This window comes from Eschscholzia californica, unplaced genomic scaffold, assembly GCF_041429995.1.
Source record: "Eschscholzia californica isolate CP2 unplaced genomic scaffold, dmEscCali1.0.p SCAF_3, whole genome shotgun sequence".
Lineage (NCBI taxonomy): Eukaryota > Viridiplantae > Streptophyta > Magnoliopsida > Ranunculales > Papaveraceae > Eschscholzia > Eschscholzia californica.
The window spans coordinates 29,944,041-30,082,540 of NW_028238420.1; the positions used below are offsets into that span (position 1 = coordinate 29,944,041).

The 138,500-nt window shown below is 36.6% G+C and overlaps 8 protein-coding genes, 2 long non-coding RNA genes and 1 other non-coding gene across 12 annotated transcripts in view; 2 read left to right on the plus strand and 9 right to left on the minus strand.

Moving 5' to 3' along the window:
- The window catches only part of LOC147549434 (uncharacterized), a 3,996-nt gene extending 367 nt beyond the window's left edge, over positions 1 to 3,629 (minus strand). Inside the window, exons 1-2 of the mRNA XM_086671014.1 lie at positions 2,137 to 3,629; positions 1 to 121 (exon numbers count right to left, since the gene is read on the minus strand). The exon at positions 1 to 121 is cut by the window's left edge and continues 367 nt beyond it. Of these exons, the coding sequence (XP_086527140.1) occupies positions 50 to 121; positions 2,137 to 3,477 (1,413 nt within the window). The 5' untranslated portion in view covers positions 3,478 to 3,629 and the 3' untranslated portion in view covers positions 1 to 49. The remainder of the gene's footprint in view (positions 122 to 2,136) is intronic.
- Positions 3,630 to 14,997: 11,368 nt separating this feature from the next.
- LOC147549435 (uncharacterized) lies at positions 14,998 to 16,976 on the minus strand. The gene is made up of 3 exons (XR_015237757.1): positions 16,838 to 16,976; positions 16,295 to 16,739; positions 14,998 to 15,583 (listed from the first exon to the last, which is right to left on the minus strand). It is a non-coding gene; the product is annotated as an uncharacterized LOC147549435 (long non-coding RNA).
- A 17,485-nt stretch (positions 16,977 to 34,461) lies between these two features.
- Positions 34,462 to 43,120, plus strand: LOC147549436 (Acyl-CoA N-acyltransferases (NAT) superfamily protein). 2 transcript variants are annotated; one of them, XM_086670186.1, is made up of 7 exons: positions 34,462 to 34,923; positions 35,017 to 35,088; positions 40,037 to 40,124; positions 40,897 to 41,029; positions 42,149 to 42,187; positions 42,668 to 42,725; positions 42,897 to 43,120. In XM_086670186.1, exons 1-7 carry the CDS (start codon positions 34,740 to 34,742, stop codon positions 42,950 to 42,952), a joined length of 630 nt encoding a protein of 209 aa, XP_086526312.1. In that variant the 5' UTR covers positions 34,462 to 34,739; the 3' UTR covers positions 42,953 to 43,120. The 2 variants fall into 2 exon arrangements, with proteins under 2 accessions (XP_086526312.1, XP_086526313.1); XM_086670187.1 differs by having other exon boundaries at positions 34,599 to 34,923; positions 42,879 to 43,120.
- Positions 43,121 to 44,247: 1,127 nt separating this feature from the next.
- Positions 44,248 to 46,703, plus strand: LOC147549437 (mitochondrial import inner membrane translocase subunit TIM22-3-like). Its single transcript, XM_086670435.1, has 5 exons — positions 44,248 to 44,675; positions 45,789 to 45,853; positions 46,001 to 46,073; positions 46,164 to 46,217; positions 46,315 to 46,703. The coding sequence occupies exons 1-5, from the start codon at positions 44,504 to 44,506 to the stop codon at positions 46,545 to 46,547; spliced, it is 597 nt and encodes a 198-aa protein (XP_086526561.1). The 5' UTR covers positions 44,248 to 44,503; the 3' UTR covers positions 46,548 to 46,703.
- A 615-nt stretch (positions 46,704 to 47,318) lies between these two features.
- On the minus strand, positions 47,319 to 50,094 carry LOC147549438 (Putative lysine decarboxylase family protein). The gene is made up of 4 exons (XM_086671714.1): positions 49,599 to 50,094; positions 48,351 to 48,479; positions 47,940 to 48,124; positions 47,319 to 47,859 (listed from the first exon to the last, which is right to left on the minus strand). Exons 1-4 carry the CDS (start codon positions 49,803 to 49,805, stop codon positions 47,481 to 47,483), a joined length of 900 nt encoding a protein of 299 aa, XP_086527840.1. The 5' UTR covers positions 49,806 to 50,094; the 3' UTR covers positions 47,319 to 47,480.
- Positions 50,095 to 53,500: 3,406 nt separating this feature from the next.
- LOC147549439 (putative MO25-like protein At5g47540) lies at positions 53,501 to 58,054 on the minus strand. Its single transcript, XM_086666795.1, has 11 exons — positions 57,514 to 58,054; positions 56,926 to 57,087; positions 56,662 to 56,780; positions 55,515 to 55,589; positions 55,226 to 55,319; positions 54,951 to 55,010; positions 54,692 to 54,760; positions 54,401 to 54,499; positions 54,239 to 54,283; positions 53,880 to 53,982; positions 53,501 to 53,765 (listed from the first exon to the last, which is right to left on the minus strand). Exons 1-11 carry the CDS (start codon positions 57,634 to 57,636, stop codon positions 53,692 to 53,694), a joined length of 1,023 nt encoding a protein of 340 aa, XP_086522921.1. The 5' UTR covers positions 57,637 to 58,054; the 3' UTR covers positions 53,501 to 53,691.
- Positions 58,055 to 61,778: 3,724 nt separating this feature from the next.
- Positions 61,779 to 61,852, minus strand: TRNAI-UAU (transfer RNA isoleucine (anticodon UAU)). The gene has a single exon. It is a non-coding gene; the product is annotated as a tRNA-Ile (tRNA).
- A 5,965-nt stretch (positions 61,853 to 67,817) lies between these two features.
- Positions 67,818 to 82,514, minus strand: LOC147549441 (uncharacterized). The gene is made up of 3 exons (XM_086668302.1): positions 79,373 to 82,514; positions 78,276 to 79,318; positions 67,818 to 68,351 (listed from the first exon to the last, which is right to left on the minus strand). Exons 1-3 carry the CDS (start codon positions 79,569 to 79,571, stop codon positions 67,818 to 67,820), a joined length of 1,776 nt encoding a protein of 591 aa, XP_086524428.1. The 5' UTR covers positions 79,572 to 82,514.
- Positions 82,515 to 101,531: 19,017 nt separating this feature from the next.
- Positions 101,532 to 104,486, minus strand: LOC147549442 (uncharacterized). Its single transcript, XR_015236699.1, has 2 exons — positions 104,406 to 104,486; positions 101,532 to 104,289 (listed from the first exon to the last, which is right to left on the minus strand). It is a non-coding gene; the product is annotated as an uncharacterized LOC147549442 (long non-coding RNA).
- A 28,093-nt stretch (positions 104,487 to 132,579) lies between these two features.
- On the minus strand, positions 132,580 to 133,263 carry LOC147549443 (uncharacterized). The gene has a single exon (XM_086670901.1). The coding sequence runs from the start codon at positions 133,139 to 133,141 to the stop codon at positions 132,821 to 132,823; it is 321 nt and encodes a 106-aa protein (XP_086527027.1). The 5' UTR covers positions 133,142 to 133,263; the 3' UTR covers positions 132,580 to 132,820.
- Positions 133,264 to 133,627: 364 nt separating this feature from the next.
- Positions 133,628 to 136,150, minus strand: LOC147549444 (V-type proton ATPase subunit e1-like). Its single transcript, XM_086670902.1, has 4 exons — positions 136,050 to 136,150; positions 135,689 to 135,911; positions 134,623 to 134,670; positions 133,628 to 133,994 (listed from the first exon to the last, which is right to left on the minus strand). Exons 2-4 carry the CDS (start codon positions 135,784 to 135,786, stop codon positions 133,931 to 133,933), a joined length of 210 nt encoding a protein of 69 aa, XP_086527028.1. The 5' UTR covers positions 135,787 to 135,911; positions 136,050 to 136,150; the 3' UTR covers positions 133,628 to 133,930.
- Between the last annotated feature and the right edge of the window lie 2,350 nt (positions 136,151 to 138,500).

A 138,500-nucleotide genomic window follows, 5' to 3' on the forward strand; every position in this document is an offset into this window, starting at 1 on the left:
ACAAAAAACGACTCAAGTCAAGTAACTAGACCGTTCTCAACTTATGCATCTATGGACTGGCTGAAGAAGTGCAGCCGCCTTCTTGTCTGGGCTCTCTCAGATACCCAAGTAATGTTTCAGCCTGAAAAAAGACCAAGCCAATATTATAATCTTATTGACATCTAAATAACACAATGATCAGAAAAAAGAGAAGTTCATCTAGGTTGTTATTTTCAGAAATTGTGCTTCTAGATACTTGGGACAATAAACCCAAATAAATGAAGTGGAGAAAATAATGGTAGATGAAATTGAAGACATTAGCTATTAGTGGTTTGGGTTATCCGGGATTGACTGAGTTCACTCTAACTCAGAGTCATGAGTGATTTTATGCATTAAAAAGGCTAGTGGAAATTGAACAAAAGGTTTTTCACCTATTGGCATGAACATGACTCTGGAGGCTGATTTGTTCTCTTACGAATCTGATCATTTGGCTACTTCACATGTTATAATAGTTCACAAAACTCAAATTATAGATACAAGTATTAAAGTTTTGAGCGTCAAGTAAGAGTCGAGCTCTATACAAGTTGGAACCTAAACTTAACTATCCAAATTCAAATCATCAGTTCACATCACTTAACACAAAGGCAGGACCCGTGTCTTTATTAATTGAACTGCATGAATTCTACCTAATCTACAACTTGAGGTAGAATAATACTTCTAATAGTGGTATGAATATAACAGCCATGATGCTCTGACCACGACATATTCCGACCAAATCCCGGTCGGGGTATGTGTGCGGGCAGGATTTAGGGAGAGAAAGTAAATCACTTCTCTCTCTAAATCCTGTCCGGACACATACCCCGGCCGGGATTCGGTCGGGATATGTCTCGGGTATAGAGTCATTTTTCTTGACTTTAATGGGGTTAAAAGCCAAAACATCCTAAAATAGTAAGACTGTAAGCAGGAGATTATTTAACAAGAAAACCAGTCATTAAAGCATTTCTATGTGAATCTTCTAAGTAGAGCAAACGGAGGGGAAACAATAAGTTTGGTGTTACTACGAAAAAGAAATTAGTGGCATGCAAGTAAAATTTTGAGAATTCTACATTACAATGCTTTTTCTCTTCCTACAAACTTATTGTTTACACACTGCTTACACTAGACTATCAGCCACATAGAGATGATCTAAAAACTAATTTTATGAAAAAACTCCTTGTTCTTGCCTAGTAAATCATGCCATAAAAAAGTGTATCATTCTTAAATTTGATTACCAAATACAAGTTAGGTAACAAATGTAAAAGAGACACGTTAAAATTCAATAAATAGTTTATGAGGTTAAAAGTTTTAGAATGATGTGATTTTTTGTGAAGATGATCTTCGTTGTTGTGAGGTGAAGCAAAATACTCATCTTAAGAATACAACCCTTTGATCATCTTCATGAGAGCCCATAAGTTGGTGTAAACAAGAAGCTTGCAGCATGTGCTACTTACGAAACATAACACGATGTAATCCGTTCGAATCTTGCTTTTCAACTGAAATAAGGTGTTTCCCTTTGTTTTTCTAGGGTTTTGAAGAGGAAGTGAGACAAAACAGCTTATATCAGCTGGAAAACGAGCTCGAAATGGGTCAGGCTCTAATAATGTTAGCGTCAACTTTGATCTTCCAGACTTAAATTTTCTCAACCTAATAACAGGCTTATTATAGAAATGGAGCTACCCTACAACTCCAATAGTAAAAGGAAAATGATTGACTTGTTCTTTGCATTTTCGTCTTAACATACTGCCTATTAAACCCTGCTTACACGCTTATTGATCCACGTGGAAACACTCCAAGGATTGGCGGTCTATCCAAATCGTATTTCACCCTCGCAAAAAATCACTCATTCTAAAACTTTTAACCTCATCAAAAATTGGTTATAGTTTTAACTAACTACACCATCCATTGAATGACTGGACTTTGAAGGTATCCGAGCCATCCATCTTATCATTAATGCTCGGCCCAACTTAGTTAGTTAGAACTTTCAGAATGATTGCTGCGAAAAATAATCTAGAACCCTAATGGTAGAAAAATCATCTAGAAAGATTTGATCCTAGGTTAATCACCATGGAAGTTTAAACTATAGAGGGTATTAATAAGATCAAAGATGAAAAACCATACCTTTTCTTTCGCCCGAGCTGTTCCAGATTGAGAAAGAGCAACAAGAGGAGGTATCACACCTTCTCTCACCAACAATCCTCTGTTCCTCACACAATCAATACATAATTGTAGAAGTGTCACGACAGCAAATTCCTTTCTCTTAACAGATCCATATTCAAGTGCATCAACAAGAATCGGAATACCACCTTCTTCAACAATAGCAGTTTTTCCCTCCTCAACACCAGCCAAACTACTCAAAACAACCATCGCTTTCTCCGCCAAACCACTTCTCTGTTCTGAAACAAATTCTAAAAGTGGTTTCACAGCACCAGCATTTACAGCTCTCTCTTTGTTCTGCTTCATTGAACAAAGCTTATATAATGTAGTTAGGGCATCTTTTTTCCCTCTATTTGATCCAGTTAATAAAAGAGAAACCAATGGTGGAATCGCACCACAAACACCAATTGAAATCTTGTTATCATCTATGAAAGAAAGACTAAGAAGAGCACAAGCTGCATTTTGCTTAGATGTTTCAGTTCCAGTTTTCAAAACGTAAACAAGAGGTTTAATAGCACCTGAATCAGTGATTAAATTCTTGTTTCCTTCATGTAAAGAGAGATTTAATAGAGCTGTTACTGCGTGTTCTTGAGTCCAAGGATCAGCACATTTTAACAAAGGAACTAAAGCTGGAATTGCACCAAATTCTCCAATCAAAGCTCGATTTTCAGATCTGTTCTTTGCTAAAAGACGTAATTTCGCAGAAGATGATCTTTTTAGGGCAACTGATTCAGAATGAAGACCTTCTATACAGATCTGAACTTCCTGTTCAAGAGTTTCATTAGAAAAACTCTCTAAAATTTCCGATGAGTTGCTTTCACGATGAAGAAATCCAAACCTCGGATCTGTTTCGATCTCTAGATTTGAAGCTTTATTATTTTGTAAATCTTCTGATTCTGAAAAACAAGCTAATCTCTGTAATTCTCCAGAGATATCACTACTACAAGCAGAAAAATCACTGAAAGCTTGAGAAAGATCAAGATAATCTAAATCTGAATAAGATTTCATCGATTTATTGGTTACAGTAGCTAACTCTCTCAATCTAAAATCCATGACAGAATCCGTTAGGGTTTCTGAAAATCTACCTGAATCTCCAGTTAACTGAGTAGAGATTGAGCAGGAACTATCATTTATGAACAAATTAGATCGAATAGTTCGCATAGATCGTCCTACAGGTCTTCGAATCTTAGATGAAGAACACAAATTTTGAGTTAGAGGAAGTTGATTTGAGTGAGAATCATCAACTGAAACCATTGCAAAAAGAGGTCGTTTTGATCGCGCCGGATTGAAAGGATTGGAGATCATAGAACTGTTTAAAGAAGAATCATGAAGCTTTTGTGTCTTAATGAAGAAGAAATCGAAGCTTGAAGGAGGCCAACAATGGCGGATTCCTCTAACAGGTGGATAACTTATCCTGTGAGTTAGAGAGAGAGAGGGGAATGATAGTGGGAATCGTCGGTGGCATTAAATAACTGTTAAATAATGAAAATAACGGTTCTTAAATACCGGAGTTTTCGTTTCCTTATCTTTCGGCCGACGTTTTTTTAAGGAGGGGCAAAAACTGTATAAATGTGATGAAACCGACATATCTTATTCCACAGATTTGTCTTGCCGTCCTATGGTCCTATGGAGACCTTATTTTGCTGTCCTTTTCGCAGATATTTCCATGAAATCTTTTTGTGAGTTGTCCAAATAAATTAAATAATTTGCATGAAATTTCATAATGATATTAAAATGTCACGATCCAATTTTATTCAAGTTTAGATAATTTGAGTTGTCCAAACAAAGTACCATGATTTGTCAAAAAATTATGCAAGGTTAGATAATTGAATAAAACAACTAACCTAATTTATCTTTTGATTGCAAAATCTATTCTAAGTTTTATCTTTTGATTTCATAATCTATTTAAAGTTTTTTTTTTTGAGAATCTCACAATAGTACATACAATTTTAGTTTTTGTTTGTTTTTTCTAAAGTCCGATTTTTCATATCTAGACGTTTGCATGAGTTATATAATATTTCTTTTAAAGGTTAAATATAAATTTTAGACTAGTTTCATAGTTTGTTTAGATAGCTTATTGTGGGTTTATATAACTAATTTGGGTAAGATTTAAAGCGAGAGAAAACACAACGGTGTTACCATTGATTTTATTCTTTTGGATGAAATTGTTACCATTGATTTTGATAATGTGTTTTCTATTGATATGGCAAAGGGCATGATAGTATTTTATTCAATTTATTTCTAGACAATCTATATATGAACAATCAAAGGAAATAGCTTTTCAACAAAAAAAAAAAAATCAATACTCTCATCAAAAAAAAAAAAAACAAAAAAAATCAATGTTCTACAAAAAAAAAAATTGATCTTCCAACAAAAAGAATCAAAGGAACTAGTAAAAAAGACACTTCTTGAATCACCAATGGCCACTACTTAGTCAAAGGGTAAAAACATTTTTTCACTCGCAGGCTATTCAACGCAATAGAATCAATAAAATCACTACTATTAAAGACAACAACGGTGATTGGCAGGAGGAGCCGAAGAACATTCAAGAAGTATTCACTACTCACCTCCTCAACATCAGCACTTCGACTAGTAACAACTCTGACCCCAATATCCTCAATCTTTTTCATAACACCATTATCCTAGTCCAGAATCAAGAGTTTGTCAATATTTCGGATTAAGAGGAGATTAACAGAGCCATAAAGAGTCTTAAAAAAGAAGCTGCCCCTGGCCAAAATGGATACCCACCTTTCTTCTTTCAATCTAACTAGGACACGGTTAGCCCCAACATTTATAGCCTAGTTCAAGATTTCTTTAACTCTGCGGAGCTCCCTCAGGAGACTAACCACACTAATATTTGCTTGATCCCCAAAACAACAGCTCCACAAACCCCAACAGATTATAGACCTATCAGCCTCCTCAATACCACTTATAAGGTCATCACTAAAATTCTGGCGAATAAACTTAAATACTCTTTACAGAATATTATCTCCCCCTTCCAAGCTGTCTATATCCCTGGTAGGCAGAGCACTGATAATGTTATCATTGGTCAGGAAATCATACATTCTCTTAAAACTATGAAAGGCGCTACTGGTTATTTTGGACTTAAGTTTGATATGTCCAAAGCTTTTGATAGGATTGAGTGGAATTTCCTGACGGATATCATGACTAAATTTGGATACTCGGATCACTGGATCAAGATGATCACTCAATGCATTTCTACTTCCTCTATGGCAGTTCTGGTCAATGGTCGTCCTGGCCCCACTTTCTTCCCCTCGATAGGAATTAGGCAAGGAAACCCGCTATCTCCTTTCCTATTCACTATCGCTATGGAAGGTCTGAGTCTTCTCATTAGTGTCGAACTAGATAGGGATAATTTCAAGGGTTTCCCTACTAATAATCCTAACCTTACTATTTCTCACCTTCTTTTCGCGGATGATTGCATTATCTTTGGTCTTAACTCTTTGGATAATATTCATATTCTCAAAACCATCCTCAAAACTTTTCGCGACGCTTCCGGGCAGATGATTAACTACAGCAAATCCAATATTTTTTACTCTAAAAATTCCCACCCTAAGTTCAAACGACTGATTATGCGTACGCTCAAAGTCAAATATGCGACCACTTCGGAAAAATACCTTGGGGCTCAATTATTTATTGGGGCTCAAAAGAAGAAGATTTTCAACGACATTCTTTAGAAGATCAAAAATAAATTAGAGAAATGGAATCACAATTTCCTATCTCAAGCTGGGCGCACCATTGTCATTTCGACAATAGCTGCGGCCGTACCCCGATACCAAATGCAATGCTTTGCCCTTTCCAAAGACATATGCAAGAGCATTTCCACAATGCAAAAGTCGTTCTGGTGGCGTAAGTCCAAAGGCATATGTACCAAGTCTTGGTCCACTATTTGCCTTCCTAAGAATCAGGGAGGACTTGGCATTCACTCCCCCGAGCTGGATAACCAAGCGATGTTGAGTAAGCTTGCTTGAAGAATCAAATCGGAACCTAAAGCAATTTGGGTTCAATTCTTAAAAGCTAATTATTTCAAAAATTCGGATAATCCGGGTCCAGCGAAACCTCATCACTCCTGACAATGGAAAAACATAAGTAAACATCTCAATAACATTGATAATTACACCACTTAGGAGGTACATACTAGAGAACAGATAAATATATGGAAGGATAACTGGATCCCCACGCTACCCAATCCCCCTATCAATAACCAGAATTCTCACATATCTAAGGTTTCGCAGCTGATTGACCAGGATAAATGGAACGAGGATCTTCTCAATAATATCTTTAATGTCACTACTAAAAATTTGATCATGTCGATTCCAATAACAAGAGAAAATGATGACCAAAGAAAATGGACCCTTACTAAGTCAGACAAATTTACGGTCAAATCCATGTATCAGCATCTCTGTATGAGCATGAACTCGCCAAAGCTACTATCACCTAACTGGAATTTCATCTGGTCTATCCCTGTAGTCCCTAGAATAAAAGTGTTTATATGGAAAATATGCGTCAAGGCACTCCCGGTTAGGGAAAGAATAGGTAAATATATTGACAATAATTTGAACTGCCCTAATTGTAATGAGATTGAATCCATTGAACATGCTCTGCTCCATTGTCCTTTGGCTAACTACATATGGTTCTACTTTAATATTCTATCTGACAATATCACCTCTGTGGCAGAATGGATATTCTCATGGGAGCAGAAATCACAAAGTAGTAACACTGCGAATAACATTCATTATGCTACTATCCTTTGGAATATATGGAAAACTCGTTGCGATCACTGTTTTCAACATGAAATAAATTCGATAGAGAGAATCAAAACTATGATTATAACATTCCCGAAATACCTTACTAATAATATTAGCAAAAATCAGATAGAAAAAGATAAATGGAAACCCCCTGAAATGTCTTTTGTGAAAATTAATGTGGATGCTTCATTCATCGACATTCAGAATGTTACAGGTACTAGTTTAATTATCCACGACAAAGAAGCTAAATTCATAGAAGCACATGCCACTACTACTAGAAGCAGAAACTCTGAGGAAAGCGAAGCCATAGCTGTCCTTAACGGAATGTTATGGGCGGAATCTCATAATATAGAAGAATCATTATAGAAATATCATAAAAAAATTACAGAACAATAGACATGAAATTCAATGGCAATCGAAAATTCATGTTCAAAGAATACAGGAAATAAAACGAAGGCTGGAAAAAGTTAAATTCTCTTATACTAGCAGGAAATTCAATGTAGCAGCAGACAAGTTGGCAAAATGGGCAAGAAAGGAAAACAGAACAAAGTCATGGAAGAATATACCTTATATAGTTTTTAAGTTGTATTGCAATAGAACTCTTATTTCCTCGTAATAAATAAAATCAATTTCAACAAAAAAAAGATTAGTTTAATAGCTAAGGAGCATGGATCTACTCTGCAATGGATACTCTAGGTAATAGAATACATTGAAAGTACATCCATAGGAAGAGGGGATCAACATATCTATGAATATCACAGAGGATATTTCAAACGCCTACTCATACTTAAAACAATGAAAGATAATTTAAATGTCTACTAATGTATGGATTATTCGTTTAAGACGTAATTTAACAAATATATGGACAAAATATCTCAGAACAACATTTCAGAGTAAACTCGAAGAGCAAATGTCTACCTAAATATGGAAAATTCCTGTTCGAGAAAGTTCTTATAATAATAATAATAATAATAATAATAAGAGGAAATCGATCTAAGATCCATTTTGGGCTTCTCAATAGGCATCTAATCCACCCTAACATTTTAAAGGCCTCAGAGCATCTCCAATGCAACACTCTTTCAAATGTTACCACATTGGACTTTTAAAGTTTTTGTATTAAAAATTCTTTCTAATGCAAATTTCAATTTGGATTACTACAATAATGTATAGGTAGTTAAATAGAGATATCTCAAGAAGACACTCCTCTTGTGATATCTCTATGTCCTATTTATCAATCTTTGAGTTTGAACTCAATAGAAATCAAGTTTTCATATATTTTCAAAATAATTAAATATTTTTTTTATAAAGTTAACCATGAAACATAAGTAAATAATGTTAAGTTGGTGGTCATCCAACTCAAAACAATTGGCAATGAGTGGAGAGAACCTAGACTTTATATTCTTGGTTGTTTGTTTTTTGGAAGTCAACTATGATCTACGTATGTCGTTACATTTGACACTTGATACATCATAGATGTGATAAGCTCGATTACCGCCCGCTCAAACACTAACAGAACTGGGCCTATAGCCCAACAAGACATGGCCTAAAGCCCAACAACATTATTTACACCTTAATAATCCCAATTCAAATAACCAAAGATTTCACCTTCTCTGGGATTCGAACCTGGGACCTCCAGGGCTTTCTGGAGTTTATGTCAACACCTTGGAACCACTTGGGCTACCAATTGTTGACATATTCTTGGTTGTTAGATGCCCATTTTCTCATGTGAGATTATTCTCACACGCCCCCTCACTTGTGACGTTCTTTGAGCCTAGCACGTATGTTTTTTTTCTTTGGGTGATGTGGAGCACGTGTGGTTTTTTTTTTTTTAAGTCTATCACGTGTGGGCCTAGATCTGATACTATGTTAAGTTTGTGGTCATCCAACTCAAAACCAACAACTTTAGAGTTTTGCATTGAAGTCACAAAAGACTTGAGAATCTATAATTTCGCCATTTAAAAATAAGAATCTCAATTAAAACTTGACACATAGGATGAATAAAGATTTTTTGAATTTTGTATTGGAGATGCTTTTAGTCCACAATATTGTGGCTTGAATGAAATTTTAGTGTAAATTAATTCAAAATTATTTTCTTAATGGAAAAAAAGCGGTATTGGGGAATAAAGAAAATTCTCGGGGAAATAAAGATTTGAATATTGACTCAGGGGAATTTTTTTTTTAGTCCAAAAATTGACTTAATCAGATGTTGCCCCCTAATCTTCATCTTCTCTTTCCCTATCTCTCTCTTTCTCTCTCCTATTGCTTTATCTCTCCCACTGTCTATCTCTCAATTCCTCATTGTCTATATCTTACTATCTCTATCTATTGCTCTCATTATTCATATTTCTCGGTCTCTCACTGTCTCTATCTCAATATCTCATTGTTTCTCAATAGATCTCTCATTGTTTCTTTCCCTCTCTCACATCGACACCGCTACGACAAAGAAAAATGTTCCCTCCGTCAGAACCTAACATCTCGATAATTTCGTGGCCACAAACTTTGTGATTTCCACAGAGAAATCTATACAGACCGAGAGGGAGAGATAGACTCCGAGAAAGATAGATAAAGGTTGCGAGAGAGATATAGATAGTGAGATATGTCTACAACGAGAGAAATAATGAGAGTGATCTACAATGAAAGAGAGATAGAGAAGGAGAGAGATCTAGAGTGAGAGCGACAGAGAAATGGTCAGTGAGAGAGAGAGAATGAAAGCAACAAAAGAGAGGGTAACAGTGAGTTAAAGAGGAGAAGAGGTGGCAATGGTGGTCGGAACGGTGGTGGTGGGAACTTGTCGTGGTGAAGGTGATAAAGAGGATGAAAATTAGAGGGTAAATCAAGTGATGTTCCTAAATGTCTAGAAAGTCATATAAGATATTTTTGAAACTAGGTTTTTTGTAGAGGAAAGTAGAAATATACGTGTGATGGTGGAAAAAGAAGTGGAGACGAGTAGGTTTTGCAACTACTTTCTACTATTTCCTGTCGCGATATTTTTGGGAGATTTTAACCGTTTTTAGTATACTAAAAGAAATTAATAGTTGATACTGATACCATTCTATTTTGAGTCGATATACATTGTTAAGGATAACGGTTGATTAAGTAATTGACTTAAACAAAAATCAGTTAGAAAAGTTGTTATTTAGTTAGGAAGTTAGTTAAGATTGTTGGTTCGGTTGTTACATCTTCTCTCTATAACTATCTTTTTTTTTTTTGATGAAGGGAAATCTCTATAACTATCTTATTCCTCTCTCTCTCTCTCTCTAACTGACGGTTTCTTATATGTATAAGATCAATTGTAAATAGATAATTCAACGAATGAAAAGTAAGTTCACTTAATTCTCTCTTTTGAGTTTTTCCATTTCTAATATGGTATCAGAGCCACTGATCGATCTTCTTCTTCTTCAGTTTTAATTTCTTCTATTCGTCTTCAATTTTTTCCATTTCTAATATACATGAAGAATAATTTATATCAATCGCTAGATGTGATCTTTATCAAATCAAAAGAAGATGGTCAGACTTATCTAGTGAATAAGCTAATAGATATAAAGAAGAAACTAAAGATAAATGTAATTTCATATATAAGATAATAATAATGTCCACAAATGTTATTACATAAGATGTAATATGTTCAACAAAAAAAAAGATGTAATATTATGTAATATGTTATTTTCTACTATAAGATGATAATAGTATATTCATCTTGAAATGTGGTGATATATCTAAAAAGAGAGAAAAATTATAAGGCCCAAAATTCGGGTCAAAATATCAAATGAAGCCCAACCTGGAATAATAATACAAAAAAACCCAAAAGTTTAAATTACAAAACATTTTTGAAAATTTCTGAACAAAACACAGTTTGCTCTCAACAATTTTGTATTTGCTCTCAACAATTTTGTAAATGTATGAACAAATTTGTTTTTGTTCACGCATAATTAAGAACATAATTATATATGTTGTCACAGTTTCAAAAGTGTTGCCAACAATTTCAAAAATGTTTCCAACAGTTTAAAATTGGGTTTTTTTTACATTATTATTCCCGAGTGGGTTTTTTTTTTCGTATTTGGGCTCAAATCTTGGGCTTTTCTTACATAATTATATATCTAAAAATTCAATCCTTTGAAATATCTCTTTATTTTTTTATTTTTTTTGTTGAAAGTTGAAATATCTTTAATATCTTAAATCTTAGTATGAAAAAAATCTACTGACATATTGGCCAGTGAAAAGTGAAACCTCACGGTCGTGTCTCCTAAAATCTTTTAGAGACCATCAGTCAAACCGTAACTGTAAATAAAGTGGGACAAGGAACCGAACCGAGGCAAGAATGATGCTTTTTTCCATGGGAGAGTGAGTGGATTAGCTTTATGAAAAGTTGCACGCAATATGGAAGAATTCTTTCTTTTAAGGAGGAGGTGGGGCGAGCGTGGGTGTATATATGAGTTGTGATATGGTCCCCATAATTCATCAAGATAGGGTTTCCTTGGGAGCATTAGTAAGCATCAAAATCACCTCCATCTCACATGAACTCTAATTGAACAAAAAAAAAAACTTCCATGTTCAACAAAAAAAAAAAAAAAAAAAGTTGTATCAACTTCCAAAGGCAGAACTATGCACGCTCAAGATGTTTATTGTTGGTCCACCACCTTATAAATTATTGTACTTTCTAGGTTTTTATTTCTTATGAAATCTTCTACTAAAATTTAGAATCCGTTAGCAAATAATAAACAAGATTACACTATTTAAATTAGATGATCGTGTCTGAGATTGTTATCAAAATAATTACGTATGTCAGATAATGAAGCAAAGAAAGTTTGATTGTACTGAATTGTTATATAAAATGTTATAGACTTTTCTCTATTATAAAGTTTAGCTAATAAGTGTTTAACTAACATTTTAATCATTTAAGTACCGCTCCTAATTACATTTTAGACTTAGCTCTTTATTACACTCATGTTACACTTCTTATAGTCTTACAAATTATACTTATTGAAATTTTATTATTTTATTTAAATCCACAAATGAAACCCGACACGAATGGACACTAGGTCACTGGGTGTGAGTGGTCACTTCCACATTCATCTAAGTGATGGCCAACCGGCCTTGTCGCCCCAAAATGGATCGACACAGATGATCTAAGAGAGACAACATGACATTATATATACAAAATGGAACTTCCGTACCCCATTGACTCGCACAGACGTGGTGGATTTGGAAATTTAGGTTCTTAAATTCGTCAATTCCGACCGGTAAGGAATGACAACTTGGCCACCACAAGGCTGACCATTCCTAACTTGTCACTACCGAACTAATCTGTTAGATACGAGTTAATTTAATTAATAAAAAAACACAACACTTAAGCTTAAACCAATTTAACTTTACTAGGTTCTATTTGACCCATACTTAAAGTTGTGGCCTTGTGGGTGAATACTTTAACTTGTTCTCTAGGTCTCATTTTATCCGTTTTCGATGTATCTACTCACTTCTGTGACTAGTTGCATACTGACATCCAATAGTTTACGTGAGAGTTGAGACTTCTTTGTCTTCTTCAAAAATAAAAGTTAATTTAAAAAAAATTTCTCATCACCAAATACTTTGTCATCCTCATCTTATCAATCTATTTTACCACCATCTCTACCATTAGATTTTCTAATTTTTCTGACTACTTAACTTATTCACAATTCCTCTGGTTTATTCAATTTTAGGATGTTGTTCATAATACCCAAAGCCACAAATCACTCAGAGATGGTAGTCTTCTTCCTCGCTCTTACAGGAGCTCCTTGATTTAATAATTTTTTTTAAACACATTTTAGTTCTTAACTAACCATGGTGGTATTGGTGGTTGAGTTGTGAGCTATGGTGGCGGTTGAGGTCGTGGTTACGGTTGTGGTGGTGATGTTGGCGATAGAGGTGGTGGTGGTGTAGCGATTGAGTTATGAGATATGATGGTGGTGCTTGTGGACTTGTGGTGGTATCGTGGTGGTGGTTGACTTATGGGGTATGTGGTGGTTGAGTTATGAGGTATGATGGTGACGGTATTTGAGTTATTTGGTGTAGTGATGGTGGTGGTGTTGGGAAAAACGGGCACTTAGGCGCAGCGGAAACAAGAGTTTTTCCCTTTGTGTTAGTTACGAGGATATATAATACAGAAGAATAGTGAGAGCAATAAACAAAGAACTGAAAGTAAATAAGACAACGATTTTTAACGTGGAAAACCTCCTCAATGTGAGAAGTAAAAACCACGGGACTCGTAGTCCAACCAAATCAACTATAATAAACAAGGTAGTTACAGACTACGTCCACCAGAGACTCTGACCCTTTCCAAAAGAATCAATCTCAAACACGAAGAAACACGGAGAAAACCTCACAAGCAAGAACAAAACAACCCAGAAATATTCAGCCTAAAACGACCGTAAATTCACTAGTATTCTAGCTACCAATCAACGATCCCACCGTACAAATACTAGATGAACAGGTTAAGAACACTTCTGCCAAATTTCAGCTTAATCAGAGAAGAACTCACCGCCAGATTTTCCGAACAACGAAGATTGTGCGTGCTGAAACAGATCAGCCCCTCTCTCAGCAACCTTCTTCACCCTCCTTCTTCTCTTGTGCGTTTCTAATTGTGAAACTTACTTCTAATTAAGATTAAGGAAGTATTTATAGACTTCCCTTAACCCTAATTCACCGACCTAAGACACCGACCCAAAGAAGCTCGACTTGGGTCCGGGTTTGTTTGCTAAACCAAACCCAACTAGGTTTCCCCACTAGGAGGAAAACCCAACAAATTCCTCCTCCAACTAGGTGGGAGAAACAGCCAGCCTTGGGTCCCCTTGACAACCCTAGAAACAGCCAGCTCCGCTTTTCCTCGACAACCCTGAACAACCAGCCCGCTATCCCTCGGCAGACCTCTAGCTTCCCCTTCGGCAGGGTCTTCCTCATCATATCAGCTCCGTTATCGTCTGTATGAACTTTAACCAGCTCTAACTCCTTGGAAGCAACCACATCTCGTATCCAATGATACCTCACATCGATGTGCTTCGAACGTGAATGAAACATCGAATTCTTCTCGAGATGTATTGCACTTTGACTGTCACAAAGCAATACATACTTATCTTGATTGAATCTGATCTCCTCAAGATAATTCTTCATCCACAACAACTCCTTACAAGCTTCAGTTGCGTCCATAAACTCAGCTTCAGTGGTAGAAAGTGCAACGCACTTTTGTAGCCTTGACTGCCATGCTACAACCCCCCTGCAAATGTTACCAAGTAACCCGAAGTAGACTTCCTTGAATCAATATCCCCAACCATATCAGCATCAGTATAACTAACCAGTAGTGACTGATCAGCTTCGAAAGTAAGCTTCAAACCAGAAGTCCCTCGAAGATATCTCAAAATCCACTTCACTGCAGCCCAATGTTCCTTCCCCGGATTAGAAAGAAACCTACTAACAGTACCAACCGCATGAGCTATGTTAACATACATCAAACTACCAATTGCAGAAGCATATAGAACCATCTCCATATCTTCCCTCTCTGAATCTGTACACGGATTATATGGACTGCTCAATCTAAAGCACTACAAAAACACGTCACAGTTATAACGGCCAAGCCGTTACAAATAGGCCGAAAAGCCGTTATAAAAGGTATCTTGCAACGGCTTGGAACCGTTATAAAAAAAAATTGAGCCGTTATAAAAAGTCGCGTTGCAAATACAATTGTAACGGCTCCTGCCCGTTACAATAAATCTTTTTATAACGGCTAAGTGTGGGTTACCCGTTATAAAAGACCTCACCAAAATGGCGGGAAAAATGATGGCGCCAAATCAGAAAGAAAAGTTGTAACGGCCCTTTTGCAGATAGCCGTTATAAATGCTCTTCTTGTAACGGTTCTTTTTTAGTAGGACCGTTATATATGTGTTCTCTTGTAACGGTTGGTTTGAATATGACCGTTATATATGTATTCTCTTGTAACGGCCTTTTAGAAGGTAGCCGTTATAAATGCCTGATTTGAAAAAAAAAAAATTCAGTAGCTCTGCTTCTCTGTTTTTGGCTAGGTTGACATAATTTTCAAAATGAAATCTTTTTGTTTTCGGCTAGGTTGACATAATTTTCAAACACCAATACCCTATTCCTGTTTTGGCACACCAACAAACACTGAGCAGCCAAGAACATAAACAATACAATATTGATTAGCCCAGGGACGCTAAAAACACTTAATGTTTCGTCTATCATCTACTTCTCTGTGATACTTTCATGTGATGTTTTCCCCTACCAATCTCGGCTGTGAGATGATTTTGCAGCAAGAAGAACTATATGTCTGAGTCCAAAGTAAAATCTGGTTTACAAAGATAATAAAATCATTTTGGTTGGGTTGTTAGGAAAGAAGATCATCTTCAAGTACCCCTTTCGATTCTTTGGAGTATTTCGTAATCCTAACAGCTCTTCTATAAGGTTCATGTGGGTGATCCCATACCTTAGATCGTCTGCCTAGTTTTCTTCTACTATAGTATCCCAAATTAAGATTTTTGTGTTTGAATTTCAGTTCTGCTTCAACAACACAAAATTCTTACATACTATGTTTAGACTGCAAGTTTTGTTAAATTGGACATCTAAAATTGTAAACTACAAATAGCATGGAGCATAAATCACTCAATTGTAGGGGTGGCAATGGGTACCCGTTTACCCGAGAACCGAACCGACCCGGAGTCTTAATGGGTAGGTACTGGGTATAGGTTTTAGATCCATTAAGGAAATCGGGTCTTAAATGGGTATACCCGAAAGGACCCGACTAGGAGGCGGGTCCTTATCGGGTATATCCGCCGGGTACCCGACGGGTAATGGGTACCCGAGATAATACGAAAAAATACCCTAGATTATATAGTATTCTTGTACGTCAGGGTTTTTCTCACCAAGTTACCAACTCACCAAGTTATGAAATTTCTCAAATCCTCTTTTCCTTGGTTGAAAACTAATTTATAAAACACAAAAGTGAGCGAGTTAATATAACATAAAGGTTCATTTCTTCTTTCTTGATTCCCCTAATCTCTAATCTCTTATACTCATCAACTATTGTACCCGAGATATTTGCTTATTTAAGGATCTATGTCGTTTATGATATTTCTTTTCACTAGATTCATGCAAATTCTTCTACTTTAAGAAATATTTGATATACTTTTGTGAATACCCAATGGGTACCCGATACCCGATGGGTACCCGAGAATTTTAAAGGTTCCGGTTCTGGATCCTTTGATTGAGGTACCGGTACCGGAACCGTCAAGAACCGAAACCGTTACGATTTATAGGTTCCGGTTCTGGATAGTTAAATACCCGAACCGGAACCGACCCGTTGACACCCCTACTCAATTGGTAGACTCAAATACAATAACAGATTGCAATTTCTCCAATAAGCATCTGAGTTTCAGTAATCGAACATAACACATGCTTATAAAAGATAATAGTTAAGTAGCATCTGAGTTTCAGTAATCGAACATAACACATGCTTATAACAGATTGCAATTTCTTGTTGAACAATATCAACAAGAAGGCATAATCTAAGCTTAACCTAAACCTAAACCCTAAATCCATCAACTCCATACAAATTGAATTCTATGGAAGTTCTCAAACATGATTTCCTTTGTAAATTCGTTTGAAGTGATAGTAATACAGTCATGGGTATAGATGAAATTGAAGGATTAAAAGATAAAAAACTAGAGAGAGAAAGTAGGGCTTACAATTTCAATCTGAGCTTCTTCTTCGTATAAACCCTAACAAATTCACCCTCTTCCGGAACTTGAGCTTGATTCTCTACTAGTGGAATTGTAAATAATGGTTAAAGACGAAGAATTACTCCGTATATTGACCAATCCTACACATAAACCAGAAGATGAAATTCAAAAACTCACCAGAAAATTGGTTCCAATCCTCTCTGAAATCCTACACATAAACCAGAAGATGACACAAATCCTTGTTGATAAAATTGATTTGAACTCCTAATCTCTCTGAAATCCTCGATTTGAACTCCCCCTCTCTCTGAAATCCTCGATTTGAACTCCCCCTCTCTCTGAAATTCTCTTCTAAACGAAGGAGAGAGAGAAAACCAGAATAGAAAGAGGAATCGTGTGGTTTCTAAGGCTACCAATTATAACGGTCAGAAACACATAGACCGTTACAACAAAGTTCACTTGTAACGGACAAGGCCACCGTTATAATAAATCCCTCTTATATAACGGCCATACCAAATAAAGCCGTTATAACAAGTCTCTCTTATAACGGAAAGGAGCCGTTATACAAAATACACTCTATTATAACGGCTAGACCAAATTAAGCCGTTATAACAAGTCTCTGTTATAACGGAAAAACACCCGTTATAATAAATCGATAACACACCAGAGGCGGGAAAGAAATTGGGGCCATCGAAAAGTTGGCGCTAACTTAAATAACTTACTTATAACGGCTCTCTAAATTAAAGCCGTTATAAAAGAGCGAATACTTGTAACGGCCCCCTAAAGTCCGTTATATTTACGTTTGTTATAACGGCTACCAGTAAAGCCGTTACAAAAATGCGTTACAAATAACACGTATTTTTGTAGTGAAGTGTCCAGCAAGAGGTGTGCTGACAGCTTTAGATTTGTCCATGCAAAATGTTTGAAGTATCTTCTCAATGTACTTCTCCTGAGATAGGTGAATCAACCTGTTCTCTCTATCTCGAACAATTCTTATACCAAGAATCTGCTTCGCTGGACCCAAATCTTTCATGGCGAAAAACTTGCTAAGTTGCTTCTTCAACTCCAGAATTCTCCTCGAATTCCTCCCCACAATCAACATATCGTCTACGTAGAACAGTAAGATGATAAAATCATCTTCACCAAATCTCTGAACAAACACACAATGATCTGAAGTAGTCTTGTTATAACCATGCTCCTCCATAACAGACTCAAACTTCTTATATCACTGTCTCGGTGCCTGTTTCAATCCATAAAGGTTTTTCTTCAAGCGGTAAACGTAGTCCTCTTTGCCATTCTTCTTAAATCTTTCCGGTTGCATCATGTAAATCTCTTCCTCCAAATCACCATGGAGAAAAGCAGTCTTTACATCCATCTGCTCCACTTCTAGATCAAGGCTTGCTGCCAATCCAATTGCAACCCGAATGGATGACATCTTCACAATAGGAGAAAATATTTCATCGAAGTCAATTCCCTTCCTTTGGCTGAACCCTTTCACAACCAACCTAGCCTTGTATCGAGGGAGCAAACTGGTCTCCTCATGCTTAACTCTATACACCCACCTGTTAAGCAATGCCTTCTTACCCTTAGGTAATTCCACCAACTCAAACGTATGGTTTTCCTCTAGAGAATCTATTTCGTCTCTCATGGCCTTCCACCATTCATGTTTGTGTTCATCTTCCAAAGCTTCATCAAAGATTTCAGGTTCTCCTCCATCAGTAAGTAACACATACTCACTAGGATCATACCTTGTCGAACGTCTCAGACCTCTCTCAGATTTCCTAACAGTAGGGAGGTTCTCGGCACTTGGTGTTCCATTATGATCGTCACCATGACCACCAGTACCATCTTCTTGTGTAGGATCATCATCACCGGGTGTATCAACTTGAACCTCAACCTCGACATGACCATCGACAGATGTAGAAAGAGCAACCTCCAAATCAATCAAACCTTCATAACCCTGAGTTGGATTTCCGGACTTGTCAATGTCCTTAATCGTTTGATCCTCCATGAACACAACATCTCTGCTCTTGATGAGCTTCTTCTCCACTGGGTCATAGAACCTATACCCAAAATCATCCTGACAATAACCGACAAACACACACTGTCGCGATTTCATCTCCAGCTTCGACCTTTCATCTTTGGGAATGTTGACAAATGCCTCATACCCGAAAACCTTCAGATGACCATAAGAAATATCCTTACCGGTCCATACTCTCTCTGGACTATCACCCTCCAATGGAGCAGTTGGTGACAGGTTCAACATATGAACAACCGAGCTCAAAGCTTCTCCCCAGAAAGTCTGCGCCAAACCTGACTGTGAAATCAAACATCTAACTCTCTCGACAATCGTCCTGTTCATCCTCTCAGCCAACCCATTCAATTGTGGAGTCTTGGGTTGCGTCTTCTGATGCTGAATACCGTGTTCCCTACAGTAAGCATCAAATGGTCCAGAATACTATCCACCATTATCACAACGAATACACTTCAGCTTCTTACCTGTCTGTCTCTCAATTGATGCCACAAATTGCTTGAAATAACCCCAAAAAAAAAACCTGATCTTTAGACTTCATAAGATAAACCCACAACTTTCTAGAGTGATCATTAATGAACGTGACAAATGACGCACCACCAAGAGATTTTGTCTTCATTGGACCACATACATCTGAATGCACCAGATCAAGTATCTCGGGTTTTCTAGAAGATCCAGAAGGCTTGAACGAGACCCTGTGTTGTTTCCCTGCAAAACAATGTTTACACTTTTGTAATTGCAAACCAGAAATACATGTAATGGTATCCCTCTTAGATAACACAGACAATCCCTTCTCACTAATGTGACCGAGTCTCTTAGGCCATAACTCCATGGCATCATCATTCTCCACTGCATTAACAACATCCATGGAGGCCTTAGCTTTCATCCAGTAGAACGTTGAAACTTATCACCTCGAGCCACCACCATAGAACCTCGTGAAAGTTTCCACTTACCCCCTCCGAATAAGCTATAGAAACCCTCATCATCAAATCTCCTTGTAGAAATCAAATGCAATTGAATGTCTGGGACATGCTTAACTCCTTTAAGCAACAACCTAGTACCAATACTAGTCTCCAAACAAGTATTGTCAATGCAACAACCTGAGCCAAACCATCATTATCCATCTTCACGGAACCATAACTACCCGAAGTATAGGAATAAAACAAATCCCATTGCGATGTAGCATGAGTAGTCGCTCCACTATCAATAACCCAACTGGATCATGGCATGCAACATTAATAGCATCAATCTCACGGAGTATAAGAAACTCATCTTCAGTAACAGTTACTCCCTCTTCACTATCTTCTTGCTTTTTTCCTTGCTTACTCTCTTTCTACAACAACCAAAAATTCTTCTTTACGTGCCCCTTCTTATGACAGTAATGGCACTCCACATTAGAAAATTTATTAGATTTGCTTCTACTTCTGTTCTTCTTCGACTCTCTATGTGAACTTCTCCCCAGCAACTCAATAACCAGCACGCCTGAATTCAGAGAAGTAGAATTTGACTGCCTCCTAGTTTCTTCATTCAAGACACTGTTCCTCACCAAGTCCATTGAAATAACTAACTTCGGAGGTAGAGTTACAAAGAGACATCCTGAACACCTCCCAAGAATCTGGTAACGTACCAAGAATCCTTAAATCGTGAATCTCCTGATCAAAGTTTATTCCCATGTCAGATAGTTTATTGAGTAACCCCTGGAACACATTCAAGTGATCAATCATGGGAGTTCCCTCTCGATACCTTAACTCGAGCAATTTTTTCATCATATACATCTTATTATTTCCTGTCTTCCGAGCGAATAACTGCTCTATCTTCAACCACAACGAACGAGCATTAGTCTCATTCTCAATATGATGTAACACATTATCATCTACCCATTGCCTTATCAAACCACAAACTTGGCGATGTACCAATGCCCAATGATCCCCAGTCTTCTCATCGGGTTTCTTCTCATGAAACACCAGAACATGAAATTCCTTCACAAAAATAAGTCTTCCATCTTAACCTTCCATAGATGATAATTAGCACCATTCAAACTTATCATTCTACCCGTATTTTCCATCACTAACACAAACAAACCAATAACCAAAGTTATCACAATCCAAAAAACTCTCTAACCTGAAGCTCTGATACCACTTGTTGGAAAAAACGGGCACTTACGCGCAACGGAAACGAAAGTTTTTCCCTTTGTGTTAGTTACGAGGATAATACAGAAGAATAGTGGAAGCAATAAACAAAGGACTGAAAGTAAATAAGACAACCATTTTTAACGTGGAAAACCTCCTTAATGTGAGAAGTAAAAACCACGGGACTCGTAGTCCAACCAAATCAACTATAATAAGCAAAGTAGTTACAGACTACGTCCACCCGAGACTCAGACCCTTCCCAAAAGAATCAATCTTAAACACGAAGAAAACCTCACAAGCAAGAACAAAACAATCCAGAAATATTCAGTCTAAAACGACCCTAAATTCACTAGGATTCCGGCCACCAATCAACGATCCTACCTTACAAATACTAGATGAACAAGTTAGAACAATTCTGCCAAATTTCAGCTTAATCGGAGAAGAACTCACCGTCTGATTTTTCGAACAACGAAGACTGTGTGTGCTGAAACAGATCAGCCCCACTCTTCTCAGCAACCTTCTTCTCTCTCCTTCTTCTCTTGTGCGTTTCTAATTGTGCAACTTACCTTTAATTAAAATTAAGGAAGTATTTATAGACTTCCCTTAACCCTAATTCACCGACCTAAGTCACTGACCCAAAGAAGCTCGACTTGGGTCTGGTTTGTTTCCTAAACCATACCCAACTAGGTATCCCCACTAGAAGGAAAACCCAACAGGTGGTAGTGGCAGTTAAGTTATAGGTATAGGCAAGGAATGAAATTTCGTTTTCGGTGGAAATTTCGACCGGTCGAAAAGTGGACACGTTTCGAGGACACGTTTCGGTCTGTGTGAAAATTTTACAATTTTGCTGAAATGAAAGAAATATGATGCAATTACAAATCTCTTTGACCATTATTAAGCATAGAAAGATATAATCTTCACTGGAACAATAGTTTATTAAGATAGATTGTAAATTACTTACATTCTGTTACAAATCTCCTACCTCCGTCATCACCATCTTGGTTTGGATGTACATGAGATTGATTTCTAATTGCATTGCAATATTCTGCCCATGACATTCGATTTCGGAACCAATTCCGATATTGTTCCACGTATGTAATGTATTGCTCCTGACGAATATCACGTAGTGGTCCTATTAGGGGATATTCATGGTATACAACAAAACTTAGTTGGTGAGGCAGAAACATAGATGGTCGTTCATCTTCACTGTTGCTCCAAGAAACATGACTTGGGTAGTTATATCCAGATGATGCAGATGAACTACCGTAACCATAGGAGCTATCATCGATACCGATACTACTGAGAGTGTTCGTAACATTGTTAACACTATTTCCCCAAGAAGAAGTACCTGAGTCATTCATTTCAGCCAACTGTTTTTTCCTTCTACGAGAATACGATACAGGTTCAGTTGGTCTTTGGGGGAGTCCATGATCATAATCTTGTGTTGCATGATCAAAGTTGTGTTCCTCTGTGTAAGTGGCATATCCTTCTTTTCTCTCATTATTATCTTCCTCAGCATCATTACTCTCGTTGTTCATGTTATTGTTTTCGTCATCCCCGTTGTCACTATCTCCTGGCGAGCTAGAAGGTTAATTAGTACTCGACGAACTCGTGTCCATCAAACGATTAACATTTTCGGTATGTGATGTGCTAACGTAGGTATCATCATTTAACCCTAGTTCAGAAGCAATCTGAGAATTTGGCCTATTGTTTGGCTCATCCATATCAGGTTCTCCCACCTCTCTCACCCATTCAAATAATGGGTCTTCTTCACCATCTTCGCAGAATATATCTGCGAGGTCAATCGGACCTGAATCTAAGTAGTCTTCTTTTTGGTGCTTAAGCCTTAGTCGCATATTGTAGTGCATAAACACATGTTTATGCAGTCGTTCATGACCAAGACGATTTCTTCTTTGACTGTGGATGAGACCAAAGGTAGACCAATTTCTCTCGCATCCAGATAAAGATGCCGTCTGAGCTAAAACCTTTATAGCAACTGACCTTAAGTTTGGAGCATCATTTCCATACAAAAGCCACCACTCAGCTGTAAACACATGTATTTATTTAGATAAGTGATTAACCCTAATTTATTATGGATTGTAAATGTTTATTCTACCTGGTTGAGTTATGTTTCTTCCATTCCTTGCAGATGTCTTACCAAAGGAACTCGATGCTTCTCTGAAAGGCTTTAGCTTTAGTTTAATTACTCAAACAAAGTTAATTACTTTTCCATCGTTTTAAAACTTTTTAAAATGTAAGTAAACTGACCTCCAGGAGACAATTTGCCTGTTCTTCTGGTAATACCAGTTTTGCGACCACTTCCTCCACGACGGATAACAAATCCCCTCGAATCCCAAGACCATGTTCGTATTGGTACTTTGGGTTAAATTAGTAGGCTACATTTCAGTAAAGTATTTTTTTTGAACGCTAAATGAAGTAATTAATATTGTAAAAACTAGAAGAATGTCAAATTACCAGCTCGATGGAGAGGGTGTGTGAGATGCCTTGTCCATCGCCCATCAATGATATTCAGATAAACCCTAGGAGAGCGAGCAGCTTTTTCAACTTGGTTTTTCATTAGTTCCATAGCATGGTAGATGTATCCCATTGTAGGTTTTTTATCTCCATTTACCATCCGAAGGACTTTCACAATTGGTTCTAGTATATTGACAACATTATGCACCGAAGTCCAAAATGTGTGTTTGTTTATTAGTCCTTCTACTGCTCTTGCTTCTGAACTATTAGTACCATCAAAAGAACGCCATTGTAGAGAAGCAACCATTTCTTTCAATGAATTTTTTTTTGTTGGAGAGACTCCAAAGCAATATAATTTGTGGCAAATCGTGTCAGCCCTGGACGAATTATATCGCCTCCACACTTCTCTCTCATCAACGAAAGTATTATTGAATGGTTATAGATAAATTTTGTTATTTGCCTTGCACGATGGGCAACCTTTTGTACCATCTTAGTATGTCCAATATCCTTTAAGATTAGATCAATGGAATGAGCTGCACATGGTGTCCAAAATAGGTTGTAACGCCGCATTAACCTTTTGCCTGCCTTAACGTAGTTTGGACCGTTATCTGTCACAATTTACACAACATGTTGTTCTCCTATGGACTCTACAACCTCTTTCATAAGATTGAAGATGTAATCCGCATCTTTTCTGTCTTTTGATGTATCAATCGATTTGTGGAATATCGATTTTCCATCACAATAAATCATAAAATTGACGATAGACAACCGAGTTGGTCTCGTCCACCCATCACACATGATAGTGATACCGTACATCTTATAATTCTTCTTTAGTCCTTCTATATACTCATTCAATTCTGCGACCTCATCATCGAGAAAGGGTCCCCTCAACTCATATGCAGTAGGAGGCTTAACACCCGGTCCAGCTTTAGCAATCTCGTTGACCATATTATCATAATAAACATTATTGGCAACATGCGGTGGTATTCCATTAAAATGTATGAACTTAGAAATTACTTTTTCCATCGTCTTTCTAATGTTCCCGAAGCCAAAAGCCTCTTTTATTCTTTTCTGTCTTCCACCTTGAGGTTTGACCGAATGCGGATCAATTGGCAACTCATCTCTTAGAGTGTACCCAGATGATTCTCTAACACTTTGTGTTCTTGAGAAACCCCGTTGTCGTGATAGTAAACTGTGTTGACATTAGACCCACCTCCTGCGTCATAAGTGGATTGATGAAAAGAACGCCTTGGGTCATCACTACGACCATCATTCAATGATCTTCTTACAGCCTCCCTGAACTGTTGATCTCATCATCTTCATCGTCACTATCAAGATCTACAGTTTCATTTTGTCTATTTGGACGGTCCATAACAGACTCCCGAAATTCCAAATTGATTTTGTCCCTCTTATTCTTCTCTTCAAGTCCATGTCTCAAAACTCTGTTCATCTGAATTCTGACTTCTTTTGGACACAAAGGGCATTGAGAAACATTACTGAAGATGTTGTTTCAAACGTGTGACCCCTCCGCCTCCTATAATTTTACTGCAATATCTACATTGGGATTTTTGTCGCTCTTTATCTATTTGCGTCCCATGTTGCCATCCAATGTCGTCTGCTTTGCCTTTACGTGACATAATGTACCGTTAAAGGGGTAATCTTTAACAAATACTTTTAGTAAGAGGACTTATCTGCAATAATTTATCAATTAGTGAGCTAATTTGCAATACTTTATGTTAGTTAATAGGCTAATCTAAGACAAATTGACCATTAGAGGGCTAATATGAAACAAAGTTTGTCAGTTTAGGGGTTAAAATCAAACTCTTCAGTAAAGACAGGGGTCTAAAATCAATCAAAACAGTTAAATCAGGGGGCTAATATGCTAATCTAAATTAATTGTCCATTAGAGGGCTAATACGAAATAAAGTTTGTTAGTTTAGGGGTTAAAATTAAACTCTACAGTAAAAGCAGGGGTCTAAAATCAGTCAGAACGGTTAAATAAGGGGGCTAATATGCTAATCTAAAATAAATTATCCATTAGAGGGCTAATACGAAATAAAGTTGGTTAGTTTAGGGGTTAAAAACAAACTCTACAATAAAGATAGGGGTCTAAAGTCAACCAGAACAATTAAATCAGGGGGCTAATATGAAATATTGAGGACTTAAAATGAAAAAACATAAACTTTGATGTACCTGCTGAGTATCAAAACAAAACCAATCCTTATATTCAGATATCCCCAAAAATCAAAACCAAATCGATTTCTTTGTACCAGAGAAAAACCCGACTCTTCTTCCTCCAATCTCTCTCTCTCTCTCTAAAATTTCTTTATAAACTAGATGATTAATGCTTGAAGAAGACTAATCTAGAAGGAAGATGATAGATAGAGAAGGAAGATGAAGAAAATGAAGAATTTTGATGAAGAAAATTGGAAAAAATATTGAATAACCTTAACAAAGAAGAAGAAGATGATCAGAGGTATGTTATTTCTGATTTTGATGAAGAAAATTGGATGATTAATGGGTTATATTTATAAACTTTCGAAATCATGAAGGAATCTTACTGTTCCCATCAATTATTTCTTCTTTTGGCAAAACAATTGTCAAGAACCCATTAGGGTTTCTAATCTCTACACTGAAAATTTTGAAATTTCTCCATTTTTCGAAATTTCGTGTCAGATTTCGGTGGAAATCTGACACGAAAATTATGTAACCTACTTTTCATGTCGGTAGGATGAAATACCGACATATTTCGGCCATTTCGGCCGAAATATGTCGACATTTCATTCCTTGGGTATAGGGTATGGTGGTGGTAGTGACAGTTGAGATATGTGATATGGAGGTGGTGGTAATATTGGTTGAGTCATGGAGCATGGTGGTGGTAATTGTGGCGATGGAGGTATACTGGTGATGATTGAACTACAATGGGTGGGTTTTTCTTATATGGATTACGATAGTCATTACAAGGCATTGATACAACACCAAAATGTGATAAGTATGATAATTAGCTGCCGAAATTAAACCCTTAAAGACCAATGCAATGGACCTAAAGCCCAACTAAGTACTTTATGTAAACCCACATTCAATAAATCCTGGATTTGCACTTCCTGGTGACCCGTGACAAGACTTGGAACCTCTGCATTGCTGAGTGAGTATTCATCTACTAAGCCAAACGATGGTGGACAACTTCAATGGTTGTTGTGGTCGACGTGTAATGGTGTTAAATCAACGGGAATTTGGCCAAAACTCCCCAGGGAATTATGACTTTGGTAAAAAAAGATTCACAAACTGTGAATCTTTTTTAGGCTTCACCTCCCCTGTGACAATTATGTAATTTCTTATTTCACCAAAAAGACCAACTTAACCCTAGTCTAAGAAATTAATTTCTATTCAACAAAAGTCAGGAATTACACTTTCTCTGTCTAACCCGACGATTATCTCTTTCTCTCACTAAAACCACCGACGATTCAATCCTTTATCTCTTACGATTTCAATCCTTTCTCTGTTACGATTTTCAATCCTTTCTCTCATCTAAGGTCAGTAACATTAGATGGTTTAGCATTTTGTTCTGTTGATTTTAGCATTTTGATTTTAGCTCGGGTTTATCTTAACTTCCTGATTTATTAGAAATTGGATTTCTTGTTCATAGTTTGTTCATTAGCTACTGTTAACGTGGTTGTTTTGTTTATTAACTACTGTTAATGTGGATGCTTTGTTCATAGATGATTTCAGTAACAATTTCTGACCTAAATATAACATTTGAGCTATTGTTCATAGATGTTTTGTTCTATTCAACATCGATGTTGATTTTAGCTACTGCTAGTGTGAATTAGCCTAATTTTTATTGTATTTAGGTCTATAAGCTCTATTTTTTATGATGTTATTTTCTCTCTCAAATAAAACATCAGAACTAACACATTCCTTGCATCAACTATACTCCACAACTTCCATATAAATCCAACAAATAGGTTTGAACATAAACATCAAAACTAACAAAACATCCGAACTAACATAGTAAAAAAATTTACTTCAGCCGTAAAGATTCAAAAATCGGAAATTGCAACTTTCTCTCTCTTGAATTCTTCACCGAACACTAACTCAAAACGCTCAAAATCATTTCAAACAACAAGTAAAGGGATTAAATCACCAAAACCTAAAATAGATCAACCTATCTTATAGCAAAAATAGACTTCAAACCCTAGAGATTCAGCTCGGCGATGTCAGTTTCCCTCGCTCGTCTATTTCAGTAGTTAGAACAAATTCTTGATTTATAAATTGGGTTTCTTGGTATTTTTTTATTGGAGAAAGGGTACTTTTGACCTTTAAAAAGAGAGTGCCCGTAGAAATTCCCTTCAAGAACATTTTGAAAACTTATTTGGGGCCTAACTTGTTAAAAAGATAGGTTGTCTTTTTAACCAAAAAAATCAGGAAATTGGACCTTCGACTCAATTTCCTTTAAATCAAATTATTTATTTAGAACTTAAAAACAAGTCTAAGAGAACAAATCTTTTGTTTATCTATTTTTATTGCACAACAAGAAAAAAGGCATACTCCATCTGTTTCATTTTGTTTGGGTGTTATATTTTTTGAGAGATTTTATAAGGCCCCCTCATTATTGTTAAAAGGCCCCTCCTTTAAAAGGGCCCCCCAAATCAACCATTTTGGTTAGAAGGACCCCTAAAAAAAACACCCCCCATCTCTAGTTTGACCTAAAGGCAAAGTTGACGCCGTTAGGTCAAAGTTATTCAACCCAACTATTTGACCGATCAACACAGACCATTCCTCTTCCATCTTCCTCATAAGTCAACTTTTGTTTGCCTTCATCTTCTCTCTCCCTCTCTCTCTAAAATCTATCACCACCAAGTCAAGCAATTTTCTTCTCATTCGCTAGTTCTCTATTTCTATCTCTCGCTCTATCTCGGTTTCTCTCTCTGTCTTTCTGTTGGTGAAAACCTAACACCCTAGGTTTAGTTTTTTTTTATTTCTTCAAACAACATTGCTTGAATGGTTAAATCTACTGGTCAACAACATAAGGAAGAAGATTTGCAGATCTTATTTCATCTAGAAGCGGATGAAAATCAAGAGAGGGAGAAAACCCCCAAGTGAGTTTTCCCGTCGCACTAGACAAAAAAGTTACTGGGGCATTTTCGGTGGGCTCAGGCCGAAAATTGTTGCATAATTCGACCCGAGTCCACCGAAAAATGTTGCATAATTCGGCCCCCGAGCCCACCGAAAATTAGGCCAGTAGCATCAGTAGCTACTAGACCAATTTTCGGTAGGATCAGGCCGAGTTATGCAAGATTTACGGCTCGAGCCCACCGTAGGTAATGAATCTGATGGTGCATAAAATGTTCAGACGTTGACTAACGTCTGAAGAGTCAAGCTCAGACCTGAAGTCTACTGGGTCAACCCAACTTAAAGTAGCAGGACCGTTGAGCCCCTGATGGTCCACCAAATATTCCCCTAACTGGGAGGTCGGCCAGAGGAAACCAGCCTTGCAAAACGCCCTAGGCATGGACAGATCATCCCTGGGGTCTTCAAAGGAGTAAGGGGGTCCAAAGAGATCCGGCCAATGTCTTACGCCCAGAACTGGGGAGGCAGCAGCGCTAGGCGATCTACCGACTTAATCCCGAATCTTCCAGAAGGATCTCAGTCGGCTACACATCTCGAAGTGTTTAAGCCAACTTGAACTCCACGTAACTAAAGGAGGAAACTTCTCCTCTAGGATCTATCACATCGGCAAGATATCTGCGAAGGATCCTTGAACTTAGGAACTTCCACTTATCAAAGATCCGAGATAGACTCTAAGAGAAACCCTAGATACTCAAGAGAGGAAACTTTCTCTTTGGTCTGACGACAACTGCCTCACCACAACCACTAATCATAGTCGGCCTAACAGCGCCTACAAAAGGTCCCCACATCGTCCTTCCTAGGACACGATCTCTTTACCCTAAAAAAGATCACCCAAAACTCAGAGTTCCCATAACTCGCCCCCAAAAGGATCAATCAATATTCATTCTTTTACTGCAAAGAGCACCCTGACTAGCTTGAGCGTCGGAGCTGTTTTCGAACACTTTGCAGGTCTCCCCCCTTGGTAGCAGACGAACAGGAACAGAAGCAAGGAGCATGAGCAAGGAGCAGGGAAAAGGAGGCAGAGCAGGAAACAGGAACTCTAAGCCGAGCAACACTCAACTTAACAGAATAATCACGCATAACGGAGGCTGTCATGCATCAACTCCCTATTTCATGTTGATCTAACAGAAAGCCATTTTTTGACATCAGCATTTGGCGCTAGAAGGAGGGCTCTCCAGCAAAATCAACACTTCGGTAACCCGAACCCTATTTAAAACTTTTCAAACTACTCCCTCCGTCCCAAATTAAGAGTCCCATTTTAAAAACGTAACTTTTTTTCACAACTTTTACTTTTCCATTTTTACCCATATTAATTTTTAACATATTTTTTGGAATTCAAAAGAATTAGCACTATATATAAGATTAGATTCTATAAACACAAATTATTCTTATCTCTTTCTAAAAGATTACCAAAATACGAATTATTTTAATTAAGTAATAAATACATTATATATTGTCAACACAGGCATAATTGGAAAATCTATAGATTTTATAAGATAAAAGAGGAATGAGACTCTTAATTTGGGACAAACGAAAAAGGAATACGGGACTCTTAAATTGGGATGGAGGGAGTAACTATATCTCTAAACCCCCCAGGCAAACATGTCTTCAGAGAAGCACACCCCGCGCGGGTCGCTACACAGACTCCGCAGCAAGGACGAGCTCATGACCGAGCTAGCTCAAGTCAAAGCTGACTACCTCCGAAAAGATGAGGAGGCGAGACAACTGGAGGAGAGGCTTCGTAAGGCAGAGACGGCAAAAAATGCTACAATGCCAGAAAATAGAGAAAAAGTAATCAGGAAGTATGCACGAAGACTCTTCTCACTAGGCAACGCATTCTCTTCCGGAGATCTGACATTGCAGCCGGGAGACCAGATGCGTCTGGAGAGCATCCTGAAAGAATATGGAGTATTAGATCCCAACCGACCATACGCCCCTAAAAAGAAGGGAGTTGGCGAAGGATGCATGGACGCCCCAACCGTTTGTGAGGTGCTCATACATCAGAAAGGGAGAACGAAAAGCTGCGAGGACAAGCAGTTATCCATCAACCTCCCCTCTGTCAAGAAATCTTCTAATCTGAGAAGCTAAAGAACTTCAAATGTCTAGTACTGGATCACTACCACGACCTGGAGGATCCGGTAGTATTCGTCAACAATTACACCTCAGTAATGAACCTGTATACGACCAACCAAAACGTATGGTGTGTAGTCTTCGCTACAATCCTGAAAGGCCCAGCCCAAGCATGGTATCAAGCAGGGGCGAGCCCACATAGGGGCCCGTGGGGGCGCGTGCCCCCACGACCCTAATGTGACTCGTATGTTTTAAGTTACACTTGTCATTATATTATATATCTATAGTTCCACATTTTAAACAGAATTCGTCTGTAGCTCAAGTGGTGAAATGCTTGGATTACATTGTGGAGGTCTTGGGATCGACCCACACACAACACATTTTTTTCTTGAATTTCCACTACTTACATTTTTTTCGTAGAATGTCTACTATTTACATTAGTTGAAAGTATTGTTTGGTTTAAGATGACTGCTTATTGAAAATACTTTATAAAGTGCATGTTTGGTCTAAAATTGATTCTTATGAATTCAACTAATTCAATTTTGGCCTCCTCAAAGAGACCAACTTAATAATACGACTTCGTAGAGATGATGAATTTTCTAAATAACTCCCTTAATTTTGATTCTGTCTGATTTTCTAGTGACTTATATTTTGGACTTCAAGATTGGTTTTTTACACGTTTATTATAGTAAACATGTTATTAGAAAGAAAAGTTTATCTTTATTTTTTTTCCATTACGATCACTTGCTCTTTATCATCTCCACCATCGTTTTCGTAATCTTAACCACTATCTCTTCATCCCTTCCTTTGTTTTTTATTTTAATATTTTTTGGGAATGCAGTTGGGGGAAAGATCCCCAAACCATATTGATGAGAAAATTATTACTTGTTGTACATCAAAATTACCATGGAATATCTAAACTATAAATAAAATTTTGTTGAATTTTTGTTTTTTGATTCTAGCCTGATCGTATACTATGGAATTCTTTCACTAACTATAACAAAAAAAGTGCCCCCACTCATAAAATTTTCTGGCCTCGCCACTGGTATCAAGCACTGGCCCCAGGCTCGATAAAATCTTTCGGACAACTAGCCAAGGTTTTCTGCGACGCCTTACGAGGAAACACCACAATCAAGAGAAAGACCGACGAGCTGTTCAATGTAGTCTAGGTTAAAAGAGAAACCTTGGCGACTTTTTGGCAAAGATTCTGCAACCTCATGGTGCAAGTCCCCGATCTGTAACCATAGGTCGCCTTTGCTGCCCTGTTGAGAGGCCTCCGATAGGATGATGTCATCAGGGACATCTCCGGAAAAGAACTAGACACCCTAGCCGAGCTAATAGAGAGAATGCAACAACTCATCAGGAAAGAAGAAAACTACCAGCGGATGAAGGAGGTGGTAAACATCCCGTATGAAAGCGAACCGATCCGGAAGAAGGAACAAGAAGAAGTCAGGCCTCACAAGGAACAAGAGTGAAATAGAAGACCCAGATCTGATTTCGCACTTAAACTCCGTTAGTAAAAGGCAGGGAGGAAATTTTACAGATACTCGTGGCAAAAGGAAAGGCAGAACTTCCCAGGCCTAACGACGACAAGGACGTGTTCGAGTTCAGAGACATGACCGCATGGTGCACCTTTCACCGAGGCTACGGTCACAAAACCGACAACTGTCGACATCTCAAAAATCTCACCGAAGAAATGGTAAGGAAAGGCGAGCTAGAAAAATACATCCGGAAGGAGCAACGACCCTACGAATATAAGAATAAGAGGTCGACAAACAGAACTGAAATTGGTTTCGGGCTAGATCCTGACGAGCAAAGCCTGACCGTCAAAAAATCCACTAAGGGCTCAGATGAGCCCTCCGAGGTCATGGGAAATATCAACACTATCTCAGGAGGACCGACTTTCGGCGGAGCTACCAAGGGAGAACAACGGAGATACAGCAACGAGGCGAAAAACCTGCCAATTCTGTTTATAAAACCCAGTGTAGAGATGCCGCCCATCGTCTTCACTGACGACGACTTAGTAGGGGTAATAACCCCACACGCGGTCCCGTTGGTGATAACGGTGGTAGTAGCCAATTGGAGGGTAGGGCGCATCCTAGTCGACACAGGAAGCTCGACCGAAGTCATGAGCCGAACATGCTTTCAAAAACTCGAGGTAAGTCTTCATTATCTCAAATCAAATAAGTCTTGCTTAACAGGGTTCGGCGATAATTAGGTCGAAACCGATGAGACATCACTGCTACCCGTGCGATAATGCTGAATTTCGCTATAGTCGACAAGATGCATGCCTACAACATTATACTGGGCAGGAACTTCCTGAGAGAGTCAAGGGCAATAATCTACATGAACCACCTCATGATGAAATTCCCAATCCCGAAAAGGAATCTCATTGGAACGGTCAGAGGAAATCAAGAAATAGCCAGGGAGTGCTACCTGATCTCTGCTAAGGGTTGCGAAGAAGAAACCACCAACCTGGCCACCGTTGGAGGAGATAAAGTCTTCTATGGAGCCCCTACAGCAGACATGCAGGACTGAAAACTGATGATCACGTAGTTTACCATCAATCTGCCTCTTTTAACCTTGCGAATAAAGCCGTTAGGCAGGTAAAGTAGTGCTACAAGCTACATATTTTTACTAATAAAATATTTTTAGCAAAAAGGCGATACTATAAAGGAGGAGTCCTAGTCAAACTCGCTTACTCTGGCAAAAACAGGCAGTTCTGGTAGCTAAGGCAACGACTAGAAACCTTGAGGAGCAGTAGTTAAACTGAACTTCACTCGAGTAAAACGGACCCCTCACCAAGGTCCCAAGGAAGAGTCCTAGTTAAACTGACCGTGCTCAAGCCGGCAAAATTTGGTAGCTCTGGTAGCTAAGGCAACGACCAGAGAACCTTACAAGGAGCAGTCCTAGTTAAACAGAAGACTTTACTCGAGTGAAACGCGATCCCCACTGAGGGTCGTAAGGAGAAGTCTTAGTTAACCTACAACACTAACAAAGGTGACCGGGGGTACAAGGAGAAGTCCTTGCGAAACTAGCCACGCAGAAGCAGACAAAACGACCCTGGTAGCCCAAGCTACGACCAGGGGTAAGGGAGAAGTCCCGACGAAAACTAGTCGTGCTCAAGCCGACGAAACCAACCCTGTTAGCGAAAGCAACGACCAGGGGTCCAAGGAGAAGTCCTAGCTCAACCAGTTGTGCACAAGCCAACGAAATCAGCTCTGGTAACCCACGCTACGACCAGAGGTCCAAGGAGAAGTCCTAGCTAAACTAGTTATGCTCAAGCCAACAAAATCAGCCCTTGTAGCGAAAGCAACGACTAGGGGTCCAAGAAAAAGTCCTAGCTAAATTGGTTAAGACCAAACCAATAAAAGACATCCCTGGGAGCGATAACCATGATCAGGGGCAAAAATCAGACCCGAAAATCATTATGATTTACGGAGCTACGCTAATTTGGGTTTTATTTTGCGGAGGGAAATAGTGAGATTAGGGCATGATAGAATAAGTCTAACTTCTTTCATTTTTTGCAGAAGTAATCATTCGGAGCATGCGTAGTAAGCTTAGGCGGAATGCATTAGTAAGCTAGGTTCTATGTTAACAATAATAACTAATCAATTTTGTAGGACAATCGAAAACGAGAAGAGCAAACAGGAAAACAACTCAACAGTTAGAAACAGAAAGGACACGGCGGTTCAGAGAAATAAAGGAAAACAACTTTTTATTTTACTAGCTATTGGAATTTTTTTAATGAGGATCCTCGATGAGGGTTAATTTCTTGAAGTTGATTATCTTTGGGTTTTTATCTTTTCTCTTATTACCTATTTATAAAGAGAAAATTGAAACAAATGGAACATTAAAGTTTTCTCTTCACGAACCAAACAATAGAAAATGCGGAAAGTTTTACGGAAAAAGTATTTCTCGATGAAAAAAAAGTGCCGAGTAATTTTTTTCTTTCCTAAATTGCTATCGAACACAATCTTGAAATTATATTTGAAATTGTAAATTTTTTCAGTATTAACGAAAGGAAAATATTTCTAGGAGATTTTACGGAAACATGGATTCTGTATAGAATTTATTCCCCACAAATTTTTCTTTATTCCAAACCCGCGACCAAAATCAAACACCTTGTTCTTCACTAAGCACTCCAGGAGGGACGTCTGACGTCCCACAAATTTCTCAATTCTTCCCCGTCTGCTTACTAATTCTGCTCGAGAGAGAGAGAGAGAGAGAGAGAGAGAGAAGCAAGATGAGTGTCAGTGGGAAGAGTTTGGAAGGAGAGAATGTGATACTGGTTCCTTACATGAAAGAACACGTCCCAAGGTACCATCAATGGATGCAAGATCCTTCCCTCCTTCAAGCCACAGGTTCCGAACCTCTAACTTTGGAACAAGAATACGATATGCATCTCTCTTGGACCCAAGACACCAACAGTAGTACTCTCTCTCTCTAACTTTCTGTTAATCTCAGTTGGGTTCTCTTTGTTTTGATGAATTAATCAAACTATGAGATTGTGGGTTTCGCAGAACATACTTTTATCGTCTTGGATAAACAATTGTTAGTAGGAGATTTCGTTTCTGGAGAACCCCACGTTGAAGGTTAGTACTTGTCTTTATAATCTGAGATGTTATTTCTTTTAGTTTAAATTGATTTTAGGGTTTTGGCGTTTTTGTTGTGTTTTTATTTATAACTTTCTTTGGGTTTCTCTACAAGTAGGAATTGAAGGAATCTTTAAAAAAATCAGTGACTCCCTTCTTCATTGATCTTGTTTTAGCTTGTTGTCTATAATTTGAAGCTAGAACTTATTATGTTCGTTTTCAGCTTCCATTAACTTAATTTGGGCATTGTCGACATGGCTTTGACTTCTTCGTAATTCTACGTCTTCATATACCTGCACGAGTATACGTCCTTCATCTTGCATTTTGTTCATGAAATCATTTTTCAAGTCCTATTGGATTGGGAATTTTCTTCACATACCACACAATGGCTAAAATCTCACCCCCATTAAAATTTTCAGTTAATTTCGTAGTCTTGGATTGGAATTTTTTTCAGTATAGACCATATATATGATCAAACAAGAAACAATTTTCTCTTTACAATCTTGCTCGAATAATTCTCTGGCGCGAAGAACTTCCAAGAGTTAAAGATAAATTAAATATAGATATGTAGCTAAATATTTAGGAATGTATAAAAGCTCATAAAGATAAGTACAATGTCTAGCTCACTGTCACTACTTTGATTTCGATTTTCAACTTGACAGACACGTCCTCTAAATATATTATTGCTTTTGTATTCACAGTCTATCGACGAGTCAAAGACTTAGGCATTTTAATTTGCTCACCATAGTTTGTGGTCATATTTTTCTCAAAACTTCAGAAACTCGAAGCCATTATGCATCTCTCTTTTGTAAGTTACCTCGTATCGGATCTTGAGATATCTGCAAAAACACATTACATAAAGCAATGTCTTCATTGGTGGAAAAGGAAAGACCATGAGATACGTTATTGTTTCTTCTTGCCATGTTTGTAAGGTGTGATAGATCTGGATTTGTTAAAATCTGCATAAAAGATGGATATGTTAGTTGAAAGTATATATATGTATTTATGGACAAATTGTAGAGAAGATGAATACGTTGTAAAGAGAAAGAGTTAAAATTTGTAGTATAAATGACGGGACAACACTTGCTCAAAGCTGCAAAAGGGGATGGGTTAAAGATAAGATTCAGTAGAGTTAAAGTTGAAGGAACAACTCCTGGTGAAAGCTGCAAAAGGGATGGGTTTAAATAAGATTCGGTAGAGTTAACTCTTAGTGAAAGATGGAAAGGGGATGATTTAAAGATAAGATTCGATAGAGTTACTGTTGAGGGGATAAGACTTGGTGAAAGTTGAAAAGGATGGGCTAAAGATAAAAGTCGGTATAGTTAAAGTTGAAGGGACAACTCTTGGTGAAAACAACAAAAGGGGAGGGGTTAAAAGATAGGATCTGGTAGAAATTTAGTTATAAATAGTCTTTTCTACTACATTCTTTTATCACAAATTTAAATTTCTCTACCACATCTGTATAACATCAATGAGTTATGGTGACGACACATCTCATCATCCCAACTATGATGAAGAAATTGAAGAACAAATTGAAGATGAACAACATCAACAATTTTTTTCATATTTAAATACTCATCACAATGTTATGATTAATTAGTTTTTAGAAGATGAGGATGAACCACACCATAGAGGTTCAATTCCTGGACATAGATTGATTAATCGTGGAAGAGATGAAGAACACGTTCGGCTGTGGACCAACTATTTCTCAAATAACCCAAAATATCGATATACATATTTCGACAAATGTTTTTGAATGAGAAGGGATCTATTCTTATGCATTACTAATGCGGTCAAATCTCATGATAGATATTTTGTTTTAAAAAAAGTGACTAACAAACTTGGATTATCTACCTCGCAAAAAGTAACATCTGCTTTACAAATGTTGGCATATGGATCGCCGACATATTCAATTGATGAATATGTAAGAATTGGTGAGTCCAATGCAATTGTTTGTCTAAAAAAGATTTGTCGAGCAATTGTCGAGGTTTGCGGGACAATACTTAAGCACTAATGCTACTGATATTGCGAGACTTTCACAAAAAGGTGAAGAACAAGGTTTCCCCGGAATGTTAGGGAGCGTTGATGGCATGCATTGGGTTTGAGAGAGCTGTCTTACAGGTTGGGCCTTGGGTTGGACAATATTTTGGACATCATGGAGATGTAACTATAATTTTAGAGGTTGTTGCCTCTTATGTACATATTTTGGGGTTCGGTGATAAAAAAATGACATGAATGTTCTACAATCTAACTTATTTGCAAATTTGGTTGAGGGTAACCCTCCGTACAAGAAAATATTTAAGGAACTGAATATAGTCGAGTATTATTTACTTGATGGTATCTCCTCCACATGGTGAACTCTTGTTCGAACTATCTCTCAACCTCAAGGTCCGAAGAAACAACGTTTATCAGTGATGTAAGATTCAAGAAGCATGTAAGAAAGATGTTGAACTGACATTTGGAGAAGTTTAATCCCGATTTTCCATTGTGAAGGGACCGTCACGTGTTTGGAATAAAAATGTATTCCATGAAATAATGTTTGCATGCATTAAATGCATAACATGATTATAGAGGATGCGTGAGAACCATGTGAGTGTTAATAATTTATATGAAATATTTCCTCCTGATGTGGATATCCCGGAAGATGAAGCGCAGCCTTTGAATATGCCGTATGTATTTCCTTATATGAAATTAGGAATATTATAAAATGTACAATGAGATTATGAGACTATTAATAAGTTATAACTATATCTAGCAACAATTAACATTCCTTTGATTACTAATACCAGAAAAACGAAAAGAAAGTTACCAAGAGGTAATGAAGATGGACCGTGCTCTGCCCTACTATTCCCAATATATAAACCACTAGTGTTCCTAATATCTAAACCATTACTACTCCCAATATCTGAACCATTACTATTCCCAATATCTAACCTACGGTTGACAACGAGTTAGATTGGCATCAGACCCACGCCTTACTTGCATCCAAGTCGAACTCGGTTCTTACCTGAGTTCTTCACCCAATATAGCATGTCCATTCCAAGAACTTAAACTTCTGAATCCTTCAATCAAAGAACTATATACGATCTCAAGTCTTAGTAGAGCTGTTAAAAAGGTCAAGGATGCAGTCATACACAAAAAATAAAATCAACCTGAGGTTGAACAGACTAATTTGAGTAAAAATAACAGGATTTTGTTTTATATCTTGCAACTGCAAAATTTTCTGAGCTTCTCAGCAAAATAGCTAGGGATGCAAATTTGGGCCAACTCGTTTGGGTCCCATCCTGCCGCTACTGGAACGGGAATGAGATGCAAAATTAGAACCGATAGGGTAATGCGGAATGAGATTTGCTAGTATTACCCTTCTCAACTGGAATCTATACTTGAAGTAAATTAAAATATATTTGAAAAAATTATGTACGGCAGATACATATATGAGTGTTACAAACGGCTGAATAGCGGAGCCCAACCAAAGGATAGTTATCAACTCTCAATTAGAGATATGGAAGAAATCTTACCCCCAGGGTAAGCTTCACAGTGTGGGCAGCCTTAACAAAATTCCTATAACAGAGATGCTTAGGGGTGAAGGGTTTCATTCTGCCAGCCGATGCATCCTACGCAAAGAAAAGGAAGAGACAGCAAAACACCTATTTGTGTATTGCGGGGTGGCCAGCGCTGTATGGAATTACTTCATGGAACCCGTGAAAAATCAGTGGTGCACACCATTCTTAGTACACCAAGCAATAGATCAGTGTCTGAACCTTAAAGTCCCCAAGAAAAGGAAATAATAATGGGCTATTATACCCATGGTGATCATTGGGAGCCTATGGAAGAACAAAAAAGATAAGATCTTCAAAGATTCAAACCCAAATAGTATAATAGGAGTGGAAGAGGTTAAATGTCAATTGTTCCATTGGAGCGGGACTCTGGAGTCAGCTAAGTCGAAACCGTATAATGATTTTCTTTTGAATTGAGAGGCTATGATGATGTAACATAGCCCCTCTAGTCCAATGTATAATCTTTTACAAGAAATATTAATTCAAAGTTTCAAAAAGAAAAAGATGAATGCTAGATGTTCACAAGTAACTTACAATTCATTTTTTGAAATGGTTCCAAATGAGACGTGTTTGGGATCGGGTAGAGGAAACTCATTTACTTGTGTAATTTTGTGTAACAAACGAAATATCTAATTTATGTCAATACATAAATAATTTTATTAATTCTGATTTGATAAATGGTTCGGGTCAAGGAAACTCATTTACAAACGGGACGGGTTTGGGGAGAGGGCGACCAGTCGCAAACAGATTACAAATATCTAAAGCTTTAAGTGGGTTGTTAGGGAAAAAAAACCCAGACCACAGTGCAATTGGCATAAGCCAACAAAAACATAAATTTGTTTACATATCGTAAGTATCTTCTTCTTTTCATTTATATTCTCTTTGTACTTATGTTTGTATGTGTTTGTACGTACTGGCTTTCCCTCTCAAGGCTTTCTCTAAACTCCCTTTTACTTAGTCGATGTTGTAGATACTATCAGGTCTGAGACTGTTGTAGTATGTCTGTGCTGGTCCTCTAAGTGTTGATGCCAATACTTGGCGAATAAGGTTCAACGAGTAACGCTTCAGGTCCATGTTAAACCTGTAGTTTGACACGTTATCCTTTGGATCACCTTCCTCGTCATCTTGATCCATATAGGGTAGTTTAAATGTTACTGCTGGTAACTGTTTTTGCTTGGATAGAATAACAATGGCTCAGAATCAGATGATCTTGACAACAATGAACTTTTTGGAAACCAGCTGTAGTTATTATAGAGCATGAGGAATAGATGTTGGGTTATGATACTTCGATGAAATGGTTCTTCTGATTAAAACATTATGTTGGAGGATGACCGCCATCTGTTTTCATGTCTCATTACCTTATAAGGAAATAATGGCACTTTTTATTTCAGCTATGGCTGGTGATGTGAACATATACATGAATGACTTGGATGATTCACAAATGGCAGAGGTCGAAATAATGATAGCAGAGGCAAAGAGGTAGTCTCCTACCTGTGTTATGCTTTAGAATAATGTGTTCATGTCTCGTACGATCCATGTTTCATTTGGTTATCAGTTCTAAGTTATAGTATGCGCACGCATGCCATAGGGTTTATTGTGTTAACTAATAAGCAATAATACTTTCTCCTTCTCTGTGAGTCCATCCTCACTTTGCTACATATACTTCTTTTGGTGTCAAATTTCCAGCGAGTTCAGACTTACACAGAAAGGGAACTATTGGCTAATCTTCATTATTGGAAACCAAATAATGAAGATTAGTTCATATGAATATTAGTTCTGTTTCATATTATAGTATCGCGTTGTGAGTCGGATCTGAAATGTTGGAGGTCTATCATGATTCGAACTACTAAGTCACTACTATATGACTCTCTTCTTCATTGATAGTCTTTGGTACTGGAGAAGAGAAAAGAGAAATGAGGCTCTTTGAAGGCCTTCTCCTTCATTGATGACATTGAACTGTTGAAAAAAAGAGGAGCACCATGGCTTTAGTCAGTCACAAATAAGTTTAACAGTTTTAGAACTCTGGGATACAACTCAAATCTATTCTAGGCTTCCTGGCACAAGTATATAAGCTGAAATATGTCTCTAGATTATATTTTACACATACAAGAGAGTTATACATATTTTTATGATAGTTTCTCTGCGTAAGCTGAACTGTATCGTTAAATTATTTGCGCGGTAAGTATCGGATAATTTTTGTTATTTGAGTTTGTATTAATCAAGTTGCTAATTGTTATTTTGGTTGGCGTAGTCGTGGAAAAGGTCTTGGGAAGGAAGCAGTCCTGATGATGATGGCTTTTGCCGTCAAGAATCTTGGTATCCAGACATTCCGTGTTAAAATTGGAGAATCAAACACAGCATCGCTGAATTTGTTCAAAAAATTGGTAAATGCTAATTGTTGTCCTTATTTTTATGTGCCAGCATCTCCTTTAACTATAAAACAATTATCCCGCCATTTATCATACTTGGGTGGTGTTTTTTCTTAGTCTGTCTGGCTTGCGTCTAAATTTTGACTGTTCAGGGGCACAATAATCATTTCATGTTATTTCAGACAATGGGAGTCCAATTCAAATTTATTTTATGACTCTAATGGACCCAAAATCAACCGGGTTATCATTTAGAAGCCCCATACCTAATAACACTTGGTCGATGTTTTGGGGAAACAAAGAAATTTTCTGGGTACCAAGTTTTGGGTAGAAACAAAAAGATTTTGTAATTTCTTGTTTTCCCCTAAACACCACCCATCCTTAATGTTTTCTCATTTCCTCTTCCTCCATCTTCCCTTCCCACCACCACAATCAACTCCAGCGACACCTCAATCACCACAATCATTCTCCCTCCTCTGTCTCTCTCTTCGACGTTCCAGCTCTAGGTGAAGCAACTTTCGTCTGGTTTCCAGATGAAGGAACCCGGCGAAGGGGCCCTTCCCTTCGCCAGAACTTAGAGAGAGAGAGAGAGAGATAAAGGCTGGGAGATGGATGGAGAGAGAGGGAGAGAAAGAGATGAGAAGAGATAGAGGTCGACGACCGGTGACCCACTGACTGCGACTTGAGAGAAGGGTGTGTTTGTAGGAAATTTTTGGGTTTCCGACCCTATGAAATTTTGTATCCCAGAAACTTTTCTTGTTTCCCCAGAACATGGACCAAAAGCTTTTAGAAACCTTACTTGAGTCAATTTGGATATCAGGTCAGACTTTAGTTCTGAGTTTAAAAAACAAAGATTACCTTTGTCTGGATTTGCAGCTCAATGGGCTGATAGAATACCATGCAATATGAATATGAACTTATGTTTGGGAATTAAAGAATAGTGAGGTTAAATTGAACTTGGTTTAGTGCTTAGTTAAAGTAAACAATGGTGTCTTTAACTAGTTGTATCATTTGGTCACAAGTAGTCTTATGTATATAATGTACTCCCAGACTGTTCTTTGAAACATGCTTGTATGATGTACATATTTTGCGCCTTGAACTTCATAGGTTTTTCTCACCACATTTCGTTCAATGCAGGGCTTTGAAGTTACATTATTCAGCGAAGTCTTTAAAGAGGTAAAAAAGGTTATGATGAGTTTTATATCAGAGTTTATAAGCAGAAATTAGAGTGCATTCTTCGCTTGACCATTAGAGACGTGACATTCTATTTATTAGAAAAACGAATCACATTCACGGTTGAAATATTTCCTGCTAAATATCAATCTGATTGGGCTATTAGTCCTGTCGTGCCCACTCCAGATTAAGTAGGCACCGAACAGCGTTCCACGCGGGGTGTTGTTGCTTTAGTATTGCTCCCACATTTTACCTGTGATAATGTGTTGAGGTCCTCAGCGGGCTGGTATGGTTCAACCCTGATTCCATGTTGGCTAATTGCTTGGTCGGGCCTTCTACCATACATGACTTTTTCTAGGTCATTCTAGTACTGCAAATTTATCTTTACATTTTCCAACAAGAAAGATATAATGCTGGTCCATGATATCGACATTATGATGTTATGGTAACTTACTAAATTAGTGTTCTTGAACAATTTCACAGGTAACACTGGAGTTACCGGTAAATAACAATAGATGTAAGGAGCTGCAGAGTTTAATTGGTAATTCTGGACCCTGGACTTGCCAATTACCATCTTTTGACAAATGAACTATAGCTTATGCATTTTCTACTGATGAAATCCACATTCAGTATCATATATTACTTCGCGCATCTTGATCTACTCATCGGGATTGATTGGTCTGAAAATTTTCAGATTTGTTAAATTTGACAGGATCAAATGTTCATGGCAAGGATGAAATCGAAGGCATTGGAAAAGTTGACATTTAGAGAGTATTATTGTTGTTCGGTAGAGTTTATATCCTTTGCTGATATATGATTTACTTATTCAAACGTTCTAATCAATATGAAAAATCAACTCTTCATCTTGTGGATTGTGTAATTGTGTAGTTATTTCCTATTCTCTCATTTTTCCGAAGAGGAATGATGTTTGGTAAACTCGGTACGTCTATGTAGTCTATTTCATATATATAGTCTGTCGTCCCTATTGATGTGATACAATCGGTATAGCCCCATCGTCACTCCTTGGCTTATATGCACAAAAGTGTAATATATTGCTTAGCCAACCCCAATAAATGGGACATCTTCTAAAGTGAGGTGGAATACCAAAACGTATGATGGTCAAACATGGGAGAAAGAGAAAGGAATAGGAAATGGGTATATGAATACGGTGGAGTGAAATGTTATGGGCTTCAAATATCTTGCTATAGTTTTTAAAGATCAAAGTACCAAAGCAAAATGTTATATACACTTGCTTTTTAAAGGTCAAGTACTCGAATTATTGGAAATATGAAACGAGTAACATAAGACATCAGTACAGTCATAGAGACAAATAGCAGAGAGAAATATTGAAAAGAATTTTGATAAGTTTCTGTTTCTAAGATGAAAACTGTTGTTGTACTCAAACTGTTGGAAAGATGATCCTATCGACAGATAACAGAAAGCAACTTGATAAGTTTTACGTTGGTAAGATAAAATCGATGTTTTCTTTACATATTGTTAGCTTTGTGTCGATCTATAATGTAATCTGTTGTACTGATACCTCCGATAGGTTATCTTGATGAAGCTTTTTGTTTTTCAAGAATAACACTATTCTATTTGAAAGAAAACTTAAAACGAAATATGTTTCTATACTTTTGTAGTGAGGGAATTTTTTAGTCTCTGTAATTTTTTTAAATCAAAATAACAATGTGAAGTTTCTTCATTTTCTATGATTTTCACTATTAAAGCACCGATAACAAAAACCTTCAATAATTTGAATATGTTCTTAAAAGAAGATAATTGTTTGATTCCAGGATGTTTCCGTCACAAAAAAGTAAACTTTAAGTGGTGGAATTGTGATTGGTTGATTGACTTAGTAGTGAGTGCGAGTGAAAGTTGACTCGGTTAAGAAATATTGACCAAGCCAACTCGAATGAGAGTGACCTGAACGTGATCGTGGCCGGTAAAAATAGTGAGTGTGTATAAATTTTCCTACGATAATAATCACAGATATTATAAAATGTTAAAAGCACTTCCTAACCCCACTAGTTTCCCCTCAAATTTGCTCTCGGAGAGGCGCCTTTGACACTTAGGGAGGCGCGCTTTTGAGATTTCCCAAAAAAACAGAAATCTCTGAAACAGTATCCGTTACAACTACTTTACCATCAATTGAGACATCGCTTGCTGCAATTGGTGACAGATCAGTTACTATAACCTAGACGAAATGCATCAACCGTGACCTTCTAAAACCCTTTCTCCCAAAATACTACTCCATAGATAATAGATTCCTCTCTCTCTCTCTCTCTACCTCTCTGCATTTTTAGTGGGGAAGAAGATAAAATGGCGATGATTGCTTCTCCAAACCCTGATACTGACCCAGAAATCGACAGTAATGAAAATCTCAATCCTTCTTCCAATAGACTACCTCTATCTGGTACCCCTCTAGTTTGTCTTTCCAGGTTCGCTACTGACTCTGCCGCTGGTGCTTTCATGGGTTCTATATTTGGATACGGTTCGTTCTCTTCGCATTTTTTGTTTTAGTTTCATCTCTTTAAATAGTTCAATTATTTGTAATATTTGTTTTTGGGTGTTTTATGAAATTGTGACAAGCTGGGATTTTGCAATTGTTCTTTAGTTATCCGTGAAGGCAAATTTAGGGTTTATGGTTGAGATTTTAGGGTTAAATTGTGCTGAGTAACTTGTTATTTGATGTTTAAAGAAACCTAATTTTTTTTTTTTGTTTGTTTAGTTTGTCATTTAGCTTAATGGTTGACAAAGGGTGTTTGGTATTGGTATACAGACACGCAAAAATCTTATACGGACACAATTTTAAGGGGGCAATACAAAAAATTATAAATCTTGATTCTGGTATGGATTAAAAAAAATTATCAAAAAGTATTACTCGACCCGCCTCCTGTGACTCCCACTTGAACCGCATGTGAGAGAAACAAAGGTTTCTTTCTCCTCTCACATGTTCAGTCACGCGGAGAGAGAAACCCGTGTTTCTCGCACATGCGGTTCATGTGGGAGTCCAAGGAGGCCTATTGTGTAACTTTGTTGCAAATTATACTACACTTTAACAGATACCCCTAGAAGATTTACTTTCAAGAGTCAAGACAAGTCACTCCATTTTCCGTAATGCTTTCTCATTTCATTTTGTATTGATAATGAACTTGTGAAGAGGCAGGAGTTATATCAAGAGTTCAACTGATCAATTTCATGTGCGTGTTATAAATATATATTATGTAATAAATTTGTCGGGCTTTAGGCCTCTTTCATTTCTTAGTTAGGCAGTTATCGAGCTTATCACATCTTCGTGATGTATCAATGCCTTGTAACGACTAACGTAGAACATAGTCGATTTCTCGAAAAAAAATTTCATGTGGGTCTTACAAACTTTGTTTTGTGCGTATTGAACTGAATGCATATTACATCATTTAAGTTGTGTACAGGATATACTTGAGTTACATATCTCTCATAATTAGGTAAATTGCATGAATCTGTATATCCTGTTATACTTTATTGTTGCATTGGGAGGTTTGGAATGAGTAAACAAGTTTTTTCTTTCTTTTGTTTATCTTGCTTCTGAAATCATTCCTGCATCGGAAATGCTTTTATCTTTCAGGTTCGGGGTTGATGAAGAAGAAAGGGTTTACAGGCTCATTTGCAGATGCAGGGTCGTCTGCCAAGGTTTGTGGAGTTATATTATCAAATTATCATTCTAATGAATGGTAACATTCTAGTTCTATCACTATTTTATTTAAGATTTTCGTTAGCAAGGTTTGTCACATTCAAATCTGAAAACACTGGTTATATCGTTCCTATTGCGCGTATCAGACATTTGCAGTTTTATCTGGAGTTCACAGTTTGGTTGTTTGCTTCTTGAAGAGGCTACGAGGAAAAGATGATGGTAAGCATCTCTCAGTGTAAGAACTATTTGCCTGCGAACTCTGAGCTTTATTCTATTTATTTTGACGGGCTGTTTTGTTCTTACACGTAGTCATTAATGCTGGAGTAGCTGGATGTTGCACTGGTCTGGCTTTGAGTTTTCCAGGTCTCTCTTTTTCTCTCTCACTCTCTCTCTGCTTCTACAGTACCTGATGTGATCGGGGCAGTCTGAGTTTTTCTTTAGTATCTTTTTTCTTTTGCAGGTGCACCACAAGCTCTTCTCCAGAGTTGCCTCACATTTGGAGCATTTTCATTTGTTATCGAAGGGCTTAATAAGCAGCAACAAGCATTGGCACACCATATTTCAAAGACCAACAATCGACGGTTTGATGTTCTTCCTCCATTTACGCTTCCTCTTCCTGCTAACCTCAAAGACGGGTTCTCTTCTTTCTGCCAGTCCTTGCAGAAGCCCAAACCAGGAACTGCTACCGACTGATAATCTTCGTTGAATATGGAGTTTCTTCGGAACATTCTCTAAGAGTGAATTTTCGCTTTTGAAGATGTTGTATTGAAATAAATTTCTAGGTTTTGTAAATTGAGTACACAAGTGAAACTTTTGCGAGGCAGACAATGAAACGTTGCACTTTCTCTATTTCTACTACTTATTCTGTTATCTTGTTCGCTAATCCTTCTATACCTTAGTACATGAGCACTCAGTTGCCTTCTGTAGTCAAGTCTCCATGACCCAGAATAGATGGATGTGCTATTTTTTTCAGATGCCAAGAGCTTTTGACGTATGACAAGACTGTTTCAATAACAATCAGTCATTTTACTGAAAATGGAGCCGCTTTAACAAAATTTTCTTTTGGGATGCGTCTATAGATGGCCCTCCATTTTATTCTTCTGCCTCCCTCTCTCTTCGCACCCCATGGGTTGGGGCAGTTCGAGGGCACTGGGATTGAGCCTAATCTGTGCTAGTCTCAAATAACATGGATTAGACCCAGTCCGAGTTCCCTCGGAGTGTCCCAATTCATAGCTCTCGGACTGTCCCAATCCTTGAGTCTCGGGCTGCCCCAATATTCAAATTGCAAACGGGGCGATTTATTAAAAATGTGTAAAACATCCAATTTATTGAAAATCGGTGGGTCTCGGACAAGACTATGTAGGTAAATCAGTCATTTTTCATCGAAAATGGAGCTGGTTTAATGCAACAGGAAGCAGTTAAATTGGAAATGAATTTGTTCGAAGCCAAAGCAAAATATTCGAATTGCAAAAAGGAAGGATAATATTAGATGCTATTGCTGAAAAAACGACCATTATTCTGATACAATAATTTAAATATTTTTGTGATGTAAACTATTTAAATATAAGACCTATCTGAATCATTTGGCACCCAAATTCTACTTCAGGTTATATGGTTAAACTGACTTCAAGAAACTCTTCCTACTTCAGGTTCATGCTTCATTGAAACCCTAGGAAGATGATAGAATTCTCTCAAGTACTCCAAAGCCTCAGCATTATCATTACAAACCTTCCATAGTGATTCAACCTCCCCTCTCGAAACTGTTCCCCAACCTTTACAATCTTCAAGAAAGTCAAGTAGTTTCGAATAGAAAGAATCGTAGTTCATCACGATGAAGGGAATGGGATGTTCCGAACCGATCCTTTGTAGTTGAATTAGGGCTAGAATCTCAAACATTTCATCAAGAGTTCCAATACCACCAGGAAGAGCGACCACGGCTGTTTTGTCTGTAGCAGTACGCCTAACTGCAGCATCCACTAACCCATGTTTTCTTGCAGAAAAGAACCTGCAAAATAAGAGCAGCTTATGAGATCGATCGACTATTTTTTTTTTTTTTTTTATCGATCAGGATAGTTAGTTATCCACCTGCAGGTAAAATACGATTCTGAAGTGAGGTAAGGATGGAAATTTGAAGATGTCCATTCACCAGCTTCTCTACCTATCTTAAACCCACCAACTGGTTTCCCTGCTTGAAGGGCACCTTTAGTTGCAGCATCCATTAGACCCGGACCAGCTCCGCTCCAAGAAGTGCAATCCAAGAGATTTGCTATCTGTCAACAATAGCTGAAAGGGTTTATATCCAACACCTGTTTATCTTCTGATGTTCATGTTCAATGAGGTTAAGAAGGTAAAGTTCGGACTTTTTTTTTCTTCGTCGAGATTATCCATGGCCAGTAGTGATCTATTGTGCGCGAAATTTGTTCAGCCTTGTCTCTCTTATACTTATGTTATATGGACTAAAGAAACACAGAAAAGGGTAAAATTTTAAGTACTTGCCTCTCTCCCCAACTCCAATGATTGCATGTAGTGTTGATGATCTGGTCCCATTCTTGAAGAACCCAGATAAACGACCCCCCTTCCGAGCCTTTTTATGAGTTCATAGCATTTCTTTATCTCTTTTTTCACCTTTTCAAACATTGAAATCCTATTAGCGAAAGGATGTTTAAAAATTTTTGTGTCTTGTCATGATAACAAATAAGCAATTTGTAATATTAATAACCATTATTATGATTATTATAGAAAAAGAAAAAGCGCTGGAAGCACAAAAGATGCGAGCATCGAAGAAACAGTGAAAGGAAATATTGAAAACAGTCTCAATCCTTCCACTTAAAGAGATGGGACTACTGAACTGAACTTCAGCGACTTCTTCGAGGGGGGTTCAGAATTTGTTTATCAAACAGGAGCACGTTCTCTCAGTACTATAAGAGGATTCAAACAGCTACTTAAAATACGAGTCTACCCCACTACTAAGTTGATCAAAACTTTGAAACAGCCGAATTCTAGACTAACGTAAGTCTTCAAAAGTAAACTAAACTATATATGGTTTAAGTGTTCCCGTATTCATTTTCTCTTCTTCGAATCATTTAGAAAATGCACAAAAATTTTTACGGTTTTTCGTCTTCCTTTTGACTGTTGTTATGATTCTGAACCAACAATTTGATAAACTGAAACACCAGTTCCTCTATTAAGCAGGTTTGACAGTTAACAGATTCTTGTAATCTGCTTAAAACAATAGTAGACCAAGGAATCAAATTTTGAAATATTTCGGTCCAAATGACCAAAATATTTCCATTTCCATGCCTACCAGAATTTCCATCGAAACCGAAATTTAACTAAGTTTCTCTTAACAATATCTTGTCAAGGAAATAAATTGCAAAATATTTCAGTCGAAATGACCGAAATATTTCCATTTCCACCGAAACTGAAATTTCATTCCTTGAAATAAACTGGTTCACTTCCAACCATCAGCTTATCTAGTAACTGTTTCATTTCATAAAACTGATAAGCAACAATAAGATTAGGGTTTTTTTTCTCCTCCCCCAGAACAATTTAAAGAATCATAAGCACAGCTCTAATAGCTCATTTACCATCTCTTACATCCAATCACATCAAAAGTTTCCTTGATCACCTTAAGAAAACTCACCAAGCAAGAAATAATGAAAACCCAATACTATCCAAAAACTCAAATTCTCAAGAACACACATATAAAAAGGATCTGATTTCTAAAATAGAAACTGGGTTTACCTCATTAGGGCTGGTTCTCTCATCAAATTCAACTGGTAAACTTCCACATGAAATCAATCTTCCTGATTGAAGGCAACTCCTTGAAAGCCTAAAATTTGAACTTGGGCAAATCTTTTTATTGAGAAATTTTACTTCTATTGATTTATGATGGTTCTTTCTAATCATAATCTGAGAACCCATAAAATTTGTCGCCGAGAAATCACCCATTTCTCAGTGAAGCTATACAAAATCAGCAGAGATTGGGTTATGAGTGAAAGTGAATTAACTCTGGAACTGGGTACCTTTGCCTTAGTTGAACTGTATAAAACCTAGAATCTGGAGAAGAAAGAACTGTTTCTGATTATCTCTAGGAACTCTTTTTTGGTTGAAAGTATCTCTAGGAACTCAGGCATGAATAAATATGGAACCGTTTAGCTTGTAATGGTATCTTTCACTCTTTCCTATGGGCATTTTTTGATGCCATAAAACATGAGGTTTAACAAGTAATGGTTTCTTTAGGCCTTGGATTCCCAAAATCATAACATTGTCACAATTTCTATTGCTAGCACAAGTTTCTTTAGGTATTGGTCTTGGATAGGGGTGGGAGTTTGGTCCGAAAAACCCGGAATCCGCCCACATCCGCCCGAGTCCGAAGCATCCGTGACCGTCCGTTGCCCGAATCGGTCCGTACCCGCCCGACCGAAAGAGCTTAAGCGGACGGACGCGGACATAGGTCCTTACCCGGTGGTCCGACCGAATCCATCCACTTATATTGTCCGCCCGACCGAATCCGTCCATACCCGTTCGTTTATCTTACCCGTTATACCCGCCCGCCTATATGATTGATTTTAAGCCTTTAGATTTGTAGGATTAGCTACAACCGTTAGATTTCAAGAGTAAAAATACATAACCCTAGAACTCACTTTTCTTAATCTTATCTTCACCTCTTTACTTCTCTAGTCTCTCTCTCCTCCAAAATCTCAATATCTCATCAATAACCCTTGAACCCACAATACACCGTAGAACCCACAATGCACCGATCGTAATCCATGTGAAGAAGAATACAACCGATCGTAATCCATGAGAAATTTCAATAATTATCTTTTAATTTTGTATTCATATACTTTTTGGAATTGTAAAGTGGGAGTTTAGAAAGTTGTATTTAGTTACTAAACATTTTTAATTTCGGATAATTTTTATTTTATTTGTTCATTAGTAACCGCTGCCCGACCGACCGAATCCCGGTTTGCCCGACTATCAAAACGGTCACGGACGGACACTTTGTCAGAGAAAAATCCGAAATGCCCGCCCGTTTTGTCTGGATGCCCGAATGGACACTTAAGACTTATGCCCGTTACGCCCGGACCGATTGACTTAGTGTCCGTTTCCCGCCCGTCCGAACCGATTCCCACCCCTAGTCTTGGATGTGTTTGTGGTAGGTCACCAGTTCGAAGTCCTCCATCTCATTATTTTGTTCTCTGTGGGTCCTGCCTCCGCCCTTGAGTGGTAGTGATACAGTGCTTTAGTATTTGTAAATATGTGAGTTTAAAAAAAAAATCACTAGAGAATGGTGATTTACCTCTCACTACTGATTTCCAATTAGCGACATCTCCTTTTTTTAATTAGATATTGGGAATCCCCATTTTTTACACTTAAAAGTACGAAAATAGTCCTATACTTATTTTTTTTGTATCTCTCATTTCACTACAGTCAACTTAACACTCTAACTTCGGTCATGCTGTGAATTTTTTTTAACTAATTTGTAAATTCAGGGCTGATATAACACTGTAACTTTGGTCTTTCATAAATTTTGTCATCTATTTTGTAAGTTAAATTAGTAATTTCTCTTCTAACTTTTAATTTTTTTGTTCAATTTATAATTTCAATTTGCATTTACTTTCTTTATAATTTAGTAATTTTAAAATTTTCGATAAACGTTGTTGGTAAAGTAAAAAAATATGGATAAGAGAAAAAAAATAGGTATGAGAAATGAAGATTCATCGACAAAGCATAACATCGAAGAGGTACGAGAGATTGAAGAATAAGATGAAAAAAACAATAAAGATGCGGGTAATTTTGTAGTTTTAAATATAAAAAAGGGTATTTTGGTAATATCCAATTAAAAAAACGGATGTCGCTGATTGGACATCAGGGCTGAAGGAGTATCGCTGAATTCCACTTTTTTTTTTTAGAAGTATAGAGGTAAAAAATGTTTATGAAAAATAAATAAAATTTCCATACATTCATTAGATGTTATTTTAATAGTTAAAAATAGTTATATTTATGTTAAATTAATTAGTAAAGAATAATAGTCATGCATAACAATATCATGAAATGTATGAGCGAATATGTAGCGGATCAATGTATATGTTAGGGGTGTAAATTTATGCTTATTATAGTTGTGTTGATAATGTGTTTACAATTTATATTTATAACTTGCGCCTATATAGACAGGGACGGAACCAAGATCCCATACGTGGCTTTGGGTTGTGAGCATGCAAACTCCACCACCAAAGCTAAAGCAAACTATTGTAGATAGTGGGAGTGTAGCTTGTATATATGGATCATGCCGGACAACTATCCAGCTGGTCTCCACATAGTTCCGCCCTTGGATATAGACATGTTTTTTTGTTGAAAGGATACGTTAGCATGTTTGTGTATAATGCGCTAATTATAAGTCAATGCATTAAGTATAAGTCACAAATGTAGCCCGTGTTGGATTGTCAAGGTGTAACGACGGTTACAGTCCACCCACTTCTTGGTGTAGTGATTGGACACCCACACCGCAACACAGAAATTCCAGATGATCCTATAAAAGTACAAATCACAAATTTATTAAAGTTGAATATAAATAAAGTATAGGTAGATTAGATGAACTTTAAACCTCTTAGGATGACCTTTAAGATTTAAATAAGACAGTTATAGTGCTTATTGAATGTGTTATTATCTTTTCATTATGTATCAATATCTTGTAGTGATGACTCTTGTAGTCTATTTCCCAAAAAAGAAACGGTTCACATGTTACGAAGGTTGGAACTCAAAACTTCAATTGAGTGACGAAAGGTAGACTGAATCAAAGGTTGACTCCCACGCGAAAGTCAATGCAACAAGGGTTAACCAATACGTAGTTAGGTTGTCAGTGTACCCACTAAAGTGGTTAACCTAAAAAACAAAGATAAACAACTACTAAGCTTGGTTGACTCGACATGGGTGTCGACACAAACACAAATTTGTCGATGTGATACTGGACTACCTAGTGGACCATAGTCCTGAATTCTAACATGGATAAAAGATTGTAATCTATTATTAATTGGCGATCATCTTTACATGATTCAAACACCAGTGTTAGTACCAACATGTAGTACCATGTGGACCACATATTTGATTTCAGTTTGAGAAGTACTTACGAACTAGAGATTGGCTCGGCAGTGCTCGAATGTGATAAGAAACACGAACCCTAAAATGGGGCTATCTATCTAGTATTGGTGTCAAGATCATTACAACACAAGATCATTGATCGCAAAAGAGCTTTTAGTAATATTCCTGACCATATATGCCTTATCTCTGAGTTAGTCAAATCTTGTATGATAATGGTATTTGGAATATATTCTTAGTGTAGCTTTAATACTCATTATGCCCCCTGATAAACAGGATCAAGAGCACTGGTCTTGCACAGACTTCATGTGAATGCTCCTCAAACTTGGAACCGCTTTCTCTTCTATTGTTTGCTTTTGTTTATCCGAATTCACTATGGAAAAATGAGGAAGCTGATATGCTTGTCCGTTGGACTCGCACACTTGGACTAGAAAGTGCAAACTATCGAAACTATGGCAACACATAACTAATATGCAACATCACAACAGAATGTAATATTTTGCAAATTTACATGTAATTAGGGCAAGAAAGCAAACCACACCATCCCATTGGTCACAATAATTCCTATATTCGACCAAGATGATAAACACCTTTGGGCAATAACATGTCAAATTCTTTGCCTTAAAAATTGTGCAACACATTTTCATGCTCGAGACAATCTACAGGTTTATCAATAAACAATCTGAAATTTACATTAAATTCAATGTTGAATGCCAACATATTTGTTACAATATCCTTCTCAAGATGCTGTTGATTCTAGGGCAGCAATCTCTTTTACAACTTGGGCTTTGTCTGCCTCAAATTGTTCATCCTCTGCAAAAAATAAAAAAGTAAACAAATTCCCCCATTTCAATCTAGATTCATTTCATGTTGCAAAAACAATCTAGAATGAATAGTGCCACAAGAGATGAGAAAGAAGTTTTCTACCTTTGTCAAGGTTGAAGTCTCCAAAAAAACGGAGGAGCTTGTTTCGATTTGTAACGAGTATGCCGACTATCTCAGGGGGCTTGTTTTTATTAGCAGCAAATAGCTGCAGATGGAAATAAGGGGCAAAAAAAAAGAAAAGTTCAATTTAATAGAAGTAATAGTCAGAATTAGAAACCCTAAAAGTTTTAAATGAGAAAATCTAGAAACGATCTCTTGAATCATGTTGGTAAGTTTGCTTTACTAGAGCTTGAAACCAATTCTAGATTATTCTTAAGACCTAGATTTGTCCTTGCTTTTTGTCCCTTCAGGCTTAATCCCACAGCAGTAGGGAAATTATCATGAAGATAAAAAGTTTATACCTTGAAGACATGGAATGCTTCTATCTGGATGTTCTTGCTCGACTCCTGCATATGAGTGAAGAAATCAATTTTACTGACACCCATTTTGGAGAATGATGAGAGATGAGTAATAGAGCGTTAATTACATAAAAAGATCAATGAAGATCAGAAAGAAGCTCTTACCCTGAGAAGATTCATTAGGATCCTCAAGTTATCCTTTGAGCTCACATACCGCATCATAATGCCAGAATTCGACCGGTCTAGTAATATGTCTCCCAAAAGCTGGAAAAGAAAATGAGGGTTATCGTCGAATTCTTGCAGCGTCATATGATTTTTCTACCGCACCATATCACGGCATCACAAACAATTTTAAGAAAAGTGCTGCTATCACTGTTTCTTTTTCTAGGTTAACAGTTCGCTACTTATCACGTTCTGCAAAGTCTATTTGCTCAAAAGATAGTTCACAAAAGATACCTTGATAGCTTGTCGCCTAGTGATGTAATTGGAAGATTCAAGCAGCTTTGAGTTATACTCGGCGAAAAACTGGGCAGAGAGAAAATGGATGGAGTTGTATCATTATTTTTAACCATTAGTTTGTAAAAAAGAAGTCGACCTGAACAATGAATAGATAGACTAGAATACCCGAGCTGGTATCACTACAATCTATATCAATATAGAGCTGACATAAGAGACAAGCATAACGATGTATAAAAGAATTTTTTGTCAAATTTACCCAATCATAATTTTTGGAAAGAAACTCAGCCACAGTTGATTTATGCCTGGTCAGAAGCTCCTGCAATACATCAAGAACGTTTATGAGCATATATTAATCTAGAAAACATTATTACTTTCTAAACATAAGGATGATGGCACCTGCTGTCACTTTACAAAATTGCATATGAAACTTAATAGTTTGTTATGGCATTTTCTTGCTTTAGTCGTTAAAGTTCAAAGAGTAGAAAAAATGCCATTTATTGTATATGAATTGTTCTATCCAGTAGACATGACCTTAAAAGTTGCTGCTGCATCTGAAGCAATGTCAAAATTCGGGAGCTGAATATAATCGAAGAACTTCTTCATCTGCTCCGACTCCAACACGTACCTAAGGTTCATATAAGATTGGACTGGTCAAAAGGAAAAGAACAGGGAAGGAATTACGATCAAAGTATAACTAAGAATTTATCAGGAACAGCAAGAACTTGCCAAGCCTATTTTGGATTGAATACTTTATTCCTCACACACAAAAAAAGATGTTCATGAGAGTAATTAATTCAACAACTATGTATGGAAGGCTTACCTAGCGACACACTGATGACGTATGCATTCCCTCAACATCGCACCGTAATGTAATGCCATGTCAGTGTCGTCATACCTAAACACAATAAGTATAAATGCGTTAATACCGAGAAACCAGTCAAGGGTGAACATGCACAGGAGCACCAAATAGTAAAAGATCGGCACTCATTTTAGGTAAAACTTGCATTTTTCATTCAAAACATGAATCAGAAGAAAATATTGTCTTGTTGATGAAATCAAGAAAATGGAAAATGAGCCAATGACCTTCCTTTTCGGAACACCAGAATGCAGAAGGCACAATTACATTCTGATTTCGCCGTATAAGCATTTGTTATATGCAGCTTAAAATTGGCATACTCATGGAGTCAAACTGGCATCAATTACCAATATATTTTTTTTCTTTCCAATATTTCAACATAACTGATAAGTTTCTTTTCAGAGATCTTTACACAAAGTATAAAATAAAAGAAACTGGCACGATCCACCAACATAAATCTTTCTCATTTTAATATTTCAACATAGCTGATTAGTTTCTCTACAGAGATCTTCACATGTAAAGTATAAATTTTGTGAAAGAAACTGCTCACGTTTGCATTTAACAGTTAATAAATATAATATTTTTTTCACAGCACAACTGTTTCCCAGCTCATGCACACTTAATACTTTAAAAGGTATTAGGATTTCTTGACGTCTAACAGACGTGGGTGATTTACGAATTTATTGTAAAAGAAAAGTTGTATGCCAAAGTCAACATGTAGTTAAGTCCTAAATAAACGGTATGTTTCCATAATTCAACGTACTGAACATACAAAATATTACCAAGATGGCTGAGAGCAAGGTTTCCAATTATTAAATTTAATTTCATGAATAACTGAATCGATGCCTCGACCAACAAGTTGTAAATTGAAGATTAATATGTTTATTCACTTCTTCATATAATAAACTCTAATTCCTTGGTAAGCTATAGAAAATAATATTCAAATCTATGCAATAAATGTCAAGAAATCTGGTGTTCACAACAAGAATGCATATTGTTCTCAATCCTACCCGTATCTTGATAAGCTACTTCAACTTTAATAGATTAAAGTTCCTAGGACTAATAGCCAAGCAAAATCCAAATCTCTAACAATGTAACACTAATAGCTTACCCAGATAGCAAAATATCCATAAGATCCTTGTTGGCATCCAAGTAGTCGGAAGAAATCAACCGTGACTGAACCAGTTGCCTTTGCAAATTCGCAACAATTTGAGTGGCATCTTTCCGTGCCTAAAGAGGATTCCAACACAATAAGCATCAATAGAAACAACGAGCTTCACTAAACAAAAAGTAGGCGCCAAATCCATCGGACAATTAATGCAGGTTATTTTTTATATTAGTTAATACTTCCACAATACGAGTAAACGACGCTTACCTCCAAGTTCAATTTCGGAAGACAGGTAATTAGAAGCCGTAATGTGTCTTCTTTAAAAAACTCTTGAGTCAGCTGTGTACAAGCTTCAGAGACTGGTTCACATTCACTATTCCCATACAAAATACACTTCAACTCTCGAATGTGTTTACTTAACTCGACCATCTACAATAAGATGTCAATATATCATAACCCTGATCTGATCTAAATTACAAAATTTGGATAAGCCTACAAAAAATTAGTTGCTTAAACTTTTCATAGATCACGAAAATGGGATACTTTCGGATCACCGAAATCTTTATTAAATTTACTTCATTCCCAATCTTATATTTGTTTCTGCAAATTAAACAACCCAAACACTCCAAATTGGTTTCTCCAAATCAAATCTTTACCCCCAAAAGCATTTCAAGTTTACATTTTTAAAAATTTACCAATACTCTTAACATAATAAAATAGATCCTAAAATTCCCAAAGTGAAAGGAAAAAAATAAATCTAACGCAAGACCAATTCAATTACAATTATGCAAACAATCAAACTAGAATCAAATTAAAATTGGGGAAAAAAAGAGAGAAATAGAGAGGAAATTAAACCTTTTCTTCTCGCTTGGATTCACGAACAGCGGAATTGGGGTTAGAGATGAGGATAAGGAGGTCACGAGTTTGTCGAACGATCTCAGGAGGTGTACGAGGCTTAGATTTGAAAAGACCTTTCATGATTCTTCTGTTAAGATGAAGAAGAAGAAGAAGATAAAGCTAGTAGGGAATGGGATCGGGCAGGTAACTAGGTTGATCTCGTTGGATTTAATGTTAATTGAAGAATTTAAGTAGTTTGTTTTAAGAATTGAGGATCTAAATTAGGGTTTGAGAAGAAGATGAAATGGGGGGCAAGTTAGAGCTCTGGTTTCTTCTTCTTGTGATTTGTCCCCTGAAATCAGGGTAGTACCACGCCCATATACAAGTTTTTGTGTTTTTCTTTTTTACTGGTTTTTTTTTTTTTTTGGCGACGAGAAAGAGAACGAGAAAGAGGAAGATTTTAAGATTAATCCATGTCTATCCAGCAACATCACAACCCAACATGGATGTCCACCACGGAATACATGTGATTCGACTTATTTCAAAATTCGGCCCATCCATTGGTAGGTCGGTCTTTTTTTTTTTTTTTTTTTTATATGATCTTTTTTATTTTATATAAGTTGACCAACTAGACATAATTCTCTAATTTATCCAATTTAGGGGTCTGGTCCGAAACTAATAGTAAGAGTTTGGTCATAAAATTAAATATTATTTTATCTTCTAACAATTCCTTTAGAATTTGATTGCATTCTTTTAAGTGTCAGTTTTTAATATTCTTTTTAAGTTTCCGAGTTTTTCTCTTATTGTACTTAAAATTTTTCTTTTTTAGTATAATCACATTCATAAGTGAAATCAATCACAATATTACATGGGGTTATTTCCTAAATAGCCCCCAACTTTGTGACCAGCTTCCTGCCTAGCCTCCTATTTTATCAAAAAAAATATTTGTTTTTTTACTCTCCCCTCTCTCTAGATCTGGTGATCTAGATCTGGTTGATCTAGGTCTGTTCGAAGACCTTCGTCGGTGAAGATGATGAGGTGGCGAGAAGGTGAGGTGGAGAGAGAGGTGATGACATGGAGGAGAGAGAGGTGATGACTAGTTAACGGAGTTATAACGGTAACTGAAAAAGGGGGGCATCTGAGGTATTTTTGATAAAGTAGGGGGCTAGGCAAGAAGCTGGTCACAAAGTTGGGGGCTAATTATCTTATTACATGGTAAGATAATTCTTATTCCTCTTAGAACTACATGAGAGTTACATAAGTAAAGTTCTACACAGAACGTTCGAACGTAAAGTGCCTCATGAAGGGAAAGGAATTGACAAGACACAGACTCAAAGAAAAGACCCTAAAGGTCGAAAATGAAAAGATACTTAAGATCGAGAATGAAAAGGCCCTAAAGGTCGACAAAATTATTAGACTTAGACTAAAAGTGCCCCAACCGAGAGAACCACCGCCGCCATTATCGGGAAGTCGCCGCCACCATCAAAGAGCCGCCAACTATATTATACTAATAATATTGAAATCTTGATCGTTCTTTTCTCTTAAGTTAGTAAATTCATCTTCAATCTTCTTGATATGTTCATCGTAGAAATCGGCAACAAATTAATCTTCTTTTCTCACGATCATCTATATCCATACTTTGATAACGTTCGATAATACTATAAAGATTATCCTAGTTCTGATGATACACATTAGGACGATCACTAGATGATCCGTAGATAATCATGCATACATCAATGGCACAGAGTATAGAGCATACAACAATTTTCTTCTTTAAACCGTTTTTTTCTTTTGAGAAAAGTAGAGATTCTATTTCTTTCATAAGTTATGGGTTGAAGTTCTGTGTAGAACGCCCCGTTTCTTAGAGAGAGGGGGAGAAAGAAAAAATTCTAGTAAATTATTTATGTTTCTTTTTAGATGAAGAAGGGAGAAAGGAGTTAGTTACTAATTCAAAGAAGATGAAATTCTTGATAAAGATCAAAGTGAAATTTTTTTAACATTTCTTTATGCTGATGAAGGAAGGAAGGATTATGGCAAGTAACGAAAACAAGACCCTCTAAGAAGAAAAAGAGAAGAGATTCCGGCGGAGGGACAACCCTTCACCGGAGGAAAAACAATAAACAAAACGGTTTGCTCTCCATAAAAACGGTTATTTAGAGAGAAGGGGGGGGGGGGGGGGGGGGGGAGTACTTTAAAACTTGATTGACTTTAAGTTGATATTTTCTTTAAGGGTGTGTTTGATATCTCCTATTTCCATGGAAATAAAAAAATTTCTATGAAAATAGGTATTTCCACCGTTTGATACGAAGTATAATTCCATGGCTTTAATTCCTTAGGATATTTCAATGAAATAGTTCACTTTTAATTCCTTGCTCTCGCCTAGGAATTAGTTTTTGGGAAAGTCAAAATAAAAATATTTTAATATATTCGGATACTTAGAAACTTAATATTTATCTCCATATGTGTTCAAAATGACGTTTTTACCCATAAAATTTAGCAAAATAAACTTTTACTAATACATTGGGTAAATGACATTTTTGTCCTTCTTACCAATGACATATGTTACGAAGTTGCCAAAATGACATTGTCATTCTTACCAAGATAATAGAAGGTAATCTCAGTTTCTAAATAAAAATAGGAGAAAACTCATAAAAACCGAAGTGTAAAACTATAACTTAACAGTTGATACCTAAACAAAGATATAAAAAAAGTTTATGCTAACAAAAAGTAATCAAAGTTGAAAGAGTTCACTAAAAGATCTCAAATAAAAACCTAAAAGTATTGATAGCAGTGTTTAACAAGTTCTAATAATATTAATCTCATTTACAAATTCTATCTTTAGTTTCAAATCCCGAATTTAAATCAATAATTTATTACTATATAAACTGTAAGAAATTTTAATCCTCATGGGGCTCGAACCCGAGAGTTTCGGTTCATAAGACTAATTGAGTAACAGGACTCCGGTGGTATCTATTAGTTTTTCTTAATTTATTCATTTACTACTTTGTGAAAGCAAACTGATACCTAATATAAAGCAAAAATAAAACGAGAAAAAAATATTTAGAGGCTAGAATAAATAACAAACAATTACGATTTTAATAAAAGAGAAAGAAAAAACTCGTAAGAACTATGACGTGTAATTAAAATTAATAAATAAGAATCTATAATTATTAATAGCAACATCTAAATATTTCTAAAAATATTAAGCTTATTGATAAATTTATTAAATATATTTTTAAACAAAACAATTTAAAAATATAATTCCATGGAAATAAAAAAATTTCCATGGCAATAAAAAAAAATTTCTATGAAAATAGGTATTTCCACCGTTTGATACGAAGTATAATTCCATGGCTTTAATTCCTTAGGATATTTCAATGAAATAGTTCACTTTTAATTCCTTGCTCTCGCCTAGGAATTAGTTTTTGGGAAAGTCAAAATAAAAATATTTTAATATATTCGGATACTTAGAAACTTAATATTTATCTCCATATGTGTTCAAAATGACGTTTTTACCCATAAAATTTAGCAAAATAAACTTTTACTAATACATTGGGTAAATGACATTTTTGTCCTTCTTACCAATGACATATGTTACGAAGTTGCCAAAATGACATTGTCATTCTTACCAAGATAATAGAAGGTAATCTCAGTTTCTAAATAAAAATAGGAGAAAACTCATAACAACCGAAGTGTAAAACTATAACTTAACAGTTGATACCTAAACAAAGATATAAAAAAAATTTATGCTAACAAAAAGTAATCAAAGTTGAAAGAGTTCACTAAAAGATCTCAAATAAAAACCTAAAAGTATTGATAGCAGTGTTTAACAAGTTCTAATAATATTAATCTCATTTACAAATTCTATCTTTAGTTTCAAATCCCGAATTTAAATCAATAATTTATTACTATATAAACTGTAAGAAATTTTAATCCTCATGGGGCTCGAACCCGAGAGTTTCGGTTCATAAGACTAATTGAGTAACAGGACTCCGGTGGTATCTATTAGTTTTTCTTAATTTATTCATTTACTACTTTGTGAAAGCAAACTGATACCTAATATAAAGCAAAAATAAAACGAGAAAAAAATATTTAGAGGCTAGAATAAATAACAAACAATTACGATTTTAATAAAAGAGAAAGAAAAAACTCGTAAGAACTATGACGTGTAATTAAAATTAATAAATAAGAATCTATAATTATTAATAGCAACATCTAAATATTTCTAAAAATATTAAGCTTATTGATAAATTTATTAAATATATTTTTAAACAAAACAATTTTAGTCCCGGCGGGGCTCGAACCCGCGACCTTCGGCTCATAAGACCAACGCTCTAACCAACTGAGCTACGGGACTTAAACGATGATAATATTTGTTTGTTTTAGAAGTTATTACTTTTGTTTTTAGTCCGACGGGGATCGAACTCGATCTTCGACTCATAAGACCAACGCTCTAACCAACTGAGTTACGAGACTTCGCGACGGGGCTAAAACTCGCGACCTTCGGCCCATAAGACCAACACTTCAACCAACTGGGATACGAGATTTAAAGGATGATAATATTTGTTTGTCTTCTAAGTTATTTACTTTACGTTGGTGGGAATAAAATGATACTTAATGTAAAAAAAGTAAAAATATAGACATGAATGAAATAAGATTATAAAAGGCTAAAAAAGGGAGCAATATAATTAACAAAGTAAGTTGTTTTAGAAGAATAAGAGAAAACACTTGTAAGAACCAAAGCGTAAAATTAAAAATTAATATACAATTTAAAAGGTTGATACCTAAACAAAATTATAAAAAAGTTGATACTAAAAACGTAATCAAAATTTAATAAAAATATTAAACTTTTTAAAATATAACACCTAATCATTTCTAGATTTTTAAAAGTTTCACCACTAGTTTTAAAAAGCAAATTTGAATAAATAATGAATCTTTATAATATGACATTTGATTATTTATCATGTTATTCACTTAATACATTTGTGAAGACAAGATGATACCTAAAAATATAAACTTAAAAGAAATAAGATAATAAAATGCTACAAAAAATGACTATAAATAAAAAACAGGTAATCACTTGCTTTAGAAAAGCAAGGGAAAAAACTCGTAAGAACTAACACGTAAAATAAAAAATTAATATACAATTTAAAAAGTTGATACCTAAACAAAACTATAAAAAGGTTGATACTAAAAACGTACTCAAAGTATAGAAAAATATATCAAAAGATCTAAAATAAAAATCTATTATAATTGATAGCAACACCTAACCATTTCTAAAAATATTAAGCTCAGTTGAAAATTTCACCACAAGTTTTAAAATGCAAATTTAAATACATAATTAATTCTTGAACTGTAAAAAATCTGCGACCTTCGGCTCATAAAACCAACGCTCCAACCAACTAAGCTATAAGACTTAAGCGATCATAATATTTTTGTTTGTACGTTATTTACTTATTACTTTTATGAAGACAAGATAATACCTAATACAAAAATAAAAATATAAAATAAAAATAAATAAGATAATAAAAAGCTACAAAAGATAACTATAAACGAATAACAGGTAATCGCGTTGTTTTAAAAAAGTAAGAGAAAAATTCGTAAGAACTAACACGTATAATATAACATCTATTATACAAAACAGATCCTTGTGACTAGGACAAAATAAATGTCCCTAGATGATGACTAGATTGCCACATAGATTTATGACTGGGACATTATTCATTCAAATCAATCCATCCATTTTCTTTCCCACATTAAATCTTGGAAAAAAGTTATTGTTCTTAGATGCCTTCTCCTCTTCCCTAACCTTCTCATTCTCCCCAGAATTAAACTCAAAATCAGGTCAATATGAGTAGGACAAAATAAATGTCCCTTGATGATGACTAGATTGCCACATAGATTTATAACTAGGACAAACATTATTCATTCAAATCAATCCCTCCATTCATTTTTTTTCCAACATGAAATCTTGGGAAAAAGTTAATGTTCTTAGATGCCTTCTCCTCTTCCCTAACCTTCTCATCCTCCCTAGAATTAAACTCCAAATTAATATTCTTAGATGCCTTCTCCTTTTCTTTGCCTTCTTCTCTTCTTCCGTAAAATTCTCCTTTTTTTCCGTAACCTTCTCATCTTCCCTAGAATTAAACTCAGACCTTTACAATCTCAAAACCCACTCTTTGATGGAGACTTGATGCACTGTAAAATTAGACGCCCCACCCTTCAACCCCTCAACAAGAAATAACGGTCCAACTACGCTGCAAACCTCCATTCCTCTTCCTCTCTTTAAAATATGTAACTCAAAACATGGTTTGGTAGTTTTCTCTTCACATTTCTAAAATTTAAGCCCTAGAAAAGATGGTAAATTATTCTTTTAGATCAAAAATATCTTTATGTTTTATCACATGGGTATAACTTATATTTGGTAGAAATCAAACTGCTTTTTGGAAGATCGGCTTAGTTGTTGTACATTGTCAACTAATAAGAACACAAGCTAGAGGTTGAAACTATAATGAATCAAAGCTACCAGAGGATTGATACCAATGAAACTAAACAACAAATTATTAATTCAACCTAGATGTAATTAGTTTGTATTGAATGGAATTCAGCTACTACATTAGCTCGTATCATATGGATAATCATTTAAAAACAGGTTTTGTACTAGGTTAGTTTTGTTTGATTATGTTTGCATTTTCCATTTTCCCTTGGTAAATAAAGTACTAAGGAAAAATAATAACAATATATAGTTGCTACACTCTCTTGAGATGTCAAGCTTTTGTAAGAAAATAAACAAATTAAGCTTCTTCAATCTCCATCATATCTGTGACAAGAAAGTAGGAGCTTTATGTGTTTGTGTTGCTTAATAATTTCTGACTTGCATAAAAGTTTTAAACACTAGATGGGTATCTATTAGCGTGTTAGTGGTCCTTATTATCATTTTGAGATTTCGGTATAGTGTTATCTTCTTGATAGATCAGAAACATTGACACGACTCCTCCTCCTACACATTAATTACTTCCATTGGGATCTTCAGTTTCTGCAGTTTGAGTGTTTTGACAAGAATCGTATTTATGCTCTTTCACATGAAGCAATTTATGCATGTAAGCTTCCTTTTCTAACTAATGCCAAAATATCCTATACTTGGGATATTTTGTTAAGAAAACAGTACATTGTCTTGTGTTGACGTGTTGTTGGAAGATACTGATTTAAAAGTTGCCAAATCAAAGTGGGCAGCTCCCAGAATAAGGCAAGCACATGAGATTAAGGTTTAATGCACTTAAAGCTTCAAAGGAAGAATGCCCGATACTTTTCACGAAAGAGGCAAGCTTTCAGCCTAAACAACAAGAACGAAGCACCAAAAAATCACAATTTGAGTAGTTCGATCAAGCTCTAACACCAAGTCCGACCAAGTCGGCTAAGTGAATTTATATCTAGGCTTGGTATTGCAGATGATATTTCCATAGATGCTCGAAAAATTTTATAAATTGAGGCCTCTCATAAAAGCAGCTCATTCATTACCTGAGAAAAGAGATTGGCCTAAACTATATGAAATTGTAGGAACAATAACAAGGTGTTCCTCCAAATCTCTGCTCTAATTTTCGCATGCAAGCAAGTTCCACCAAATTTAACATTAACTTCAAAATTGTGTTTGATAACTATTTTACTTTGTGCTAGATATTTGTTGTTTATAATATTACGAAGATATGTTTGTTAACTTTGAGTTGGTTGAGACACCAACATCAGAAATTCAGATATAGTGTGTATGAACTTATGCAATCGGAATTTGGGTGTTGATGGATATAAGGTTTTTGACCAGGAATGTTGAACGAGAAGAAACCCTTAGTTTGAACAATAACTCTTTTTCTGTTGTGAATTTCTATCATGGAAATTACTTAATGTAAACTGAAAGCAGTATTTTATGAATAAAGTCGACCGTAAAGAATAAACAAATTTTTAGTCTGACACACTAACTACCAATGGACGTCTGATGAACCTCCCATTAGAAAGGCCATATAAAACCTTATTTTCATATTTTTGGAGGAAATAAAGTTTGAGAACACAACAACTTGTAGAATCTAAAACCGTTAGTTTCTTTGCCTGTAATTAAATTTGCTTGCGAAGACAAAATTGAAGTACAAGAGAAGCTTTTGTTAATTAAAGTTGAAGTTTCTCTCTTTGTTTGATGGATGATCTCCACTTGTCGACATGTTCGTTACATGGAGTTCTTGTATTTACAACTAAAACTTCAACAATTTTTTTTTAATGGATGATTGAGTATCGAACTAAACATGGAACAAAATGTTAAGTCGAGTGAGAGCTAGAATATCTTTGTGAGATATCTCTTTAAGGTATTCGGGTGTTAAAACAGTAGAAAACTATACAAGATAATGACACTATCAAGAAGCTGGAAAATATTTTATCGTATGGCGACGTTTACCTCAAGAAACATCACTTTTCTTCGAGACATCCGTTTTTTAATCCGTTCACATTTTTTACATATTGAAAAACTATATGCATCAATTTAATTTTTGTGAATATATATCCTCACTGTCCAAGACATCTGTTTCAAAGTCTCGGAATTTAAACAATTTTCTCCTAATTTATTCAAGTCATTAATTTTGTTTTCGTAACTTCCTCTTCAATTTCCTAAATTGACATGAGACATGGAAACGTTACTCATATTGTTTATTCTAATAACAGTCTACCTATCTCTTCAAATACATGTCCCTTGAAGATACATATCCCTGCCAAAATTCAGTTGGAATTATTTTTGGATATGAATTTTTTTAATGATAGATTTGTATCTCGTTATTATCATTTAATTTTCCAGTGTTGTAGTTTTGACATATTGGAGAAAAAGTTTTATCAAGAAATTTCTCAACCATATGGAGGTTGGCTTCCACATATTTTGAGAGTCTTTACAAATGCTAGATATTCATGCACTTGCGTTCGGCTGGTATTTTTTCATTCTAATCTTAAACAAATTTCATTCAACAAACATTTCATCAAAAACATAAATATTTTGAACACCCTAATAATCATTTTTAACCTATATATGATATATTAGGTTGCTTCTATTGTTAGACAATTGTTTCCATTTCGATTTTATTACCTCAACCATGCACATTGCATAAGGGGCATTGCCCCCGCACGTAGTGCGGGGGTTATGCCTAGTTAATTTACAATTCAAAAAATTGATACCTAAAACAAAACTGTATTAAGGTTGATAATAAACATGTAATCAAAGTTCGGAAAAAGAATATCAAAAGATGTAAAATAAAATTCTATTATTATTGATAATGCCGGGTTCGAACACGCCACCTTCGGCTCAAAACACCAATGGTCTAAACACTTAAAAGAAAACAATAAAATAAACGAAGAACGATAAAAGAAAGATTAAATAACTCGAAATAACTATAAACTTGATTGATTTTTCTCTTGAATATGAATCATAAACAAAGACTAGACCTCCTTTTATAGACTACTAACTTTCCTAGATAGACACAAACTAGGCTTTCCAAAATAAAAGAAATACTTGAAATAAAGAAACTCCCTAAACCTAGATTCTTTATGAATCCTACTATAATTAGAACTTCCCTAAACTAATAAACTAGCCGACTAGGCTATAGATGTGCGGGTCGGCGGGCCCGGCCCGGATGCTCCTGCATCAGCTCCCCGTTCCCCAGAAGGTTCGTCCCGGACCGAATCCTGGATGATGTGTAATTCCTCTGAACCGTCCGCAATTGGTAACAAAGTCACAATCTTCTTATTCCATGGAAATTCATAAACGTTCAAACGACCACGGTTAGTAGCATCCACATCCGATTGCCATGGTCGTCCCAAAATAATATGGCATAAATCCATGTTTGTAACATCACAAGTGATATTGGACACGTACTCGGAACCAATCGAAAGAGTAAAAGTACACATACGGTCAACACGTGTAGTAGTATCAGATTTAATCCAAGCAGTTCGATAGGGGTGTGGTTTTGGTATCGTAGGAATACCCAAATAATCGACTAGTCTAGCGGAAATTAAATTTTCCACACAACCGTTATCAATAATAATAGTACACACTTTGTCTAAAACGGTACCCCTTGTAACAAACAAGTTTTGACGCTGAGAAATTTCCTTCTCAAAAGGTGTTAAAAGAACTCTTCTAGTTACTAACATAACACAGTCACCGTTGTCGAGATCTAAATTGACATGTTCGAGTTCCTCGTTGTCCGAATCGGAGTCAGACTTCTTTTCTACCAAATTTGCCTTACCGCGAAGTGGACAATTATTAGAATAGTGACATGTTTCAAAACAACGAAAACACTTTACCGGTGGAGGTTTCTTGTACGGCTCACGGTTTTGGGTCCGTCATCCGTAGTCTTAGAACTTTCTGGTTCGTCCGGAGTCGTTCGACTGGTGTTTCCTTGAGTATTGTGTATACGGTAGAGAGAACGAGAATCAGACTCAAAAGAACGAGCCACACTGATACATTCAGACACTGAAAAGAAGGATCGTAAATTAACGAGGTCTTTAATATCGTGTCGAAGACCGTCTTTGAATTTCTCAATCTTCATGGATTCCAAATCCGGTAGATTAAGTCTAGTACTTAGACGATGAAGTTCCGAAGCATACTCTCCGACTGTTCTTCTTCCTTGTCGACAACGAAGATATTCAGAACACAATTGATTTTCGTAATCAGGAGGTAGAAATCGAGCCATCATAATTGGTTTTAGTTCAGACCAAGAAGAAAATGGTGGAAGGTTTAATAAACGCCGATGTTCGGATTCCTGTTTCCACCATGTAAGAGTGGTTTTAGACAAATAACCAGTAACACAACGTACCTGTTCTTGTCCCTTAACCTGCATAACATCAAAAAAAATCTCTAGACGGGAAATATAATCTAAGAAGTTTTCTATATTAATTGAGCCGTCATAAGTAGGGATGTCCATTCGGATACGATAAGAAGAGCCTTGTTGGTAATCGTTGTCGTAGTCGGATGGATGAATCTCGGTTTCGGTCTGTTGGTTGTAGTGATGTGTCGATCGGTTCCCTATTGGTCGTGCGATTTGTCTGATAATGGGTGGAGCTGGTTCACGGGTGGTGGTTCGGGGAAGAGGTTGATCGAACTCATGGGTATGGTGTTGGTTGAGGGTGAAATCAGTGTCGCGGTTTCGATGGAGAGTAAGGTAATCGGGTTGTCGGTTGGGGAATGTCTCGGCTGCACGGGTTCGTGGAGGTTGGTGGGTTTCGGTCAAACGGTTATCAGGATGGTTAAAGGGTTCCCGTTCTCGAGCTTGGGACGATTGGTTGGTGTCGATTTGTCGGTTGGATGAAGATGAACCTCGGGTTGGTGTTAGGTGGTGAGACATGGATTGGTCAAGGTTAGATTGGTGGTGAGGGGGTGTGTTATCGTGTTGTCTGGAGAGTTCAAGGTCTCAGTTTCGATGGTAGGAATGGGTATCAAGGGTTTGGGTGGATGGGTTAACAATGGTGGTGTTTTCTCTAGATCTTGTGGTTTGTGGGTACTCGAGAGGAGGGGTTGAGTAGTATTTCCAGGGGTCAATGAAGGTGGGGTATGGGTGTGTGGGTATCGGTTGGGTATTGAATTGGTTAGTGATGGATTGGTGTGGTGGAAAGCTCTCGGGTCGGGTGGGTGTGTAGTGTTCGAGTGGTGAGGAGAGGTTGGTTAGGTGTTTACCGAAAGGTGGGTGTGTCGAGTCGGTGAAGGAGAAGGGAGGTGTTGTTGGAAGGGTTGTGGTGTTGGTGTATGGTAGGGGAAAAATCGGTGGAAGTGGTGTTGTTGGACACGGGTGTGTAATGGTATGGCTGAATATGGTGGTTGGGATTGGTGTGTGAATACCGATGGGTGTGTTGGTGGTGATTGGAGTTGGTTGGTGTGATAAGGTTTGGATCGTAGTGGAGGTTGATGGTGGTGATTTGGTACACATACTTTCGAGTTGACGGGATAAATTCTTGATGGAATCATTAACTTGATCGAATCTATGATCGATATGATTTGAATGAATAATGTCCCAGTCATAAATCTATGTGGCAATCCAGTCATAAATCTATGTGGCAATCTAGTCATCATCTAGGTTTCGTAGATGGAAGCATCGACAAACCCACCGATCCTAATGAATTAGAACAATGGGGACGATGTAACGATCTTTTTTCTAGTTGGCTTATCAATTCGGTAGACCCACCTCTACGATCATCCATCTTATACGATGAGATGGCATCCGATATATGGCATAATCTCTATGACCGATTTCATCAAAGTAATGCTTCAAAACTTTTCCAACTCAAGAGAGCAATTTCTTGTCTTAAATAAGACAATTCCGACGTTTCAACGTATTTTACGAATCTCAAGGCTCTTCAAGACGAACTCAATTCCTTGTTGATCACTGAGCCTTGTACATGTGGTCATGGTCGTTCCTTGGTAGAAAGAACAAACCAAGATAGAGCCATGGAGTTTTTTCAAGGACTTAATGATAGATTCTCATCTATCCGGAGTCAAATTTTGTTGATTGAACCCTTCCCATCAATCCTACGTATTCATTCCCTTATTAAACAAGAAGAGGTTCAACAAAATCTCATTGCTCCTATGAATATCGACTCCAACAACGCTGCCCTTGCCGTTGGGACTAATGAGTATAATCAAAATCGATACAACGGTTCGGAGAGGCAACGTACAAAACGACCTCGACCCTTTTGTGACAATTGCAAGATTCTGGTCATGATGTTGAAGGAGTTGAAGGAGTTGAAGGAGATGTCCTTCGACCAAGGTGACAATGCGAACAATTTGTCGGATAGGATAATTGATGTGGAAGATCATCAAGTCCGATTGATTTAGGGATCGTAGAGTTGTACCTAGAGACCAACTACGATCGTCGAATTACGAAGTAATTCGCGGCTAACTTCGATCGGATCCTACAACGGGTTACACATAAGAGTGACAAATTGATCTAGGATATGACTAGTGGGAGTGAGATATAATCATGGGAGTGTCCCATAAACATATCTCATAGGCCTAAAAAGGAATTAGGCAAAGATAGTACAAAAAGGCCAAAAACAGGGTTTTTGGGCCTAGGCCGATTCGGGCACTTTTAGGCCTCGGATTGGGCTGATTTTTGGAGGGACGTTTCCTTATGTTATGAATATTAAATCTGCCAATTTTGGCTGGTTTTGGACGTCATCTCCTTAGGGAATTGAGAAAATACCAATAGTTGCTATTTTCGACTATTTCCCTAAATCTTATTCTAAAGGGTGTTTTGGGAAACCTAAAAGGAGGTGGATTCTTATTAGGGTTCTATATAAACACTCTTAGGGCAGAGAATAAGGTGTGGAATTTCTCTCTAAGCTTTCTTACTCTACCACATCAAGTAGAGAGGAGAAAGTGAGCTAATTCCCAAGCTATCTTCTAGTCAAGCAAGAAGAAGGTCTTCTTATTATCCAACCACCATTGGTGTGCTAGCTATACAACAAGGTGGGAGATCAAATTGATTGCTCGTGTCCCAAGTAGAGGAGCTACACTTGAAGCTCTTGGTCTTCTTCAATCAATTCAACTAGTTCGAGGGAAAAGCGATTAAGGTAATCTACTATCTCCATTAGATTAATTACTAGTTTTGCATGTGATCCTGGGGATACTAGTGTAGACATTAGATGTCTTATTTCCGCTATAAACACTAGTATAAGGGTGTAAATCCCTTCAGTGGCGTCAGAGCCTCTTGCAATTAACTAGTTTTTGCTAAGAATCGAACTAGTTCATATTAGATATGATTGAGAGTTTGATAAATTAAGTTTATAAAAGTATTTTAAAAGTGTTTTAAAATTATTTAAACTCACAATTTGATATTATTGAATGATTCAATGAATTTCAAATTGAGAATCAAATTGATGATTAAAAGTGTTTTAAAAGACTCAATTTGATTGAATTTCAAACTAATCTATGCTTGATTAAGTTGATAGTTATGCTTAAAAGGTTTTAAAACATAAAATTTGATTAATTTTGAATTGGATTCAAAGATTTTTCAAAATTGATTTCAAAATTGTTCTTTGAAAAATTTCAAAAACCTAGACTTTGATCCAAAATTAGTTGATTAAGAGTTGTTTTTAAGTTTTGGAAACTTTTGAAAAACTAAAAGGAATTTCAAAATTTTGAGGAAAATTTTAAAATTGGAAAATAGCAACTTAGAGTTGCATAAGAAAAGAAAAAATTTTTTTGGAAACTAGGGTTTTGAAAAACCCTAGTGTCCGGCCAGGAAGCTTCCTGGCCGGACCAGAAGCTCCTGGATGCGTCCTCTGGACGCGTCCAGAGCAGCTGCTGAGAAGCGTCTAGGACGCGTCCAGAGCAGCTGTTGGGACGCGTCTTGGAGACGCGACCAGCAGCTGCAGAGGGAGCTTCCTGGACACGTCTAGGACGCGTCCAGAGCACTCGACCAGACGCGTCTGGGAGGTTCTAGGTGTCTCGGACTAGTCCGAGACACCTAGTGCTGGTCCGGTCCAGTACCAGACACGTCTAGGACGCGTCTGGTACATGGACTAGCGTCCTGGCTCCGGCCAGGACGAGACCAGGCCTTGATAGGCCTCGGCCAGGACATGCCGGCCCAATGGGCCGTGCTATGTCCGGACCTTGTCCGAGCCCCTTTTTGGGCTTGGGCCGGGACTTGTCTAGGACTTGTCCCGGGCTTTTTCGAGGCTTTTCGGACCACAAAAAGGGACCATCATTCGAGTGGGAGTTTTTGCCAAAATTTCTTCCGATTCCAACCAAATAATTCCAAAATCAATCCGGGCCATCCAAGGGCCCAAAACGGATTTCTCTTTAAATTGATTTATGAAATCATTAAGAATCGAACCAATATTTTTTCCGAAACTGACCCGGGCTTCCTCGAGCCCAAAACGGAGTTTTTCTTAAAAGTTGATTTTAGAAATCATAAAAGATAAAATCTGAACGCACCATTAGTTGAATTCTTCGAATTTAGACTTAAGGTCCGTAATGTGACGTGTGATGTCAACAAAAGTATCTCCCAAGATAATCATGCATATATAATTCTTAGCCTTGATATATTATATGATTGCATGTGATGAGAATGCGGGAAACTAGTATGGCCATAGATTTATTTCTTTATTCTTGTTTTAAGCACGGATGGGTGCATGCTTTGTAATTAATTTTAATTTCAAGTTTATACGATCTGCGAATCTTTAGAGTCTTGTAATTAGAGTTTAGGGTCTATGAGTCCATTGAAGAAACTCGAGGATGAAGAAATCAATGCAGGTTCAAAGATGGCGATCCAAGACGAACCAAAAGGCGAAACAAGTAGAAAACCAAGGGAGATTAGATCTTCTAGGTTAGGGGCCATACTAGGATCCATATCTGCTTGATTTACTTTCTCGCGCGCATTTACTTACTTATTTACGCTTTATGTCGTGGATGTTAGTTAGGCTAAATAGTTCACTATAACAAACGCCAGACTAGCGTAAAAGTCCCCAAAACGTAATCTTGAGTAATCGCCTATCCAGATTAAGACACTCGTTGCGCCCTTGTTCGAGGAAGGTGGGTCGGCCTTCGCAGAGTACCTCCTCTACCTTGGGACAATGCGGGTAGGTCTATAGAAGAGGCCTACACGTCTAAATGGTTCTACTCAACGAGATCAGCAAGAGAGTCTTGGATACTCGAGGCAAAAGGATAGATTAGTCATTCATTAATGAAATCTATCAACCAAGAGTCATAAGGTATGATCAGTGAAGTAGTTCACTCACCCGGAACGACGGAGTCAAAGGGTAGGGCCTTCGTCCGCTTTACTCCGAAGAACTGGGGTTTTGGAATCACTTATTCAATCTGGGACGATTTTTATTGAATAATGTGGGAAAACTAAGTTTTTCAAAAACGATAACGAGTTTTAAAACTTTGCCATTTCTTTATGTAGTTTTAAGATGACACAAACGATTTCAACATTGAATCACACCTAAGGGAGGTGCTGATCCACTTCCTAGAATGGAAGAATGAATCCGAGAATAGTTCTCAGATTCAAAAGGAAGGTCACTAGAATACCCAATCCCAATGTTGACTCATACAAGAGAAGGTCAAAAGCCATTTGCAAGCAATCGTATAACATTCTCTTTGGAAGAGTAATGAATGCTAGCATAACCATTAAGACAAACTAAGGAAGAAATTCCTACAGAAGTCATAAATGGAGAGGTACGAGACCTCCAAGGCAATCTGAAAGTCATCCTAAGGGAAGACAACAGAATACATCTATCACCCAATTCAATATCGATTGAACAAAGATTGATAAAGACCTTAGATGAGTCACTCAGGTTGTTACAAACAAACTGAGCAGAACATACGGGAATATCCAGTCTAAGAAAGGTTCTTGAGATTTGGTACAAAGAATCTAAGAAAGAGATCTTGAGATTCAAAAGGGCAAAAGGATCAGTTGATGGGCCTAAAAGGTTACCCTAAATAGGTCTACACCCGCAAGTGCACGGGTGTCAAGTTGTAATAAATTCCGGTAAGACCGGTTCGTTCCTCAGAGACTAAGTGAAATCTATTCTAAAACTTAGAAATCATACAGTTTTGTTTGAAAATTGGTTTTGTGGTTTTAATAATAAAATACTGAATAAAAAATGAACTCAAATGGGGAGAAACCTAGGAATTTTAGATTCACCCATGAAACAATTAAAAAGACATTCAACAAACTAATCAAATACTTATTTCCTATCACTCAGAATTTCGGATAATGAACTATCCTAATTCCGGAAAGTATTTTCGTTAAAACAATCTTAACAATTTATGTATTCACCATTGTTATTAAATTAGTAACTATTCAACTATTACTCATCAACAAATAAGCATAGACCATCAAGGAATTTAATTCAAGCATGATATATCAAATCACGAAGCATGAGTAATGGAGAATTCGTTTAAAAGTAATTACCAAGTGTGAATAATCTCATGAAGAACAATGAAATATTTGATTTGTTTATGAGTATATCTCTAAAAACCTCCTCATGCATGGGTTTCATCATCCTCTCTAGATGGAGATTAGAAAGTCATGTTTAAAGTGATTAACATAAAGACAGTGAATACAAAAGAAGATAAAAGAAAGAAATCACCAAAGAGTAATGCCTCTAAAAGATGCTCCAAAACCAAAGATAATGGTGGTGGATGATGAAGGTTTGATGATGTCTGGTTCCTCTCACAAGAACCTCTTTCAACACTCTCACTCCCAACCAAACCAAGAAAATTCTTAATGTTTCTCTGCTCTTTGCTTCATATAATAAGAAAATTACAAAGATTATGGTTAAAGTCTCTCACAAACCCTCTCCATCTCTCTACAATTCCCTCACTATTTTTTTTTGGAAAATAGCTATCTGTTTCTCTCTCTTAATCTTTTTCTCTCTCAACATGAACTAACCACTGTTTTACCACTTCTCTCTGTCTTCCTTCTCTCTCTATAATTTTTATTGAAGCTCAGGAAAGAAGAAGAACAGAGAAGAAGATGAAGATCAACACTAAGTTTACTCCCTTCCAAGATGAGATGATCTCTGCTCTCTGTTTACCACTGTTATATAAAGAAGAAAATCGAATCAGTAGCAATCTTTCTTCAATCTCAAGAGATATTTCCTTCTGTTTTTGATTAATCTATAGCTACTTCTCTCTCTCTCTTGCTTTCCATTTCTCTGTCAATCTATTTCCATTTCAAAAAATATCCGGCAACCATTCTTCAGCTACTTTGAATCTTCACAACTCAGCTCTGTCATAAAGAAAGAAGAATGAACCGAAAATATCTATGATCTCTCTCTCTAACTACTGTAAATAGAGATTCCAGCAAATCGGCAGTAGAAATCTCCAGTCTATGTTTAATCAAAAATCTTTCTCTCTTCCTCTGTTGCCAATTCTGATATCTATCTTTCCTTTCTCTCTAGAGATTTATAAGAAGAAAAATATAAGAAATCAATTCTTTCCTTTTTCCTTTCTCTCTCTAAAAACTGCAACCAATCTTTCTTCTAAGAACAGCAACCCAATCTACAAAAATCTCCAGCTATCCCTCTCAATCTCCAAATCACGTTCTCTGTTATTCCTTCCATTTTCGAAAAGATCTTCAGCCACCCATTGCCTTTCACACACACATACACACTCTCTCTACTGTTTAGACTTGAAAATTTTAAACAAAAATAAGAGTAAAGGAAGGAGATGGGTATTGCTTAGTCAACGTGTAAATGTGTGGGTCATAGCTGTATTAGAGGATGATTCGGTGTACCAAGCAGCAATATAACACGTTGCAACGGAAGTCCATATAAAGCCATGTGACAGCAACCGATTCCAGCCGCTAGATGCGTTCACATTGATGGTAGTATATTGCGTCAGGTTACATGATATCAAACCCTCGAAATTCCAAAATGCACCGGCCTTGTGACAGAAGCTAACCCACACTCGAGCTGCTCTGTACACGTGTCCATCTTAGGCTTTGACCTATTGACTTTGACCACATCTTTGACTTGCTATAATCTCCTCATCCGGACTCCGATTTCGCTTCCGTTTTCGGCTATGAGCTCGTCTTGGACTCTATTTTCCATCATGGTATCAACATTGACCAAAAATACCAAACTATCCTCATCACCAAAAGACCAGAATGCCCTTAGTATGTCTTTCTCCCGATTTTAACCGTTTTTCGCACTCAATTCCATAGAAGACACCTGGACAAGAGAAACAAGCAAATCATCAGAGTAACTGCTCGAAATTGACTAACTAGTCCGAGTTAAGAGATTCAGATGGGACATTTTTATGTCTCATCAAACATCCCCAAACTTAGATTTTGCTAGTCCCCGAGCAAAATAAATAAAAATAAAACTAAACCCATTTCACCACTTTCGTAGGGAATCACGATTGCACTTAGCACGTGCAACAAGCCGTTAAACCTCTAGGTTACCCTAGAGGACGAGTTTTGTCTCGTGAGGGTTTGCAGTGAATCTACCCACAAAATTCAAAATTTCAAAAATCTAAAAGGGTCTAAATATGACATGGACCAAAAATGTTTATCCGAAATAAGTTTTTGAAAGCTTATAGAAACAAAATCCAAGTCAAGCAGACCATACAAATGCTAAAAATCCCTTCACTAGTAATCTAAACTCAAAGTGCACGTGACCAGCCAATATAAGTATCATTTCAGTTTTGAAAAGACAAGACCTTGATTACCTTCTCAATACATTTCGCCTCGACTACTGCCTCACGGTCATACACTCAAAAATTAAAGTCACTCAAGAATGGTTCACTCTATGTGTTAGTAGGAATATGAAGGAAAACTTAACACATGAAAAAGACGGACTAAAATTTTGTGTACGACTGATCTCAAAGAAAGGAAACAACCACTAATATGGAATGGGGAAGCTAACCAACTCTTCTCACCTGATCTACTGTCTAACAATGCTTCCTAAAGGTCGATAGACACTAATGATGATATGACTAGAACCCCTTAGAACTCGACGTCTTCAAATCTTCAAGAACTACTTCAAGGGATAAACACTTAAACTAAACAAACACACTTTTTTCTTTGATTTTTCTAATTTTTTTTTTTTTTTTTTTTTTTTTTTTTTTTTTTTTTTCAGTACACTGGTACTATGCTCAAAATACAAATACAACTTTCTTAACACTTTCCTTGGGTAAAATTCTCTCCACTTTGTTTCATGCCTTATTCTCAGGGTTCTAAATGATGAGGTTCCTATCTTCCTCTAGTTGACACTGTTTTCAAGTTTCTCAGACTACAAGAAAAAGGTTTACTTCCTGATGACATCCCTAGTGGTTGTAAAATTTGAACTCAGGAGATCAAATGAGTTCGTTTCAATATTGCGAGGTTGAGTAGCTCTTCACTCTACTCGGAATTAGCTCAGAAGAGATCACTCAAAACAACAAGAAAGGCTCAGAATCTCACATAGGTTAAGTCTCCACTAATGATCGATTAAGTTCTCTCAGAAAAGTCAACTCTTCACCTATCTAACACTCACATGGCTAGTGCACAAACAACTTCAAAACTCGAAATTCGTGGAAAAACCTTTAGCAAACGGATAGTCTGACTAACTAGACTCTATAACTATTAACAAGCAAAAACAACTAGACTCTCATTTTCAATCCAAAAATTTTAAAATTTTGAAAAATTTTGAACCCTTTTGAATTTTTGAAATAAGGACTTAGCAAAAAATTCATTCCCCTATCCCCAAACTTAAACCGAACATTGTCCTCAATGTTCTGAAGACTATGCAAAAAATAACAGGGTGAAGGGAGAGATATTACCCGATTCAGCGTCCTCTGCATGGGTTGCCTCCCAGAAAGCGCTAAGTTTAACGTCTTCAGCCAGACGAAACAGATGATTCGAAAAAATAATAAAAAAAAAAAAAAAAAAAAAAAATTAACCTACTGGATTACAGATATGTGATTAACTGTAAACCAATATTCGATACATCTGTGGGTCCACCCAAAACACAAATTTTTCAGTAAACGATAGTCTCACATTTTTGTGAATTGCAGAGAGTGCATGTGAGACTATCAAAGAAGAGGGGCAATCCCCAAACTTAGTGGATGCACAGTCCACTAAGTAACTATAAATACTCGGACCAATGACTAGAAAGTCATCAAAAGGATCGACATAACAATGAAGGGCCAATATATCCGTCGAAGGCAGAAAGTCATCTGCAAGTTTAGTGGATAGAATATCCACTATTTCCATAGACGTTCTCGAGGAGACATCTGAAGTGTCCCAAAAGGGATCAACAACCGAGTCTGAGACCATGTGAAAGGTCAAACTAGACTCTAAGGGTAAGGCAATATGCTCGGGGACCACGTCAAGGTTCATGGTTTCCTTAGGTAAACAGTCTGACAAACTATCTAACATGTCTCTACTGTCATCAATGTCCTCAAATACATCTGGAGTCTCGCAGTCATTCATAATATCATGCCTTCCTAGAATTTCATCTAAGGCTGACTCCTTACAAATCTCAAATGTCGGAAAGTTCAGAATAGTGTCATTCCCAAACTTGCTCATAGCGCCGTCATTCTGGATATCAACGTCTAATACAGTCCTATCATGGTGAGATGACATAGGTGGAGGAAGCAAGACAACAAGGTCATCAGACCTTTCAGGCTCTAGGGTATTATCAGTAAATTCATCGACATTTAACTTAGTACTAGGGTTAGACGTATTAACCTCGTCATCGTACCTAGTACCTTCCTGAGTTTGGGGTGGTGAACCCCCTTCCTCGTCGGCGAATAACTGTGACTTAAACATTTTCATCTGTTGAGCCAAGGACTCAGTATCCTGCTGCATTTGAGTCGTAAATTGTGACATAATCTCAATAAGACGACTCTCGGACTCTGATCGAGATCTATCTTCAAGAGTCTCCTCGTAATAAGGTTCGCTAGTGTAATTAAACGTAGACTCTTGATAATAACTTCCTCCGTACATATTAGGATCATACCTGTCTCTAAAGTCATTGGTCTCAGAATAGTGTGGACAATAAGGTCTCTCATATATATTTGGCGTCGGACCATATCCATCGCTAATCGGACCATCTCTACACATTTGTTGATAATCTCCTAATGTCATATGAGATTGATCAGGCTTATATGGTCTACTCCACTCACTAATCGGACTGTTTCTAGACATTCGTTTATAATCCTGAAATGTCATACCCGGTCGGTTAGGCTCGTCTCTACACATCTGCTGATAATCTCCTAATGTCATATGAGATCGATCAGGCTCATATGGTCTACTCCACTCACTAATCGGACTGTTTCTAGACATTCGTTTATAATCCTGAAATGTCATACCCGGTCGGTTAGGCTCGTCTCTACACATCTGTTGGTACTCTCCTAGGGTCATACCAGTTCGGTTAGGCTCAACTAGCCTATTCCCCTCGTTAAGTCGTTGACAATCTCTTAGAGTCGTACCACGTTGGTTAAGCCAGTCTTTACGCAACTGTTGGTATTCTCTTAAGGTTATATCAGTTCGGTTGATGACGGGTCCCTTTAGATCAAGGTCATCATCATCAACAGGGTACGTCCAACCATTAGAAAAATGCGCCATGATGGTCAGGCACGATCACAAGATGAGAATTGACACTTATGTAACTAAACTTGACTCCTTTCTTTTGGTCCAAAATTTTTTTTTTTTTTTTTTTTTTTTTTTTTTTTTTTTTTTTTTTTTTTTTTTAACACGAAAACCGAGGAAGCACTACTAAGATCTTATAAAAAGTACCCACTAACAGGGGATTCGTGGGTGATTAGAGAAAGTTACCTCCCGTTCGAGACGGGCGACGACCTTTGCAGACGACTCGGGCCACTCTCCCCGCGAGTGTTCGAACCCGAGGCTTCGTTTTGGTTTTTCGGTTACAATTTATGCCCTTTAAATTAGGGTCAAAACTTAAATCCAAAAATAAAGTCTAGAAAGTCTAAAGTCTCTCTCTCACCAAAAATAAAATAAAATAAAACTGTAAATTTCTTCTTTTCGACTCCTCCTCCTTGTTTGCGCCTTCTCTTTCGCTCCTTAATGCCCTGCACACCAAAAATAGAGAAGCAAGTCAAAGTGGCCAAAAATAAAAACTTACCAAAAATAAAAACTTTCCAAGTTTAGAAAAAATTTTGAACTTAGTCCCCGGCAGCGGCGCCAAAAACTTGATGGGCCTAAAAGGTTACCCTAAATAGGTCTACACCCGCAAGTGCACGGGTGTCAAGTTGTAATAAATTCCGGTAAGACCGGTTCGTTCCTCAGAGACTAAGTGAAATCTATTCTAAAACTTAGAAATCATACAGTTTTGTTTGAAAATTGGTTTTGTGGTTTTAATAATAAAATACTGAATAAAAAATGAACTCAAATGGGGAGAAACCTAGGAATTTTAGATTCACCCATGAAACAATTAAAAAGACATTCAACAAACTAATCAAATACTTATTTCCTATCACTCAGAATTTCGGATAATGAACTATCCTAATTCCGGAAAGTATTTTCGTTAAAACAATCTTAACAATTTATGTATTCACCATTGTTATTAAATTAGTAACTATTCAACTATTACTCATCAACAAATAAGCATAGACCATCAAGGAATTTAATTCAAGCATGATATATCAAATCACGAAGCATGAGTAATGGAGAATTCGTTTAAAAGTAATTACCAAGTGTGAATAATCTCATGAAGAACAATGAAATATTTGATTTGTTTATGAGTATATCTCTAAAAACCTCCTCATGCATGGGTTTCATCATCCTCTCTAGATGGAGATTAGAAAGTCATGTTTAAAGTGATTAACATAAAGACAGTGAATACAAAAGAAGATAAAAGAAAGAAATCACCAAAGAGTAATGCCTCTAAAAGATGCTCCAAAACCAAAGATAATGGTGGTGGATGATGAAGGTTTGATGATGTCTGGTTCCTCTCACAAGAACCTCTTTCAACACTCTCACTCCCAACCAAACCAAGAAAATTCTTAATGTTTCTCTGCTCTTTGCTTCATATAATAAGAAAATTACAAAGATTATGGTTAAAGTCTCTCACAAACCCTCTCCATCTCTCTACAATTCCCTCACTATTTTTTTTTGGAAAATAGCTATCTGTTTCTCTCTCTTAATCTTTTTCTCTCTCAACATGAACTAACCACTGTTTTACCACTTCTCTCTGTCTTCCTTCTCTCTCTATAATTTTTATTGAAGCTCAGGAAAGAAGAAGAACAGAGAAGAAGATGAAGATCAACACTAAGTTTACTCCCTTCCAAGATGAGATGATCTCTGCTCTCTGTTTACCACTGTTATATAAAGAAGAAAATCGAATCAGTAGCAATCTTTCTTCAATCTCAAGAGATATTTCCTTCTGTTTTTGATTAATCTATAGCTACTTCTCTCTCTCTCTTGCTTTCCATTTCTCTGTCAATCTATTTCCATTTCAAAAAATATCCGGCAACCATTCTTCAGCTACTTTGAATCTTCACAACTCAGCTCTGTCATAAAGAAAGAAGAATGAACCGAAAATATCTATGATCTCTCTCTCTAACTACTGTAAATAGAGATTCCAGCAAATCGGCAGTAGAAATCTCCAGTCTATGTTTAATCAAAAATCTTTCTCTCTTCCTCTGTTGCCAATTCTGATATCTATCTTTCCTTTCTCTCTAGAGATTTATAAGAAGAAAAATATAAGAAATCAATTCTTTCCTTTTTCCTTTCTCTCTCTAAAAACTGCAACCAATCTTTCTTCTAAGAACAGCAACCCAATCTACAAAAATCTCCAGCTATCCCTCTCAATCTCCAAATCACGTTCTCTGTTATTCCTTCCATTTTCGAAAAGATCTTCAGCCACCCATTGCCTTTCACACACACATACACACTCTCTCTACTGTTTAGACTTGAAAATTTTAAACAAAAATAAGAGTAAAGGAAGGAGATGGGTATTGCTTAGTCAACGTGTAAATGTGTGGGTCATAGCTGTATTAGAGGATGATTCGGTGTACCAAGCAGCAATATAACACGTTGCAACGGAAGTCCATATAAAGCCATGTGACAGCAACCGATTCCAGCCGCTAGATGCGTTCACATTGATGGTAGTATATTGCGTCAGGTTACATGATATCAAACCCTCGAAATTCCAAAATGCACCGGCCTTGTGACAGAAGCTAACCCACACTCGAGCTGCTCTGTACACGTGTCCATCTTAGGCTTTGACCTATTGACTTTGACCACATCTTTGACTTGCTATAATCTCCTCATCCGGACTCCGATTTCGCTTCCGTTTTCGGCTATGAGCTCGTCTTGGACTCTATTTTCCATCATGGTATCAACATTGACCAAAAATACCAAACTATCCTCATCACCAAAAGACCAGAATGCCCTTAGTATGTCTTTCTCCCGATTTTAACCGTTTTTCGCACTCAATTCCATAGAAGACACCTGGACAAGAGAAACAAGCAAATCATCAGAGTAACTGCTCGAAATTGACTAACTAGTCCGAGTTAAGAGATTCAGATGGGACATTTTTATGTCTCATCATCAGTCAAGTGAGACAAACATTTGATCAAAGAAAAGCAGTTGCCGAGTACATGATCAAGAGTATTCCTCATTACTGTGAATGTTTCTAAAACAATGGCTAGACCATTTAAAAGGAAACTACCTTTAGCACCTGGAGGACAAAAGGAATGGAATTATGAATTCCGGTTCCGTATCCTTGCTAACAAAGTTAAAAACAAGTATCGTAAAATTCCTTCATCAGGTATTTAAGACCAGATGAGCGGCTCAGTGGGAGCTTAAGGGAATTACATACTTGACTAAAAGAAGTAAAGATCCAAGAGGGAGCAGAAGCAGTAATGCTAAGGATGCTGAAAGGGATCAAAGTCTTCTTTTAGACACTGATCTAGCTTAGAACTTAATAGTGATTATTTTGTTCTTCTAGAAACATATGATGTTTTAAACCAGTGGTAAAATTAACTGAAGGTTAACATTGATAATGGCTAAAATCAAGAGATTCAAACTCATTAAACTTCAGCATTGTCAATTAGGTCTTAAGGACTAAATTGACAAAGTCACCCTTTTCAAAAGGCATAGAGACTAGTAATCTATTAGGACTCATACAGTGTTATGCAAACCTATAAGTTTACTTGCAGAAGCTAACGAGAGCTACTCCAATATGTACGCTGATAACTTCATGAAGTATGGAAACGTACAAATCATAAAGTATAAGTCAGAATGTTTGAAAGGTTCAAACAAAGTACAAACCGAAGTAAAGAATCATTTTGACAAGAGAGTTTAAGCCGTCCGATTAGATTGGAGTGGTGAAAACTTGAGTCAAACACTTGATAACCATCAAAGGGGTTAAGAAACCGTTTCCCAACTCGCTCCATGGAACACATCTGAGGGATGGTGGATTCAGTGAGAGTAATCGAACATTGCTATGCATAATTCGATCAAAGATGGGTTTAAGCCAGTCTTCCGAATATTTTGGGACATATTCTAGAAACCATTGTTTTCACACTTACCAAAGTCCGTCTAACAGCTAAGCTTTTAAAAGCATTACAAAATTAGCTAAAGTCTGGCGCAATTTCTTTAGAAGAAATTTGGGCTTTTTCCACAAGCAATCAAGAGAACAAAGTGTTTGTTGCTCATGATAGTATTCTTATAGTAATTAGCACACCTAGTAGTCTGGGAGAAAAGTACTAATTATTACAAGAATAAGTGGGAGAAAAGTACAAGTCGAATTAATTCGATCATGAGAAAAATCATGAAGAGTCATGAAGAACAATCATGAAACTTGTACAGGACGATTAAGTTCGACCAAGAGCAACAAACTGCGGCTCCTCGGAAAAGGAAAGGTTACATATATGATCTTGTAAACCCACCGCACAAAAGCGAATGTCATTCGCAGGAGAACTCTCAAAGCGAGTGAAAGTGTCTCTAAAGGAATATCTCAAAGTAGTTGAGAAAATTCCAAATTGTTGTTCAAAAGCCCTGAAAGGTCAAAATAAAATTTTAAAGACTCAGAAAATAAAGGTTATTTCTGAAGAGATAAAAGACCTGCGCAGAAACGGAAACTGACTCTAGATTTTGGCTAGAAGCCAAAATCATCGTGGAATCCATATCTCGTCAAGACATGAAGCTTGATAATTTAAGTCAACAGAAGACCTAAATTGTTTTTCCAAAATAGAAAACTGAGAAGGATGGAAACATTCATGTTTCCCGAAACGAGACAAGAAGAATAAGATTCTTCCAATCAAGTTATGTCCACAAGCATGCTTCAGAAATCTATCGACGGATTAAAAGCACGCAAGAGTTAGAATCTTCGATTCAAAAAGGCAATCAAAGAAGTTTGATTCCTGAGGAATGAAGAAAATCTTGAATCACGAGTTTCAAGAAGGTAAGTGGGAGAAACAAACCTTCCGGGTCCGTATGCTGAGTACATACAAAAGATTGAGTACGACATAAGATGTTGTGTAACAGTGAACACACTGACTCAATAAAAGGACCGCACACAAGGATGAAATGCCATTTTGGGCATCTGAAGATCATTAGCATTGATCAAAAGGATGATAGGATTAGAGAGACTCAGTACGCTGAGATGCTTGAGATCCGAAACAGAAAATCTAAGACTCGGAAAGTCTAAAAGATTTCGACCCAAAAACTCATGACAGAGGGCGTTGCAAAACTCGGAGTCTGAAAAGACACCGATGAGCTAGCACGCATGAGAGAGACATTTATGTTCGAAAACATAAAGTCAATCATGTTGGACATGATTAGCATTTAAACATCCGAATTCGGATTGGAAAACCGAAACACTACTTAGTACATCCTAGAAGGCTAAAGGATGAAGTAGTACAAAAATTGAACATGTCATCGTAGCAAACTTTCAGACATGGAAGGAAAGTAGGCTGAAAGTGTTTTAAGCCGGGAACTGTTGCAAATACTACATAAAGAATTAAAAGCCTTAACTCTAGTAAAAGTTACTAGATATTATCAAGGTTGAAGTTAGCAATCTTCAAATTAATTGATAATAAGCAAAGTTTAAAACCGACTACCACGGTAGTCAAACTAAACTGTCACCTAAGACAAGAATGAGATTCATACACAGTCTAAGGCATGAGGTATAAATTTAAACCTCGACAAGTAAAATTGAGTGGGTAAAAGGAGTTTTACGGAAGAGGCTCAGATTTACAAATCTCGTTATCAGAAATAATAGAGTTATTTCACAAGTCGTCTAAATTTGGTTTAGTATTTAAACGACAGTCCATTGATGATAAAACATTCCGAATAGGTTTGTCAGATACGTGATCTGATAAATGAAACCCTATTAAGTGAACTTGGAATATTTATTATCGAATCCCTGGTCCAGGTCATTGCATGGACAACAATGACTCACGAAGACTAGCACGGGAGTCGATGGGATAGCGCAGTTTCATGGGCTATAGGAATAGTATATTCTATTCGACTACGTGGGTGTGTAAAAGGTTTATACACTGGATAACCCTCAAATGAGAAGTACATCACTCGTGATGAACGTCAATACTTCTCATAAAGACAATTGGAGAGATTCCTCAAAACATGAGTGCTCCACTCATCTTATGTAAGGAATGCCCGACTTTGGTTCCGTTAAACGCCGCGCCATAAAGGAGGTTATAAAGGCGGATACTGGGAAGGACAGGATAGACATGAAGTTAAGTGGGAGTGCAAGAATGGATTGTGTCACCCTAATCACATTAGGTACAAAGTGTCTCAAGGCCACTTGATGAGTAGCAACTGAAAATGCGTGGCCGCGCTCAAACGGATTAAAAGTTAATCGTTTGTCTTTTACAGTTGTACTCGGATATCAAGAAAGTCTGAATGACATGACGTATCAGATGGGAGACTAAATTGACACGGGAATCGAGGCATTGCACTTGTTCTAAGTCCAAGTGGGAGTCTGAAGGAGTTGAAGGAGATGTCCTTCGACCAAGGTGACAATGCGAACAATTTGTCGGATAGGATAATTGATGTGGAAGATCATCAAGTCCGATTGATTTAGGGATCGTAGAGTTGTAGCTAGAGACCAACTACGATCGTCGAATTACGAAGTAATTCGCGGCTAACTTCGATCGGATCCTACAACGGGTTACACATAAGAGTGACAAATTGATCTAGGATATGACTAGTGGGAGTGAGATATAATCATGGGAGTGTCCCATAAACATATCTCATAGGCCTAAAAAGGAATTAGGCAAAGATAGTACAAAAAGGCCAAAAACAGGGTTTTTGGGCCTAGGCCGATTCGGGCACTTTTAGGCCTCGGATTGGGCTGATTTTTGGAGGGACGTTTCCTTATGTTATGAAAATTAAATCTGCCAATTTTGGCTGGGTTTGGACGTCATCTCCTTAGGGAATTGAGAAAATACCAATAGTTGCTATTTTCGACTATTTCCCTAAATCTTATTCTAAAGGGTGTTTTGGGAAACCTAAAAGGAGGTGGATTCTTATTAGGGTTCTATATAAACACTCTTAGGGCAGAGAATAAGGTGTGGAATTTCTCTCTAAGCTTTCTTACTCTACCACATCAAGTAGAGAGGAGAAAGTGAGCTAATTCCCAAGCTATCTTCTAGTCAAGCAAGAAGAAGGTCTTCTTATTATCCAACCACCATTGCTGTGCTAGCTATACAACAAGGTGGGAGATCAAATTGATTGCTCGTGTCCCAAGTAGAGGAGCTACACTTGAAGCTCTTGGTCTTCTTCAATCAATTCAACTAGTTCGAGGGAAAAGCGATTAAGGTAATCTACTATCTCCATTAGATTAATTACTAGTTTTGCATATGATCCTGGGGATACTAGTGTAGACATTAGATGTCTTATTTCCGCTATAAACACTAGTATAAGGGTGTAAATCCCTTCAGATGTTACTTCTTGTTATAAGATACATGGTTACCCACCCAATTATGGTCAACGCAATCGAAACCGCAACCGACAAGACCCTATGGCCAACTCGGTTTTGGATCAAGGGACGGGGGTGCCTACAACAACTTCATTAACCAATGAACAATATCAAAATGTCCTAGCTCTCTTGGAACGAACACCACAACCCACAACCCACAACCACTCAATCTAATGGCACCAACAAAGATCCTCTTATTAACCTAACCGGTAAGTATTCTTCTTCTTTTCATCCTCCATGGGTCATTGATTCGGGAGCCGCTAAACATATTTCCTCAAATCTTTCACGATTTTCTTCTTATTCCCTTGCACCACCGGACTTATATGTCTGATTACCGGACGGTTCCCGAGTCAAGGTAGATCACATTGGTACCGTCTATTTTACAAATAGATTTTATTTACAAGATGTGTGTCATATTCCATCTTTCCAATTTAATCTCATATCTATTTCTCAAATATCTAATTCACTTCGTTGTACCGTCCTATTAAACCGCAATTTGTGTATTTTTCAGGACCGAACAACGAGGACGGAGATTGGGCATGGTAGTCTTCATGATGACCTTTACTTCCTTTGCACGGAGCGTCCCATCCTTTCGGTTTCAAGTTTAGATAGTTCTAGTCATGAGTCTTTTTCTTTATGGCATTCCCGTTTGGGACATCCGTCTTTTAGTCGTTTTCAATTTTTTAATTCTAAACTTCCATGTTTAAATTTTAAATTTTTATCTAATAAAGTACCGTGCGATATTTGTCCACTTTCTAAACAACCTCGGTTACCTTTCCCACTTAGTACTTCTTCCTCCTCTCATATATTTGAGTTAGTACATGCGGATGTATGGGGACCCTTTCCGGTCCCATCCACCTCCGGGTGTAGATATTTTTTAACCCTTGTCGACGATTTTTCACGTTGTACTTGGATTTTTCTTATGAGTTCCAAATCGAACACTAGCAAATTCATAACTAATTTCTTCGATTATGTCTCCACACAATTCAATTGCAAAATCAAAACATTAAGATCGAACAATGGATCCGAATTCATGAACTCATATTTACAAAATTGGTTCATTGACAAAGGAATTGTACATCAACGTAGTTGTACTTATACACCCCAACAAAACGGGGTGGTTGAACGAAAACATCGCCACATTCTTGAGGTGGCCTGTTCTTTACGACTTCAAGCGAATCTTCCTCTCTCCTTTTGGGGTGAATGTGTATTAACCGCCGTTTAATTGATAAACAAATTACCAACACCCAACTTAAAGGGTAAGTCTCCTCATGAAGTTATACTCGGTTCTCCTCCGAATCTTTCCCACCTTCGTGTGTTTGGTTGCCTTTGTTATGCCCGAATTCCTTTGATCAAAACAAAGATGGATGCCCGTTCTTCCGCCGGCATTTTTCTTGGTTATCCTAGTGGACAGAAGGGATACCGTATTTACGACATCTCAACACGACGAATTTTTATTTCCAGAGATGTCACGTTTATCGAAACACGGTTTCCAATGTCCTCTTCTCCTCCGGCGGCAGCATCCTCTCAACGTCCTTCGCCACATCTGTCCATTGACGACAATGGTACGTTTGCCTTTCCGGCAACCGGTTCGAAACACACCGTCCAGACGACGGACAACAGCACCTTCTCTGACGAAGCTGCTGTTCCTGTCAGTTCTGGACAGGTTACCGACACAAGGGTGCCTTCAGACACCCCTGCTGGACCTGCTTCGGGTCCTCAACAGTTCACCACCCATTTAGAGGTGCCTGCAGACATCTCTGACGAGCCTCCCTGTCCAGGAGTGCCTTCAATGTCAGTCACTCCATCACCTACCGACGCCTCTTCGTCGCCTCCCTCGCCGAATGCCACTCCTACTTCGGATTCCGACGGCGAGAATTTCGGCCGACCCAAGAGGTCTCACCGGCCACCAGCCCATCTTGCGGATTACATATGTTCGAATACGAGCACAATCAAGTATCCACTTGAAAATTATTTCTCCATTAACTCGTTTTCCACTTCCCATCAACAATTTCTCTCTTCGGTCTTGTCAACTACCGAACCAACTTCTTTCACTCAAGCAATGAAGTCCTCCCATTGGAAAGACGCCATGGCCAAAGAAATTTCGGCCTTGGAAGAAAACAAAACTTGGACGATTACCAGTTTACCACCTGGCAAGAAACCCATCGGTTGTAAATGGGTGTATAAAATCAAATTCAATTCCGATGGCTCCATCGAACGCTATAAAGCACGTCTGGTAGCTAAAGGCTACACCCAAATCGAAGGATTGGATTACAATGACACTTTTGCTCCAGTCGCTAAACTAGTTACTGTTCGTGTCCTTCTCTCCATCGCCGCCATAAATGGCTGGACTCTTCATCAATAAGATGTTAATAACGCCTTCCTTCAAGGCGATTTGAATGAAGAGGTTTACATGAAACTTCCCCCCAGTTTTTCCTCTCAGAGGGAGTCTAAAGTATGCCAACTTTACAAATCCCTTTATGGACTCAAACAGGCCTCCCGTCAATGGTTTTCAAAATTTTCATCTGTTCTTACAGAACGTGGTTTTTCGCAATCGAAGAGTGACTATTCTCTTTTTACTTTTCATTCTCACTCCACTCAGATTTTTGTTCTTGTCTATGTAGACGATATAATTATCACGGGAAATAATGATCATGCTATTTCCTAGTTAAAAGTATTTCTCAATAAGGCATTCTCTTTAAAAGATTTGGGCCGCCTACAATACTTTCTTTGTATTGAAGTATCTCGCTCGTCACAAGGCATTTTTCTATGTCAACGAAAATATGAACTTGACATTCTAAAAGATTCTGGACTAACCGCTGCACGTCCTTCGGAGTTTCCTACGGAACAAAAACTCCGCCTCTCTCCCACCGACGGTACACCATTGGCCGATCCGTCAATTTACCGTTGCCTCATCGGCCGACTTCTTTATTTAACGGTTACACGATAGGTTATCACCTTTGCCGTAAATAACCTCAGTCAATTCATGCAAACACCTAGTCAAGTACACTTAGACGCCGCTCATCGCGTACAACAATACTTGAAAGGTACACTTGATAAAGGAGTCTTCTTATCCGCAAACAGCTCTCTCCATATTACAGGATACTGTGATTCAGATTGGGCTGGTTGTCCTTCAACCCGTAGATCAACTACAGGATACTTTACAATGATTGGGTCCAACCCTCTTTCTTGGAAATCAAAGAAACAACCTACAGTTGCCAAATCTTCGGCAGAAGCAGAATATCGAGCTTTAGCCATACTCACATGTGAATTACAATGGCTCAAGTATTTATTACTTGATTTTGGAATCGATCACTCCGACCCGATGACAGTTTACTGTGACAATCAGGCCGCTCTCCACATTGCTGACAATCCCGTCTTCCACGAACGTACCAAACACATTGAGATAGATTGCCACATCGTTCGTGAAATGATCAAAGACAACGTCATTGCCACGCGCTTCACCAGTTCAGATAATCAGTTAGAGGATATCTTTCACAAAGCCACTTGGGGCAGAACCGTTCAAGAACATTATTGGCAAGTTAGGCGTTACTTTCATTCCCGCTCTAACTTGAGGGGGAGTGTTGGAAGGTCTACTCCACTCGGCTAAACCGAGTGGATTAGGTCCACGATTAGGATAGGATTCCTCATATAATTAGGTTTCCTAGTATGATTAGGATTGTTGTATTTAGATAAAACATGATTAGATAGAGATCATAAGAGTTTCATATCTCTAAAACTTCTCCAATGTAAACCTATATAAAGGGATCCATACATGATGTAAAATACAAGTTGTAGTAAATAAACAAAGGTATTTACCCATCTCTCTCTCTATCTCTCGATCAACACTTCATCACTATCACCTCTCGGTTTCACCCGAGAAGCTTCATCATCTACTCTCGGTTATACCCGAGAGCTTCAAGCTATCAACCTCGGCTATACCCGAGAACCCACATCATCATCCTCGGCTTCAACTGAGAGCTAGCAAACTCACTTCAATCTCTCTCGGTTTTCACCCGAGCTCTCCCTCCATAACTCGGCTTCATCCGAGTTTATCACATAGAGGTTTTTACCTTTTCACAATTCCAACTAAAACACAGGCTAAGGCATTACAAACAAAAACATGTTTGGTTTCAACCGTATCAAACACAATTTCTTTGACTCGTTCTTTACTCAGTTTCTCTCAATAACCCATAAAATAAACAAGCAAAATCACAATGTAACCCTTCATCTCCTGAGGTTAATTTATCGAAAGGAAGTTAAACCTAGCATTAACCCACATTTTATAAAAACAATTCAAGTCTCTTATCCTATTTCAAAGACTTCAAGGAATTAAAGTCGGTGCGGTTATATCAATGAAACCTAGCAAGGATGCTTTAAGAGGAGGATCTTGTGAGATTATATCAATGCAAATATATTATGGAGGTCGGTAAAAAATCCATAAAAGTTAGAAACTATAATGGGAATATATAAAAAGTAAACAAGGAAGAACTTATCTGGCTGATGTTTGTGACTTGATCTTTTCGTGAGAACATGTTGAAGAAAATCAACCAAATTGGTAGGATCGGAGAAGAAATATGCCCTCGTTCACATGCACAGTGTATTTTTTACACATTCCAACTTTGTTTGTTTTAAATTTATGAGGACTCCCTTCCTCAATGAAGGCTACCACCAAAATACTTTCTAATAAGAGTATGCCATTTATCACAACACTGAATACCATAACTTCATCGCACAACTCTCACTATCCGAATTCCCTGCCACCTATGCGTAGCCTTCATCCAATAATGTTCTCTATTGTTTCTAGTTGCAACTTCTCTCTCGAGTTTAAATTTAATCTTGTCATAGTAGTCCTAATCTCCATCCAAATAATGCTTTAAGATTGTTAGAAAATTATAGTCTTCGAATACACAAAGAAGAGTAAAAGAAGAGGGATGGAGATTAGAGGCTTGAAACGTGTACTAGGTACACTTTCCTTAAAGCAATATTTGCCCCCTCTCATCGAGATTACTTGAAGGTTACTAGGCAAATTGCTTCCCAAGATATGACAAGCCTTTGTGAAATTGCATCAAGTAATTAATGAAGATTTCACGATAGGAGCATAAGAACATTAAGATTATGGCAAAGATATTTGTTGACACAAAATTTAAATAATAGTTTCTTCTCTCTCAAATTCTCTACACTTTGATATATGTTAATTACCAAATCAGATTTGAGAAACACTTATTTATAGAAATCAAAAGACATCTATAATGAAAAGTTGTATCTTCTCCAAAAGATAACTATTAGTAATTAAACTTGAATTCAACTATTAATGTGAATAGTCACAATTATTTACAAATCTCTTTCAACTTTGAATTCAAACTATTATTGTCAATAGTCACAATTATTTAATTTTAACTTTTAATTAGTATAGTATTAATTTTATTAATATTGGCCAAAAATTCCAACATATTCTTGGAGATTTTGCTACACTCAAGAGTTTATTCTCACAATTAAAGACTACAATTCTATTTGGATTCATATCCTATAAATTAGTCTATCTCATCGAACTTTAGAGAAGAACAGCAACCCAAAGAATAAGTATTTGTTGCTTTAAGAAAATATGGAAGGTAAAATTGTTAGAAAGATGTTGAACGTGACTATTTTGTTCATTTTTTTTTTTTTTTTTTTGTTGAGAGTACTTATGATGTTGGAGATGTTTTATCAACAAGTTTCAGCACATAACCTAAGTTGTATTGCGGATTGCATAAAGAAATGTGCTGCCCCCCCCCCCCCCCCCGATCCAGGTATAGGCTAGATCTCTCCATGTGTGATTATACAATATATATACTATTATGAAAAATGTTTGTACAGAATGTGGTTGTATAACTGAACTTTTTATGTATTATGGTAGCACTAAATATTTTTTTCTTAAAACTCTGGTAATTGGCAGGGGCAGTGATGTGTCTTACTACATGTCTTCAAAAATGTATCTAGCAATATCTAGTCAATTTCGAGAATCAGAATAAAAAGCTCTTGTTGCAGTAAATGGGTGATGTGAACACTTAGTTTATCAATGTATGCTTTCGCGATATTAAATAAAGTATCTCCCTTCAATGTCTGGAGCTTTTTGTCCATTTTTTCATTGGCTATATCTGCATACCTTTTTGCAATTACTTTATACGCTTCAAAAATTTAATTAGCACAACAATGCATCAAAATAGGATGACGAAAGTCTCCAAAAAAGATAAATGAGATTAAACATCTCACCGCTTATGTTGTTACTTAATTGTCCAAGTTATTTTTTTCCTTCATTAAGATATTGACACGTCATTTTTTTCCTTCATTTTTCAGTAAAATTACAAATGTGTCATCCATTAAGATAATGACACGTCAATTATTTCTTTCTTTTCCTATAAAATAAGTGCCTATTCATGAAAGAAAATCTCGTGTTTAATATGTACTGTACAAAACAAAATGTACAGTACATAATGTTAAGAACAAAACATAAAAATATTTCCTCTACATTCTTTCCAAAAGGTAAACTATAACACTGAAAATTTATAAGATATTTTATTATGTACAGTACATAAAAAAATTTCCTATACATTCCTTCCAAAACGTAAACTATTTCACTGAAAATTTACAGGATATTTTGTTTATGTACTGGATATTTTTTAAGTACTTCGATCTGGTTTAAAGATACCAAAATTGCTATTATTCGATTTCATTTTTAAGAAATCTCAGATCTTGATTTTAAGATCCATGAATCCAGAATCATCAATGATCCTTGGAATTCTGAACTCAAATCAGAAATTTCTTCACCATTTAATTTTTATCAAATTTGTTCAAGAAAATAAACTCAAACTTGTTCAAGAAAAAAATTCAAATTGTCCAAACACTTTATGCAAGTTTGATGATGAATCCTTCAAATTTCTCCTTAAAACCCTATTAATTTTTTCTTCATTAATTTATAAATAAAATTTTAGAGAGAGGATAAATAAAATATCTGTACATTTTAAAGAGAGAAATGATGAAGGAAATGTAGAAAGAAATAAAGGAAAATGAAGGTTTCCTTCTCAGATGGGACATGTAGCAAATGAAAAGATTTACTTTTGTCAGAAAAATGGAAGATTTATTTTTTTGTACTGTAAAGGGTATTTCGGGATGTAAAAAAACAGAAAAAAGTGACGCTTTTCTGTGCATTTGAACCTGCACGTTATTTTTTTCTCTTTGGCGGGGCAGAAACTTATTAACCCCCCAGTTTTTTGGGCTCCAACTCATTTACGGATTAAATTTTGGGTTATTTCCCAAATGGTCCCCTAGTTTATGACCAACTTCTCGCTTAGCTTCCTAGTTTATCGAAAATACTCAGATGACTCCTTTTTAGATTTTAACGTCATAAGACTGTTAAAGTCAGATTTTCATTTCCAAACTTACCCTTCCATGTTGTCACCCTATTTTTGATGTGTCACTTCAAATCTGTTTGCTTCATTTTCCAAAATAAACTTTTTGTCATTTTCAAAACTTTACCCAACTTAAACCTCTTTCTTTCTCTCTAAACGTGCTTTCTCTCTTTCTCTCTCTAACACTCATTCTCTTTCTCTTTAAATCTCTCTTTAAGTTGATAAAATATCATGAATATTATGTGATGTAGTTGCATTGATAAGCTCAAATAAGTGATTCATCAATTTGATCAAAGACCTAGGAGTTTCCATTAATCATGCTTGAAGCTCTTGATGAAGTCTCTAAACCTTCAGTTTAATCACCTTAAATAGACCAAAGAGTTTCATTAAACCATTTCATCTTCTCACCTTCAACAAAGGAAACCATTTTGACTTCCATTAAACTAACTCTTGATGAAACCTATCACTAGGAACTCACTTTATCTCTCTAGAACATTCTTTCTCTAACTGGGGAAGTAAATCATAGATAATAAACTTAGGTTGTGTTTGATATCAGGGAAATAATTCCATGAAAATAAAAAAAAGTGTATGGAAAGTCTTCCACGAAATTTATCCGCCGAAATAAGAGTTTTTTCTTGTGGTAGTCATTTATTATTCCGTGAAATTACGAACTCTGTTATTTGGTTGACAACTAACTTTTACGAATACAATATTCAAATAAGTCTTTATAGACTTTTTATGTAGACTCTTTATGTAGTCAAAAATGACATACGTTGTCAAATTTACATTTTTATCTTTATAGACTCTTTATGTAGTCAAAATGACATTTTTACTTTTATGTTGCCAAAATTACATTTTCATCCTTATGCTGTCAAATTTATATTTTTATCCTTCTGTTTTCAAAATTATATTTTTACCCCTATGTTGTAAAGTATTTAACCTTGTCTCACTTCGCCAATTTAAGAGTAAGAATGTCAAGCTGTGAATAAACAAGATAAAAATGTACATTTGACAACGTATGGATAAAAAAGAGATTTTACTAATATAAAAGGGTAAAACTGTCATTTTAATGTAAAACTGTAGACATACCATTTTTACAAGATAAATGTAAGAATGTCGTTCAGACCACATAAGGGTAAAAATGTCATTTTCAATTTATATGAGGGTAAAAATGTCATTTTAACAACATAAGGGTAAAATATCAATTTTATATTATAGAAGGGTGAAAATGTCATTTTGGATGTATAAAGCCAAAATGTCATTTTGACAACTCTCTAAACATATCATTGGGTAAGAAGGACAAAAATGTCATTTTCCCAATGTATAAGTAAAAGTTTATTTTGCTAAATTTTATGGGTAAAAATGTCATTTGTACATATAGGGAGATAAATATTAGGTTTGAGGATTCTGAATATATTAAAATAATTTTTATTTTAATTTTTGATTTTTGACTTTCCACGGAAACTAATTCCTAGGACTATTTCGTGAAAATAGATTCCCTAGAGAATTAAAATCATGGAATTATACTTCGTATCAAACGGTGGAAATAGGAGATATCAAACACACCCTTAATGACCTTTTTTTCTTGATAATTTGAAGTGACAAGTTGAAAACACATGACTTGACAAAAAGGATGGGTAATTTGGAATAAAGAATTTGACTTTAACGGCTATATGATTGTAACAGTAAAAAGAAAAATGTCATCTGGGTATCTTCGATAAATTAGGGGATTAGGCGAGAAGCTGGTCATAAACTACGATGCCATTTTGGAAATAACCCTTAAATTTGAGGTATTTTTATCTGCACGATTCGTTCTATTGTGACGTAATCTCGAGAGGGTGTGTTGTAAACAATCCCACGTCGGTGGTGAGACAAAGTGTGGTGATCCACTGCTCCTCTTAAAAGGTTAACCACATTTCTCTAGTGAGGCATTTTAAAACCGTGAGACCCAGAAATGTCAAAGCGGACTATACCACTGCAGCCCAGAAGACTAATCTGTATCATCCTATAACTGTTCCCCTTGTAGTCCACTCAAAATCTTTAGTGATTAAATTTTCTCTTCCACACCCTAACTAACTTGCAAAATAATTTCTTTTAGGTTCTTCAAGTTGGATGAAATTGCTGAAAACTCCCTAAATTTTTCACCATTCTTAGTTTACTCTCCTTAATAACATAACAAACTTGAAGAACATTTTCTCTTGTAACTCTAAGTTATTGTTTTGTATTCAATCAATATCACGGATATCACAATTGCCATTGAGTGTTGGCGGCATCTTGTGATTAGAAAGGACTATAAAATCAATTTGAAGAGCCTTCAATCACATAAAGCTTACTAATGGATCAAAGTGAAAGTCAAAACCCTTAGGTAAACATTACTCGACCTCGTATTAGTTTTGGATTACTTCAAATGATGTTTAACTAATAACACCTCTGATCTCTGTAACATCTCCTTTTTGAATAATGTACATTTAACAAATCTCCATAGATATATAAGTTCAAATTAAGGTGAACTATACATATATGAAAAACAATTGAGTACTAAATAATAATAAAAAATTCTATTCATCCCTCCATTTTGGTCCCTCCCCCAGCCTACGCTGATGTGGCGACTTATCATTGGAATATATTTTCTCACCATTCTTTCTCCAATTACTCCACACTCCAGTGATTTGTCGCCACATCAACAGTGGGCTGGGGGAGGGACCAAAATGGAGGGATGAATAGAATTTCTCATAATAACTAAACTATCTCATTCAATTTCCATTAATTCAAACACCGTAAATATAATCTTGTAATTATCAGTCTACCCAAATGCAATATTTCTTTCTTGCAATCTTATTACAGGGTGAAATAATCGGTCCGGTCTCCAGGGTATTGCGAGAACCTCCTCCATCTGAACCCTAAGTAATTTACCATTACACATAACACACTCTGCATCTACATACTGCTTTAACAGTGATCTATCATCTATATACCGTTTCAATTCTGCTGACATTCCTGGAATTCTAAAAGGGTCAGTTTCATAAGCCATCCTACTTTGAAGAAATCCAATTTTATCCTCAAATGACTTCATACTATTAGCAACAATGAGTGTCTCATCAAGATCAAAACCAATGGCGAGACATCGGATTTTTAACAATCCTAAACAATGTTCATAAAGACCAACCAAGACTGAGAAACACCGGAAACATGAAAATTTCCCCTCACTCGGCATTGCCACCAAGTGAACCTCTTCTTCTCCAATAATCACAACCTCAGTCTGTAAATCAAAAAAATAAAAAAAATTTATTCAAATTTCACAATTCTCTTTTTGATCGATCAAGATTAAACCTTGAGAAAGAGGCATGAAGATGACCTAACTGAGAGTTAGTAGTAGTAGTTATAGATATTGTTTTCAGCTTGCATAGAACTGAAGGTGACGAAATCGTTTGAAAAACTGCTAATGGAATACATCGATAACTAGTTGGAGATATAGTCTCACATGGGAGAAGGGGTAACTAGCAACCAAGAATATAATGTATAGGTCCTCTCCACTCATTGTCACATTATTTTGAGTTAGATGATCACAAACTTAATATGGTATCAGGGTTATTCCATATCCGGGTTAGGTTACACGTGATAGGCTTAGAGGCCACAAGTGCTCCACCTTCAAACTCTCTTTCAGTTTCTTTTTACTTTCCCTATCTACAAACCAGCTTAAAGCCAACTTTCTCTTTACATGCACCCTTATTATAGTTGTTCTTCTACGTTTTTTTTACTTCATTAAGAAAGAGGGAGATGATGTATATGTTTACTTGTTCTCCTTTTAGATCTATCACCAACTTTGCATCTGGCACCATTAAGTTTTTTCGAATATATATGTTTGAAGTTCCTGATACGTTCTAATTAAAAGTACTATCCTACTATTAATGACCTAGGTGTTGTTTGTTGTTTTTTATATGTCTGAATCTGAATTAGCTGAATTTGAATTTGCTGAATTGAATTGACTGAATTTGAATTAGCTGAATTATTTTGTAAATTTGATGTTTATTTTTTAAATATGAATTTTTAAGTCTGAATCAACAGTTTTACATGTATACCCATGTTTAATAGTTTTCACATAAATTCCGAATTTTACAATACCCTATGCTTTCTCTCTCTAATAAAAAGAAAGCAAAACCCTAAACTCATCAATCTCTCTTTCTCTATCTTGTCTTTTTCTCCCTCAGTCCGGTGAATCTCTCTCTCTCTCAGCGAGATCTCTCTATGTCTCAGGCGAGTAAAGTCTAGCTCTCTAGCTCCCTTTCTCTCAGTTCCTCTCTCTCTCCCCGGCAAGATCTTTCTCCATGTCTCTTTCTCTCTGTTCCTCTCTTTCTTTAACCGAAAATGTAATAGAAGTCAATGCAGGTAACGTACCAATAGGAAAAAATGCTTTAGCATTGGCACACTATATTTCCTTGCTCGCGAAAGACGGAAATAGGTTCTCACTCACGAAAGAGTAGGACGAGTTAGGAGAACAGATCGAAGACACAGTAGAAACAATAAAGGTAAATGTGTCATTTAATTACATGTGTTTTTATTTCTTTGTTTTCTTACATCTAATCATTTTTCTTTTTTATTTAGGTTTTGTTTGAATTTCCCAGTAATTGCGATAACTTTTTAAGAGAGAGATTAAATTTACGATGGAAAGATTACAAAAATTATTTGAAAACTAAATACTACAAGAACGAAGAAGACAAAAGCCGATGTTGCGAGTTTGCACCTGAAGGAGTTGTTGGAACTCAATGGTTATCCTTGATTGAACTTTGGGGTACTGATGATTCAAACGTACAAACATTTTATTTTCTTACCCATTTAGGTAAAAGTTTGATGTGTTCTCTAAAGTATAATTGTTAATATAGGTAGTTTCCGAAAAAATGCCAGAAATAGAGGTGCCTTGAAGTGTCTTCACACTACGGGTTCTAAATCCTTTCACGAGTCATATCGGAGGTAAAGTTTCATCTTTCACCATAAGTTTGTTAAAATACTTCGGCAAACTTACATTATTGTTATGATGTAATGTTATTACTTGTAAAGTATCTTTCGTTTATTTTAATTTTTGTAGGTCGAAATAGAAGAAGGCATCACAATCGATAGTCGAACAAAATTTTTTAAAGTCACTTGAACTCCTAAAGGTGCTAAAGAGATTGTAAATGAGGACTTTGTGGAAAAAGCAGTAAGTTTCTTTTCATATTAACATTTGATATGTTTAATATCTTATTATGTATATGAAATACGTGGATGCTAATCAACTTTGTATTGCTTGGCAAAGACAAATGAATTAGAGGCAAGTAGATTTGCCCAGAGTACTCCAGAAGATTTTGATGACTCGCCAAGCCCGAATGACCTATTTGGCACCGTCATGGGATGTGAGAGAGGTGGCCGTATTCAGTGTCTTCCAATGGTAAAACCAAAAGACTTATGGAGTCGCCAGTCATCTTCGAACTTCATTAAGGATTTAACGGAGAAAAACAAAACAATAACGGCAGAAGTTGGGGCTATGAAAGTGAAGATGGATGCATTTGAGGCTATGAAAGAAGAGATGGAGTTATTTAAGAGATTCATGCAGCAAGCCCGTGTGGTGGGCGGTGCGGGCAGGGCCCTCGCACTGGCCCCCCACCACAAAGGGCCCACTTCCTGTAAAGAGATGTTTATATTATATATAAATAAGGATGTTAAGTTAAGCATGATAGGTTCGTTGGATTCATTGGTAAGTAACACGAAGTTACATGCGTTGGACGCAGGTTCGATTCTCATTGGCTTCAAGTTTATTTTAGATTTCTATTGGGGGTCTATAGGCGCCTTGAACTACTGCATTTGGCGCCTCTGTAGAGGCAAAACTTAAGCGACTTAGCCACTAATTGGACAGTCGAAAAAATCACATGGTGCATTTCCCGTTGTTCTTTGGACATTTTTTCTTAACAATTTTGTTATTTTGTGTCTATATCCTTCATATGTTGAAGTGTTTTTGTAAAATTTTAAATTGAGAAAACTTCATAAACGATTACTTTCTTTAGAAAACATTTAGATTCATCCGCACTTTTCATCTATATCCAATAATAAATAACATAACATATTGTTCAACTTTTATTTGTAACTTTTTCTTTGTACGAGAGACCTTCGATTCAAATTTTTCTAGGGCTCCGATTCAAATTTCGCACGGGGCCTCCAGATTCTCAGACACGGCCTTGTCATGCAGTTACACACTGCAAGTTCATCTTCGCAGGTATAATAAACTTATATTTTTATTACGTTAATTATATCATAGGTGACTTAAACCTAGCTACTTTCTCTTAGGAAAACGACATATATTCATAATCATATATACAATCGACACTGAAATAGAATGAGAATATTTATAAAAAGAAGTACAAGGAAAAGAAGAATGAAAAGGAAAGTTGTATGCTTACCCATTTTTCTGTTGAGGACAAGGTTGTTTATGAACTATTGGATTCTCATTTACGAGAGAATGTTCGGTTCATCTGAACTGATTGTTGATCGCTTTCATAACTCGTATTGCCTGCAAACAATATTTGTTATTCAATTTACTTATTTCAGAGTCTCATGTTTAATAAAGATACTCAAGGATTTAGTTTGCCTTCGAGGTTCTAGTTAGAGTTTCCGGTTTTAATTCAGAGTGTAAACCTCTTAAATAGCTTCCATTTATGAGTTTATATAATAAGCTTAGTGAATATAATACTGATCAAAGATACTCAAGGATTTAGTTTGCCTTGGTCGAATTTCAGAGTTTCATGTTTAGTTCAGGTTTAGTAAAGATACTTAAGGATTTAGTTTGCCTTGGTCGAATTTCACACAATTGCTAGTTTCAAATCATAACACACCTACTAATTTCATTTTGTATGTATGTTAATGCAGTTACCATGATATCTCGAGTCGTTTGGGGTGTTGAATGGAATATCAATTGGATTTTTGAATCTCAGTCTCGGTTTTGACTCGGTTGGTTTTACTGTTTACATTACTTAGCGACTTTGTTATTTTACAGTATATATGCTTGTATGAAACCAATAGTATTTTTTGCATATTATTGGTTTTCGACTTCGTCATTTTTCATGTATGTGACTTCGTTAATGACATATCCACTACTTTTAATTTGTTATTCTTGTGACTGTTTGGTTTTTATATTGTTAGCAGGTTTTTATATTGTTGGCAGCGGAAAAGGCGAATTTTTTTTTTTAAAAAAAATGAGTATTTTCATCGGAACAGGGCCGTCGGAAATACCTTCCCACTATTTCCGACGGTTTAACAAAAGCAAACCATCGAGAATAGGCCAAGCTGGTTGACATTTACCAGAATTTTTCCGACGCGATTCTCTAAGTATCTCGTCGGAAAAAAATATATTTTCGACCACTGACGTCGTCGGAAATAGTATTTGCGTCGCCACCATTTCCGACCACTTTGCGACGGTCTGGCCTTGTCGGAACTAGTCCGTCATAAATGATCTTCGTTTTTGTAGTGAAATAAGTAACCAAACCGTCACCTTCTTTTTGTTGCAAACCAAACATTGAGTTAAAATCAAAGATGTGGGTTAAGACAAAAAGGGCTACAAATGCAAGTGATGGGGTATGATCTTGTAACCAACAAGGCGAAATTTGGCCATTATACCATCTTTACCCAAGGCCAAATATGTGATAAGAATGTTACCCTTTTATCAACTATATTTTGGTAGTTTGACACTAACAAGCACCAACCCACCCATGCTAGTCTCTTTCCGTAAACCGTAAAACTCTCTCTCTCTCGGGAGATGCTAGAGTTACTTAGAGGATGACATATATAATGACGTGGAATTCACTAAAAGACAAGGTTTTTTCAAAGTTTGACTACAGTGGGGACCGCTTCTGTTTCTAAATGAGGAAACATGTCATCCTCTAAGTACCAAATTCTAAGTCACTCTCTAAAACGTTCTCGCTCACTCTAACTCTCTCTCTGTACGACTCTGTAACTAGAACTCTCTAACGTCTAAGAAATCAACACAAAATCATTTTTGTAGGGAGTTTTAGAAAGTGAGAGAGTTTTACAGAGAAAGAGAGAGTTTCGAATTGTACATATAGCATTTCTCTTATTATAATTCTGAAATATCATTGAAGACATATTTGTTGTAAAATTAGAAATTAAAACATTTCAACTTCTTCTTGCCTCTTTTACTTGGCCCTAGGGTTCTGTTTAAAAAGATGAAAGTTCATGTTATTTGGTTTGATTTCTATTGGCTACCATTGTTGAATCATTTTCGGTTTCTGCTATCTTGTTCAGGTAAGTTCACCTATTAGTTCCAATTTCTTGTTTAGGATAACTTAGAAACTCTGGATTTCCTAACCCAGTTTCGAAATCAAACTGAGATAATACACACCAGAAGCAAGTTTTCTCTCATCTTTGAAACAAACTTCATGGGGCTAACAGAGCTTGATAGCCAACGTTTCAGTTTATTTGGTTTGAGTTGAGAGAAGTCTATTTTTTAATGTGTTTGAACAGCAACATGCTTCAGTAATTTTTTTGGCCGCGCCTTTGGGGAATAAAGACTTTTCTTAAAACTAGTCAGATAAGATTGACGTTTTTGTTTCTTTTTATTGCTATGGGGCTTCTAATTTTGGGAGTTCAAAATAAAATAAATTTTAGAAGATACTATAAAAAAAATTAGAAGTTAATTGTTATAAAATTAAAAGAAATCTTCCTAGGGATCCAAAAATAAGACAACTTCCCTCTTATTTTCTTCATCTTCTTCTCCAAAGTTTGATTATCTTCTAATCACTAAACCTAAAACCATGGAGAATAAACCTAATGATAATGAAGAAGGAATATATACTAAAGAGTGACATGGTCTTGATGATATTGAAGAGGTAATAAGTTCGCGTTCTTTTCAATTTTTCGATTCTTCAACTCGATTTTCACAGTTGCATCACGAACAGAATTCGCCAGTAACGAAATACTTCATGCCCACGAAAATTAGGCGAAACAGGAAAGTGTTTTTCACACGAAAAAAGAATTTCACATAGTTTTTTTATCATCGGTTTCGCCACCACGAAACGCTTCGTGCCCACGAAATCCGAAGCTGAGAAAAACCCTAGATCTCAATTCGAAAGTCATTAAAAACCATCAAAGTAGGCTATATATGCTTTGAAATTAAAGGATATAGATCATCCAAGGCCGCAGAGAACTTGATGATTTTGATGAGATTGAAGAGATTTTGATGATTTTAAGTGGTTTTCTCTCTTTGTCTCTCTAACTTGTTGGTGAGTTTAGGAAAATAGGTGAGGAAATAGATTTTTTTGAGAAAAGAATGGGAGATGAAGAAAAAGTATTAGTTGAAGTTATGGAGGAGAATATGAGATGAGTAAAGAGAGGAGATGAAGTAGAGATTTCTGATTTTCTAAGAGGAAAGAGAAAAGGGAAGAACAAAGAGAAGGGAAGGACTTGGAATAAATTTTGTAAAAATTTTATTACTTAAAGCTAATTTTTAATGTATTCTGTATTCCCTATAAAAAAATTATTCCCTGGAGAACTTTCAAAAAAATATGGATTCCCTCGAGAATTTATTCCCGGGAGAATTTTCTTTATTCCCCAAAGCCGCGGCCTTTTTTTTTGTTATACTGATTGTGCAGTTAAAGAACAAGGAATTAATTATAATTAAAAGAAAATACCTGAGTCAATTCAAATATTAAACTAGACTTCTGATCTAATTTTGAAAAAAAAAACACTACCAACGTCTTGACAATAAAGACGTAAAGTGGGCAGAGAAAAATACTTCGCTTTAAAAATAACAATAATTAAATACCCGGAAATACTATATGATATTTAGTTACCAAAAAAGTACATAAATGCCAAAAAAAATTGTAAGATATTTAGTTACCATATTTATGAGGTAACCAGGAGGGTTTGGCCGTTGCTTTCCCATACCGCACATTCCTAGATTGTTTCACTTCACCATCGTCACTATTGTCATGGCATATCAGTTCTATAAACAGAATGTGAAAGAAATTTTAGAAGGAACTTAGATCTAAACATAAATTAGGGTATAAAATTCATTCAAAGTCAAAGAAATTGGTTAAAATCAAAATCAGAGAAACTTACCTTCACTTTTGAGCCCCTTGACCAGCTTTTTGTGTATCCCAAATGTCATATCTATCATTTGAGGTAGAAATTGGTTAGGATGGGAGAGAGAAGTGTTTATGGTGTGCCTTTTTATATAGGCCTAAAACCAATAGTTATCTTTCCAAACCGCGGCGATGAGCCCCTAGTTTTGAAAAACCATGGTTTCAAGAGATAATTCTTTGCCTGACGTGGATCCTAAGGTTCTAGATTCTAGAAATACCTTTCTTACTCAATGCGCTTCTATTTTTGTAATATATTTCTTTGCATGTCTTGTTGTATGAGACTCAATCTTTAAAAATATACCGCGTTCATCTCACGTGACTCCAAGGTAGTAACTTATAAAAATAAATCTCCAATCCCTTATTGTTCAAGGGTCTTATGTAATGATGAAAACTCTTGAACTCATATTTTTTTTTAAAATGTAAACTTTTCATACCATTCTAATTTTTCATCTCAGAAAAAGAAATTAATAAAATGTGATGATAAAACCAAATTTTTTTTCTGTAAAAGGCTTGAATAATTTCCACGCCTTGTGAAAGAGACATGATCTTTTGATTAATTAAGAATATGGTCATAAATGTTAACTGCAAATTGACTTCAACTTATAGTCGTGGGTGAATTTGTTAGAGATCGCGGTTTTGGGCATAAAGAAAAGTCTCCAATGTATAAAGACTTAGTCAGTTAAGATTGACTTAGGACGCAAATTTATTTTTTAACGTAAAAGTTTACTTGATTGAACCCCCCCCCCCCCCCCCCTCCCAATGTTCATCTTCTCTTGTTCTCTTACACTCACTATCTCTCCCTTTCTCTTACTGTTGCTCTTTCGTTGTATCTTTTTCTCTCTATCACTCTCTACTCCCTCGCCGATAGATTTATCAGTTTTTGTTTAATGACTAAAGATCTCACCTTGTGTTTAGAGAAATGTTCTTTAACATGACTAAACACGAGGTTTATCAGTTTCTGTTACTAAATCTACCTGCATTGTCAAATCTCATTCAAAACTAGATCCCCAAACAAGATATAATTCACTATAAAACCCCAAATCTCAAAATATGTTATTAGATCAATCGCTTAAAATTCTTACAAATATGGTAAAAATCTAGTCCTCAAAAAATATTGTTTCATATTGAACCTTAACCAAACACATCAATTGGGAATTTGAAATAGAAAAGAGATAATGATGAACATGATTTGACAAACAAGGAAGAAAAATTTATTGACCCTATATACTCGACATTCTTCTTCTCATGAAATTCTTTACGGATTATCTAAAAGTTCAGAAATCAGACCAAAATTAAGGGCAAAGTGAGAAGAACATAATCAACGAAATTAGGGTATTTTATATGGGTGATTTCCCTAATGGCCACATATTTATGACCAGTTTTCCTCCTTGCCTCTTAATTTATCAAGAATACCCAGATTACCCTTTTTTGTCGTTATCGTCATGGGGCCGGTAAAGTCAAATTTTTTATTCTAAAACTACCCTTATTGAGTTTATCGAAAAACTTGATATTATTATCTTTTTCAAAAAGTTCTCTATCGGTCTCCCTTCTATTTTAGAGAGAGAAAGAAATAGAGTTTTTAGCGAGAGGAAGTGAGTTTATCCATATTTCTGTTGATGAAAAATTAGTTGCATTAGCCAAATATTTTTCCCTAAGAAATCATCGATTCCTAACTATCTCTCTCTCTCTCTCTCTAAATCTTAGAGGAATGCAGAAACCGAAAACCTTCTTTACTGGAAAGTGAATCAACAGTTCGATAAAATAGAAGAAAACCCCAATTTCACCTCTCTCTCTCTCACATCTACCTTTGTTGCTTCATTTCTCGTAAAGATGGCTTCAAGGGGCAGAAGGTAAAGAGAAAATTTCAAAAATTCAATATGAATAATGATGGTGGTCTTAAACGAGAAGAAATGGTCCCCTCGTTATCGTTGTTAACCGTAGGATTAAATTCAGCGAGGGATAGATCAATGGTGGTCTTGATGAGGTTTTCGAAACCTATTCTCAATAGACCAAAAGATCTTAGCTTTGACAGTTTCCTCCGTACTTACGATGATGGTTCCATAGATGATTTTTTTTTTGAAATCGACTACGATCTACGTTAGTTGTTACAAGGCATTGATACATCATGAAGATGTGATAAGCACGATCAGTGCCTAATTTGAACCATTAATGAAAGAGGCCTACAACCTGACAACATGAAAGAGGCCTGAAGCCCGACATATTTATTACATTATTTACTATATTTATTGCCTAAATTACATAGGATAAATCTTGATAGCAAACTGCTTCGATCGAGACTTGATCTCACGACCTCATGGGCTTAAGAGGGGTGTTCAACCACTGCACCAAAGGGTGGTAGACGCGCCATAGATGTTGATCGTGACTTCCACGCTCGCTGTCCAACTCAACCCTGAATCATCTACCGTGTCAACTGTGTTTGTTATGGAGCTTCTTCGTCCTCCATTCTCGATGATCGAAATTTGGAACAGAACAAGAATCGAATGCATGCTTCTTGGGTAGCTTCCTCAAATCATGGAATAATGTTTGATGATACTCATAAAATTATCGATGATTTGGAGATTTTCATGAAGAGAATGAAAGCTAAGCAAGAAAAAGATGGAAGATTTGAAGGGGATGATATTGATGTTTACTCAGATGTTGCTTGTTTAATGGAATTAGGTCCTTCGTCAAAATTTTCAAAGCGAAAAATCATTTGAGAAGAATCAGAAAATGATTTTACGTCATTCTTTATTAGAGATTCAAGGGTTTGAGAAACAAAGCTAGTGGAGCTTGGTCAAGAGAAGAGGCATTTGATGGACATTTGGCAATTGATAGGGTTTTATATGAACACAATTGTTTAAGGAAGCTTTAAAAGATCTTCAAGACTTCAATCTACTGATATCAGGACACATTTTAAGGCAGAAAACTGTTTATGCTTTAATGGTTGACAAAAGAAGCAAGAGAAGATTATATCATTTTTAGGGCAGGAAACTGTTTACAGGTCAATGGGGTTTCTCTCTAAAAAATCTCTTTCAGAGGAGTTAGTATAATTGATGGCGGTCAAAAGTCAGCTGACTTTTGATTTACATCAACACATGTTTTATAGTCTAAGTTATGATCATTATCTTTCATTAATATTTTACCCTTTTGTTTAAGTTCCTAAGTAGTTTAAGAGTCTTTCCGTATTTCTATGTTAGCATTAAAATTGAGTTAAGTTTGTTTATTTTTTTTTGAGTTATACTCTCTCTAAATGGTTTTATTTTCTGTAAGAACTATCTTGTTTCGAGTGAGTGATTCCTCTACAATCAAGCCTGTGGCTTAGTGACGTGAGAGCATCCACGATTAGCAACGTATAATAAGATCCATTGCCTCTCTTAGTCTCTTTTATTGTCAACTACCTTCCTGAATTTGTGGATACACCCTTCATCAAATTGGTATCAGAGTCTAAAAGTTTCTTTTTCCTTTTTAAAGAGATAGTTGTAGTGTGTTTTTGCTGTTTGTAACTGCTGATGTCAAAAAATGGTTTTCTGTTACAACATGAAAAATAAGGGACTTGAATGCCTGACAACGTCCGTTAAGGTTAAAACTTATGTTAGATTAATTGAAAATGTTCCCTCTTTGATTCATGAAACCTGAGGGGAAAACCTGCAAAAAGAAAGGAAAGCGCTCCGATGCTTGATGTGGCGTTTAAAATGCCACATTTGGACCACTTAACTTGGATGAGTTAGTTCTTTTCGGGTTTTATTTCTAATGATTTATGTGTTTTTCTTGTTAGGGGACATATTTGGACTTTGATGTTTGATTTGGAATAAAACGAAGCAATTCATCACATTTTCATCTCACGTGGAAGAGATCGGAAGGAAAGAGCACCAGGGGTATTTTGGTAAAATCAGAGCTTAAATGGCAAGTGGAATCTATGGTGAGTCCACCGGCGAAGACGGAAGTCGAATCGAAGTTCGGATAAAGAAATTACAGAAGAAATAAGTTTGAGGGTATTTTTGTCTTTTCTGGAAATTAGAGGATGTAGAGAAAATTATGAAGGCACACCCTTGATTTCTAAATGAGCAGCCAAAAAGTTCACAAGAGAAAGGACAATTAGAAGTTTCATGAGCACCCCTAGTCTGGCCCAAGCCAGAGAAGATGGACCAAGTCTTTAGTCTTTTGGGCCATTAATTAAGGAAAGAAATAAGACAAGTCTGAGAGAAAAAAAGAGGGATCATCTTCTCTATTTGGTATCTAGGGTTTGGAGAGATTGGAAATTGGAGGGTTTGTGGGGAAAACCAGAGTTAGAGAGAGAAAAGGGAAAGAGGAGGACCGAAAAGGGGGTTGCCGGCCAAAGCCTTGGCCGGCACGGCTGAACTCGGCACGGGAAGACGGAAGTAGCAGCAACCACGGGAAGAGTTGCTCGGGATTTCCTTAAACAGTTCGACGCCGGCGAACAGAGAGGACTACAACAACTCGTCTTCAAGCTAGGAGTAGTTGTTGGTCGGGATTTCAAACTTAACGGCAGCTAGGGACGGTGGTAGCTGTTGTGTTCTTCATCTTCAGCTCGGGAACCACTCGAGAAGCAGCTCGGCCGACACTATTTCTTGGCCGGAACTTCGAGATATCTTGGCAAGACATGGTTGTAGTTTTCCGGCCATTTCTTTGGCCGGAAACTATAAGGTTTTCGTTTGGAACTTCTTTGCCTTAATGCTCTTGATCTTTGGTTGTGTTTTGGGTTGGAAGTTTAAAGAGAGAAAGCTTCACCAAGCTTTCACGGTTGGTTTTGTGTTGAGAGGAAGAAGATGATACTGACTGATAAGGGGAACCTGTTTTCACTGAGGGGACACCAAATCTGCATTGCTAAGGGAAAATCGGGACATCGCTAGGGGGAGATCGGCAGCACTTAATGAACTATTTCTTCCGACGATCTTAGTCTCGAGCCTCATCGGAATAGGGAGATTTTCACCTTAACTCATGTCTTTCTTTATTTTCGTCTCGTTTATCATGTGTTTCACCATGTCTAGCTAGCTTTTGTATTCGAATACTCGTGAAACTTGATTCAATACGTGATGAATGACTCATTGTTTGTTAAATGTCAGTTTGATTAACTTTGTCTAATTTTATGAATTAGAAGCTTTGATTATATCGTCTATTGACATATAGTTTGATAATACGTGCTTAATTTGATATCCGATGCTTAGTAACGTTTGATCGGTTATACTTAGTTTGACGTATTATACTTATTAGTGTCATACTTATTCATTGCCGACTTATTTGATAATGTGTCATTAGTTTGATAGTCGATGCTTAGTGACTTTTGATCAATTATGCTTAGTTTTACACATTATGCTTAGAGTTGTTAATGTGGGTGAAGTTAACTAAACTTTCATGCTCTAGATAATTAGTTATTGTCATTATCGATCGTGTGGATCGAAGTATCCCTCTCACTCGACTCTTGCTCGATTGTTATTGCAACTCTTCTCCCGAATCTCTCTCACCTTTAGTTTAGTTATTTTTATTTATTTCAAATCAACCTAAAAACCCAAATCATTATCTTTTCATTTTTAGTCTAAGTTAGTCAGTGACACCTAGACCGGTGGGCTAGACTCTCTCGATATTCGAATCACCTTCCTATCTTCGTGGATCGATCCCGGTCTTACCGAGTTATTACTTGACGCCCGTATACTTGCGGGTGGAGATCTTTTAGGGTAACCTTTTAGGCCCATCAATGCTCAAGACAGTCAGATTGTTCTTTGCAGTAAAAGAATGAGTATTGATTGATCCTTTTGGGGGTGGAGTCTGTTAGACTTACTGAGCTTATCTTGAAGAAGGTAATGTGAGACCCTTTTATAAGCCGAATTAGGGTTTCCCTTGATAGTTATCTTGTATCTAAGATAAATAAAAGTTCCTAAAGTTTAATACTTCGTAGATATCCTGCCGAGGTGATAGATCTTCAAAGAGATATTTCCTTCTTTAAGACTCTTGAAGCCCAAACTGACTTAAACAATTAAGATTTTTAACCGACTGGGATCTTTTAGGGAGATTCCGGAATTGAGTCGGTAAGCCTGTAGCGCTTTCCTGCCTCCCCATTAAGTGTGATTTTGACTTCTTCACGTCAATCAACGTCTGGACATTTTATGCATCATCATGAGTCCCGCCACTCCTTAGTCGAAAGTAGAGAGATTGAGGAGTAGAAGTGACTCTTGGGTCTGGTCTCTAAGTATTTTAAATGGTCCTGAAGGCAAGGGATATACCTAGACCAGAGATGTTTCGTGAAGCTCGGTCGTTCTTTTAATTTTCTCGAGTTCCCTGTTCCGTGACTGATTTCCTTGTGATTAAGCTTTGTGCTTCTAAGCTAGCTTTGGTTGAGTTGTTTCAGAGCCATGTCTCTCAAACTGCGCTAGTACTTACTTCGTTTGTCGGGGACAAGTCAGGTGGTGAATTTCGAAGGGTGTGTTCATATGTTGATTTTGTGCATGACAAATATTAATTCTGCGTCTCGGGAAGTAAATTTTCGATTTTTCACTTGATTCTGAGAAATTGACCTCAGATGGGCAATAGCGGGCTTCTCCGCTATGCAATTTCTTGATGACTTTATCAATTCGTTGTTAAACGACATACTTTCCAATGTGACCGACAATGGAAGTCCTGATTGATGTGCTTTCATGATGAACCGGAAGTTGTCTCATTGAACTTTCTTTTCTGCACAAAAATTCTCAATTTAAGCAAAGATGTTAGTGGGTTAGTATAGTCCTAAGCTTACTAATGCAATTTTCCTAGCTTACTACGCATGCTCTGAATGATCACTTCTGCAAAAAATAAAGTTTAAGTTATACCTATTCTAGCATGACCTAACTTACTAACTCCTTCTGCAAAACAGAACCCAAGTTAGCCTGTATAATTGATTTCTGAGCAGCTTCGGAGTTTAACTAGGGCTTCCCCTTGGCCCCTTGTCGTGGGTTTCGCTACCAGGGATGTTTCATACATGCAACTAAAATAATATGTCCCTAGATGATGACTAGATTGCCACATAGATTTATGACTGGGACATTATTCATTCAAATCAATCCATCCATTTTCTTTCCCACATTAAATCTTGGAAAAAAGTTATTGTTCTTAGATGCCTTCTCCTCTTCCCTAACCTTCTCATTCTCCCTAGAATTAAACTCAAAATCAGGTCAATATGAGTAGGACAAAATAAATGTCCCTTGATGATGACTAGATTGCCACATAGATTTATAACTGGGACAAACATTATTCATTCAAATCAATCCCTCCATTCATTTTCTTTCCAACATGAAATCTTGGGAAAAAGTTAATGTTCTTAGATGCCTTCTCCTTTTCCCTAACCTTCTCATCCTCCCTAGAATTAAACTCCAAATTAATATTCTTAGATGCCTTCTCCTCTTCTTTGCCTTCTTCTCTTCTTCCGTAAAATTCTCCTTTTTTTTCCGTAACCTTCTCATCTTCCCTAGAATTAAACTCAGACCTTTACAATCTCAAAACCCACTCTTTGATGGAGACTTGATGCACTCTAAAATTAAACGCCCCACCCTTCAACCCCTCAACAAGAAATAACGGTCCAACTACGCTGCAAACCTCCATTCCTCTTCCTCTCTTTAAAATATGTAACTCAAAACATGGTTTGGTAGTTTTCTCTTCACATTTCTAAAATTTAAGCCCTAGAAAATATGGTAAATTATTCTTTTAGATCAAAAATATCTTTATGTTTTATCACATGGGTATAACTTATATTTGGTAGAAATCAAACTGCTTTTTGGAAGATCGGCTTAGTTGTTGTACATTGTCAACTAATAAGAACACAAGCTAGAGGTTGAAACTATAATGAATCAAAGCTACCAGAGGATTGATACCAATGAAACTAAACAGCAAATTATTAATTCAACCTAGATGTAATTAGTTTGTATTAAATGGAATTCAGCTACTACATTAGCTCGTATCATATGGATAATCATTTAAAAACAGGTTTTGTACTAGGTTAGTTTTGTTTGATTATGTTTGCATTTTCCATTTTCCCTTGGTAAATAAAGTACTAAGGAAAAATAATAACAATATATAGTTGCTACACTCTCTTGAGATGTCAAGTTTTTGTAAGAAAATAAACAAATTAAGCTTCTTCAATCTCCATCATATCTGTGACAAGAAAGTAGGAGCTTTATGTGTTTGTGTTGCTTAATAATTTCTGACTTGCATAAAAGTTTTAAACACTAGATGGGTATCTATTAGCGTGTTAGTGGTCCTTATTATCATTTTGAGATTTCGGTATAGTGTTATCTTCTTGATAGATCAGAAACATTGACACGACTCCTCCTCCTACACATTAATTACTTCCATTGGGATCTTCACTTTCTGCAGTTTGACTGTTTTGACAAGAATCGTATTTATGCTCTTTCACATGAAGCAATTTATGCAAGTAAGCTTCCTTTTCTAACTAATGCCAAAATATGCTATACTTGGGATATTTTGTTAAGAAAACAGTACATTGTCTTGTGTTGACGTGTTGTTGGAAGATACTGATTTAAAAGTTGCCAAATCAAAGTGGGCAGCTCCCAGAATAAGGCAAGCACATGAGATTAAGGTTTAATGCACTTAAAGCTTCAAATGAAGAATGCCCGATACTTTTCACGAAAGAGGCAAGCCTTCAGCCTAAACAACAAGAACGAAGCACCAAAAAATCACAATTTGAGTAGTTCAATCAGGCTCTAACACCTAGTCCGACCAAGTCGGCTAAGTGAATTTATATCTAGGCTTGGTATTGCAGATGATATTTCCTTAGATGCTCGAAAAAATTTATAAATTGAGGCCTCTCAGAAAAGCAGCTCATTCATTACCTGAGAAAAGAGATTGGCCTAAACTATATGAAATTGTAGCAACAATAACAAGGTGTTCCTCCAAATCTCTGCTTTAATTTCGCATGCAAGCAAGTTCCACCAAATTTAACATCAACTTCAAAATTGTGTTTGATAACTATTTTACTTTGTGCTAGATATTTGTTGTTTATAATATTACGAAGATATGTTTGTTAACTTTGAGTTGGTTGAGACACCAACATCAGAAATTCAGATATAGTGTGTATGAACTTATGCAATCGGGATTTGGGTGTTGATGGATATAAGGTTTTTGACCAGGAATGTTGAACGAGAAGAAACCCTTATTTTGAACAATAACTCTTTTTCTGTTGTGAATTTCTATCTTGGAAATTACTTAATGTAAACTGAAAGCAGTATTTTATGAATAAAGTCGACCGTAAAGAATAAACAAATTTTTAGTCTGACACTCTAACTACCAATGGACGTCTGATGAACCTCCCATTAGAAAGGACATATAAAACCTTATTTTCATATTTTTGGAGGAAATAAAGTTTGAGAACCCAACAACTTGTAGAATCTAAAACCGTTAGTTTCTTTGCCTGTAATTAAATTTGCTTGCGAAGACAAAATTGAAGTACAAGAGAAGCTTTTGTTAATTAAAGTTGAAGTTTCTCTCTTTGTTTGATGGATGATCTCCACTTGTCGACATGTTCGTTACATGGAGTTCTTGTATTTACAACTAAAGCTTCAACAAATTTTTTTTTAATGGATGATTGAGTATCGAACTAAACATGGAACAAAATGTTAAGTCGAGTGAGAGCTAGAATATCTTTGTGAGATATCTCTTTAAGGTATTCGGGTGTTAAAGCAGTAGAAAACTATACAAGATAATGACACTATCAAGAAGCTGGAAAATATATTATCGTATGGCGACGTTTACAAAAATGAGAAATCTCAAGAAACATCACTTTTCTTCGAGACATCCGTTTTTTAATCCGTTCACATTTTTTACATATTGAAAAACTATATGCATCAATTTAATTTTTGTGAATATATATCCTCACTATCCAAGACATCTGTTTCAAAGTCTCGGAATTTAAACAATTTTCTCCTAATTTATTCAAGTCATTAATTTTGTTTTCGTAACTTCCTCTTCAATTTCCTAAATTGACATGAGACATGGAAACGTTACTCATATTGTTTATTCTAATAACAGACTACTTATCTCTTCAAATACATGTCCCTTGAAGATACATATCCCTGCCAAAATTCAGTTGGAATTATTTTTTGGATATGAATTTTTTTAATGATAGATTTGTATCTCGTTATTATCATTTAATTTTCCAGTGTTGTAGTTTTGACATATTGGAGAAAAAGTTTTATCAAGAAATTTCTCAACCATATGGAGGTTGGCTTCCACATATTTTGAGAGTCTTTACAAATGCTAGATATTCATGCACTTGTGTTCGGCTGGTATTTTTTCATTCTAATCTTAAACAAATTTCATTCAACAAATATTTCATCAAAAACATAAATATTTTGAACACCCTAATAATCATTTTTAACCTATATATGATATATTAGGTTGCTTCTATTGTTAGACAATTGTTTCCATTTCGATTTTATTACCTCAACCATGCACATTGCATAAGGGGCATTGCCCCCGCACGTAGTGCGGGGGTTATGCCTAGTTAATTTACAATTCAAAAAGTTGATACCTAAAACAAAACTGTATTAAGGTTGATATTAAACATGTAATCAAAGTTTGGAAAAAGAATATCAAAAGATGTAAAATAAAATTCTATTATTATTGATAATGCCGGGTTCGAACACGCCACCTTCGGCTCAAAACACCAATGGTCTAAACACTTAAAAGAAAACAATAAAATAAACGAAGAACGATAAAAGAAAGATAAAATAACTCGAGATAACTATAAACTTGATTGATTTTTCTCTTGAATATGAATCATAAACCAAGGCTAGACCTCCTTTTATAGACTACTAACTTTCCTAGATAGACACAAACTAGGCTTTCCAAAATAAAAGAAATACTTGAAATAAAGAAACTCCCTAAACCTAGATTCTTTATGAATCCTACTATAATTAGAACTTCCCTAAACTAATAGACTAGCCGACTAGGCTATAGATGTGCGGGTCGGCGGGCCCGGCCCGGATGCTCCTGCTTCAGCTCCCCGTTCCCCAGAAGGTTCGTCCCGGACCGAATCCTGGATGATGTGTAATTCCTTTGAACCGTCCGCAATTGGTAACAAAGTCACAATCTTCTTATTCCATGGAAATTCATAAACGTTCAAACGACCACGGTAAGTAGCATCCACATCCGATTGCCATGGTCGTCCCAAAATAATATGGCATAAATCCATGTTTGTAACATCACAAGTGATATTGGACACGTACTCGGAACCAATCGAAAGAGTAAAAGTACACATACGGTCAACACGTGTAGTAGTATCAGATTTAATCCAAGCAGTTCGATAGGGGTGTGGTTTTGGTATCGTAGGAATACCCAAATAATCGACTAGTCTAGCGGAAATTAAATTTTCCACACAACCGTTATCAATAACAATAGTACACACTTTGTCTAAAACGGTACCCCTTGTAACAAACAAGTTTTGACGCTGAGAAATTTCCTTCTCAAAAGGTGTTAAAAGAACTCTTCTAGTTACTAACATAACACGGTCACCGTTGTCGAGATCTAAATTGACATGTTCGAGTTCCTCGTTGTCCGAATCGGAGTCAGACTTCTTTTCTACCAAATTTGCCTTACCGCGAAGTGGACAATTATTAGAATAGTGACATGTTTCAAAACAACGAAAACACTTTACCGGTGGAGGTTTCTTGTACGGCTCACGGTTTTGGGTCCGTCATCCGTAGTCTTGGAACTTTCTGGTTCGTCCGGAGTCGTTCGACTGGTGTTTCCTTGAGTATTGTGTATACGGTAGAGAGAACGAGAATCAGACTCAAAAGAACGAGCCACACTGATACATTCAGACACTGAAAAGAAGGATCGTAAATTAACGAGGTCTTTAATATCGTGTCGAAGACCGTCTTTGAATTTCTCAACCTTCATGGATTCCAAATCCGGTAGATTAAGTCTAGTACTTAGACGATGAAATTCCGAAACATACTCTTCGACTGTTCTTCTTCCTTGTCGACAACGAAAATATTCAAAACACAATTGATTTTCGTAATCAGGAGGTAAAAATCGAGCCATCATAATTGGTTTTAGTTCAGACCAAGAAGAAAATGGTGGAAGGTTTAATAAACGCCGATGTTCGGATTCCTGTTTCCGCCATGTAAGAGTGGTTTTAGACAAATAACCAGTAACACAACGTACCTGTTCTTGTCCCTTAACCTGCATAACATCAAAAAAAAATCTCTAGACGGGAAATATAATCCAAGAAGTTTTCTATATTAATTGAGCCGTCATAAGTAGGGATGTCCATTCGGATACGATAAGAAGAGCCTTGTTGGTAATCGTTGTCGTAGTCGGATGGATGAATCTCGGTTCCGGTCTGTTGGTTGTAGTGATGTGTCGATCGGTTCCCTATTGGTCGTGCGATTTGTCTGATAATGGGTGGAGCTGGTTCATAGGTGGTGGTTCGGGGAAGAGGTTGATCGAACTCATGGGTATGGTGTTGGTTGAGGGTGAAATCAGTGTCGCGATTTCGATGGAGAGTAAGGTAATCGGGTTGTCGGTTGGGGAATGTCTCGGCTGCACGGGTTCGTGGAGGTTGGTGGGTTTCGGTCAAACGGTTATCAGGATGGTTAAAAGGGTTCCTGTTCTCGAGCTTGGGACGATTGGTTGGTGTCGATTTGTCGGTTGGTGTTAGGTGGTGAGACATGGATTGGTCAAGGTTAGATTGGTGGTGAGGGGGTGTGTTATCGTGTTGTCTTGAGAGTTCAAGGTCACAGTTTCGATGGTAGGAATAGGTATCAAGGGTTTGGGTGGATGGGTTAACAATCGTGGTGTTTTCTCTAGATCTTGTGGTTTGTGGGTACTCGAGAGGAGGGGTTGAGTAGTATTTCCAGGGGTCGGGGTATGGGTGTGTGGGTATCGGTTGGGTATTGAATTGGTTAGTGATGGATTGGTGTGGTGGAAAGCTCTCGGGTCGGGTGGGTGTGTAGTGTTCGACTGGTGAGGAGAGGTTGGTTAGGTGTTTACCGAAAGGTGGGTGTGTCGAGTCGGTGAAGGAGAAGGGAGGTGTTGTTGGAAGGGTTGTGGTGTTGGTGTATGGTAGGGGAAAAATCGGTGGAAGTGGTGTTGTTGGACACGGGTGTGTAATGGTATGGCCGAATATGGTGGTTGGGATTGGTGTGTGAATACCGATGGGTGTGTTGGTGGTGATTGGAGTTGGTTGGTGTGATAAGGTTTGGATCGTAGTGGAGGTTGATGGTGGTGATTTGGTACACATACTTTCGAGTTGACGGGATAAATTCTTGATGGAATGATTAACTTGATCGAATCTATGATCGATATGGTTAAACTTTTCCAAGTTTTCCTTTTTGTAATTTTCGAAAGCTTCTTCCAATTTTGTAACCGAGGATAACTTCTTTTTGATGTTGTCCCATTCGGAGGCAAAAGTTGGTGTCCTCTCTTTAGTAGGTGTAGCAGGAACGGTAATGTTAACCATTGTAATTGGTTAAACAAAAACTGGCTCTGAATACCACTTGATGTAGCCGCATCGGAATTAAAAGAAAACAATAAAATAAACGAAGAACGATAAAAGAAAGATTAAATAACTCTAAATAACTATAAACTTGATTGATTTTTCTCTTGAATATGAAGCATAAACAAAGACTGGACCTCCTTTTATAGAATACTAACTTTCCTAGATAGACACAAACTAGGCTTTCCAAAATAAAAGAAATACTTGAAATAAAGAAACTCTCTAAACCTAGATTCTTTATGAATCCTACTATAATTAGAACTTCTCTAAACTAATAGACTAGACGACTAGGCTATAGATGTGCGGGTCGGCGGGCCCGCCCCGGATGCTCTTGCATCAAAAACTCAGGTAAAAATGATCTATTTATTATTTTATTTTATTTTATAATTTCATCTCTGTTTTTTTAAGTCTAGGTGTAGCGGGCAGGTTCTTTTATCATATCTCAAATCTTATACAATTATAAAACTGAGATCTTGTTGGCCATAATACATGAAATTTCAGAGAGGGAACATAAATAAGTTAGTTGAAAGACCAAAGTCTAGCATACAATCAACTGAAAACATAGACTAACTCACTATTCACCAACTATGAATATTCAGATGATATATATGGTTTTTTTTTATTTTCTTCAATCTATACTACTTATTTTCTAGCTATATGTGGAAGGATGCGATTGATTCTGGAGCAGTGACTACATCTCTTTTGATGGTTTCTTTGAGACTCACCCTTGTTCTTCTTTAAGACTAAGGAATGGTCAAAGGGTACTCTTGCAGGTGAGGAGTCAAATTGATTAAACTTCCTTAGTACAGACTCGATATAGTGTGTTTGACTCAAGATAATCCCTTCAGGTTTTCTTATTACTTTTATCCCTAGAATTACATCTGCTTGTCCTAGGTCTTTCATTTCAAAGTTTTTAATCAGAAGTTCCTTAGTTTGGTTTATTATCTCTAAGGAAGTGCCTAGGATTAACATGTCATCTACATATAGACATATAATCACATAACACCCATTTACACATTTAGTGTACACACATTTATCTGACTCATTAATCTTGAACCCATTTTCTAATACTATTTGATCAAATTTTTCATGCCATTGTTTCGGTGCTTGTTTAAGACCATATAGGGATTTAATGAGTTTGCAGACTTTGTTCTCTAGCCACTTGACCACAAACCCCTCTGGTTGGTCCATGTAGATCTCTTCTTCTAATTCACCATTTAGAAAGGTAGTTTTTACATCCATTTGATGTATCTCTAGGTTGTAGATTTATGCGATTGATATTAGAATTCTAATCGAAGTGATCCTTGTGACAGGAGAATAAGTGTCAAAAAAGTCATGTCCTTCTTTCTGTCTGAACCCTTTGGCTACTAACCTAGCTTTGTATTTTTCTACTGTGCCATCTGGTTTTCTTTTCCTCTTAAAGATCCATTTACTTCCCATGGTTTTAGAACCTGGAGGTAAATCAACGAGTTTCCAAGTGTTGTTTTGTATTATGGAGTCCATCTCACTTACTACCGCTTCTTTCCAGAATGGTGCATCTGGAGAAGTCATTGCCTGACTGTATGTTTGGGGTTCATCTTCAGTCAGGTAAGTGAGGAAGTCAGGACCAAAACTGTGTTCTGTCCTAGCTCTCTTACTCCTTCTAGGTTCATCATCTGACAGTGGAGTATCTGAGCTAGTGGAAGGTCGACTAAACTCAGGGTCTTTCCTTTTTAGAGTCTCACTCTTTCTAGGGAAAGTGTTTTCAAAAAACTCAGCATCTCTTGATTCTAGAATCGTGTTTGAGTTTATGTTGTCGACAGAAGAATTTATCACTAGAAAGCAATAGGCACTACTGTTCTGTGCATACCCTATGAATACACAATCTATAGTTTTAGGTCCTATCTTAGATCATTTAGGTAAAGGTATTGCAACCTTTGCCAGACACCCCCACACTTTTAAGTGTTTAAATCTAGGCTTTCTACCCTTCCATAGTTCATATGGAGTTTTATCTTGTGTTTTAGAGGGTACTCTGTTAAGCACATAACAGGCAGACAGAATAGCCTCTCCCCACAAGTTAAAAGGTAACCCTGAGCTTACTAGCATAGAGTTCATCATTTCTTTTAGTGTTCTATTTTTCCTTTCTGCTACCCCATTGGATTGAGGTGAGTAAGGAGTAGTTGTTTGATGTATTATGCCGTGATTCCTACAGAATTGAGCGAAGAGATCTCCTGCGTATTCTCCCCCTCTATCTGATCTAAGGATTTTTATCTTTTTATTTAGTTGATTTTCTACTTCTAGTTTGTAGGTTTTAAAACTTTCTAAGGCTTCATCTTTGCTATTTAGAAGGTAGATGTTACAAAATCTAGAGTGATCGTCAATAAAAGTTATGTAGAAGCGTTTGCCTCCTCTCAAAGGAGTTGCTTTTAGGTCTCCTAGATCAGAGTGAACTAATTCTAGCGGTTCATTAGTTGTTCTTTATACGGTTTTAAATGGTTTCTTTTTAAGTTTTGTCTCTACACAAATTTCACATTTGTCTTCTTTTTCTTGTTTAGTTGTAGGAATGTATCCTTGTTTTCATAAGTCGTTCTAAAGTGGAGACACTAAGGTGTCCTAACCTACCATGCCAAACATCTGAAGTACTAGTAGGATTATGCACAATCTAGTAAGCAGAAGAAAATACTTTATTTAATTCACAATCAGAAACAACATTTAACTTAAATAGGCTCTCAGTACAATACCCTTTCCCCACATAGACCCCCCCTTTGGACAGAATGACCTCGTCACTTTCAATCACAATCTTAAACCCTTTCTTGTTTAGTACCGAAACAGAGATTAAGTTTTTCCTAATTCCAGGAACGTGAAGCACATCATTCAGAGTCATGGTTTTTCCAGAAGTCATATTTAGAACAATCTTCCCTTTTCCTACAATTGTGGACGAAGAGTTGTTACCCATATACAGTTGTTCTCCTGTTTTTACTGGATTATATGAAGAAAATTGTGACCTTTCTGAACAGATGTGTTTGGTGGCTCCTGTATCGAACCACCAATCTTTAGTGTTCGTCACTAAGTTGGGTTCAGTTACCATTGCACAAAAGTTCTTTGTTTCGACCACGTGAGCAAGATTGGGTCTGGGATGTTTGTGTAGGGATTTATACCCTTCTACTAGTGTTTATAGCGGAAATATGACATCTAATGTCTACACTAGTATTCCCAGGATCACATGCAAAACTAGTAATTAATCTAATGGAGATAGTAGATTACCTTAATCGCTTTTCCCTCGAACTAGTTGAATTGATTGAAGAAGACCAAGAGCTTCAAGTGTAGCTCCTCTACTTGGGACACGAGCAATCAATTTGATCTCCCACCTTGTTGTATAGCTAGCACACCAATGGTGGTTGGAAAAGAAGAACACCTTCTTTTTGACTAGATTGATAGTAATGGGAATTAGCTCACTTTCTCCTCTCTACTTGATGTGGTCGAGTAAGAAAGCTTAGAGAGAAATTCCACACCTTATTCTCTGCCCTAAGAGTGTTTATATAGAACCCTAATAAGAATCCACCTCCTTTTAGGTTTCCTAAAACACCCTTTAGAATAAGATTTAGGGAAATAGTCGAAAATAGCAACTATTGGTATTTTCTCAATTACCTAAGGAGGAGGTGCCCAAACACCACGAAAACTGGCAGATATAATGTTTATTATATCAGCAACTAACCCTCCAAAATTCATCCCAATCCGAGTCCTAGAAGTACCCGAACCGGTCTAGGCCCAAAAACCCTGTTTTTGGCCTTTTTGTACTATCTTTGCCTAATTCCTTTTTAGGCCTATGAGATATGTTTATGGGACACTCCCATGATTATATCTCACTCCCACTAGTCATATCCTAGATCAATTTGTCACTCTTATGTGTAACCCGTTGTAGGATCCGATCGAAGTTAGCCGCGAATTACTTCGTAATTCGACGATCGTAGTTGGTCTCTAACTACAACTCTACGATCCCTAAATCAATCGGACTTGATGATCTTCCACATCAATTGTACTATCCGACAATTTGTTCGCATTGTCACCTTGGTCGAAGGACATCTCCTTCAACTCCTTCAGACTCCCACTTGGACTTAGAACAAGTGCAATGCCTCGATTCCCGTGTCAATTTAGTATCCCATCTGATACGTCACGTCATTCAGACTTTCTTGATATCCGAGTACAACTGTAAAAGACAAACGATTAACTTTAATCCGTTTGAGCGCGGCCACGCATTTTCAGTTGCTACTCATCAAGTGGCCTTGAGACACTTTGTACCTAATGTGATTAGGGTGACACAATCCATTCTTGCGCTCCCACTTAACTTCATGTCTATCCTGTCCTTCCCAGTATCCGTCTTTATAACCTCCTTTTACGGCGTGGCGTTTAACGGAACCAAAGTCGGGCATTCCTTACATAAGATGAATGGAGCACTCATGTTTTGAGGAATCTCTCCAATTGTCTTTATGAGAAGTATTGACGTCCATCACGAGTGATGTACTTCTCATTTGAGGGTTATCCAGTGTATAAACCTTTTACACACCCACGTAGTCGAATAGAATATACTATTCATATAGCCCATGAAACTGCGCTATCCCATCGACTCCCGTGCTAGTCTTCGTGAGTCATTGTTGTCCATGCAATGACCTGGACCAGGGATTTTTGATAATAATTATTCCAAGTTCACTTAATAGGGTTTCATTCATCAGATCACGTATCTGACAAGCCTATTCGGAACGTTTTATTATCGATGGACTGTCGTTTAAACACTAAACCAAGTTTAGACGACTGGTGAAATAATTCTTATTATTTCTGATAACGAGAGTTGTAAATCTGAGCCTCTTCCGTAAAACTCCTTTTACCCACTCAGGTTTACTTGTCGAGGTTTAAAATTATACCTCATGCCTTAGACTGTGTATGAATCTCATACTATGTCTAAGGTGACAGTTTAGTTTGACTACCGTGGTAGTCGGTTTTAAACTTTGCTTATTATCAATTAATTTGAAGATTACTATCTTCAACCTTGATAATATCTAGTAATCTTTACTAGAGTTAAGGCCTTTAATTCTTTGTGTAGTATTTGCAACAGTTCCCGGCTTAAAACACTTTTAGCCTACTTTCCTTCCATGTCTGGAAGTTTGCTACGATGACATGTTCAACTTTGTACTACTTCATCCTTTAGCCTTCTAGGATGTACTAAGTAGTGTTTCGGTTTTCCAATCCGAATTCGGATGTTTAAATGCTAATCATGTCCAACATGATTGACTTTATGTTTTCGAACATAAATGTCTCTATCATGCGTGCTAGCTCATCGGTGTCTTTTAGACTCCGAGTTTTGCAACGCCCTGTGTCATGAGTTTTTGGGTCGAAATTCTTTTAGACTTTCCGAGTCTTAGATTTTCTGTTTCGGATCTCAAGCATCTCAGCGTACTGAGTCTCTCTAATCCTATCATCCTTTTGATCTATGCTTATAGATCTTCAGATGCCCAAAATGGCATTTTATCCTTTTGTGTGTGGTCCTTTATTGAGTCAGTTCGTTACTGTTATACAACACCTTATGTCATACTCAATCTTTTGTATGTACTCTGCATACGGACCCGGAAGGTTTGTTTACTCCCACTTACCTTCTTGAAACTCGTGATTCAAGATTTTCTTCATTCTCCAGGAATCAAATTTCTCTGATTGCCTTTTGAATCGAAGATTCTAACTCTTGCGTGCTTTTAATCCGTCGATAGATTTCTGAAGCATGCTTGTGGACATAACTTGATTGAAAGAATCTTATTCTTCTTGTCTAGTTTCGGGAAACATGAATGTTTCCATCCTTCTCAGTTTTCTATTTTGGAAAACCAATTTAGGTCTTTTGTTGACTTAAATTATCAAGCTTTATGTCTTGACGAGCCATGGATTCCACGATGATTTTGGCTTCTAGCCAAAATCTAGAGTCAGTTTCCGTTTCTGCGCAGGTCTTTTATCTCTTCAGAAATAACCTTTATTTTATGTGTCTTTGAGATTTGACCTTTTAGGGCTTTTGAACAACAATTTGGAATTTTCTCAACTACTTTGAGATATTCCTTTAGAGACACTTTCACTTGTTTTGAGAGTTCTCCGGCGAATGACATTCGCTTTTGTGCGGTGGGTTTATTAGATCATGTCTTTAACCTTTCCTTTTCCGAAGAGCCGCAGTTTGTTGCTCTTGGTCGAATTTAATCGTCTTGTACAAGTTTCATGATTGTTCTTCATGACCCTCCATGATTTTTCTCATGATCGAATTAAATCGACTTGTACTTTTCTCCCACTTATTCTTGTAATAATTAGTGTTTTCTCCCAGACTACTAGGTGTGCTAATTATTAGAAGAATACTATCATGAGCAACAAACACTTTGTTCTCTTGATTGGTTATGGAAGAAGCCCAAATTTCTTTTTTAAAAAAGAAATTGCGTCAGATATGAGCTAGTTTTGTAATGCTTTTACAAATTTAGCTTTAGACGGAATTTTGGTAAGTGTGAAAACAATCGTTTATAGAATATGTCCCAAAATATTCGGAAGACTGGCTTAAACCCATCTTTGATCGAATTATGCATAGCAATGTTCGATTGCTCCCACTGAATCCACCATCCGTCGGATGTGTTCCATGGAGCAGAGTTGGGAAACTGTTTCTCAACTCCTTTGATGGTTATCAAGTGTTTGACTCAAGTTTTCACTATCTTGTCAAAGTGATTCTTTACTTCGGTTTGTACTTTGTTTGAACCTTTCAAACATTCTGACTTATACTTTATGATTTGTACGTTTCCATACTTCATGAAGTTGTCAGAGTACGTATTTGAAGTTTCTCTCGTTAGCTTCTGCAAGTAAACTTATAGGTATGCATAACACCGTATGAGTCCTAATAGATTACTAGTCTTTATGCCTTTTGAAAAGGGTGACTTTGTCAATTAGTCCTTAAGACCCAATTGACAATGCTGAAGTTTAATGAGTTTGAATCTCTTGATTTTAGCCATTATCAATGTTAACCTTCAGTTAATTTTATCACTGGTTTAAAACATCAGACGTTTCTAAAAGAACAAAATAATCACTATTAAGTTCTAAGCTAGATCAGTGTCTAAAAGAAGACTTTGATCCCTTTCAGCATCCCTAGCATTACTGCTTCTGCTCCCTCTTGGATCTTTACTTCTTTTAGTCAAGTATGTGATTTCCTTGAGCTCCCACTGAGCCGCTCATCTGGTCTTAAATACCTGATGAAGGAATTTTACGATACTTGTTTTTAACTTTGTTAACAAGGATACGGAATCGGAATTCATAATTCCATTCCTTTTGTCCTCCAGGTGCTAAAGGTAGTTTCCTTTTAAATGGTCTAGCCATTGTTCAGAAACATTCACAGTAATGAGAAATACTCTTGATCATGTACTCGGTAGCTGCTTTTCTTTGATCAAATGTTTGTCTCACTTGACTGATCCTTTTGCCCTTTTGAATCTATTTCTTAGATTCTTTGTACCAAATCTCAAGAACCTTTCTTAGACTGGATATTCCCGTATGTTCTGCTCAATTTGTTTGTAACAACCTGAGTGACTCATCTAAGGTCTTATCTATCTTTGTTCAATCAATATTGAATTGGGTGATAGATGTATTCTGTTGTCTTCCGTTAGGATGACTTTCAGATTGCCTTGGATGTCTCGTACCTCTCCATTTATGACTTCTGTGGGAAATTCTTCCTCAGTTTGTCTTAATGGTTATGCTAGCATTCATTATTCTTCCAAAGAGAATGTTATACGATTGCTTGCAAATGGCTTTTGACCTTCTCTTGTATGAGTCAACATTGGGATTGGGTATTCTAGTGACCTTCCTTTTGAATCTGAGAATTATTCTCGGATTCATTCTTCCATTCTAGGAAGTGGATCAGCACCTCCCTTAGGTGTGATTCAATGTTGAAATCGTTTGTGTCATCTTAAAACTACATAAAGAAATGGCAAAGTTTTAAAACTCGTTATCGTTTTTGAAAACTTTAGTTTTCCCACATTATTCAATAAAAATCGTCCCCGATTGAATAAGTGATTCCAAGACCCCAGTTCTTCGAAGTAAAGCGGACGAAGGCCCTACCCTTTGACTCCGTCGTTCCGGGTGAGTGAATTCCTTCACTAATCATACCTTATGACTCTTGGTTAATAGATTTCATTAATGAAAGACTAATCTATCCTTTTGCCTCGAGTATCCAAGACTCTCTTGCTGATCTCGTTGAGTAGAACCATTTAGACGTGTAGGCCTCTTCTATAGACCTACCCGCATTGTCCCAAGGTAGAGGAGGTACTCTGCGAAGGCCGACCCACTTCCTCGAACAAGGGCGCAACGACTGTCTTAATCTGGATAGGCGATTACTCAAGATTACTTTTGGGGACTTTTACGCTAGTCTGGCGTTTGTTATAGTGAACTATTTAGCCTAACTAACATCCACGACATAAAGCGTAAATAAGTAAGTAAATGCGCGCGAGAAAGTAAATCAAGCAGATATGGATCCTAGTATGGCCCCTAACCTAGAAGATCTAATCTCCCTTGGTTTTCTACTTGTTTCGCCTTTTGGTTCGTCTTGGATCGCCATCTTTGAACCTCCATTGATTTCTCCCACTCGCCTTTGGATTTCATCCTCGAGTTTCTTCAATGGACTCATAGACCCTAAACTCTAATTACAAGACTCTAACGATTCGCAGATCGTATAAACTTGAAATTAAAATTAATTACAAAGCATGCACCCATCCGTGCTTAAAACAAGAATAAGGAAATAAATCTATGGTCATACTAGTTTCCCGCATTCACATCACATGCAATCATATAATATATCAAGGCTAAGAATTATATATGCATGATTATCTTGGGAGATACTTTTGTTGACATCACATGTCACATTGCGGACCTTAAGTCTAAATTCGAAGAATTCAACTAATGGTGCTTTCCGGTTTTATGTTTTATGATTAAAATCATCTTTTAGAAAAACTCCGTTTTGGGCTCGAGAAAGCCCGGGTCAATTTCGGAAAAAATATTGGTTCGATTCTTAATGATTTCATAAATCAATTTAAAGAGAAATCCGTTTTGGGCTCTTGGATGGCCCGGATTGATTTTGGAATTATTTGGTTGGAATCGGAAAAAAAAATTTGGCAAAAACTCCCACTCGAATGATGGTCCCTTTTCGTGGTCCGAAAAGCCTCGAAAAAGCCCGGGACAAGTCCTAGACAAGTCCCGGCCCAAGCCCAAAAAAGGGCTCGGACAAGGTCCGGACATAGCACGGCCCATAGGGCCGGCATGTCCTGGCTGAGGCCTATCAAGGCCTGGTCTCGTCCTGGCCGGAGCCAGGACGCTAGTCCATGTACCAGACGCGTTCTAGACGTGTCTGGTACTGGACCGGACCAGCACTAGGTGTCTCGGACTAGTCCGAGACACCCAGAACCTCCCAGACGCGTCTGGTCGAGTGCTCTGGACGCGTCCTAGACGCGTCCAGGAAGCTCCTTCGCAGCTGCTGGTCGCGTCTTCAAGACGCGTCCTTAGTAGCTGCTCTGGACGCGTCTTCAAGACGCGTCCAGAAGCTTCTGTCGCAGCTGCTGGTCGCGTCTTCAAGACGCGTCCAGAGGACGCATCCAGGAGCTTCTGGTCCGGCCAGGAAGCTTCCTGGCCGGACACTAGGGTTTTTCAAAACCCTAGTTTCCAAAAAGAAAATTTTTTTTTTTTTTTTTTCTTATGCAACTTTAAGTTGCTATTTTCCAATTATAAAACTTTTCTTAAATTTTTGAAATTCCTTTTAGAACACTTCTAAAATTTTTCAAAACTTTTAGAAACTTTTTAAATTTTTCCAAATTTGTTTTGAGAGTTTCCCAAACTCAAAACTACTCTTTTTAGAGCACTTCTAAAATTCCAAATCTTTGTTTTTCAAAAGTTTCCAAAATTTAAAAAAACAACTCTTAATCAAACCAATTTTGGATCAAAATCTAGGTTTTTGAAGTTTTTCAAAGAACAATTTTGAAATCAATTTGAAAAATCTTTGAATCCAATTCATAATTAATCAAATTTTATGTTTAAAACCTTTTTAAATATAACTATCAACATAATCAAGCATGGATTAGTTTGAAATTCAATGAAATTGAGTCTTTTAAAACAGTTTTAATCATCAATTTGATTCTCAATTTGAAAATTTATTGAATCCCATCAAATTATGAGTTTAAAATACTTTTAAAAACATCTTTTAAAATACTTTTATAAACTCAATTTTCAAACTATTAAGCATATTAATTAGTTCGATTCTTAGCAAAAACTAGTTAATGGCAAGAGGCTCTGACGCCACTGTAGGGATTTATACCCTTCTACTAGTGTTTATAGCGGAAATATGACATCTAATGTCTACACTAGTATTCCCAGGATCACATGCAAAACTAGTAATTAATCTAATGGAGATAGTAGATTACCTTAATCGCTTTTCCCTCGAACTAGTTGAATTGATTGAAGAAGACCAAGAGCTTCAAGTGTAGCTCCTCTACTTGGGACACGAGCAATCAATTTGATCTCCCACCTTGTTGTATAGCTAGCACACCAATGGTGGTTGGAAAAGAAGAACACCTTCTTTTTTACTAGATTGATAGTAATGGGAATTAGCTCACTTTCTCCTCTCTACTTGATGTGGTAGAGTAAGAAAGCTTAGAGAGAAATTCCACACCTTATTCTCTGACCTAAGAGTGTTTATATAGAACCCTAATAAGAATCCACCTCCTTTTAGGTTTCCTAAAACACCCTTTAGAATAAGATTTAGGGAAATAGTCGAAAATAGCAACTATTGGTATTTTCTCAATTCCCTAAGGAGGAGGTGCCCAAACACCACGAAAATTGGCATATATAATGTTTATTATATCAGCAACTAACCCTCCAAAATTCATCCCAATCCGAGTCCTAGAAGTACCCGAACCGGTCTAGGCCCAAAAACCCTGTTTTTGGCCTTTTTGTACTATCTTTGCCTAATTCCTTTTTAGGCCTATGAGATATGTTTATGGGACACTCCCATGATTATATCTCACTCCCACTAGTCATATCCTAGATCAATTTGTCACTCTTATGTGTAACCCGTTGTAGGATCCGATCGAAGTTAGCCGCGAATTACTTCGTAATTCGACGATCGTAGTTGGTCTCTAGCTACAACTCTACGATCCCTAAATCAATCGGACTTGATGATCTTCCACATCAATTGTCCTATCCGACAATTTGTTCGCATTGTCACCTTGGTCGAAGGACATCTCCTTCAACTCCTTCAGTTTGGTCGGGGGGTTAGGGTTAGGGTTTGCTTTCCTGTGTCTGCAGTCCTTGGCTAGGTGACCAGACTTAGCACATACATAACAAGGTTTAAAATTACCTTGGTTAGGCTTAGAACCAGCCCTTTTGAATTTAGAATTACCTTTCTTTCGCTGGTTAGAAGGTTTGTAATTGGTAAGCTTTTTCTTCTTTACCTCTTCCACGATGTGAGCTTTAGATACAAGTAAAGCAGCCACCTCATTTTTCTCCTGTTTCAGATGTTCTTCTTCAACCCTGATTTGAAGAATCAAGTATTGCATGTCAATGTCCTTCCTTTTGTGTCTGAGTTTCTTCTTGTACTCATTCCAGCTGGGTGGTAGCTTTTCAATAACTGCAGCAACCTGGAAAGCCTCATATATAACCATTCCCTCAGTTTTGATTTCATTTAGAATGAGCCTTAGTTCCTGAAATTGGCTTACTACAGATTTTTCATCTTCCATTTTGTAATCCAGAAATCGTCTTACTACGAACTTCTTAAAACCTGCATCTTCAGATATATATTTCTCTTGTAGAGAGTCCCATAATTCTTTGGCAGTCTTAGTATGGCAGTAAATATCATATAAGATGTTATCTAAGCAGTTCAGAATATAGTTTCTGCATAAATAGTCAGCCTTATTCCAGGCCTCTACTGCTCCAGATCTACCAGGTTCATTTTCCCCCACAACAGTGGTAGCTGGTTCGGTTAAAACATAGTTTATATTCAAAAAGGTTAGAAAAAATAACATTTTTTGTTGCCATCTTTTAAAATTTTGACCATCGAATTTTTCTGGTCTTTCATTGCTCATCTTAAATTCCATTTTCAGTAAAACAGTAAATTGTTTTGGTCGATTTTGAAAAAGGAATGATTTAAAGTCTTCAGATTGTTATCAAAATAGTATTAAAAACCGAATTGTAAAAAGAAAATTTCAATGAGCAATAAACAGTAAATTAAATAAGTGACTTATCTTTTTGCAGAGTTGAAATCAAGTATTAATCGAACCAACCAGAAAGAATGAACCTGCAATAAACCGTAGTAAAATAAAGGTGGAACAGAGGCACAAGTTTAACTCGCTTTCCTGAAGACTTTAAACGCCCCTGCTACCGTAGAATTAGGTATTTCTTTGCAGTATGTGAACGTAGTCCCCTAGGATTCAACTATTCCTTATCATAATTGAAGAAGCAAACTTCAATTTTGATATCCTGATTTTGACAGAATTTCGAAACAGAGAGAAGTATACAGAGAACTGAGAGAGAGAGATAGAAGACGAAATAATTTCTGTGTGTTTTCCCTCTGGGAGTTTGTCCCTATTTATAGAGTACGAAACCAGATCATAAGACCTTGGGTTGTTTTGATCCAACGGTGGAGAAAAAGTAGCCAGTAGAGGAAGAAGAGGTCTGAGAAAATTAAGGAAGTGGACTCTTTCCACTAGCCAGTAGTGGAAGAAAAAGTCTGAGAAACTTAAGGCAGTGGACTCTTTCAACTAGCCAGTAGGTGAGGAAAAGGTCAGAGAAAAATTAGGGCATTTCTCTGGTAGACCGAGACCGGGTCGCGAGGGTGTGAAAGGTATAAATCAAAGTGTGCTAAGGTAAGGGTGCCTCTAAAAAGTGATGGGTCTCTCCTCCGGAGAGCACTATTGTAACCCCAAGGGCCACACCCCTTTACACCCAACTTTATCCTTATAACACAAGCTTGTTTTTCTCTTTGAGAGATGTGGGACTAAAGTAATTTGTGTTGTCAAAGTCTCTTTAGCTCAATAGAAGTAGTTATTAGATTTTATTCAAATCCTACTATTAACAAAACCCAAGCTCAAGCTCACGACAATGGAGAAATAAGAAAAAGTTAGGACAAATGAAGATCATCTTGAAGACACCCCTTTTTATGTAGCCTAATTAAGGACAATTTGGTAAGGTGACTTTTAGGGTAAATAAAAAGAGGGGGGTTGCTGCTGAATTTTTCATCTTCTTCAACTTGTTGCAAGAGTTCAAGGAGTTGTAGAGGGAAAAAAGGAGGAAGCACGGGACGAAGAATGAGCAAAGAAAGAGACAAATGGGGCAACCTCCTTGGCCGCTAAGGAGCCAGCATAGCGCTGGCTAAGTTGTGTACACGGTTGGACCTGAGAGAGAAAGCTTCATATTAAAGCTTTGATGGAGTTAGCTTGATTTTGAGGAAAAAGATGAAGATTTGTATGTGGCATTCAAGTTTTCTGCTAAGGGCCACTTCAATACTTGCCAAGGAAACCCACATTTTTTTTATGGGGAGATCGGCTTCACCTAAATGATTCATCTTTCCATCGATCAGAGTCTTGCGATAAAATCCAAAGGGGATTCTTAACCTTCAGCTTATTAATTCTCTTATTTCTTTTGATTTGATGTATAATAATTATGTGACTAGCTAATTTTATTGAGTTCAGGTTCAAGGATGATGTATTTAGATTAAGCGTATATGCTTTTATGTTTGAAAATTTGATAATAATTTAATGCTTTTTTTTTTATTTCGGTTATCATTTCAATCGCATTTCATGTGTTTTGTCATTCACCTCACATAGTTAATAGATGAAGCGAAGTGATCGACATTGATTGTAGTTTAGATCTAATTTCATGTGTCTTATCATGCACTTCACATAGTTAGGCGACTAGACGACACTCTCGATGACTTGGTATTAACCGACGAATACATTCTTTTGACTAAGTATGAGCTCTGAACATACATAGTTCTTAGGAAGGTCTGCTTTAGGAGTTGAGCTAGACTTAGTATCAAATCGTTCATTCGGACCGTACGTAGTCGTAAGATTGTCCTCACGGATTCCCGGACCCTCGACACCTCTCTCGCCCGATTCTCACTCGACTCGCTTTCTCACTCTCGTTATTTAATTTAGCTTTATTTCTTTCTTTCTTTCAAACCAATTCACAAAATCCATTTTTTTATCTTGATGTTTATTTAGGGTTGGTCTAGGTTTGCCTTTTGATATTTCGGCTTTTGCAAATAAAAGTCACTAGATTACCAACCTATCCCTGTGGACCGACTTCGGTTTTACCTAATTACAACTTGATACCTCCTCTTGGGTTGTAACATTTTCGGGCTCACCAGTGCACGAAAAAAGCTTTTGAGTTTGGTTAGCTAGAAGAAGATTCCAAGGTGTTTGTTTCATTGTGTTTTAGATCTAAAGTTCGACAAATTCAGTGTTTGAGAAAAATTTTTTTTTTTTTGAACTGTTAAACGTGTGCCTCGAACCCTTGACCTCTACGTGGAAGATTATACCTCTTACGACTCCAACCAAAGGTTGTTGGCAAAAGAGCCATAAATGTAAACATGTTTTCCTTCAAATTTTGTTTATAAAGTAGATTGTTGATATAAGTATACCACTTGCATATATGTTCACAAAACTAAATATTTGTAAACTGAAGTCAATCATAAAACAAATACCTCATTCAGAGATTTGAGACATGACAGAAAAATGGGAAGATGAAATTTATAGATATAAGAATACTAATAACAAAACATAAAACCCAAAAGATAAACAACATAACATTCGTTGTTTACTAAAGTCTTCTTCTTCAATCTTGTGATCTGGTTCAGTTCTAGTCTTTTAAGCTTATTGTGTACTTGAACAACTACATTTACATCTAGCCATGCATTTCTTGCAATCTGAAAGACGCGGTTTTCCGGCGTTACAGTCACACTCTTTTACACAATTAGCTTGCGAACTTCCACTCCAGAGACACTTCGCCATACACCGAAGAATCGGTGTACATGCTGGGCAGACGTACTTTATCTGATCAAGAATGCAGTCTTTACATCCATTTTTATGTATACCTGAAGAACAAGCCTGAGAAGGTTTCATAACAAATGAAACCACCAACAATAGAGTAATAGCTCCTAAAATGGTTAACCTAAATGGTTTCTTCTCCTCCATTTTCCTTTTACTTCTTCACAAACTCAAAAGTCCCTCTTGGGAAAAAGTACCAGTCCATTCTTTATTTATAGAACTTTTCTGTGAAGAAACAGAGATTGATTGATTAATTTCACACCTTTGGATTGTCCGTTTTACCTCTTATCCTTCACCCATTCTGGTTATCTTCTCAAAGTTCTGGGTGTGTATTAAATTGACTCATTTACTTCTATTCAATGTGATATTCATTGTTATTTGCACTAGCTTGGGTTTCCTCAAATGAACTGGAGTAGCTGAGCTGGCAGTTTTGGCCATCTAACAAACCACATGGCACTAACCCTAGCCGTTGGATCAGTAGTTCATCTCGAGGATGGCTAAGAAGATTTCTTGTTCATCATCCATGGAGGTGAACTTGGAATAAGCAAGATCACAAGGACAGTTGGAAAAAACTTGGAGAAAGAAAAAGAGTACTATGTGAACAAGAAGATAGCAAAGGGATAGAAATAAGACTTCTAAAACCCATTATTTATTTAGTTGGAGTTCATGATATACCAGAGTCTATCTTTTCAGATTATTAGTCTAACAAATGAAGACCATGAACAATAATTAATAACAACAGAGCAAGAGAAGATATAGAGGGAGACAAAAAAGAAACAATCCCACATCAAGTTCTGTGAAAAAAGAATTATCTCACATGGTTCTGACAAATGACACAAATCCTACAATGTGACGGTAGGAGAACCGGAGTTCCAGCAAATTAGACAATTTTTATCAACCAAAAGGTTTTTCGCTACATTGCTTCTGTGGAGCATTTCACTCTTCACTCAGGATCGGAACGATTAATGGATTCATTTGTGCAAGATATACGATTGCCCACCTGATGAAGAATAACAATAAGTGATCAAACATTTTAAAGAAAAACTGACTTTACACAAAAATGAAGGAATACCTTAAGAATCACAATATAATGAAAAATTGATTATACATCTATACTTTCCCACCCAATATCATATAACAAACTTACTTTCTACAAATACCTTTACGTGTGCAGTCTCTACTCTCCACAAACCAGAAGGTAATTTAGTTATAAGGGTTTCCAAATGGGACAGGGCAACCCATGTGCCCTGTCCCATTTTGGCTCCTGTGGCATGGGTCTACATATGCCATGGCACGTTCAAGGAACCGGGTCAAATGTTGCTGTGGCGTGTCAGCCACGTCACGGGTACTTAGTGTCGGCACGGCCTGATGGGAAACAATCATTTTCAAAGAATGACCCCATACCCAAGTATTATAATAATACAAGACAAAAAATATTGTATGTCGTACACAGTTTCATCATGTAATTAAAAAAACAAAATGATTTGTCATGTTTCCATCTGCGATGTTGTCTTCGCATATAGCAGTAACTAACTGCAATAGAACTGTTTAGGTATAGCTAATTTTGTAAAGTTCATTCAAAGTTCTGTTGTATAAAGCAACAATTGTGAAAGAAAAAATAGACTTACATCATCCAGCAACATACTGTTGCTGTCATAAGCAGTGTAAGGTGGAACCTGCATCAGTGAAAGAGCCCCGTTATTCGAAATGATAGTAGAATAATGAATCAACTTAATTCACGAAAATAATATTTCTATGATTTCCTTCTATAGATATAGACCTATCATGTCATATGGAGATCAAGCATCTGAACATTCTGAAAACTGTAAATGAGAAGTTTACAAATGAATTATATGATTCCATTTCCATCATTTAATAAAACATTCTTGGATATGAAACCAGAATCAGTCTGGGAAAACCAATATCTAGTGCAACATCTATGAGAAGTTTACAGATGATTCATATGATTTTTACAAGATAAACGGTATATAAATTTCCAATGGAAATCCTCCAAGAAATGTTAAGCAAGGGTAAGAGTGAATAACCCTTAAACATAAAAAGCTAATCAATGAGATGTGATTGACGAAATCGGTCGAATTAATATAAAACAAGTGAATACACGAGAACTCATGTATATATTACAAGCACATACATAATTTTCTTGTATCTTGAGAGTCAATTATTTCTCCTTCATGACTATCGAAATTGAAGTCTAACTAATATATCTTTGATCTATATCATAGAACTTATATGTCTTATCCTCGAGAAACTTCAGTTAGCAAGTTTCGAAGTGTCCTACAATCTTGACCCATTAAAGCACATAACATAAATCAAGGTAATCACGAAAAATCACATTACATCCCTTAATTATCAAAAGATGGGCATACAATGTACTAAAGAGACCTATAATCGAAAACAAAGCCTTCACTAGTTTGGTAAGTAGACATTGAGAAAAAAAAAAAGTGATAACTTGATAAACTGTAAACAAAACAAAAAGAAAAACACTCTGGGTCATAAGAGGTTGATACTAGATCTCACACTAACATGAATTGGATGATTCCTAACTTCAACCACATTAAAATACCCATATCCAATTAAACATTTAAAACTATTAATTTTGACTTCAATGACATCTTAATCGGGAAGCTGAACAACAACAACAACAACAACATATAGAGAGAGAGAGAGACATACAGATTTGTAGATGGTCCTCTGTTGAAGCATATTCTGGCAAAAAGAGATGCTACTACGCCCACAGCGAGGAAAATTAGGGTTGTAAACAAAAAACCCATCGCGGATTAATCAATTACACAGCAGTTAAGATTAGTATTCCGGCGAAGTAATTTCGAACTTGAACAAGATCTAGGGATCAGTCGAAACAATAACTTGAATGAAAAGAAGAAAGTCGTTCCCGGATCTGCAAATTTTAAGATTTTAGTTTTGGATTTCTAGAATTGAGGGTAAAATTGAAGTAAAACAGTTTAAATAATCCGTATGTACTAGAAACCCTAACCCTAAATAGAGAAGGAGAACGGGACTAGAGAGAGTGACTAACCTCAGGCGATCTGCAATTCTGCACTGTTTCTCCGGGAATTTGAAGTTCCTTTGGACTTGTGAATTTGATTTGAGTTAGATATGAAGTTTTATGTCAATGGTCGTAGCAAAATTGATGATCATATCGAACATAATTTTGACACGTGTATACTATACCAAAGTCTTTCGATCTACAACTAATTACGTTTTAACCAAAGGGGAATTTAGGGATACCCCCTCGTCTCTAATCAATTAGCAATACAATTTTTTTAATTGAATGTTAGTGAAACTCCCCTTCTTTTTACACTTAAAAATACGAAAACGACCCTACATTTATTATATTTTCTTTTTTCTCACTCATGTGACTGCGACCGACATAACTATCTAACTTCGGTCCTTCCATAAATTTTTCTATCTAATATGAGTTCATGGTCGACATAACACTCTAACGTCGATATTTTCATGAATTTTTCTATCTAAGTTGCAAGTTCAATAAATAATTTTTCTTCTAGCATTTTAATTTTTCGTTCAATTCATAATTTCAATTTGCATTTGTGTTTTTTGAATATATACGAGTTATAATAAATAGAAAAAATAACAAATATCAAGAGAACTTTTTCAAATTGGTTACACTTGAAAACATTAATTTTGACGTAAACAAAGAACAAATGAGAAGTTACATTTTTTTGTAGAAGTTGCGATTTTTATTTTTAAATATTGTGATTCATTAATTTTAAATTTTCGATAAATGTTATGGTAAAGTAGGAAAAAATATATGGATATGAGAGAAAAAAATAGGTATGGATAATGAAGATACGTTGGCAAAAAAAAAAAGATAAGTTGGCAAAGCATCAAGGAGATATAAGAAAGCGAAGTAAAAAAAATAAATAAAATAATAAGCATAAGGGTGTTTTTGTACTTTTAAGTGTAAAAAGGGGGTTTCACTGACATCTAATTAAAAAAAGGAGATCTCGCTAATTAGAATCAGTGGTGAGGGGGTATCGCTAAATTGCCCCATTTTAAACGATGGATACTATTCTACATGTATTGAAATTCAAAGAGTTATACAACTTGTTGCAAACGGTACAAATTTGTAGTAAATCTGTTGCAAATGCTTTGGTTGCACAATAGACTCTTTTAATTACTGTAAAGTTTACCTTTGAATTTTTGGATGTTAGGTAAAAAAAACTGGACCAAATAAAATTTGATGTCCCATTATGATCCAAAAATTAACTCAAATCTAAAATGATTTTCATAATTCAGATCAAGTCTAATAGAAGATTCGAGCACATTGAAATTTTGTCTCTTCAAACTTTTTTGTTGAAGAACATTGTGAAATATACAAAACATTTTTGCATAGATGTGATACATTTTTACTTGCATTTCTTTGGTAAACAAACTGACTTATGTAAAATCTAAATTAGTATTCTCTCGGAAATAAGTCTTTCATGGAGCTAGCTGAGAGTTATATCTGAATAAACTCTACCCCTAAACCCTATTATAATCGAACATATTAAAGGAAGGTCTGGTATGAGCTTACTGGACACCAGAAACTCTGTTGTAACATAGAAACAAGTAAAGATGTGGGTTCAAGCTAGTTAATTTTGCCCCTAAGCCCTACGCTTACCGAAGAGATATAGCATGGAGGTTTGTAGAAGTGAACTCGACACCTTGAACTCTACTGTATCAGAAAGAATGGAAGTTACGTGGAAAGCCGGGGCGTCAAATATCTGTTTTCCTAATTAGAGTCGCTACTAACAAGTAACAAAAGACGCAATCATGATACATATTGATTTCCTTGTGCTGTCATCCTACGTGACTATCATTAATGCTGGTAAATCACTTCCTCATGAACCTATAAGTGTCATATAGGTTTGTCCTAAAATGGGATCTTATCTTTACAGTTTTTTTATACTTCTGTATTGAACTGTCTGGAGCGTCAGATACCTTTCTCCCTCAAGTTTCCATTATAGTAGCAGAAACAAGAAGCCTATCGAGAGTTACAAAGGCTATTTCCCTATTGATAATGAAAACCCACTTTCAATATGAACAAATATAAACTTTTCATTTACCCCACAAAATTATTTTTGTTTGAAGTTTGTCCCTATGAGATGTTTTTGAATTTTTAAGAGCTTGTCAAACCATTAACTTGAGTCCCAAGCTAAACGTTCGACAAACTGAGGACCTTATCGTTGACATGTACGAGGCAAAATTCCACATATTTGTACACTTTGCAATATAAATCTTGAATAGTCTTTTCATTAAACAATTATGAAATAAAATCACCATGTTCTTAACTATATATTGTTATCATTCAAAACTAGCTAGATAATACGAGTTCTTTTATATATATATTTTTTATGAAAGCAGAGTTCTTTTATATGGACTACAAGAATCAATATTTCAATATAGTATTGATATATCATCAATCAATAAATATATGAATTGGACCCGTAATTACCATCATTAACAC

Coding starts and splice junctions, on each gene's coding strand:
- LOC147549436 (XM_086670187.1), top strand. CDS start 34,740: ATGAGTGTCAGTGGGAAGAGTTTGGAAGGAGAGAATGTGATACTGGTT. Junction 34,924..35,016: donor TTGGACCCAAGACACCAACA/GTAGTACTCTCT, acceptor TGGGTTTCGCAG/AACATACTTTTATCGTCTTG. Junction 42,188..42,667: donor TCAGCGAAGTCTTTAAAGAG/GTAAAAAAGGTT, acceptor ACAATTTCACAG/GTAACACTGGAGTTACCGGT.
- LOC147549437 (XM_086670435.1), top strand. CDS start 44,504: ATGGCGATGATTGCTTCTCCAAACCCTGATACTGACCCAGAAATCGAC. Junction 44,676..45,788: donor GGGTTCTATATTTGGATACG/GTTCGTTCTCTT, acceptor TTTATCTTTCAG/GTTCGGGGTTGATGAAGAAG. Junction 46,074..46,163: donor GCTACGAGGAAAAGATGATG/GTAAGCATCTCT, acceptor TCTTACACGTAG/TCATTAATGCTGGAGTAGCT.
- LOC147549439 (XM_086666795.1), bottom strand. CDS start 57,636: ATGAAAGGTCTTTTCAAATCTAAGCCTCGTACACCTCCTGAGATCGTT. Junction 56,781..56,925: donor TTCCGAAATTGAACTTGGAG/GTAAGCGTCGTT, acceptor AATCCTCTTTAG/GCACGGAAAGATGCCACTCA. Junction 55,590..56,661: donor ATGGATATTTTGCTATCTGG/GTAAGCTATTAG, acceptor TATTGTGTTTAG/GTATGACGACACTGACATGG.
- LOC147549443 (XM_086670901.1), bottom strand. CDS start 133,141: ATGGAGGAGAAGAAACCATTTAGGTTAACCATTTTAGGAGCTATTACT.
- LOC147549441 (XM_086668302.1), bottom strand. CDS start 79,571: ATGGCGCATTTTTCTAATGGTTGGACGTACCCTGTTGATGATGATGAC. Junction 79,319..79,372: donor GCTAGTTGAGCCTAACCGAA/CTGGTATGACCC, acceptor AGCCTAACCGAC/CGGGTATGACATTTCAGGAT. Junction 68,352..78,275: donor CTAGTTTGACCTTTCACATG/GTCTCAGACTCG, acceptor GATGTTATGCAG/GTTAAGGGACAAGAACAGGT.
- LOC147549438 (XM_086671714.1), bottom strand. CDS start 49,805: ATGGGTGATTTCTCGGCGACAAATTTTATGGGTTCTCAGATTATGATT. Junction 48,125..48,350: donor CATTGGAGTTGGGGAGAGAG/GCAAGTACTTAA, acceptor TATTGTTGACAG/ATAGCAAATCTCTTGGATTG. Junction 47,860..47,939: donor GAATCGTATTTTACCTGCAG/GTGGATAACTAA, acceptor CTTATTTTGCAG/GTTCTTTTCTGCAAGAAAAC.
- LOC147549444 (XM_086670902.1), bottom strand. CDS start 135,786: ATGGGTTTTTTGTTTACAACCCTAATTTTCCTCGCTGTGGGCGTAGTA. Junction 134,671..135,688: donor AGAGGACCATCTACAAATCT/GTATGTCTCTCT, acceptor TCACTGATGCAG/GTTCCACCTTACACTGCTTA. Junction 133,995..134,622: donor ACAGTATGTTGCTGGATGAT/GTAAGTCTATTT, acceptor ATTCTTCATCAG/GTGGGCAATCGTATATCTTG.